Consider the following 142858-nt stretch of genomic DNA (forward strand, 5'->3'; position numbering starts at 1 on the left):
AAACATAAATGTTGCCATTTGATGCACTATACCAGATTGTAGCTTTAAGCTAATTTGCATCTGTCGTCCCTTAAGTCCCTTTTCTGAAACAAAGATTGTGAACGTGAAACTTTTCAGAAATGGAAGAGTGTGAACGTGAAACTTTTCTGAAACGGTAGAGTGTGAATGTGAAACTGTTCAGAAACAGTAGAGTGTGAATGTGAAACTTTTCTGAAATGAAGAGTGTGAACGTGAAACTTTTCTGAAACAAAGAGTGTGAACATGAAACTTTTCTGAAACAAAGAATGTGAATGTGAAACTTTTCTGAACAATTGGTGCTTCAGACCGTTCCCTGTGTTCAGATTCATGATATTCCCTCTGTGCTCGCCGTCCGGCCGTCACTCCCCCACTCCCCCACTCCTCCTCTCCTCCACTCCCCCACTCCTCCTCTCCTCCACTCCCCCTCTCCTCCTCTCCTCCACTCCCCCACTCCTCCTCTCTTCCCTCTCCTCCACTCCCCCACTCCTCCTCTCCTCCACTCCCCCTCTCCTCCTCTCCTCATCTCCTCCACTCCTCATCTCCTCCTCTCCTCCACTCCTTGGCTAAGACCTCCAGAGTGACAGACAGCTGTGACAGAACAGGACAGCAGGAGGTCAGACGCCCGCTCCTTCTCCTCCTCCTCCTCCTCCTCCTCCTCCTCCTCCTCCCTCCCCCTCTGGCATGTCCTGCTGCTCTCATTAGTAAACCCGGGGTGCCACCCCCCCACTCCTCTCCCTCCACAAGCTGATTGAAGCAGCAGGTCTTCTTGTTGCTATAGTAACAGCAGGTCCCCCCCCCCCCCTGCAGGAGAAACATGGTTTTGTATTTTTCGGCACCTCTTTACTAACCCCCACCTCCAATTCCTCCATTGTTGACGCTCCTCGCTCTGATTTATTTATATTTATTGTTTTTGCAGACGCTGCAGTTTTTTTAATTACTCCTGATGCTTGCCTGCGGCGACACGTGATGATGGGAGGTGGTGGTGGGAGGGGGGGGGGGGTATCAAGGAGTCCTGGAGGCCAGAGGACGTCCTGCTGAACAAACCAATCAATATCAAACATTCAATTACAAATGACAGTTGTCACTTTAAACACTACATGAATATTGTTTGACCGTTTGTAAGTGATTAACACTGAATTAACCTCCATGGAAAAAACAGATCTAGAACATCTAGAACAGAACATCTAGAGCTCCATTAATGTCTTTATTATTCTTATTATTATTGTTATTATTATTATATTAGAACCTGCTGGACTTTTTTTAATTATAAATGTAATGAGTCTGTTACCTCCTGCGCTCTATTTCTATTACTTTTCCTTAAATGTGTTATATTTCACTTCAAGTCAAAAAGCATCTTGTGGTTTAATATTTTTCCACTGAACTCGTTTCCTGAACTTTATTATAACATGTTGTGTTTTCAATGATTAGTGACCATAAATTCCAATTACATGTGAGCAGACGAAAGAGAGAAAGTAAAGAAATCTATCATGATGAAGACTAAACGAGGGAGAAGCAGAATTAAATAAAGCCAAACATTTGGTATTCACCCCACGGCTGTGGAGCCACGTGGCTCCACAGCTCCTCGGGAGTGGCAAGGTGAAGCTTTGACTAAATTCTGTGTAAATCAATATTCTGTTTTTGTTTTTGTTTTTTTTAACGTGTCATACTATTTTCAAAAAGGCTCTGATCTCCAGGCTGGAATAGAATCGCAAGTTCTAAAAACTGGTGAAACGGCTAAACCTGGTCATTAAAAGCAGACAAAAAAAAAAAAAAAAGGTGAGAATTGTTAAAATGGTGTGGAAACCATCAGGACATGATGCACATAAAGAGTTAAAATGGGGGGGGTGGGGGGGTGGGGTGGGGGGGGGGGGGAGCGTGAAAAATCTATGGGGAAAAAAAAGAGGGGAAATTGTTCAAATTGACTCCCAAGAGTAGAGAGAAATAATCCAGATTGTCGCTTTGACACTTCATGAACGCGTCACTTTTTATATGGAAAATAAAAAATTTTATGAGCACATCCTTGTTTTTTTTCTACATTTCAGATAATTAATCCAATTTTATTTGGTGTAAAACCCTGAGGAAGGTTTCAGACCTGTGACCTGAGCTTGACGTTAAATCAATAGTGTGTGAATGGGTTTAATGATCTGCGGCTGCTTTAGAGCATTAAAAACAACCCACTTGTGCAGCAGAGGAGCGAATCGGGAGGAAAAGGACTGACGTGGACGACAAATTATTTTTCGGTGTCCCCCCCCCCCCTTTTTTTTTCTGACGTCTGACAGACGTGATCAACAGGCGACAGGAACCTGCTAATTAGGGGCTTTTAAACAACCGATAAAGTCATAGTTTTACCCATTTTGAATGTAATAATGACCATTTAATCACTTGCTAATAAGACGTCGTTGCCATGTTGTAATAATGTAATAGGTTATTACACTAATGAGTCGCAGCAACAATTATTCCTTTTAAATAGGATTTATTTCTTGGAAACTAAGGCTTTTTTTTGTAGTTTTTGTGATGTTTTCTTGTCAGAAATAGACCCAGTGGATCTGAGCTCGGTCGTGTGTGAAAAATCGTCGACTATTTTATTACGTTACTTGTTTCATGACTTCATTACTTTATTTACAGTCTGCATCGTCACGCTGGATTTTTACATTCGTCTTCAAAGCTCGTATGCTTTAATGAGCTTCACCTTCCACGTGTATTTAAAACCATCTCTTCTGATTTCTTCACAAACTGTACCAAAGTGTGTGTATCCACAAGTTCTATACACACACACACACACACACACACACACACACATACACACTTTGTAGTGTAGTGACTGTTGGTTGTTTGAATTAAATTGGATTAGTTCAACTTAAAGAGGTTAATGGATATTTGACCTGTGAAAGTGAGAATCTGAGCGGCCACCTTGTGCAGCATTAACCACACACACACACACACACACACACACACACACACACACACACACACACACACACACACACACACACACACACACACACACACACACACACACACACACACACACACACACACACACACACACACACACACACACACACGGTATTTCACCTCCGTGTGCAATCTGGATTCTCTGGCAGACTCTTTCTGTATTGCGGCAAAACGATTGCCTGCTCTTTGTGCAGTATTGCCCTCCACCGGTCCGTTGGTACTGTAGTACTGTAGTACTGTAGTACAGGAGCTCCTCTCCAGCAGTGCATGCTGGGATGATGGGGAAGAGCCCCCACCCTTCAAAGGCACGGGCGGCCATGCACTCCTCTCACTCTGCCACATTGGTATCAGTTACACCATAATTTCATCACCAGCTGCTCCCTGTGAATCCTGCTTACATTAACTTTTTACAGGGATTGGCAACACGGAGGCAGAGACGCATGGCAACTTCAACCCCCCCAACATACACACACACACATACATGCACGCACATGCACACACACACACACACACACGCACACACACACACACACCACCCCCCCTCGCCGTTCTCCAACATTTCACCTCCCGTTCAAGAGTTGCCTCTATTGTTATTTGTTGACGGAGTGTTTTGGTGTTTGTTGGAGCAAACGGAGTGAATTGGGGAGAATCCCTGCAGTTACAGTGGGATTACACCGAGGATGAGGGGATTAAAGAAACAAGAGGAGGGAGACTTCAAAGTGGTGAAGTGAGCAGGGCTGCTTCTGAATGACGGCTGGTGTATTGTTTTGATAAGTGCTCCCCGGGGGGGGGGGGTGTCACTTTCTCCTCACATCTCATACACACACACACACACACACACACACACACACACACACACACACACACACACACACACACACACACACACACACACACACACACACACACGGCGCAGCTCTGCAAATTAAATAATTTGCTTTAAACATGAACCTGAATTAACACGTTAGACCCTGAATGATGATGTTGATGATGCTGATGATGATGCTCCACAGGGAGAAACAATTGCATCTAATCCCCATGATGCATCACTGCTGTGTGTGTGTGTGTGAGTGTGTGCGTGCGTGCGTGCGTGCGTGCACTGAAACAAACATTGGGTAAAGATCAGATCATCCTAAACTAAACCTCTAATTATTACCAAAGTAACCAGCAATTATATATATATATATAATTATTAAATTCACATTAGCCATATATAAACTATACCTGTCAGCCACCAGTAGACACAAAGCATACACATATCTGTAGGTATTGTATAAACCCACATTCGCCACACACTGTACTTCTGCATTATTATCATGATTTATCCTCGTCCAGCTGCTGCAGATTAACTGAGTGACACATAGAAAAGTGGATTATGTCTTTATTTGCTGACGCCGGCCTGGTGGAGGATCTGCAGGTTCATGCCAGCAGCTCCGTGTCAACGTGGGACTTCCTTCTATCCTCGGATACAAATACAATAAAGTCCTCATTTATCCCTCGTGATGAATTAATGACAACCAGAGGACGACATATAAAACACTGCTTGTGTAGGATTTATGTGAATAAAGACAAGACATGCGGCTTCTGCTTTCACTTTCTCATATTTTGATTTTTGATTTTTAATTTTATTTTAATTCAATCATAAACGTTTAAATGTTGCTACATATACATACCACCAGTGTCAATGTTTGCAATATTACTATGTCTGACTAAATAGTGATAACTTTTTTTTAAAGTAAATTACGACTTTGACAGTGCATAAGAGCAATGAAAATGTTCCCATTCAAGGAAATGCCACTAAACTCATTCATCACCTTCTTGTCTTCAACTGCCAAAGTTCAGTGGAAAGATGTGAAGCAAACACATTTTTACCAAAGTTAAATAAAGTTTAACCTCAAGATGACGCAGGATTTTGGTTCAACATTCATCACAGCTGTGTCACAGGTGGATTTTGTACCCTGAAGCAGACTTTGCAGCCAAAAAAAGATGTGATTTCTATTCTGACAGGCCAGGATCTCACAATCTAACATTTCTAAATCTAATATTTACCGTGTGAATGATCAGAACCTTCCGTTCTGCACTGTTCCATCAAAGTCGGATATTAGCGGGTGACGGAGGGTCCTGCAGTCAGACCGGCTGAAAACCCTGCTGGTCGTCCAGCTCTGGTTCTGTTATTGTCCTCCTGTGAGCTGATTGGTCCTCCTGTGAGCTGATTGGACTTCCTGTGAGCTGATTGGTCCTCCTGTGAGCTGATTGGTCCTTATGGGGGGGTTTGGCCTCCAGTCGACCTGATGCTGCCCTCAGCTGGTGCTGACTGCAGCTCTTGGTGGGTTCACAAACACACCCATCACACACACACACACACACACACACACACACACACACACACACGCACACACACACACACACACACACACACCCACACACACACAGGTTGAAGGATGTGAGCAGAGCCGAGGAGAAACACCCAGAGAAATCCACATTTCTCGATTACTGTTGTCTTTCTCAGGGTGTTTCTCCAAAAGATGCTGTGGCGTGTGTGTGTGTGTGTGTCTGTGTGTGTGTGTGTGTGTGTGTGTGTGTGTGTGTGTGTGTGTGTGTGTGTGTGTGTGTGTGTGTGTGTGTGTGTGTGTGTGTGTGTGTGTGTGTGTGTGTGTGTGTGTGTGTGTGTGTGTGTGTGTGTGTGTGTTGTGGTCTCATTACAGCAGGCTGTTGGTTAATCCTCAGCCTTTGATGTGAGCAGCTGAAGGCAGCAGAGTTTTACTGGAGTTCACACGATGTTCCTCCACCAGGAGCCTCAGCACCTCCACCAGGAGCCCCAGCACCTCCACCAGGAGCCCCAGCACCTCCACCAGGAGCTCCAGCCAATGCAGGGTTGTGTCTTGGTGCCTCCAGGAGGATCCAGGCAGGCGTGAGAGAGCAGAGGGTTTCACACACAGAGGAAGAGACTCGGTTCAAAACTACTGACCTTTTCACTGTTTTCAGGTTGTTGTTTTTTTTCCCAACCGAAGTTGAAATATTGATGTGTACATATTGAAGAAACTTTTAATACACACAGCTTGAACCTCAATGTTTCCCACATTATCACCCAAAACTAACCCCCATCTTCTCATGCTCGTCAGATGCTTTTAATCTGGTAAGGTGTAGTTATTTGCCTTGTCACCTCACTGCCCGAATGTCTCTGGTTTGACTGAGGGATTTTATTTTCAATGCTGTGGTGTTTCTTTTCAGTGTTTGTGTTAACATGAACTACTCAGCGTGGACCCCCTCGGAGATAAATATAGTGTTGCTCCAATTTCTCCCACAGTCCAACAACATGCATTATATGTTCATTATTATTTCAGTGGGCTCCTGGTGTGAGTTCAGCCCCGTCCAGGAGGCAGACCACAGGCCAGGACGGCACACACACTCCAGAATAAGACACACCGGGAGTGCTGGCAATTTATTATGAGCTTTAGCTTTAGTGGGTTGGCTAAAGCTGATTACTGAAGACTTTATGTGTCTAGAATCCTCTGTCGCCACTCTAAGAGGCCGGCTTACTGTATATTCTGGACTATAAGTGATACTTTTTTGTTGTTTTTTGGCTTCTCGTGACTTATACGTCAAATGTATACCGATTGGAATAAACCCAACATTGAATTGTTTGTTTAAAGAAAATCTCGAAGAAATTCGAGAAAAAGACGTGAAAAAGCCGACACACACCAATTTAACAGTGAAGCTCGGTGGCGGGAGCATCATGGTGTAAGGCTGCTTTCCTGCCAGACGTTGCGTACTGTAGGCAGTGAGGCTGTGGTTAATCCTCCGGACGCTTCTGCTTCCTCTCACTGACAATAATCTGTGTTTTAATGGAACTTTGTTTGTGACTCTGCGTTTGGATCCACCACGGTTCCTGATACTTCGCATACTGTCTCAGTATGAAGTATGAACTGGGCTTTAGGACAGTACTCGTACTGATACCCGGTATCGGCAATAGATAAAGTTTAGTACTTGTACTTGTCATTTAAAAAAAAAAGTGGTATTGGTGCCATTCCAACAAATGAGTTACCTATTCGTAAAGTAGATCTGCTAATTAAAAAATAAATATCATTGTGACAGTTCTAGAGCACGGCAGCAGGAAGGCTGTACCACATTATTCAACAGTGATTACTTTTTGGCAGATCAGGTCATTCTTTTCTCTTTCACTTCATTCTAGTTCATTCATATCTGGATCCACACACTGTGGCTCTGGCTCCTGTTTGACTTGGAGGCGTCACTGAAACGTTACCAGACCACAGTTTGCTGGCTTCTTGTTATACTGCGAGTCGGAGATAAGAAGCTGTACTTTACGGTGCAGCAGCAGCTCCTATAAGCTCCGCTGGGTCTCCGGCGTCGTCGCCGCTGACGGGCCCACCAATGAGGAACAAGCAGCTGCAACCACAAACAAAGATTGCAGCATGAACTATTACGGTGTCATTTTTTTTTTTTCCTGCTGGAAAACATTGTGATGTTTCTGCTGTGCCACTCGGGGACGATTCAGCCTCTATGTTTTCTGACTTTCTGTTTTGATGGCGCGTCGTTACAGAAGTGCCGGTATCGGTGCGTCCGCAGTCACATTTTATAATTTATAACCAAGAAGCATTAAGGTCCCGTTTGCACGACAACCAATACGAGTCTGTCCGCTAAAACTCACTGTTTGGACGTCCGTTGACTCGACACCGGTGTTCTGATCCACCGTGTCGGGAAGTTTTTTATCTCGGCTCTCAAGGAGGAAAGATTCTTTCACGGTCGCTGTTCCCTCCTGCCTGGAGGCGGAGCCTGTTACAGCTCAACTCCCCCTCCCTTCCCCTCCCATCCCTTGTAAACAAACATGGCCGACCCGTGGTGGTATTAGTCACGGTCAGTATTCTAGTTTTATCGTCCATATCAGTAGTTTAATAGTTCAGACTCTCCCTGATAACATCCAATGCGTCATCCGTCCACGACGATGTCAGGTTCTCTCCATTTTCGTCACCTTTATAGCGTTTTGTTCTCTGAACAGGTCACGTAAAACGTTCTCATGGAAACGGAACCAAAAATGATCAATGCAAACTTGTAAATATAATCAGATGTGTCAGCTCATTTCGTTTGCATAATTACACAACCGCACATGCTCCCTTTAGCATTTAGCTCCTGTTAGCATTTAGCTCCTGTTAGCACATAGCTGGACGCCCCACCAGCCTTGCTACAGCCTCGCACAGCTAACGGGACTAATTGGAAAGTTCTAGATGACGTCTAGCAGCAGAGGGATCTGTGGCAGAGTCACACTGAGCACAGTGGAGCTGCGAGGTGGTGGTTCCAGCCACTCCACCCACGGGGGGGGGTTTAATAGACCTCCAGATAGAACACAACCAACAAGCGAAGGCTGTGCTACATCCTCCACCCGGAGCCCGACTAATCCCAGACTGAGCTCGGCACCATCACACACACACACACACACACACACACACACACACACACACACACACACACACACACACACACACACACACACACACACACACACACACACACACACACACACACACACACACGCACAGTGGACTTTGTTAGTGCGATACAGAATCATACACTCGCTGGCCTCGCCGGCTCATGTATCGCCGCTGTGGGCTTCTGTTTGTCCCTGATCTTCAACATTTCGGGAGATGTGTGGATTCCAATAAAGGCTTGTTAAACAACAGATTTCATTCTCCGACTCAAGAGGGCCCTGCATGGCCCAGAGGCGTAAGCCGCTCCTTTGAACATCTAAATCCCCACGCAGCATCTGACTTCCCTTTGTTATTCACTGGTGGACTGAGTTTTCCACGGCTCTGGCTGTGGATCGGCTCCAGCAGGACGAGCTCTGGGAGCTTTTAGCTGCACAACATCATGTCGTTGAGATCATCAAGCCCCAGTTAATTGAACTTTTATATGATATCTTTGTTGGAGCGCAGGGAGAACATATTGTTTTAATGAAGAATTCATCACACAGAGATCGGGGAGGCAGATTTAATGAGCCCCTCCCTGGATGGCAGCGAAGAGGCACAGAGCAAACAGAGCAGCTCATGTAGCGTCTGCTGCCCTCTACTGCCTGATTCGAGGACGACTCGTCCACAAAAACGACAACCCTGCACAACTGGTCCACAGACGGCACCCTCAGAGGACGACTCGTCCACGGTTGACGTTTCTGAATTTTTGGGGAGACATAAATCCTGCACAATGTACTTTTACATATTATTTCTCATTTATATGTTACATATGTTTCATATGTCGAGTATATGTGCATATATATTTAGTATGATATCATCTGGCTTTTACACACACAACGCCCCCTACCAGAAACTTCAGCTCTGCCATGTGCTGCATGTTCCAGCTCTCTAATGACTATCAGTCATATTTTAATCATGTTTATCATGCAACGTCGCTACTGTAGGATCCCCGCAGCTCGTTAACATGTCGGAGGGTGTAGTTACGTGATGCACCTGAACGCATCACTCAAAGTGGTCAGCTACGAAGCAGCATTATCCCGTTCCGACATCAGGACACTTCAATGTCTTTACACCATTATAAAGATATATTAGATGTCAAAAGTTCTCCCTGTGTAATCCTGCAGTTTTTTTTTTAAACCAGTATTTAAAGTCGACACTATTTTTACTAGCGTAATGATGCATTTGAGTCACATGTAAGCTGCTGGTCCAATAGGAGAGTGCAAAGCATTCAAGATGGCGGCGACTGCGATAGAGCTTACGGCAGTTCAGAGGAGGAAAACGTGACAAAAACCTTTAATAAGCCATCAAATATGCTCGATGGCCCTGATATCAATAACGTCGCTAACTGTATGGGCCCCGCAGCTTCCGACACGTGAACGAGCACCTGAACGCATCACTCACCGCCGTAGTCTACGAAGCGGCGTTTTAACGTTACAGCTTATTATTTTCAGAAATACATTTCTGAAAACAGTATTTCTGAAGAAGGCATCTGAGCCGGTGCTCGGAGCCTCTGTTGAATTTGGCTCTGGACAGCTGCCAACGCTTATGTTTTTGTTTCAAACACACTATTTACTACGGCCTTGGCTCGCATGCACGGTAGCAGTAGTTCCTCCATCTACAAAGACACGGTGCCCAAGCGTTTCCACAGAAGAGACTTTTTCTTCCATTTACATAAAGATGTGTTCGAGCATCTCAATAAAATCTTGAGAATCTATCAGTCTTGTCAGTGACTCACATGCAGATAAAAAAAGAGGAATGTATGGTTAATAAAAACACAAACAAACAAACAAGGAAGTATGACCTTTTCAACTGTCTGTGTCAGTACTGGGTTTTCCCCAGTGAAGCTGTTAAAGCTCAGCTTCCATAACTTCCTCATGTGTTTGCTTGTTCCAAACAAACAAGACTGAGTTCATGGCAATCACAAAATACATGGAAAATAAACAGAAATATATGCTATATAAGTTTGTTTAGCTTCTTTGGAGTTAATGTCAAAGCTGAATAATTCTTTTTTCATTTTCTCACATATCAACTGATGAATGTTTAAAAAAATCTAAATCTAAATATCTTGGCAAGGCATCACTCTTTTGTTTTACCTTGATTTACCTGATGGAGATAATTCACACTGTGGAAGTTTGTGAAAGTGTCAGAAATCTGCCCTCAGTGAACTTGTCTGTCAAAACCACAGAAGCTTTCAATTTATTTGTCTTTGGAAGAAAAAAAAAATAGCAGTTTGGTCAGTGACAGGAAATATTCAGCTGACGCACACTTTGACGCAGGTTTATCTCGGACCTGTCAGGCAGCATACTGGAAAACGCGTGGATCTATTGTGTTCTTATTTGAAATGTATCTGATTTGAAAATTAAACTATGAGGGTTTTTTTTTTTTACATTTATAAACTGCATAATCAAAGCCAATTGGATAATTGGATAACTCTGGACACTATTAAAGCTGTGATAACAAACACCAACAGGTCATTTTAGTTCAAGAGCCTATAATGGTCCAATTTCACCTGGAGTGGGACTGACTAGTAAAATAATGCCAGAAGAACCTTTATATATAATAAGAGTGATCTTCTCTTCTGCTCATTTTCATTCAAAATCTGTTGAACTGAAAGTTGTGTTACTGAGACTGTTTATTTTAATTTTATTGTATTTTTTACTTTTGAACGATATAGAGAAATTACAAACAAAAAATATATACAGTTTAAATGTTCTCTTTGTTGTGGTGCAGAGTAAGCGTGATGAAAATGTCTTTTAAAAACAATCTGAACAATTAATACCAAATATCACAGCAATCTCAACCTAAAGCCAATTTTACTGATGCAAAATACAGTGAAATATCTATAAAAAAAAAAAAAAAAACCTCTATCTTACAGCTGTTTCATTATGCATGTCGTTACAGACTCACCCTGACGGCAGGACTTTGAGCCTCGTTTGATTCCAGATAACTTTCAACTTCGACTTCAATGCTCGAAACTTCAGGGTCTTCTTTTGAAATGTTCACCATGTGTTTAATGGACTCGAGGCTCTTGTGGACTGATTTTGACCCACGGGCCTTACGTTTTACCCCCTGGTTTCTGTTTTAAGTTTTGCTTTACTGTGTTGATTTGTAGGAAAAACAGAAACATCCTTCAAAACCTGTTCAGTTAAACTGTCAAGTCAGAAAGTCTCTCATTTCTTTGGTGGCTCAGATGGTTGCTTACCTTTTATTCTGTGACGAATTAACTGTCATCCTGCAAAGTAATGTTATTGACTTTGTGCAATTGTGGTTTTAATGTTGTGGCTGAGCCGTCCTACATAGTTATTGATATAAAAGATGTTAATTAGGGACCAAGCACGAAAGGCCAGGGCCCTATTGTATTCCGGACGCCTCCTGAAATGTGTATATTAGCTCAAATTTGACCCACTAAACATGCTCAAAAACTCACCATATTTGGCACGCTCATCAAGACTGGAGAAAATTATAAGGACATGTAAAAATTAACCCCCAGAGTGCCAGAATGTGCTCTCTTGCGCCACCTAGAAAAACTAAAACCGACCAACACTGCTTGCAGCTTTTATTCTAAATGTAATCCCTTTTTTTTTTCCTCATTGAGACACATTAATTACAATATGTTAAGATTTCAATAACGATAGATCATAGTGCAGTATTTAAATGAAAGTACAACGTCTCAGCTATTTATTTTTAATTGCTTCCTTGTCTGAAGTGCCGAAGGACCTGAAATTGATTGCGGGAGTATAAACAAAGGTGTTTTCCCCTGCAGGTAAACCCGGCCCTGTCACTGTGTAAAGAGAACTCGCGTCTGGTTGTCAAGCTTCAGATAGTTTTGGAACAAAAGAAATAAACAGGAAAGACGTCATGAAAGTTTCCAGCCTTCCACCTTTTGAACCAATTCACCTCAAAGAGTAACAGCAGGGAAAGTCCAGAGGAGGCTGTGAAAACACACATTTAAATAATGACCTCAAACATATACTGCAAATGGACTAAGCAGGAGTTTCTGCTGACCACTTGGACTTCTCTAAATCGCTGCGATAAAGGCTTAAACTCTCTCTTACACCCTAATCAACATTGAAATGAAGAACATAAAGAGGATCTCATATCGTAGTCAGCAGCTTCGGTAAACAGAAGAACATCAGCTGAAATGTAAAAGGAAAAATGGTTTAATTAAAAAAGACCATTGGCTTCGCTTGTGTGTGAGAACAAAGAACCAAATGAAGGTCTACAACAGAACAAAGGGCTAAACAATAACTGCTGTATCTCCCCCTGTAGCACTGGATCGACATCTGCTGGACACTCACATGGAATTTGGACAATAAAGGGAGAAATCCTGAGTCAAAGTACTGATCACACTTCTCAGGTTATCAAGCTCAGATTAAAGAGAGTTCCAGCCTGGAAGTGGACAAAACAACCAACTTCGGATGGATGATGGATGGATGGTCCTGCTCCTCCCCAGCCTCCTCTGATATTAACTACACACAGTTGGTGCTTTTTGGGGGCTTTTCAGTGTTTTTTCTAAGGGTTTTTATTTCCTTTAGCTTTCTTCTGTCATATGTTGACTATTTTCTATTCAAATGATTTTGAATTGTCATTAACAAAACAATATCTTACGTCCATGAACAAAGAGGGGCATTGTGGACAAATGGACCATTCTGATCCAGCTCTTGGCTCAACATAGTAACTAGCTGGAGGAGTCATCCTGAGGTGAACCAGGTGAAAACAAAGAGGGGAGCTCTCTGCTCCAGCAGAATAAGGACCATCTGGCACCCACACTCCAAACTGGAACACACTTTGGTGCTGTTTCTGTTCCGTTCAGGGGAGCATCTGATTGATTTCGGTGGAGCACAGATCAAAAGAAAGACGAGACAAAAGATAAAAGAAGATAAAAGAGAAGCTGGAGGAGAGACATCTCGGTGATTGTCACCATGTCGCCTCCAGTCAAGCAGCAAACAGAATTAAAATCTCGCAAGATATTCATGCAGGAGACGTCACCTTGTTGAAAGGACGGCCCGTGCTCATCCTTCTGTTCCCATTCAGCTGCGGAACGGTCGACGATGCCGTCAGGGGAAATGACTTTTAATAAATTCTCCTCATGTCTACCCTTTTCCTCCATGTCAGAGGACGACGGGCCTCGTCTGCAGGCGCCCTTGATTCTTGATCTCTTGTGGCAGACCTGCTCACCTGTGTGTCGGTTGTTCTGCGTTCACGAGTAACAAAGACGTGCCGGAAGCAGCCGCTGGCACCGAGGGGGAATTCTCTAGATTCACTCACCCTGACCAGTCACTTTGAGACTTCATGAGCGCAGAGAAGATGATGTGATGTCACCCGTCACCAGCAGTTAAATGAGACACTGTATTTTCATGCTTCTACTGGATATACAAGCAAAAAAGAAAGTGCATCAATATCATCTAACCTTCAGGGTGGCAGGCAGACGATCATGTGAGGTGATAGTTGAACACGATCAGTCTGAATCACTTCGGGTGTCTGTTTCTCTCTGATTTAGTCACAACTCTGCTCTGTACTGACCACAATCCCACTTATGTCACATTACGGTACCTAATTAACTCCAACTTTTGCTCAAGTACTGAGTTCATTCACCTGACTGGTTGTTGGGAACATTTCCACGCTGGTGGCATGAGGATGAAAACGTGTTTCTCCCCATGGCGCTCTGGACCAGTGTCTCATGTTACGGTCAGCTCCAGCTTCGTAAACTTGTTTTCCCCTGCTGATGTCATCTGGGATATTTTTATTTTTCCAGATTAAGAGACTGAGATTTTAAAGAGAAAAAAAAAGGCCACAATGCACCCTAAAGGCATGCGCTGGAAGCTGGTGGGTGTTCTGACTGTCTAATGAAGACACCCTAACCAATTGCATTATGGGATTTCAATGTGATTTTGGAGCTTGACCCACATTGAAGCTGCCCTGTGGATTTTTTTTTTCTTTTTTTGTCTCTTTGTAAACAAGCATATGTGTGTTTCCCTTCAGAAGAGACCCTGTGCATGTGTGGGAATGTAAACATTATCCTTTCAACTGTGCCGTCGCTGCTGCAGTTTATGCATCTGGGCTGTGTTGGAAAAGGTTTTCACTGATCCGGCGGCTTATCGTCGACGATCATAATGTTCCAGTGAACCACAGCAAGCGTGAAGGAATATTCCCAGTCCAATACACCCATTTTATTCAGATTACGTGGCAGAAAGAGCCACAAGCACAAGCAATGTTCTTTGTGCACATGTATGCAAGGTTTCCCTACAAAACGAACTGGGCCCACTAGTGGCCGTACACACTCATTACATCATTTTCAGCATTTCGGACATTTCTGCGTGAGCAGACGTCGTTTATAGAACGCAAAACTTGTCTAAGACAAAAATATGCCAACAATGCATTTTTTTATTTAAATCATTGTGTAAACAAAGCTTGAATTAATCTTATTGTTTGATATACTGTATTTTAAGTCAAGTTCTGTCATTTATATTCTGCATTCATTCACAAGCTCAACTAAAATCTTGTTTTTCACCATGTGAATCTTGATCTTTTCTCTTTTTTCTATAAAAGTGGCTCAAGAACTGAAATATAAAATGACTAAAAACAGCAAATGAAATCACCAAAACAAGGAAAAATCACTCAAAATTGTTTTTTAGAAAAGTAAAACACCTAAAGACAGCAAAAATGGCTGAAAGTACTTAAAATTGGTTTAAGAAATGAGGGGAGGGAAAGGTCAGATTGCTGTAATAGTTAATATGCTAAATTGGCTGAAATATCTAAAATAGCTTAAAAGGTGAAAAAGAAAAAGCACCTGCACTGCTAGCACTGGTATTATTTTTTACTATAGTATGTTTATTGTACTTTTATTCTACACCCCCCCCCCCCCCCATCATAGTTTAATTTCCTTCATCTTACTGTATACTTTGCTTAGAACTTATCATACTTTATTATAGTTTGTGATTTTTATCTTTTTTTTTTTATCTTAGTCCTTTTTTATTCTTTTTATTATTACTTTTTACTGTAAATACTTTTCGCCCTTAGAGTTCTTGATAGTCATTGTATATAAGATACCTCTATTCTTATCTAACTGTTTGCACATTTCTTGTCTTTCCTTCTCATGAGTGTCCTTAAGAGCAGAATGTAACAAGTAAATTTCTCCATTGTGAGATCAATAAAGGCTTATCTTATCTTATCTTATCTTAAGAAGCAACGAGCATAATGTCCAAAATAGCCCAAACTGCAAATTCGCTTTTAAAAGAGCCAAAGTGGCTAAAGTAACCAACAAAAGTCAGCTAAAAGAGCTTAAAATGACATAAAACTTCTATTTAAAAGTTCACTGACGCAAACGAAGATGTAGTTGTTGTTTTAGCATGCATACTGAAAATGTGAAGAATGAAACATCCCTTCAGTTAAAGATTTCTGGTGTACTGTCACTTTAAATCTCTCCTCCAGGTTCTGGAAGACCAGCGAGAAGTTTCCAGTGAACCGAAGAGCCTCGATCCGTGATGTGTTTTGCATTTATTTGACTCTAAATGGTTTTCATGGCCGTGGTGAAACTCCTCCTGAACCAAAAACAACAACACACCAATCAGCAGCTTATGAAATCCATCTTGGACTGAGTGGGAAATAAACCCAAAGAGATGTGATTGATGTGAGGTGAAGTCCTGCTGCAGAATTTAACAGAGTGTTGCTGAAAGAACAAAGAGGTTCCCAGAAGGAACCGGTTCTGTTTGGCAGCAGGAGTCGTTTCAAAACCTCCACAAAACATCAATTATGAACTTTTTAGGAGGACTGCCGACCCGTGAGACGCCTCGCTGCCAATTCCCCCTGAGATACAAGAATCCAGAAAGATGGATGGATGGATGGATGGATGGATGGACCCAGATCACCCTCCAACGTCTTGCTCTCACTTGACCACATGGGCAGAACACAGAACATGCAAACTGCACACAGCTGGGATTTGACCTCTGACCTTCTGGCTGTGAGGTCAAGGTACCAGCCACTGCCCCCTGGTGTGACTCCGGGTTCGTTCCTCTATTGTTTGACTTTGTTTTTTTTATTTGCTTATTACGTAACATGGTGGTTTAGCTTTCATTTCTTTTGGAGGTTGCAGAGAGAGAGAGAGAGCGAAAAAGAGAGAGAGAGAGAGAGAAATAAATGTGGCCGACACCTCTCCATCCACAAACACCAAGAAACAGTTCCAGACCCCCCCAACCCCCCCAGGAGCCACTCAGACCCTGAACAGTCCTCCTGTCCTCACTCGCAGTTCATGTCAGTTCCAGTCCGGCCTGTTGTTGTTGCTCAACAGGAGGCAGAGCTGATATTGCGCGGTCATCGTGCCCAAGGCAGACCCCCCCACCCCCACCCCCCAACACCCTACCGACCCTGTTGTTGTGGACATTAGTGAAATTCTTCAGAAACCAGAGCTGAGCGCAACGTTTGGCAAAGCGCGTCTCTTTTGGGAAAAGGGAGGTGCTGCAAACTTTCCAAGTAACTTTGAGGGGAGTGACCGTGGGGGTGTGTGGCGGTAGGGGGTGGGGGGGTGTGACTGGAGGGTTATAAGCCGAGCGGCGGCGGGGGTTTGGACAGTGCGTCCTCCTGAGCACAGACACTGCATCCAGCCAGTCTCTCCTGCAGCCATGGCCCCGCTCCTGCAAATGCTCGCTGCGCTCCTGGCGTCGGCCCTCCTTCCCGCGCTGACCGCGGCTCACCTCAACGACACGTGAGTGCGACGTTCTGCATGCAAGGGGGAAAAAAAACCAAAACGGTTGCATTTGTTTGTTTGTTTGTATGTTTGTTTGTGTGCAGAGGTTTGCGTCGTGCGTCACAGCGGCTGGTGCCAAAGACGCACCGCTGCACACATCAAGTGTGATTTTGGTTGCTGCTGTTGTTGGTTTTGCTTTAAAGAATGACATCCTGCAAAGTATTTGTGAGATGGCGCACGTTTGGGTCTGTACACACACACACACACACCGTGGGATTGTTGTGGGACCGCCGCAGTGTTTGGCCTGAGGACCGTGTTATGCAATCAGGACAGAAACCGTGTGTGTGCCATCTGGTACCATTTAGCACCATTTGATGAATAACCTGCTCACCAGTAAACAAATCTGCTGAACATTCCCACTGGAGCTGTGAGCGCCGCTCCGCTCCGCTCTGCCTTCGTCTCCTCGAGCTTTGAAGCCAAACACACGATCGTCTGGCGATAAAGTCGTGACCTTTGGTTCTGTTGCCCTTGCGCTGCAGCTTGTGTGGTCGTGACTCCGGTTGCTTTCATAGTTTGGGATTCAGAGTCATCAATATTCCTAGCAGCGCCACTAAAACTCAATTAAATGTGTCCTTTATTTCTCATTGGCAGCAGCAGTGGCCCAGAGTGCCAAGCAGCCTCTAACTGCCCCGGTGGGGGGCAGAATCCAGATCCTCAACAGACCCCAGTGTGCAATTTACATTAAAAACACATTTGTAGTAAAGCTGCGTTTCCAATTTTAATCTGCACATGTCATTTTGGAAAGAAATACTCTGATCTCTTACTTAAAGGGCAACTAATATATCCTCTATGTATCTTCTTTTTTTCTTTTATTGTTTCTCCCTTTATTTAATCTGCTGGAGAGGCTTTTTAAAGAGTCACAGTGAGAATACAGATTCCTCAAACACAAACTGATGCAGCCCCTGCAGGAAGGTTTTCCTCATCAATGCAGTCAAACAAACATTTCCTGACCCATGTGCAAGGCATGTTGGTCTGAAAATCAGTCCTATGATGATAAAAAAAAAAGTTTTTTAAATCCATCTCAGTACTATTGCTTTATTTTAGAGAAAACACGCAGTGATTTAGAAGAAATGTACACATTTCCCATCCAATAGTTCTTTATTTTTCCTGCTTATTTCTCATTTTCCGGCACCACGTACCTGTAATTTGACACTAGCCTCATCGTCTCGCTTCAAGCTGCTCGGTGAAGCAGATGATTTAATCCAGTGTGAAAACAACTCATTCAGATTGAGTCTGTTCTCATTTCTTCCATCTCACAGCATGAAGCCGGTGTTACGGTCAGTTTCTCACGTCCTGCAGGTTTATTCCCGTTCAGCCGCTTTTCCCGCCAAGCAGATCCGGATGATCTATTGAAAAATCGATCAGAATATTGATCCAGCCTGGATTATGTAACTGCTCGCTGTCGGCATCCAAATGTCTTTCAAAGGGTTTGGAAATTAACTTTACTATTTCATGGTTCATTTATTCTTCTGACAATCAAAATGAACTCAGATAACATGACATGTTTTTTTGTTTTTTTCCCCGGGGGCGCTTGCTGAAGGATCGACTACATCTGTATGAATACAGTCAAATATATATTCTTTTTTTTTATTAGATGGCTTGTAGCTTCATTTCTTTTTACTGGTTTATTGCTATTAAAATATGAATTCACTTTGAACACTGGATTTCAACACTCAATCTGGCCTTTTAAACCACATCAGACTGACATTAAACCTAATTTTAAAGTTTGATTTGAACTTTATTCACACAAGCAGGACTCTTTATCGGGTTTTTACCATTTTTGATCAGACTTCAGTTCTTGAATCCAGACTTAGTCTCACTCTTTAAACACAGACACATTATTTCAATGAGATTCAGACTCTTCAAACTGGATTGTTTAGAACACCCGACCTGTCGTACGTAAATAAACCAATTTTCAACAAGTTGAAGACTACCGTATTTTCTGCATTAGAAGTCACATTTGCCAAAAAAAAAAAAAAAAGCGGGGAAAGAAATTGTATATTCCTCCATGTCCAGATGTTCGGTTACTCTGAATCCATTCTATACAGTACATATCATCAATTTGATTTATTTTCTGGTGTGAAGATTTTAAATTTTTAGAGATGTTTTTCTCACGGTGTCAGTCGAATGCACTACTACTGGAGGTTTTTCTGGGATTCTGTAGCAACATTCTGCCATCATACAGTGACATATAGTGGTCAGAAATGGTATTTATAAGTATATTTTCACATTAAGTCACTTCTCAGCCAAACAACAACAAAAAATATATGAAGTGACTTATAGTCTAAAAATTACGGTAATTGGTTGTTCTTGTCCGTATCATCAGCAACAACAAAATATATATTCTGTATGTCACTTAGTTCTGTGGTTTTTTTTTTGTATGCTTTGATATATGTCTGTATATATATTTAAAGCCAAGCAATGAAATAAATGGGAGAAAATATGATAAATGGTTGATTTTGAACTAAACAAATCTGTGTTCAGAGTTTCAAAGTGCAGATTCAGAGAACCTCATGAAACGAGACGTTTAGTTAATGTTGACGATTCACTAATGACGTGAAACAGTTGATTGTTCCAAGCTGTGTTTGGTTTGACGCGTGTGCTTTTGCTCTGGCAGTATATATCTGCTGACGGTGAGCTCGCGGGTGACGGCGGGGAAGCAGGAGACGCTGTGTGTCCAGGTCCACGCCCCCACCGAGCCCCTGGTCGTCTCCGTCTCCCTGGACCTGTCCTCTGAGAAGCTCGTCCTGCTGGACCAGTCCGTGAAGCAGGACTTCTACCACTGCCTCAACTTCCAGGTCTGCTTAAATACGGCCTCTATAACAACCCCCTCTCCCCCCACCCCCACCCCCAACCCCACTCCACTTCCACCCACCTCAGCCTGGCATCCACACCTACCTAATTATCCAGCCGGCGCCACCACTGAGGCTGCCAATGCCAGCGGTGTATTACTCCCCCACACTGCTGGCTGTTATGCAACCCTCCGTATTGACCCCCCCCCCAACCTGACCAGCCCCGTGGCCGTAGGCTGGAGTTTCACCAGGTTCCTCCCAGCTTTGCTCCGCCAGCCAACAAAGGTGGCTTTCTCCAAGACGAGACCCTCTACCTGAGAACCCCTCCCCCCACCCTCTCTCAAACTGCCCCCCCACCCCCCCACCCCCCAACCCGCCCCGCCCCACCTCTGTTATGCAACAGCAGCACCATTAGCAAGTGAAAACATGTGTTCTGGGAGAATGACGCAGCTGGAAACAGAGCTGCAGTTGCTCAATATCACATTGATGAAGTTACTCTAAAGTCAGGCCGGTTCTTTTTTTAATCCATCATCATTAACAGATGTTTAAGAGGAAAAACAACCGAGACAGGACAGCGTCTTCAGAAGATAAACTTACACCAAAAGTCTAAAAGTGATGTTTTAACAGTGTTATAAAAATAGCTGTAACTCAGTACTACTGGCTTCAAGGTGAATTCTTGAGCGAGGAAACGTACAAATTCTATAAAGGGACTCCGGGTCAGAGGGAAGTTTCTGTAGACTTTACTGTATAGATCTGTAGACTTTACTGTATAGATCTCATTTCTAGATTTTCTAGGTTTTCAGCCACGTTTCCTACGTTGACCTGTTTGTTTTCAGGTTCCGCCAGTGAGCAGGAACACTGTGGCCACGATCCAGATACAGGTGAAGGGCGAGAGCCAGACCCTGAGCAAGACGACCCGGATCCTCCTGGTGCCGCCGGCCTTCATCCACCTGGTGCAGACGGATAAACCCATCTACAAGCCGGGGCAGACGGGTGAGCTGCACTCCCAAACTCTCTGCTCTGCACATTTCTAACTACTTCTGACTCCTGCAGAATGCTGAGGCGGCACTTCGCTGCCGGAGGAATTGTGTATTTAATGCTTTAAAATGGTAATTTCCTCAAGAGTCGGTGTGTGCCAACTCTGCAGAAAGATCTCGAGTGGAAATGAGGCGTATTCATATTTTATTAGGCCATTTTCAATCAGTCAGACTTTATTTATTTCGTTTGGTGGATTTTGCATGAAATTTGTGTTTGCAGAGATTTAATTCCATATAAAAAAATGATTTAAATCTCTTCATTAAATGTAATCTGATTATTTGATGCTTTTATACGCAGTGTGAAAACCTCATTGTTCTCATTTTAATTATGTGGTCATGTAAACGGGGCGTTATTCCTTTAAGTGAATTCAGCTGTTTTACATTTGAAAGCTGCATTTGTTTACCTTAAAATCTTCAATATATGAAGTCAAACAAAGAGGAAAATAAATGAGTGTGGGAAGTTTAAACTCAGAAGCTGAAATTCAAAGCGGAAACAAGCTTCACTAAGTAAATACATGAATAAAGATGAACTTATCGGCCGATGATTTAATGTCATCAGAACTTGATCAATCTGTCAGTTTGAAAGAAGTGTAAAAAAAAAAAGAGAGAAAAAAAAGAGGAAATCGTAATTGAGGTCACTTAAAGGGTTAAATCAGGGACGCCCCGATTCCACTTTTATGATACCCGATGCCAGTATCGGTACCCTGCATCCCCATATTGTCCATTAATTCCTCTGTTGAAAACCATTCCCAGGAACGCTGCTCCACATCAGGAGGTGTTTCCCATTTGATTGGTTTCTGATATAATTTCCCTCCCCCTTCCTTCAAGTGAGGTTCCGGATCGTCTCCATGGACACGGCCTTCGTCCCGGTGCCTCGAGTGGTGAGTGATGAACGGCTGAATCCTCGTCCTGCAGACGAGCTCCGGGTCTATTTTGGTTGGGGAGAGTGGGAGGTTTGTTTGGAGGCTGTTTGTTGATTCTGAGGACGGCGTGGGAGTGAAGCGCAGCGTGGCGTCGTGTGATAAACATGCTGTCAGAGTTCATTTGGCACAAACTGCGTTTGACCCAAACACCTGAATCAACAGCGGCTCGGGGGTTTTTCCGACCACCGCAATGGAGACGTCTCATTGTCAACCATGATCGGCCCCTTTCAGACGTTTTGCAGCTTGTTTAAGCCCGGAAACGCTCGTATTTTATGGAGATTACGGTTCTCTAAATGGAGGGACCGATTTAAATGCGGAAGCCTTTTAAAATTTCACTCAATGCCAGATTGATCCAGTGTTTGACTGACTGAAGACAAACACAGTGTTGGATCAGGTAATTACAGGAATATTCATTTAGCCTGTCCTCTGAAGTCAATAAAAACAAACCAGGTCTGGTTATTCACAATCTTTTTTATTCTATTTATTTATTTTTTTAATATGGCAGGTTTTTCAAACGCAGTGAACGGAAAATGGAGTCCAGGGGTGTAAGACTGCAGTTTGTCAAGGCCAAACATACAAGCTTTATTTCTATCTTTATATCTATCTATTACCTCCAGACTAGGAAAATATTTAAATGGTATATCAATATTATACTAGGGCTGCTTAATTATTGTAGTTTATATTGGTATCTGAAGTTATTTATTTATTGTTTTAAAAAGATTGAGTGCAGTACAACAGTTTGTTTTTTTACTACTGCATTACAAGATATTTTTATATATTTATCAGTTTTCTCTGACCTCATTCCCTACATTTACTAAAACCGTTGAATTTCTGATAAATCGCTACCACTGCAGTAACATTTATTGAAAATATATTAATTTAATCTTTTAAGTGTTCTACTTAATGAGGACTAACTTTAGCAGAGTGGCTAAAATGTTTCTCCACTATAATTAAAATAAAAATGATAACATTTTCACTCAGCCAATTACCTGTAGCATGTTAGACATTACAAAGTCCTGAACATTAAATAAGCTATAATCAGTTGTTTCTTTTCTTTTCAGTACCAGGATGTGGCGCTCAAGGTAAGAACAGTTCAACCTCTTAAAAAGCTCCAATCTTGTCATTTTCTGCTAAATTTGGTTGTTTGCAAGCATCAGAAGCTGTTAGGCGACAGAAGAAATAATGACTGTTGTAAATAGAGCAACTTTAATAAAGAAAGGAGTGTACTTCAGTAAATGTGTATCTCTGTTTATCACATAAAGGATCCCAGCTCAAACCGCATCGCCCAGTGGTTGGACCAGACCATCAGCGGCGGCATCCTGGACCTGTCCCACCCCGTCATCCCTGAGGCCGAGCAGGGAACGTACACCATCACTGCCACCACTGACAAGGGAGAGCACGTCTCCCACAACTTCCAGATCAAAGAATACGGTGCGACCCGCTCACAGGACGGATGAAGCCACGTCTTATTTAACCACACACTGAATTTCAGCTCAATTCTTCCTTTTTTTTCTTTCTTTGCTTTAGTTTTGCCGAAGTATGAGGTGAAGGTCCAGCTGCCCAGCGTGATCAGCATCCTGGACCAGGAGGCAAACCTCAAGATCTGTGGAAAGTGAGTGGTGAACATCTCTTGTTGTGCTGTGCTCTGGACTCCTTAGTGGTTTTTAGCAGCCGTCGGCCAGGTTTTCTTTATTGAGAGTTCTCGCAGTTTTCCATGTTTTCTTTCAGATTGACTGTTTCTCTCCGCATACATTATGCCAGTGTCGTCACCGCTTGAAGGAAATGAGTCTGTCTGTATTTACACGTTGACGTTGAAGCGTTCTTGCCTCCAGATACACCTACGGGAAGCCGGTTATCGGTTCAATCAAAGCAGAGTTCTGTCGAGGTGGTACCCGTTTCTTCTGGTACTCTCACTCCAGGGTAAAGGACATCTGCAGTACTTATGAACTCCAGGTGGGTATTCAAAGAGCAGAACTTGTACTTCACGTTTCTAGTTCCTTCTACTTGACTTGTGTTATTTTTCCTCCAGACGGATAAAAGTGGATGCGTCACACAGACTGTGAACTTGACGGTGTTCGCCCTGGACAACGACATGTATTCTGACACTTTCACTGTGACTGCTGAGATGGAGGAGTACGGCACAGGTGAGAGGGCCGGATGACAGGTGAGGCGTTTAGCCTGCGGGGCTGGTTTCTAACCAGGGCTGCTCATTACTGCCCCCCAGGGGTCGTTCTCAAGGGAACCGGGAAGAGCAGCTTCAGCAGCGACATCCGGACCGTCACCTTTGAAGACGTATCTGATTCATACAAGTCTGGCATCCCCTTTGAGGGAAAGGTAATCCCTCTCCTTTTACCTGACAGGTTTACGTAACTACCGCTCAAGATCACCTAGATCAACATTTCACATGTTGGTTTGCCAAGTTGGGGCGAATTCCCATTGCCCAGTTTGATCCCGGCCAGTGTTCTCTTTAGGGGAAAACTTTCACTTGGGCGAGTCTCCCCTGAACTCTGAGCTGGACCCAACAAGCCATCGGTGGTCTCGCTCCACTACCAGACTGTCTTTCTAGCAGGTGGGGGGAGAGGACAGGGGAGAGCACAATGCATTCTGGGAAGTAAACAAACAACACTTGCCCCGTGAAGCAGAAAGAGAAAGGAAAAGTTCTAGAAAAGAACGAGGCTTCCTAAAGGAGTTAGGAAAGGTGTTCGGAGACTGCCTAAAGGAGTTGAGGAAAGGTGTTAGGAGGCTTCCTAAAGGAGTTAGGAAAGGTGTTCGGAGACTTCCTAAAGGAGTTAGGAAAGGTGTTCGGAGACTGCCTAAAGGAGTTGAGGAAAGGTGTTAGGAGGCTTCCTAAAGGAGTTAGGAAAGGTGTTCGGAGACTGCCTAAAGGAGTTGAGGAAAGGTGTTAGGAGGCTTCCTAAAGGAGTTAGGAAAGGTGTTCGGAGACTGCCTAAAGGAGTTGAGGAAAGCTGTTAGGAGATTTCCTAAAGAAGTTAGGAAAGGTGTTCGGAGACTGCCTAAAGGAGTTGAGGAAAGGTGTTGGGAGGCTTCCTAAAGGAGTTAAGGAAAGTACTTTTTTAATAAGTACTCGTATCGGCACTCTCTATCAGCAAGTATGTAAAGGTGAGTACTGGTACTTGTACTGGTCCTTTAAATAGTGCTAATGGTACACTCTTGGAACTGGTTTCACCCCCCGTTGAAAGGCTGAGAAAAACTTGTTGACTGAATGCAGGTGAAAGTCGTCGGTCCGGATAACAAACCCGTCGCTGCTGAGCCGGTGTACCTGAGCGCACATAACGAGCAGAAGCTGACGCTGGTCACCGACTCCAGAGGCATGGCGCCGTTCTCTCTGGACACTTCCAAATGGAAGAACTCAGTGCATCTGACAGTGAGTTCACTAAATGATCTAAGAGTGCAGTGACGGCGTGCATTTGACTGGATCAAGGTGCGTTCCTGAGGATGAACCTTTGCTTTTCATCAACAGGCAGCATCAAGGAACTCCAGTGACAACGATCAGTACGTGCCCAACCTGCGCCGGCCAGAATACAGATCGGCACACCACAATGTCGAGGCCTTCTACTCCAAGAGCAGCAGCTTTCTGAAGCTGAAGCAAATCAGCCGCAGGTTCTCCTGCGACAAGGAGGCGGCAGTGCACGCACAGTACATCATCCAAGGAAACGAGCTGAAAACGGGACAGGAGGTCCTCGACTTCTTCTACCTGGTACGTACCGATGGACCTCCAGTCACTTTTTCCATCGTCCATGTCCTCCTGGTTTCCTCACTGTCTTACACGCACATGATACTCTTTGTTAGAAAATGCTGCAGTTTGCGAAAGTGTTAAACTCCTTTGGCATGTTCTTGGCAAAGGTTTTGTTTTTTTTCCCAAATGTATTCCGTTGTGCTTCTTTCAATAGGTGCTGTCTAAAGGCACGATTGTACAGCATGGCCAGATCCCGGTGGCTGTTAAAGCAGGAAGTGGTAAACAAAATGTTATGGGAACTAAAAACTGTGGAGCTGCACGTTTTCCTGAGTTGCTATATGACGCGTTTGTCTCTGTGTGTGTCGTGTCCCAGTCAACACCGGAGAGTTGAATATCCCACTGGCTCAGGTGGCCAACCTGGCTCCGTTCGCCCAGGTGGTGGTCTACACGGTGATGCCCGGTGGGGAGGGTGTGGCCGACAGCCAGAACTTCCCTGTCCAGTTGTGCCTCAACAACAAGGTGGAGCTGGCCTCTGCAGCAGAACACCCCGGCGGGATTTCGCACCGTTCCAGCTCTCACCACTCTTTCCCCGTCTCCGTGCTTTCCTGGGCAGGTTTCGCTGAAGTTCTCGTCCGTCCAGCAGCTCCCGGCGGAGAAGACCACCATGACCCTGCAGGCCCACCCAGGATCCCTGTGCTCCGTCAGAGCCGTGGACCAGAGTGTGCTGCTGCTGAAGAAGGAGCAGGAAGTCACTGTGGATTACGTATGACCCGTGTTCTGTTCTGTTCTGGTCAACGTGACCAACACCATGGCTCAGTGCACTCGCTTTGAGTTACAGATATCTGGAAAAACCAGACATGGTATTGAATACAATTACCCTTAAAGAAGTACAGCTATAATCAGAGCAGAATGCAGCTTTGGTGTTCAAGTATTTCGTTTTTGTTAAAAGCGTCATTGAGTCTAATGGCCCTGCCAACCGGAGCCTCTGTTTCCATGGCGACTTCAAGTGAAAACTCAAAACGTCCGTTGCGTTTTCAGTGTCCGTTTACACAACGGTGCTCAGAGCCACTGAAAGTGCAACTTTTTGAAAATGCAAACAACGCTTTGTGGAAACCCTCCTTGTTGACAGGGAAACCCTGCCGCGACACCGCAGCCTTAGCAGATAGTTCATCTGGATGGACGATAACAACAACTTTTTTATAGTCCATTCACCCGGAATTAAAAAAAACAACTTGGTTGTCTGTCCATGCGAATATTTGTGTGCTCCAATTGTTATTGTTTATAGTGTACCGGTATTGTTCTGTGCTCACACGTGTATGTGGTTTAATTACAAAAACAATGAGCTGCACCCAACATGAAAACTACATAGTTTTTCAAAATGCTGCCATGTAAATGTGAAACTTTCCTGAAACAAAAACACAAACTGTGTTTTCACTTGAAAATGGCAGGAGCAACAGCAAGAAATACTTTTAATTGATAGGAAGAGGTTACAGGCAGCAGGGGCAACGACATATAAATCACATGACCTATTCTGACCAGTGGACTCTTTGGGACTAATTTCATCAAAACATGCACCGTTTGTGTTTTGTGAAGACGGACGAGAAACAGGGTTGTAGTTTTTTTGTTTTTTTGTTTTTTAAAGAGCCCTGTAATGACTTGTTGCTCACTACATGGTGCAAATGTTCAGTTGCCTTAAGCTCGGTTAACTTTAAAGGCTGATCACCGAAGGATAAAGCAGGACGGCGGAAAACAAAAGGCTTGGCTTTCTAAAAACAGGCATAGAATTTGTGATCTCCCTCACCAATAATCAAAGTATTGGAGGGTAAACCCTTTATCACCCGGCTTAGCTGCTTTGTAGGGAAAATATGAAATATTTTTTCCTTAGAGTTCACTTAGATGGATTCAACCATTTCATCCTGCAAGTTGGGAAACAGAAGTTTGGCATTTTAAAAAAATGTCAAATGTATGACAAGAATATATGTTTCTTTGTATCCTATGTAATTTCTGAGTGGTCTTGCTAACAGGAAAGCTTCAAATGAGTGAAAAAAGACATTTAAAGGTACAAAATATTTGATTGTGTAAAAAAAAAAAAAAAATCTATGCTGATTTTGAGGTTTTGCATTATGTTTATATAAATTAAGAAATGCAAGATTATGAAGGATTCCTTCTGTCTTTTTTGATAATATAAGAATTGTGTTGAGGCTTTTCTTTTTAACCTACATAATGTTATTTGTTGATGTTATTTTGATCCTTGGAAGGTGTTCTGAAGGACGAGGCAACTCGATGACCATCAGGACGAGCCTCTGGTAAACTTTGCACCGTCAACCTTTGTGTGTTGTTGCTTCAGGTGTTCAGCCAGCTGCCCATCGACAAGCTGTCTGGATACCCCGGCGAAGTGTCTGACTTTGAGCCCTACCCCTGCCTGCCCTTTCCGGTTCCCTTGCCTGAACTGGAAGACCGGGCCAAGCGCTCCATCATGCCCTTTGGACCAGTCGATAACAAGCACGACGTTTATGGAGTCTTTGAGGTAGAAAGTCTGCAGTTCTTTATATTTTCACCATGTTTTTGTGTCAGATTGATGCTTCTGTCAATGATTATTGTGTGTTTTCTGTGTCTACTTACCGTATTTTCTGTACTATAAGTCGTATCCGAGTACCAATTGCTACTGTCAACAAATACATCATAAAGACAATTACATATAGAAGTTGCACTGAATGTATAGGACTCATTTATCTTTGCCAAGTTCAGACACAACTAACGTCTAGTGTCATACAATGACACCTAGTGGTCCCTGATGGTGTTTGCTGTTTTATCTTGATAAATAAGACCAGCTAAACCTGTATCAAGAAAAAGCTACTTATAGTTTGGAAAATGCGGTATTTGGTCGTTTTTGCCCTGTATCTTCAATAATAATGAAACTGTGTTCTGTAAATAACTTGATATGTACTTTTTCCATAGTTGTCTTTCTCTTTGTGTCCACTTGAAGGTCATTGGGGTCAAACTCATGACGAACTCTGATGTGAAAAGACCGCACAACTGCCATGAAATGTTTCTCTATGACGGTATGTTCTGGAGCCCCTGGTACTCTCTCACTCCGCTCTCCATTCATATCTATATACGTCAGAGGCATGCTGTGACATTGTAAACTTTGTTTAGTCGAATACTCGGACATTCAAGGCGGGGTTGAATTCAAAGCTGATGCCATGCCTGTTGGAGACCCAGTACAAAAGACCAAGAAGACTCTTAGAACATACTTCCCTGAGACATGGATCTGGGAGCTGGTTTCTGTTGGGTAAGTAAAATAATGTAACGACTCTTTGTGTTTGTTTGTCTTTATCCACGTATTCCTAGATGCGGTAGACTCTCCTCTTATGCCAATGGCCAACATGATGCCACAGGGCACAAGCGGCGTGCTGAAAGGTAAAGACGGGGAGAAAAAGGAGACCGTCAGAACGTTCTTCCCGGAGACCTGGATCTGGGACCTAGTTACTGTGGGGTAATAATTACTTGTCATATAATGGATTTAGACCGCGTGTCTGAGTAGTGCGGTAGTGTGTGTTTCCTAATGAGGTGAATTTGAGTCGTTGAAAGTCTTCTAGTATTAACCTCTTTACTAAATGTCCACAGAGAGATGAGCAAATAGTCCTGGTCTTCAAATCAGTATTGTTTATTCTGACGTATATCTCTGCTCGTGTGACTTCTAGTCTGGTAATCCATCAACAGTAGCCCAACTCTGGTGGGTTGATTTGGGTTTCCTAATAATAATAATTTTATTGTTTTTCTAATAATGTCACAACTCATGCTATTATTGACTTGAATCTGATGTTCATCTTTAGACTCATTGAGACTTTTTTCCACACTGGAACACATCAGGCTTTTTTTTTTGGTTGGATTTTTTGTTGGATTCTTGTTGGATCAATCAGGAAATAGTTTTCCTGATTAATTCAACTTTTTTTATTGCCATTATACGTGACCATTTTCTCAATGTAGGATAACAAAAAGCTTTTTAGCTTGCAGGAAGTGTAGAAATAACTTATAGCTTGAAATTGTTGAAACATTTTTGCACATGAGCTCATTTCATCATTTAATTGTACATTAATTTCTTAAGGATTATTTTATCATTGACCATTTTCTTGTTTATTTATCATAACCTTAAAAAAATGACAAACGCAGTTCTTTTTTACTTAAAAAAAAACTTGTGATACGAGGAAAATGTCAATTTACACCATTTGAAGACGGCAACCCTTCCAATTCCTTGTTAAAGAAGGTGATGATGTTCTGTGTGAATAGCGACGACGGCTCTGCGACTCTGGAGAAAATCGTCCCCGACACCATCACTAAATGGGCCGCCGGCGCCTTCTGCGTCTCCTCGGCGGGCTTCGGCGTGGCGCCCAACACCGGACTCACCGCCTTCCAGCCATTCTTCGTCAGCCTCACTTTGCCCTACTCCGTCATCCGGGGGGAAGTGTTCACGCTCAAAGCCACCGTCTTCAATTACCTCTCCAAGTGCATCATGGTAAACGTCCTGGAACGGCTCTGTGTTTCACCGTCATCATCCCAGGAAGGGCTGCTTTAGCCGCCATGCTAACCACAAATGCTAATGGATTTTATCTCGGGCTGCACTGATGCCACTTTTTTAAAGTACGAGTACTAACCATTAGCTGCTTGCCATAAAACCTCATTTATTCAACTCAGTCTGCAGTGAGCCAAGCACAGCCTGTAGCGCCTGGCTACAGGTTCGCTCGGCTCACGCAGACGTCACGTAATGCAGTATGGGACCCCATATCGGTATCCCAAGTTTCCCCTCATATTGTGCCATAATCAGAAGAACCTGTAGGACTGAGGAAAGTTTTCCCTGAAACGGAGTTTGTTTTTCACGCAGGTTGAAGTGACCCTGGCCGACTCTGACCAGTACGCCTCCAGAAAGTGTGACGGCTGCCTCTACGAGATCTGCCTGTGTGCGGAGGAGAGCCGGACCTTCTCCTGGATCGTGACTCCCACCGCCCTCGGTAGGACCCGCCTCTCTTCACACACCAGCACCTGCTTTAGAGATGACTGGAATACTATAGTGGCTATGGCTGTCCAGTCCTAATGAAGTCACAAGATGAACAATTTAACACGCAGGAATTGGTTTAGTCAATTAACGGTAATGATGAACCTGTTCTGCGATGGTTCAGTTCAGCACCGGTAACTTCTTAGTGGAGGTAAATTTTTACGAGCCTAATAAAAAAATATATAACTAAATGATTTAAATCATTTTTTGAGATATCCTTCAGTCATTTGTTTTAGATTGATTTACTTTTCAATGGATTAATAAATGTAAAAAAGAAGAAAACCCTCATTAAAGCAATGATTTATTTTTGTTGTAAAATGTGGTGATTTGTTGTTTCTGCTCCGCTCACTCATACTGAGTGGTGGAATAAACTAGTCCCCGCTCTGCTGTCAGCCCCTCATTACCACCAGGAAACATGATGTTCCACAGTGTTGGAACACCCAACAACACGGTGGAATTCTCACGTCTCGGCAGCAGAATACTGATGCTGTTCGTTTCCGTCTAATCTGAACGGGCTAATTAATCCTTATTAGGGGGGCTGACAGCCGCTGCGTCTGTAGCGCTGTGAACCAAGCCGCCGCCGCCCGGCCTGAAAGCAGAGCGTTCCCTTCAGCCCCCCATCAGCCCCCGTCAGCTCCTGTCAGGCGGGATGGAGGAGAGGCTGTGATGAATGTCAAGTCTGGCTTCTCTTAACTCCCGTTAGCAGAATGCTGACAATCACTTGTACTAACAAGTCAGGTAGCATCTCTGACGAAACCCTCCGAAACCGCCGCTCCCCAGGGGGGGTGATCTGTCCTCCACGTGAAGGGGGGTGGGGGGGGACAGAGAGGGGTGGTGGTAATAAGCTAACAAACAGGGATTAATGAGGGTGAAGAGGAGGGAAGCTGAGGTGTGTGTGTGTGTGTGTGTGTGTGTGTGTGTGTGTGTGTGTGTGTGTGTGTGTGTGTGTGTGTGTGTGTGTGTGTGTGTGTGTGTGTGTGTGTGTGTGTGTGTGTGTGTGTGTGTGTGTGTGTGTGTGTGTGTGTGTGTGTGTGTGTGTGTGTGTGTGTGTGTGTGTGTGTGTGTGTGTGTGTGTGTGCGTGTGTGTGCGTGTGTGTGCGCGTGTGTGCGCGTGCGTGCAGGTAAAGTGGATGTGAAGGTGAGTGCCGAGGCCCTGAAGACCGACTTGCTGTGTGGAAACGAGGTGGCCACGGTGCCCGATGTTGGCCAGGTGGACACGGTGGTCCGGAACCTGCTGGTGGAGGTCAGTAACCATGCCCCCCCCCCACACACACACACATACACACACACAGAGTCAGTATTGTTGTCAGTGTTTGATTTTCTCTCCACTAGGCTGAAGGAACTCCACAGATGGTCAGTCACAATGCCCTCCTCTGCCCTGCAGGTGAGTGTGCACCTGTACTGGAACACAGGGGGGGTCTCCACTCCCAGCCCCCCCCCATCCACCCCTACCCACCCTCCATGTTTTAGGACCTTCTGCAAAAACACCCGACTGTAATGACAGACTGCTTATTTGGCGTTTTAGGATCTGGTGTGATTAGATTGGGCTGTGTTGAGGTAACTTGTCCTCTAAAAGGGGGTCTCAGGACACATTCATGCTCTCAATGCATATTGACGTACTTCCTGTAACTCTGAGTAACTTTTAACTCTAAATTCACCCCCACATGACGGGAGACGTGTTGTTAAACTGCGTGGCGCTGACATCTCTTTGTGTCCCCGGTTGGTGGTCAGACGGTCCGGTGGAGAAGAAGGTTTCCCTGCTGATGCCCGAGCTGTTTGTGGAGGGATCGGCCAGAGCCAGCGTCTCCGTCGTAGGTCAGTTGGTCCTCACGGAGCCGCGTCGCTGACCTCCGTAGCTTTCCACGGGATGAAATGGCCTCGCCAGGCTGAACAGTGTCAGCTGCGTTTCAAACTTTATGTTTTAAGAGCTGCTGTTCTGTTCTGAATCGATTCTAATAATTAAAAATAAAAAAAATTGAAGTTGAACTTAAATTGACTCCAGGAAGATTCAATATAATACAGTAAGACGTAAATATGTGAGGATGTACATACAACTAAGCATTATGTCTAGAAATATGAAGACATTTCATTTGATCTTTTTTCTACAGTGAATGTAAAATCAGAAAAAAAAAAAAAAAGGTTAGTGTTTGATCCCGTCTTTGACTGTGTGTCCAACAGTTTTAGTTATTGATAGTGAAACTGAGGAGAAGTTCAGAAGAAGACAGCAGAATATATACACTGCTGGAGTCGACCATGTTTTTTTTTCTGTTTTGTTTTGGGGGGATTTTTTTTTTTTGGCGTAAAAGTGTGACTATGAACCTGTGCGTGACGTTCCTCAGGCGACCTGATGGGCCGCGCCATGCAGAACCTGGACAAGCTGCTGGCCATGCCGTACGGCTGCGGCGAGCAGAACATGCTGCTGTTCGCCCCAAACATCTTCATCCTCAATTACCTGAAGAGCACCGGACAGCTGACCAAGAACATCCTGGACAAGGCCGTGCGCTTCCTGGAGAGCGGTGAGACGAAAACTAACCCCACACCAAATCACCGTCTCTTTCCTCCCTCCTTTTATATAACACTTTTTTTTAAACAGCACTTTATATATATATATATATATATATATATATAAGGACCATGTATTCCAGGAGCAGAACTGACCCAGTGCTTTGTGTGCAGGGTATCAGAGGGAGCTCACCTACAAGCACGCCGACGGTTCGTACAGCGCTTTTGGGAAGAGCGACAAGTCTGGAAACACCTGGTGAGTGACGGGACTGCATGACGCCAGTGTGTTTACTGTAGTCCCTGGACCATGTTGCATGTTGACGGGGGGGGGGGGGGGGGGGGGGGGTTCTGTGTGCGATGCTGGAGGTGTCCTCCAGTGTCTGCTGTGGTTCTCCAACGTGCTCACCTGTCGGCGGCGGCGGCAGCGCTTCTGATGACTTGTAAATGTGGAGATAATGAGAACGCCATTCTGGGCCGAATAACTGCTGCTGGGCTGCGGTTGCATCATCGCTTTTAGAAGCATTTAAAAACATTTATCTGGAGCCTTGCTGTTCAACTAAATAATTTTCAGCTCAGATCTCACACTTTGTGTGACGAGCGAACAAAACCCAAACCCACACACGTGTGTGTGTGTGTGTGTGTGTGTGTGTGTGTGTGTGTGTGTGTGTGTGTGTGTGTGTGTGTGTGTGTGTGTGTGTGTGTGTGTGTGTGTGTGTGTGTGTGTGTGTGTGTCCTCTCTATTTGGCACCAGCGTGCATCCTAATAATTTACTTTATGAGCAACCTGCCAGAAAATCTTAATATTTGGATTTAATGGGCTTAAAGCGCAGTGCCTGGGGGGATTTAACAAACCTTGGGCTGTTTTGAAAGGCTGCTGGGCAGTTTGGCAGTTGGTGTGTGTGTGTGTGTGTGTGTGTGTGTGTGTGTGTGTGTGTGTGTGTGTGTGTGTGTGTGTGTGTGTGTGTGTGTGTGTGTGTGTGTGTGTGTGTGTGTGTGTGTGTGTGTGTGTGTGTGTGTGTGTGTGTGTGTGTGTGTGTGTGTGTGTGTGTGTGTGTGTGTGTGTGTGTGTGTGTGTGGGAGTGTGTTTGTGGTGGGGAGAAAGTGTTCAGTCACATTACCCAGGCCTGGATGAAACGTGTCCAAATCATTTAAAATAGCACCTCCACTCACTGAGAGCGCCGTCGTGTCCAAGTTTAAAACTTGGACACGACTCTGTGTGTGTGTGTGTGTGTGTGTGTGTGTGTGTGTCAGTCAGTTCTCCTCGGTGCTACAAAGCCCATAAGCTCCTTAAATCTTTCTTTCCAGCATGTAAAATGTAAATTCACCTCCTGCTGCAGAACCTGAACCTGCTGCAGAACCCATGTGACGCATGTGACGGTTTCTTTGTCCTGCAACATGTTCAGAAGATCCAGGTTCATGTGGATTCCTGTCATTAAATGACTGGTGCCTCCGAATTCGGCACAAACTGCGGGTTTCTTAACACGGCTGGGTTCTGTCCTCTCCAGGCTCACTGCCTTCGTGATGAAGTCCTTCAGCGGTGCCGCTCCGTTCATCTTCGTGGATCTGAAGCACGTCCACCAGGCCAGGATGTGGTTGGCCAGACTGCAGCGGCCGGACGGCTGCATTCAGTCCGTGGGGAAACTCTTCCACAACGAGATGAAGGTAACCCGACCCGGCCTCCAAAAGCCTTGAGGAGCCGTGTGATGCCGCCGAGCAGCTCAGTGATTGGCTGCTGTGCTTCCTTCAGGGGGGAGTGAGCGACGACGTGTCTCTGACGGCCTACATCACCGCTGCCTTCCTGGAGCTGGACAACGGCACGGCGGTGAGGCTCCTCGCCTCAGAGATGTCCGCCTTGATTCTGACTGATGATGTGAGCATTTTGATTGTATTCCCCCCCCCCAGGATCCCGTCTTGCAGAACTGCCTGAACTGTCTGAAGGTTGCGGCGGGCGCTCAGATGGACAACTTGTACACCAGCGCCCTGCTGTCCTACACCTTCACGCTGGCCGGGGACGAGGAGATGAGGAGCAAACTGGTCACGCTGCTGCACCACAAGTCCACCACTGACGGTACGAGTCGCAAACAGGGAGCGGCAAACGCTTCATTCTTAGGTGGTCGAATTAAAGAGAGACGGTAGAAACTGGTGGAGGTTCCAGGGTGAACGGGATTGGTTCAGACATCATGAGCTGTGAAGCAGAATTCATCAAGCGCTGGATTGTTGTTGAGCCGCCATGAGGCCGGTCAGTGTTGCCGTACTGGTGACGTGTTGCGTGAGTCATCCTGATGGAACCAGGTTCCAGCTGAAGCTCCTCCTCTGCCTCTGCAGCGTCCGGCGGCCGCTACTGGCAGCGGGCCGGAGCCTCCAGAAAGAAGCTGGACTCCCTGGAGGTGGAGATCACCTCCTACGTGCTGCTGGCCCTGCTGTCCGGGCCCGCCATGCCGGACCGCGGTCTGGATTACTCCACCAGCATCGTGCGCTGGCTCACTCAGCAGCAGAACCCGTACGGAGGGTTCTCCTCCACACAGGTTAGAACCCCGCCGCCTCACTTCCTCTTTCCACCGCTCCCAACCCGTTCAAAGACCAGGAGTGACCTCGGTGCTCCGCAGGACACGGTGGTGGCCCTCCAGGCCCTGGCCAAGTACGGTGCTGCCACCTACAGTCCGGAGGGAAGCACGACGCTGACGGTGACATCATTAGGGGGCCTGAACAAGGACTTCACCGTCCATCAGAAGAACCGGTTGCTGTACCAGGAGGAGAAGCTGAGCGAGATCCCTGGAGAATACACCCTCCTGGCCCAGGGCCAGAGCTGCGTCCTGGCACAGGTACACACACACACACACACACACACACACACACACACACACACACACACACACACACAGAAATAAACACACACATTGTAACGTAAAGGAAACATCAGAATGACTTGTTTTTAGTCAAATCAGTGGTGAGACAATAATTAATATTCAGGTGTGTGTGTGTGTGCGTGTGTGTGTGTGTGTGTGTGTGTGTAGATCTCTGGCCACTACAACATCCCCCCTCCTGCAGACTTCTCCGCCTTCAACATCTCCGTCAGCACCAGCCCCAATTGTGATGCCAGCCGACCGCAGCTTAAAATCCTGGTGGCAGTCAGGTATTGTACCGTCGACAGTCTGGTATCGTAGGTCAGGTATCGTACCATCGACAGTCTGGTATCGTAGGTCAGGCATCGTACCGTCGACAGTCTGGTGTCGTAGGTCAGGTATCGTAGGTCAGGTATCGTACCGTCGACAGACTGGTATTGTAGGTCAGGTATCGTACCGTTGACAGACTGGTATCATAGGTCAGGTATCGTACCGTCGACAGACTGGTATCGTAGGTCAGGTATCGTACCGTCGACAGACTGGTATCGTAGGTCAGGTATCGTACCGTCGTACCGTTGACAGACTGGTATTGTAGGTCAGGTATCATACCGTTGACAGACTGGTATTGTAGGTCAGGTATCGTACCGTTGACAGACTGGTATTGTAGGTCAGGTATCGCACCATTGACAGACTGGTATCGTAGGTCAGGTATCGTACCGTTGACAGTCTGGTATCGCAGGTCAGGTCAACCTGGTCACTTATTTGATATTCAATTCATTTAACCATGTTTGAAGACAAATGATCTGATAAAAAGGTATCTAACAACTATCTCTCCTAACTTTAACATTCATGGTTATTTAAGTCAAATTATAAAGGAAGTTTGAATTTAGTCAATATGTTTACATTGCCGGTTCATAAACTTCCTGTTTGTCGTCACAGTGTAGCAATGAGCCGCTTCTAACGTTCAAGTGGGAGAGACATCGTGAAACTTTCCTGGAGTTTGAGGGAACATACGTTGGTTCTTCATATGAACAGATCAGGTGTTTCTGCTCTGCAGGTATCAGGGTCGGAGGGAGGAAACCAACATGGTGATCATCAACATCAAACTGCTGTCTGGATACGTGCTGGACAAACAAGCTCTCCTCGAGGTCAGTAGCTGGTCTTCTTCTTCTTCTTCTACTTCTTCTCGTCCTTCTTCTTCCTCGAGGCTCTGTCATACTTCTCAAGGTGTGTGTTTGTGTGTGTGTGTGTGTGTGTGTGTGTGTGTGTGTGTGTGTGTGTGTGTGTGTGTGTGTGTGTGTGTGTGTGTGTGTGTGTGTTGCAGCTGCAGAACGATCGCACAGTGAAACGAGTGGAAATAGAAGATGGCTACGTCAACATCTACTTAGACGGGGTAAGAAAAGGGTGGCGCGGTACATAAACTTTTGTTTGCATAGAAAAAATAAATAAATTCTATAAATAAATTACATTTCCTCCATTACAGTTTGGATGTGATGCTAATGCTACTAAGCTAGCGTGTGAGCATTTTACTTTTTATCCACGAATTAACCAAGTGTGATCCCAGTCAAGAAATAAATGTATAACTTCTAGTTCTTAAGTATGAAAATCAAAATACGTAAATGTAAATGTCAGACTTTTACGTTTCACACACCGCCTCAGATTGACGTATACACTCAAACACTCGTCATTTTAGGGAATTTAAACATAAATAAAATCGACTATAACAATTTATATGTGAAATAAATGGTCATAAAGCTGGAAAAGATGATTCCAGTTAGTTAATTCACCATAAACATTAATACTGAAGCCTTAACGTCGCTGATTTTATCATTAGAACTGAGTGTTAGGACTTCAGTCCAGCAGAGGGCGCCACTCTGTATCAACATGGATAAACATAGCGAGAAAGTCGCACTAATGCATTTCAAACGTTTCTAATCTCAACACTGCCCCCCCTGAGGCCACCGGCGGTACTGCAACACTTTGCTCTGGATCTGGAAACATTGGATGGGATTTATTTCTGAAATCGAGCACAAATGAGCTTATATTCTTATTTGACTGTAATTTGTTCACATCGAATGTGGAAGCAGAATAAAAAACTGTGACGACGTGTTTCAGATGAAGAAGGACGAGACGTCCAGCTACCCGCTGACCCTGGAGGAGGACCAGCCGGTCCGGAACCTCAAACCCGCCGTGGTCAAAGTCTACGACTACTACCAGACCAGTGAGTGTGTGTGTGTGTGTGTGTGTGTGTGTGTGTGTGTGTGTGTGTGTGTGTGTGTGTGTGTGTGTGTGTGTGTGTGTGTGTGTGTGTGTGTGTGTGTGTGTGTGTGTGTGTGTGTGTGTGTGTGTGTGTGTGTGTGTGTGTGTGTGTGTGTGTGTTCACACTGACCTGCTCCTGTGTGTTCCAGGTGACGAGGCGGTCACAGAGTACACCACCACCTGTGCAGAGAGTAAGTTTCACAATAAAAGAGTAACGTCGTCAGTAAAGATGTTTTATTTATCAAACGAACCTCAGTTGGATAATTTAACTTGAACTTCTGGTTAAATTTCAAACCTCCTGATGTTTTTTTCACGTTATACGATACGTGGGACTAACGCCTGATGAGGTTATTAACATGTTCCTACTGATTAATTTACATTAAATCATGCTTTTTTTTCTTCAGCCTGGTGAATAAAAAGTCTCACTTCAACTGTAATTAACAAGCAAATTTATCATCATTATTGATTGAAATGTGTGGATTCTTTAATATGGATTGGAAATTAAATCAATTTGAAATATATTAACAGAAAAGCCTTCATTTTCAGACAAATTGTTCAGGACGGCTTATTGTTTAAAAGAAACAAAAAAGAAAATGACTAAGATTTTATTTTCCAAAGAAGCATGAAATCATGCAGGACGTGGTAACATGATATTTTTTAACTCTAAATGATGACACACAATGTTAAATTTACACTTCCTAAAACATTCAATTACATTCCAATAACTTCCTTTCAAATTAACCCTAAAAGTCAACAAATACACTTAAAAATGTACTAACGCTTCTTTTTCCAGATGATGTTGAAATATCACTGCAGAATTTTTTTCGGATATGAACTATTTTAACTTGCTGACCTTCAGATTTATTAAGAAATGTGCACTAGTTACATAACGTTTAGTTTAAAAAAACAAACAATTGAATATCCTTCTACACCAGTTAAACTTGTTAAAAGGTTAATTCAAGATAATTTTTTCACTTTTCGAATAAATTAGAAAACATTCAGAATGATAGGATTTAGGAAAAACAAAGCGTCACTTGTTGATAGCGTTTTATATAACAGGATGTATTTTGTCTTTCCTCTGCAGGCGACAACGTGAACAAGCTGTAAAAACTCGCCGAGGAGAAAAAGAAGCTTTTTAGGTGTTTATTTCTTTCCTGCTTTTCCTTTTTTTTTTTTTACTCTGGTTTTTAGACGTCATTTATTGAGGGTGAATTTCTGTCTGTAACTGCGTGTGTGTGTGTGTGTGTGTGTGTGTGGTGGGGGGGTACTGTCATCGGTCAGTCAGTATTGGACCAGCAGCACTGGAAGTAAACAATCTGAAACATTCTTTTCTTTTTTTTTTTAATAGATTTGACAAAAAAAATCCAGATTATTCTTACATGAAAGTGACGCGTCAGACATACAAGGTACCGATAACACAGTATGGTCCGAGTGTGTGTGTGTGTGTGTGTGTGTGTGTGTGTGTGTGTGTGTGTGTGTGTGTGTGTGTGTGTGTGTGTGTGTGTGTGTGTGTGTGTGTGTGTGTGTGTGTGTGTGTGTGTGTGTGTGTGTGTGTGTGTGTGTGTGTGTGTGTGTGTGTGTGTGTGTGTGTGTGTGTGTGTTGTACCAGTAAAAAAAACAATCACTACCGTACGATTCCAAATGTAACTGACTGACAATAAAATTCCTAAAATAAGTAGAAATTGTACGTCTTTTCACACGATGCTTTTTGCGACAGTCGGCCTGGGATCGTTCCACCACAGAATATATTAAAGTATTTTCACTAGTCTTCTACTTTTCAACAACAGTAAACATGTCACCATTTCTCCGGCACCAGAAACCATCACGACACCATGCTGCAGTTCCACACGCCGCCTCTTGGGGGGGGGGGACGTCACACTGTTAAAGCTGGAGGTTCATTCCACGGCCATGGAGGCTAAAGTGTTTTAGCTTAAAACGCTAAAAAAAATTACGAGCTGACTGACTTAAAGGTGGAACATGTCGGGGTTTCACCATGTGGGAGGCTGGTGTCAAATTACAAACACGACACGTCGCCTCTCCGAGGCCCAAAGTAGTGTAGCTAAACGCTAGCAAAATTGATAGTTTGCCAGCCAAGGCATGTAATACTCGCTTGTACCACTAGATGATGGAGTGAGTCACAGCAAAATCAGACTTTGAGGGCCTCATTTACATCAAGAGTTCCACATTTCCCATAATTCAATACAACATCAAAGCAAATACTCCAGGCGAGCTAAACATGTAGTTTTTGTTCACAGTGGAGTAAAACGGTCGACAACCTAAGAACCAATGACGTTTACGTGATGGAGCTTTATGTTCCCCATGCGTTCCCCGCGGACCCGTGGGCAAGGCACAGTTCTGGGTGGGGTTAGTCTGAAGTGTTGGTCTGTGTTGATTTGTATGGACGGCTCCCCGTTAGTGTGTATACGGCTAACCTAGAGATCACAACCGCCATTGTTTTGCCAAATCTCCGGCGTTCCACAGATCTCGGGGGGCTAACATGCTATAACGCCACACTTAAACACGTTAGCCAGGCTAACCTGTTGAAACAAGCATTTAAAAATGCTAGCCAGTCTTAACGAGGTAAAACGCCACGCTTTAAGCATGTCAGCCACTAACTGTTGTCCATCCATATGCTATGCTATGCTAACTTAACTAGTTTGTGTTCGCGGGTGCTTTGTGTGACGGAACACTGCGGCTGTTAGCAGCTTTGACGCCGGACGTCTTCCTGCTTACTTTAGCATTCGATGGGCTAACACGACTATTTGTCCACACACAGCCAGAGCTAATGAGGCTAATGTGGCAAACTCCAGAGCGGGCGGGGGGTGGGGGGGGCGTGGTCATCTCCTGAGAGTGGCGCCGGCGTGACGGACCACCAGCGTCCTCCGCCCCGTGTTGCCGTGGAGCAGCAGCAGCTCGACTCCCGGTACGATTCCAACCTTTGATCGCCGACGTCCGTCAAAACGCCGCGATGGAAGATCAAATAAAAACATTGACTTGATGTCATTTGGCAAATTTTTGCTCCAAGTAAAAAAAAGAAAACAAAAAAAAACCAACAAAAAAAAACTCAAGGAAACAAATAATAGAAAAAGGTTCAAACAGGAACTACAAGATCTCCGTTTGTTAAAATAGAAGGCTTTTAAATCATTTTGGTTTCTGGACACACAGTGAGTGAGTTCTGTGATGAGCTCCCTTTTTCTATCCAAACATTGAAACAAAAGCAGAGTGAGGAGAGCCGAACAGCCAACAGGGCGAGGAGCGTATCCCTCCGCCACGTCACCATCAGTTCATGAACTGAGTGTATCCCTCCGCCCCCGTCACGATCACGTCCATCCAGATCCTCATGGCCTCCGCCGACGGCGCCACCATGAAGTAAAGCCGGTCGTGGGTCTTCACGCAGAACGTCAGCGACGGGTTCGGACTCTGAGGGACGAGAGGAAGATCGGTCGTTACTCCACCCTCCTCTGTTACCAAAACACACAGCAGCTCCCTCTGGTGGCCTGGCATGCTCACCACATGGTTTGCAGGTATTTCTGCCGTGTTTCCACTTTGAATGTGTGAACGAATAAAACACCAAACTGTTTCTCGACATCCTGTTTTCATGAGAGCCTTGAAACCTGAACCAGGAACTTTACCGGAAGCGTTAAATATGAAATTAAAACGTTTCAACTTTCCAACAGAAACATGAACCACCAGCAGAACCTAGAACCTTCTGCAGCTTGAGAACAACTGGCCGTTCAGAACGACGCTTGTTTTTAAGTGTTTATTTCAAACTTGTGAGATTATTTCTGATTGTTGGACGAGGTTATGATGAGATTCATTCTATGAAAAATTATAGAGTATATAAAGAGTATTAAACCTTGAAATGGACGTCCAGCTGCAGCACATTGTTTAGATGATGGAGATAAAAACATGAAATAGGCTCTTGCCCTGAATTCTGACTGAGGATTTGTTTCTTTTCCTTTGTGTTTTTTTTTTTTTTTTTTGTTACACAACGTATCGCAACGAGACGTCAACAAACATGATCGCAAAACACAGAGAGCCACAATAAATCTGTGTGCAACAGAAAAGTGCAATTAGCTGTGATAAAACTGTACAAACTGATTATTTGAGAAAATCTATTATCATTATTCTACCAGAAACATGAAGGAGATGAACTTTAGTTCATCAGAAAGAAGAGGAACACACACACACACACACACACACACACACACACACACACACACACACACACACACACACACACACACACACACACACACACACTAACACTACCTTGGAGGCGCTGCGCAGGTGATCGTAGTAAACCTCCTCAATGGCCTGGAAGTAGATGACCCCCTTCAGCTTGGTCTCGTGTTTGTCTGCAGGGGGAGGGAGGGGGTCGGGGGGGTGGGGTGGGGGGGGGGAGTTGAGGGGTGGGTGTCACAAACAGTGAGAGGGAATCAAACTTTGATCGTGACCAATTTGCAGCTTAGCATTGATGTATGGAGAAAGACAAGCGCAGCACTTTTTGTGTGTGTGTGTGTGTGTGTGTGTGTGTGCGGACCGGGGGGGGGGGGGGGGGGGGGGGGGGGGGGGGGGGGGGGTAGTTTGAAGGGGGGGGGCAGGTTTGGAGCCGAGCTCTCATTGTGTTTCCAGACTGGGCTGCGTTCTTTCGCTCCGCCGGTACATGATTGCAGTTTGTTTCATCAGCCACTGCAGAGCTGCAGTGAGGAGCTCTATCCCCCACCCTCCCTCCTCCCCCCCTCCCCTCCCCCTCCCACCCCCCACCCCCCCAAGCCAGGCTGAGAGAAGTGAGGTGGAGACGCCGCCTTCATTTCCAGGAATAACACTTTTCCTCTTAATGCGCCGCTATTATCTGCTAACGACCTCTTTAGCATTCAAACATCCCGGCGTGGAGCGTCTCCGTCTGCTCACTACGCCCCGACTGGGGGCGTGGCCTGATGCTGCCGCTCGCCCAAGGTTGGCAGAGTGGAGCGAGCGCCAGCATCTCACCGACCCCCCTCCCACACCGGGCTCCTGGCCGGCAGTCCACTGCACACCACACCTTCAGGACTGGAATCCAGAGCAGAGCGTCGCGCCTCTAAACAAACCGGGTTCTGTAGACGTCGCAGCGGAGAACTCGGTTCCACACACTGTGGCTGCCGTTGTCATGGAAACCGACGGCAGAAATGCAGCAGAAGTTTCACGTTCCGACTTGAAATCCTCACGTCAAAGTCGAGTTCTAACTGTCTCTTTGAGATCATCAATGATCCTCGTATCGATGTCAGACACTCCCAAAGAGATGATCTTATATTCAGGATATCTAAATTTCGGCTACATCTTTGTCTGATTTCTCTGAATGGAGGCCGGTGTCCAATTACAAGAGACGAGTATATCCATTGAGGTGCAGAAGTCAAACTGCAAACAGAAGGTTGAAATTGTAAAACTCTAAAACCCTGAAGGTGGTAATCATAAGATATATGAATCCAGAGATAAACTAAATTAGAAACTCAGAATTTTTTTTTTTTTTTTTTTTTTAAGTCAGAGGTGAGGAGCAAAGCTAAAATAGACGAGTTGCATGTGATTAAAATAGCAGAACCATAAAGAAACAACAAAATCCATCCAGAACATAGAAATGTGAGGTTTCCTCTGCGGGAAACGTTCCTGAAAGTGAAGCGGTTTGCAAAAATGTGCCAAACTTTGTTTTAATGAGGGTTTGAAGGGAAGAGGAGGGATGAAGGCTGCTGCTCGTCTTCTTCTATCCAGTGACCTGAGGTCTGTCGACCTTTGACCTTTACGACAAAGAGAAAACTGCTTTGTTTTCACCGACATCACGTTTCAGGTTCATTTCCAGTTTTTTTGTTTTTAAAACAATTTTTTCAACCATCTTCGTCAGCGTTTTTCTTTTACAACCCTTTTTTCCATTTCCTTGCTTTCATCTTGTCTTCTTGATTTAACTTTCATCTATTTCAGCCTTTATTGACCATCTTTACTTCAGTCATTTTAACTTTTGACGCCCCCCCCCCCGTTTTCTTTACTTCAAGTCTTTCTAGTCAAACCGTCTTCAGCATTTGTTTTTTTAATTATTTGTCTTTTAACCGCCGTCCTTTCTAACTGTATTAATGTTACATATTCTCGCAGCTTTAGCTCCGTGACTGGGTGTGTGCATGTTGGTGCCGACCGTCCGCAGTGTGATCGGAGCGCCTTACCGACGTAGTAAGAGAAAGTCCGTTTGAGGCGGTCGAAGACGAACCAGCGCTTCTTCCAGGACTTGATCTTGCCGCCCATCTTGACCAGGTAGCCTTTACACATCTTGTCGGACAGGAGGACGCTGTAGCACGTCTCCACGCTGTGGCCCGATGACTCCACGTGGGAGCGCAGGTCGAACTCCTCCTTCCTGATGGGCAGGTACCGCGTCATGGGACGAGCCTGGACCGGGGACAAGCACCGCTTTAGTCCTCAACACCTCCCAGCACACTTCCTCTCCGCTAGGGCGGCGCCATTACGGAGGAAATCATCATCACCAGTATTATGGGCGATATTGAAATCACCATTATGTCTTTGAATTTGGAACAGGTTTAAAAAAAAAAAAAAAAAAAAGACGCCTGTTAAATATATAAAAACATCTTGTATTGCAGTAGTAAAAAATAAACTGTTTTACTGCAATCTTTTGAAAACAAATAAACAAAATACAATAAGAGATAAATACTTTGATAAATTGGTCCAAAATAAAATAGTGGTGGTGTCGAGCCGATGAACGGGAGGCGGCATGTTCAGCAAGGAACTCCAAACTTTATTCTCCACTGGAACACACTTCTCAGAGACGCTTTTCTTTTCGCTCATCTCTCCAACGGAGCGCACACACGGTGGAACAACAAAACTACTCCCTCTCTTCAAAATAAAGTTCCCCACCGCGCCACTTGTGGAATGAACTGTGTTTTAGTTGTGCAACATGTGACATTCTGGAGTGCACGTGAGAAACTTCCCTTCCGTTCATAAAACACCATCCAGCCGCCAGGCTTCTCTTTTTAAAGCTACAGAGTCAATATTTAGGTTAACTCTGTCACTAGGTGGCAGTAGTGTGTCACTGTTCATCACCATTCAAGAAGTTTTTTATAAAAAAAAACAAAAAAAACTTCACTTGTCAGCTTCTTGTCCTTCGTTGGTTGATTACTAAACTAGGAAGAAAGGTGCAGCGATTCACTGCACCACCATGTGGTGAAATGTGGTATTACACCACAGAGCAGGCTAACTGGTGAGCTGGTTAGTTTCGGGGGATTTTAGCCAAAGGATCATCTTTAGTCTGACTTTGACCGTTTAAATATGGATTTAAAGATGTTTGCAGGTGATTGTATGAAAAATAAGAAGTTAATATTGAAAATCCAACATACAAGCCTGCTTCCCTCGTATGATTTATGTAAAAACACGCAGGTGGATTCTGATGGCTCAAAGTGGACGTTTGTTGTCAGCTGACAGCGGGAGTCGTATTTCCCCGCAGCGTGCAGAGTGAAGTGGCCTGACCTGAGAGAAGTTCTTGGCCCTCAGCTTGACCTCCTTCTCCACGAGCTGCTGGCGGTGGAAGGTTTCGTCCTGCAGCCTCTTCTCGGCCTCCTCCCTCCTCCTCCTCTCCTCCTCCAGCATCTGACGGCGAGCCAGGCTCTCTCGCTCCTGCAGGACAGCGCTTTCATTAAAGAGCCCGTTTCATCTTTCCTCTCCTTCTTCTTCGTCTTCTTCTGTCGCGGCGAGGCGCCGCCTCGCCACTCACACATTCATACATTCATGCACGCTGCCCCCTGCTGGGAGCCGTGAAGTGCCGGGCCACCGTGCAGCTCGATCAGTCACACAAAGCAGCCGTTAACAGCCAGGATCAGAAAAGAGAACAGAAGCTGTCCCTTTCAGGTGGAATGACATGTTTGAATATTTCCTTTAATAAAAATAAAAAAAACTGGCAGTGGAGCCGTTTCACTGAGTTTCACTTGTTCTTCCTCGCCGTCATTAACTGGAGACTTCCTGTGCTCGTCTTCTGTCATGTGACCTTTAAACAGGAGATGATGCAGCGAGACACGATCTACCGGACTGAGAGGAATTAGGCTTCTGTGCAGGATGTTAAATAATCTATATTTAAAAGATTATAGTTTATAAATATTAAATACAAATAAAGCAATATATTTTATTTAATGGTTATCAAATTAAATGAATCTAAATGATTTAAGTTATTAAATAAAATAAATGAATAAATACATCATTCATTGCATCCTTACTAAACTAAACAATTAGCTACTTAACAGTTTCAAACAAATATAAAAGTTATAAACTAACACATTATTTATTAACCAAATCAATTAATGGATTTGATCAATATTTACAAATTGAATGGATAAAAAAAATCGTTATTAAATAGATTCAAAATAAATAAAATAAATAGTTATACATAATGTTATTAAACTAAATATAAACTGAATGCTTAAAGTAAAAAAATAAAAGATCAAATAAACAAGTAAATACAAAATAAATTATTATTAAGTAGTCAATTTATTATTTTATTTATTAAATTGAACCTATCAAATAAATAAATACTTGTATTAAATAAATAGGTTTAGTGGGTCTTACCCTGGACTCCATGAGTCTGGCTTTCTCCTGCTGCGCCTCCTTCAGCATCTTCTCCATCTCTTCAATCCTCAGGGCGTCCACTGCTCCAGCACTGCACACACACACACACACACACACACACACACACACACACACACACACACACACACACACACACACACACACACACACACACACACACACACACACACACACACACACACACACACACACACACACCTCCTCCTCAGCACTGAGCACACACACACCTTCACCTTCGTGTGTGTGTGTGTGTGTGTGTGTTACCTGGACAGGTTGTCGGGGGAGCAGGCGGAGTTGTTCCCAGTGGAGATGCTGGTGTCCATACTGTCGGAGCTCTCCAGGCTCAGGGTGTCGTACGGCTGCTCCCCTGCTGGCGGGGGCTGGTGGTGCAGGATGGAGTGGTGCAGCAGCGGCGCGGCGCCCAGCGAGCCGTGGCTCAGCGCCGGGCTGTAGGCCATGACGGGGGAGTAGGAGGGCGACGGGGAGGACGAGGTGAGGAGGTGCGGCTGCGAGCCGTGCAGCGCCTCCCACTGGCACTGGGCCTCGGCCGCGGCGCGCTGCTTCAGCTCCGCCAGGCGGCGGCGCTGCTCCTCGATCACCTGCTGACCTAACGTAACGAGCATCGGGTATTTAGAAATGGGGGAGGCAGCGAGTTGGGGGTTTAAATCCCAGTGCTGCGAGTGCAGGGCTCTGTTCTACCCAACGTCTGGATCCTCTGATGGGTGCCGTTACCTTTCTGCTGCAGAGCCAGCTGGCGCTTGGTCTCAATGTCCTGCAGGGTGGCAGCCAGGTTCCTGGGCAGACTTCCAGTACTGCCCACGGTCAGCAGGGGGCTCTGAGGAGGAGGGTGGGGGGGGGAGTTCAACATCAAGTCAGATCAGATCAGAGCGAGGACAGAGTCGTTTTCTGTTTTCGTGAGCGTTTCAAGGCTGAGGGTGAGAAATCCACCTTGGCGCTGCTGTTGCGTCCCAGCGTGGCGGTACCGTACTGCAGAGGAGGCGTGGCTCCGTGCTTCAGGCCGGGGTCACTGTCCAGTTTGGAGCGGAACACCTGAAGGGGGAGGGGGGCACAGGAGAACCAGGTAGGTCAGATCTGGAGTTGCTCTTCGGGCCACGTCTACAACAGGAAGTCAGTGGTTTCTGCACACTTGTTTCAGAAGAGCTTCACGGTTGCACGTCGACGCTCTGAAAACCGTGAGGTTAGAACGTTGGCCACTAGTGGGCGCTGGTTGCTCGTTTTTTTTGTAATGAGACCACACAAACATGCTGCACAGAGACCAAGACGTTAGAAACATGATATTAAACCACCTATCGACCGTGACGATAGGACACATGTGCAGTAGAAGTATTTATGTACTTTTCAGCGGCTCTGTGACAACGGTGGTACGAATGGAAACCCGTGAAATGTTTGGTCGTGTTCCGAGCATCAGAGACGCCTCGTCTCTTTGATCGGATCATTTCAGATAATCAGTCGGCGGAGAAGCGACGACTTAACGTTCAAAGTAACGACTCTGCAGCCGTCGTGGCGTCAGGCGGTGATTGGAGCGCCGGCTTGGCGTCTCGCTACCGCCGGAGGTTTGGGAACATAAACTGCGGAACAAAGACGTGCAGCCGAGCAACGACAGTAAAAAAAAAAAAAGCTTTTTAGTCGTTTTCATTAGGAGCCAATTAAGACGTGGTTGTCTGGATCTAATGGAGGATTCTCTTCTAAACTGCTCGACTTCCAACATTCAACATGTTTCATCATCTGGTGACGCCGAGGAAGAAACGCGATACTCTGATTTACAGTCTGAACCGCTTCCATCTTCTGGGTCTGGAATCTATCGCTCCTTTTCTTTCGTGTATAAAGATATGAATGTACAGAATTCACGAAAACACAATATATTGTACATGCTGATATTTGAATGGTTTGAGATGCTGTATTTGCTCGGCTCTCCAAATCACTGGATCCAGGTGTTCCGGTCTGCAGACTGTTTCTACCGACGCGAGTGAGAGAACTGGCGGGAGCTGGGTGATTTCCAGCCCGAACCCAGAGGAGGGAGGAGCCACCCGGGTCCACACGGCCCGTCAACTCCTAACACCTGGTGGCAAAGTGTTCTCGCTTCTGACGTCATCGGGAGGGTCGTTCAAGGCCACACACACACACACACACACACACACACACACACACACACACACACACACACACACACACACACACACACACACACACACACACACACACACACACACACACACACACACACACACACACACACACACACACACACACACACACACACACACACACACACACACACACACACACACACACACACGTAGCAGAAGCATGAAGGAGGAAGCAGAAAGTAGGAAAGAAGCTTCTACCTGCAGCAGCGGCGGCGGCCGGGGGGCCGACAGAGACTTGGCGGTCAGAGGGGGGGGGCCGAGGAGGGCGGGGGGGCAGAGGAGCTCCTGGTACCAGCGCTCTAAATCTATCCTGGGGGGGCCGGGGGGAGGCTGCAGGGCGGCCAGCAGAGGAAACCAGCAGGAGGTTAGAAAGCATTCAAAGACAGCAGCAACGCCACACAAACACCCTCACAAGCTTTAATTACCCCCCCACCCACCCACCCACCCCAACCCCCACTTTTTAATTTCTAACACTTTGAAAATGCTTCCTGACGATATCCAGCTCCACGAGCAGCATTGTGTAGCCTGCAGCCTGATATATCCTGTTTTACATTTCTGTGCTTTCATTGCAGAATGCTGCTGCTGCTGCAGTGACCCACTTCTACTCCGGAGAACATTTAAGTTCCTCTTCGCTCACATTGAACCACTACTTTTTTATCTCGGCGTTCTCTTCACCCCGCCGTGCTGTTTGAGGCACGGAGGGGTGACGACGCGGAGACGCCACGAGGCCAAAGGAACGTTTTAGTGCCAAATGTTTCACGTTTACACGCAGCGCGTCGCTGGAGGAAAACACTTGTTACTCCTGCACGAGCAGAGGAAGTGTTCCCCCAACGGCCCTGTCGTTTTTCCACTGTTGCCACGGAGACAGAGTGGGAGGCTTTTCAGAAAATTGCACCTGGGAAGCCGTTTTCAAAACTGCACTTCCAGTGGCTCTGAGGACGGACCTGTCGCCGTGTGAACAACGGCCTGCAACGTGTCTTATAAAAAACTGTGATGATAACGTTAAAGGACATTTCCTGTTTGCGCTGCAGCCACCGGAACAGTCGAAGCAATAAAAACACGTTTATCATCCACTCCTGGGGTTTGTCTGGTCTGGGTTCCTTTCACCGTTTAATAAGTTGTCCCTGTCTTTAAGTTTGCGCTACATCTATATCTTCAAGTATTTCAATACTAAATGTGTTAAAGATGCACGAGTGGAAATCACTTCTGACGTAGTTGTACGATACTTTATTTGACCGACATGATCAGTGATTTAAAGGTTCTTAATATTATAAGAGCGGGTAGTCAAGCTGCTGTCACACGACGGAGTGTTAATGGCTGAGGGAGAGGGATGGAGGGATGGAGGGATGGAGGGGCAGCACACACCTCCACCGAGAGAGAGAGGGAGGAGCCGTGAGGAGAGGGGGGGAGGCAGGAGAAGACGGGGTCCACCGCTCCACACTGCAGGGGCTGGCGAAGCGGGGAGGTGGGGGACAACTCCACCCTGGGCATCCCAAACATCTGAGTCAACGGGCCCACCGTCACACACTCCTTCAGCGGGAAGACAGACGCCGCGTCAGCAGGAAGACAGACGCCGCGTCAGCAGGAAGACACACACCTCAATATTCCCCCCATTCATACACACACACACACACACACACACACTGCCTTCTGGGTCCACGGAATACCGTATTTCCTGGACTACGAGTCATCAAAAAGTGTTAAGAAGAGGATAAAACCTCTTTAGAGTTCATATTTATTGTCTCTGCCCAGATGCAACAGTTGATAATCCAGCAGCTGCTGTTCCAGAACCTTCTGAGAATTTGTTCCTGAGCTTGTTCACACACAATTAGCCTTCGCGTACTTCATCCCGGTGACACTTTTTTCTCAAACCCTTCCTGAAGTTCTCTCATTTTCTGTTTTTACTTTAACTTCTGCCGTTTCATTTTTTTTCTTTTTGGAGACAGTTTTCTTGCTCCCGAGGTTTTTCTGTGATACTGTAGCAGCTTTCTGCTGTCATACAGTGACATCTAGTGGTCACAGATCTTAATATTCTTCGCATGGGCAAAAACAGTTTGACTTAATAGTCCAGAAAACACGGTAACATAAATAATCCTGCCATTTATTACGATTTTTATGTGGCCGAAACATGAACCATCGATACGCTTTGTTAAATTGACACTATTAACATGCTTTTATCATCAGTTTTACAGATTTTAAAGCAAAATTTGACGTTTTAAGGTGAATGCAATGCACATGCATGTGATACTCAAAAGAAACCCATCACCTTCGTATGGATTTCATGAACATGGTGAAGAAACTATGAACTATGTCAGTGATTAAAAAAACTTCCCGAAAATAAATGTTCTTTTTTGCATTGAAATCTCAGAACAAGTCAGTCTGGGTCTACAGTCATCATCACAACCTGACGTACGACCAGCAGGGGGCAACAGCAGGCAGGGGACATGAAGGAAACTCGAAGGAGACATGAAGGGGACATGAAGGAGACATGAAGAGGCCATGAAGGAGACATGTAGGAGACATGAAGGGGACGGATACGGGGCAGGTGCCAGAAAACGTAGCGTCTTGGAGCAAGTGAGCGTCAGCTTTGCTGCTCTGGTTGGCGCCCGCCAAAACATCTTGCTGTACTCCCGAGCACCAGACAGACGCAGTGAGGACACGGTGAGGACAGTATGAGACGCAGTGTGGACAAGGTGAGACGCGGTGAAGACAGAGCTCAGAGAAGAAAGGAGTGAGACGGCGTCTCCAGGACGGCGAGACGTCCTCACCTCTCTCATGGCAGAGGACGACCTGGGGAAGCTCCTCCCCCCCGTCAGGCTGAGGTACCTCCTCTCCAGGGAGCAGAGCCTCTCCTTCTCCTGGAAGCAAAGCATTCCGTTATGTGGAGCGGCCAGCTGATCTGGAGTCTGCTGAACAAAACCAACACTTTAACACTGGCTGATGATCACAGTATGACGCTGCAGCGTGTCGGTTTACCTGACGGTGGCGCTCACAGCAACGTTTTGAAAATTGACACTGTCGTTTAGAGCAGTGTTTTTCAACCTTTTTGAGCCAAGGCACACTTTGTTTGGAAAAATCTCGAGGCACACCACCACCCGAAAATGTTAAACTCTGTAGCCTATATTAACAATATAAAGTTATTCTCATCAAAGTTTTATCAACAGGAATCAAATAAATACAGAAAAAAAGTATTTCCCCAATTTCTTTTTTTTATTTTGACTCACTCAGTGTGAAACCTGGACCTGAAAAACAACCAACGGCACCCTCTATTGGCGCGGCACGCCAACTACATCGTTTTCCTGTTTTCTGCCGTTGCGGAGTAAAGCGACAGTTTTCAGAACGCTGCGTGTTAAAAGCAGCACATTCACTTTTTGAAGTATTGTCGTGTAAGCGGTAGTAGCTGTCGCAGTACCTTCTGGAGCATCTGCAGCGTGAGCGTCCGGTCGGCGGCGAGCCGCTCGCGCTCCTGAGACGCCTGCAGGCCCAGCTGCTTGGCCTGGCTCTCCAGAGCACACACCTTCTCCTGGGGACGACAGGGGGGACGGTCAGTGGACAGTCCAGGTAGGGCTCCGTGTGGCGACGCCTTGCTATGTCAGGGGGGGGGGGGGGGGGCGGAGCCGCTCACCTTCCTGTGGGCCACGCTGCTGTGGTACTGGGCTCTCTGCTGGAGCAGCTGCTGGCTGATGGTGTCCCTGTCCTCCTCCAGGCTGCTCTCCCGCTCCAGCTGCTGGAACTCCAGGTCCTCGAACTTCTTGGCGCCGGCCTCCAGGGCGTCTCCGTCCTGACGGGGGGGGGGGGGGTGTAGTTACACCAGCGGGTTAACCACCAACAACAACTTCCACAATGACTTCTACGAAGACAACAACTTGTACAATAGCTTCTACATTGAAAACAATACTTTTGAACATAGCAATGTAATTTAAACAAACTTATACAACAATAACTAACTTCTACGAGGAAAACAATAACTTCTACGATATCCAGACTAACTTCTATAACAATAAACAGCCTCAATCAGAATTACAACTTTTAAAAGAACTTTCAAAAGAACACCAACGACGACAGGTCATGTTGACATAAATAAATAAACTCCTCAAATATTAGCAGGGAAAAGTTCTATGAGCACAACAACTAATGTCTGCAGGAAAGCAGCACTTCTCCATCAAGAGCTCCAGTCCCTCTTCGCTCCCTGAATCACAAGTAATGAAGAGAATTCTTCTCCATGAGAGCAGCCGGAGTGTGAGAGCGAGGGGCGGCCGGGGTCAATCCATTAGTCGGCAGTTATACAAAAGAGGTGAGTCATGCGTGCGTGTGTGTGCGTGTCTCTCTCAGGGGATAGAGGTCCCAGCAGCACTGTGTGGTGGGACGAGGACGACGCTGCTCTGTCTGACAGGACCGTCATGTTTCTCACTGAACACTAAACTCTTTGTAAAATAAAAAACCGAACTGAGGCCGAAAATCATTGAGATAAGCGACTGCTGGGCGACTCGCCAACATCCATCTCACTCTCACGAGTTCAGCATTTGATGTAAAAAAAAAAAAAAAAAAAAAAAATCAACTGGAAATAGCAGATATTCATGCTTTATATTTGAAGTCCATATTTATTTGTGGGAAAACCTATGCAACAGTTTACATGATAATGTCTCAGGTGAAAGATCGTCTTTTCGTCATGTCTACACTGGAACATTCTGGAAACAACGTCCGTTTCCACAACAAAGGCAAAAAAAAAAAAAAAAAACACTAAAAGGATGTCGTTAGCATGCCAGGCCAGGAGCTGGCATCGTTTGTTTTATAACGAAATGCAAGTCGTCGTGCAGACGGACAACCAAAACACATGGAGGTGGTCTGGGGGCTCCTGCTGTGACCCACCCTCTTGAGTTGCTCCTGCAGTTGCTCCCTCAGCGACTCGGGGCAGTTATGAAGCTGGTTCTTCATCTCGGCGTAGCTCTGCTGGAGGTTCTGCAGGGCGCGGCGCTCCGCCTCCACGTGGGCCCTCTCCTGGACGCACACGCACACGCACACACACACACACGCTCAAAAACTACACTCGTCATGCGAACCGTGAATCTGACGATGACGTCATCAGCGGGGTTGTGAAAAAAGTGAAAAAAATGTGATGGCGCACAGGAACGAGGGAAAGTTTGCAGTGCGAAAGGAAGGAAAACCTGAGGCACCGACGCGACCCCCCCCCCCCCCCCCCCCCCCGGTCCCGCAATGTTTGAAGTCAGTTTAAATGCAAATCCAGCGCAGAGGAAGCGTGGCAAATTTTCAAAAGAAGCATTTTTAATTGCATTTTATGAAGTTGGAATTCAAAAATGAATTCTGTCGTGGCTGCAGGGTCAGACGCCAGCAGCTTCATTCACACCACATTTCAGGTCGTCTGAGCTCTCGTTTTAGAAAAGTTTCACGTTTGCACTGCAACGTTCAGAAAACGATGTCGCTCTGCAGGGAAATGGCCAGAACGTTGAAAACTCTGCAAGCTGGCATGTCAGAAGACGCTCTGACTCTGTCTCCATGGAAACGGGGAAAGCGAGAGCTTCTGGAAACTCCATGTGTACGATGGCAACACTGGCCCGACGTGGAAATGACTGAACTTTCAGCGTTTCTGCCGTTTCCGTATGAACAGACATCTTTTCAGAACGTCGCTGTGTAAACACAAAGCTTTTCTGAAACAAGAGGTTAAAAGTAAAAAGTTTTAACTGGAAATGTTGTGTGAACGGGGCCTAAAGTAACTACACTGCAAAAAGTTAAATCTTGGCAAGATATAATTTCTTAAATTAAGTGAAAAATGACTTAATGACTAATACGTCATTTTTGCTTCAAACAAAATTGTTCGCTAAAATTATTATTCTAGTTTCAAAATGATTATTACTTTATTTTCTTACTTTATTTCCTGAACGAGCATTTCATAAGCCCAATCTTCTTATTTTAAGATTTTAAAACAATAACACATGAAAAGAATACTTGTTTTGAGTCCAAAAATGCAATTTTTGAAGACGCTGGGTCATATGGGGCCAGAATTAATATTCTTATTTTTGAAAATCTTGTCAAGTAAAATTTTCTTGTTCTGTCGGCAGACCATTTTGCTTATTTTAAGTATTCATTTTCTTGTTTTAATATACTTTTTTTCGGAGGAATTTTTGCAGTGTATAATAAAAAGTCTCTCGGTATCCCTTTCTTCCCCTGTGCAGGACAGAGCTGAGGAAGAGAGAGTGATGAAGAGCAGGAAGAATTAGTGGTTAATGGGTTGTTGTTAGAGGATTACAAAACCATGACGGGTCCATGAGAGAAGATGATTCTCCGACATGTGAAGGACCCGGATGACAGGGAAAGACTCTTGACCCCCCCACCCCCTCCCCAAGCTGGACGCCGTCCTGTACCTTGTCCTTCTCCCTCTGGATGGCGCTCTCCAGGTCATCCAGCTTGTGCTGCAGCTGAGCCATGATGTCCGTCTCAGACTCCATCTGGTCCAGCTCGGCCTGCCGCTCGCCCTGCAGGAGGGCGCGCTCCATGTCCGCCTGCAGGGGGAGGCGGGTTTACGTCAGGTTAGTGATGTCACCACCGAGCTGTCCCCCCCTGTGACGTCCGGCTGGGCTCCATGACAGCAACTTCGACACTGATGACAGCAACTGATAACAGTGACTTGTAGGATGCCCCGTGGCCTGCCAGTACCTCCTGCTGGGACTCCTGGAGCTGCTGCTCCAGCTCCGTCAGACGAGTCTTCAGCTCGTCCACGCGAGCCAGAACGCGGAGCCGCTCGTCCTCCAGGTAGCCGAGCTCCAGACGGCCGGCGCTGGACGAGTCCTCGTGCTGCAAGGGGAGGCGGCCATATTGACCCACAGAGTTAAAACCGCGTGTTTTAAAAGATGTTCTTTCAGTTTCAACCTCTCATTACATGCATGACGCAAAGCAAACCACACGTATAAAAACATGCACCACGCAGTATCCCAGTTCAGTTCAGCCAGTGCAGGCTGCAGGTGAGCATGCTGCAGGTGAGCATGCTGCAGGTGAGCATTCAGGCTGCAGGTGAGCATGCTGCAGGTGAGCATTCAGGCTGCAGGTGAGCATTCAGGCTGCAGGTGAGCATGCTGCAGGTTTCCTCTGCAGTGAAGAATGTTTCTTCTGACCTGCCGCTCTCCATTGAGCAGTGCTGCTGCTGCCGCCGCCGTGCCGGAAGTGGAGGTCGTCCTCACCTCCTGATGGGTGCTCTCCGTGCTGCTGCACTCCTCCTTCAGGTTCTCCTCGTCGCTCTCCCTCTGCCTCTGCGCCAGGCGCAGGGCGGCCGAGGATGCCGCCCCCCCGAGCAGGTTGTCCGCCGAGGGTCTCCGCCCCGAGCCGTCCGTCAGACCCCCGGGGAAGCCGGCCCTCAGGGGGCCCAGGGGCTCCGGGCCCGGGCCCTCTCCTTTGTTGTACTCTGCACAGAGGTTCAGGATGGTCTCCAGACGCTGTCTCTCCTGCAGGAAACATCCGCACGCATTATTCACAAAGCAAACCTCCACATGTTCCTCAATCTGCTTTGACAATCGACATCCAAGTTGTAATAAGGCTCAGAGCTTCAGCCTCACACAGTCTATCATTGCAAGTCTGCATGAGATACAGCCAGGCCAGGCTCAGCAGAACCTCCTGGATGTGGAGATGGCGTTGCCACGGCAGCAGCTGATAGCGACCAGCAGAAAGCAGGCCCGACGCCGACATGCAGCCGATTGTCATCTACATCTGTTTCTGTGGAGCTGCACAGATCTCCTGCGACATCGCCACCAAATGATAACGCCGTGTTGTTTCTCATGTGAGCATCTGTTCATTATGAGGAAACGCAGTTGGAGTTGGTTCAAACAGAATGAAGAATTGAACACGGCATCAGGCCGTCATCTGGGTCTGATAAACGCAGGTCCAGAAGGTCGGTGGCTACAACAACAATAACAAAGGAAAACATGTATAAACAAGCCTTTAATTGAAACCCTGCCTGGAAGAACAAGTCTTTCCCACTGAGCTCGGGGACCTGGTCATCCAGCAGGTGGCAGCAGAGGTCAGCCCACCTATGTGCCAACGACTGTGACCTCTGACCTCTGAATAAATGCTCCCTCTGCAGGCGAGCTTTCAGCTCCTCACCAAGCCTGTGTGAGGTCCCACAGCAGCTCCACCGACTGCGTTACTGGCTTGGTTTAAAACTGGATGGATACATTCTAATGATGTCTGAATTCAAAGGTAAGCGTTTATAGATCAGCGGCTCCAGTTGTGTTTTACCCTGACACTTAACTTATAAACTTCAATTGGTCTCCATCACATGCAACACATTCAGTTCTATAACTGTCATTATTTCTCTATATCGTGACTATATGCTGTGAAATGCGGTAAAACAAAAAAGCCATGATCACACAAATGTGACGTGGATTATCACATTTCGTTGGCACGACAAAGGTTTTGGAGGAAGGCGGGACTCGTGGCCAATCTGTTCCTCGTCACGTCGGAGGACAAGGCGAAGCGGAGACACCAGCGCCTCGGTTCATCCACTCCCCTCGTCCCCCGACGCTGTGGGAGCATCTGCCTGATGAGGAGCTGCAACCCCACCATTAGCTTCAGCCTGTCATCTGGGAGCACTCAGCTCGCTAAGCGAGTGGGTGGCAGTAAAAGACCCTTTGGGGCAGCTGTGTTTTGCATTCACTACAACAGAGTGGAACTTTGCATTTTGACTGGCGGCTCCCGGAGTCCTCCTACTCAAACATCTGCTTTAGCATGTGTGCTCTGATTAGACGCTCACGCCTGTCTCGCTTTGGTTGAGAACGCTGATTGAAATGGTGTCATGTGATTGCCAGACAGTCCCGGGGCGAGCGAACCTGTCTGACGGATAAGTGGGAGGCTCCAGCCTACATGTCACGGCCTTCAGAAGCGTTTGGCCACAGCAGAAATCAACATCACATTCGATGCCTGACACAAGCAAACTGCGCCGACATCATGCTTCTGATCAAGGGTACATCCACACCACAAACAACCTTTTTTCTCCCCGAGGTTCTCAAAAAAAAAAAAAGAATCCATCCACACGTCACTATGAACACGGATCAACACGAGTATTCAGGACATGTAGTACACATGCCAGGCCTTTGGGGGAGCTGTGACTCTCCAAACACACCAAAAACACAGAAGAAGACAGATCACATACAACTTTAGAAGTAGATTCCTGCTCATAAACCTGTATGTAACTCATGATTGCCTCATCTTTTTTCCACAGATGATCATCTTTGCCGTCTGCACCCCGGGGGGTTGGATGGCACGAGCCGGGGTTTTAGAATTTCCCCACTCTGGGACCCATGTTCAAATTATATATATAATATCTGCTAAATAAATACTAAATGTAATGCAACTTCAGAAGCCACACACAGTCCAGTTTCATCTTGAGTGGATGGATGGGTAAAATATTGTTAGAATAACCTTTAACTTTATACTTTAAAGTGTTTTTTTGTGGTGGTAGTATCCAGTGTACAGGATGAATTTTGCAGGATCATGCAATTAGTACTAATAATTACAACAATCGCAACATAAAGTACATTTTAATGAAACATTCTGCACAAAATACAGTGAAATGTAAAAAAATAAATCCTATAAATCCTTTTGCTTGGTGGTTTCTGAGGCTGAGTGGAGCTTTTAGCAGCAGGTGGGCCTCATGCTGGACTGAAGTCAACTACACAGCAGCGCCCCCTGCTGGAGGCTGTCCCTCATTAAGGTACATTAACAGTTAAAACCTGCTGCAGGATTTAAAGAGGCTGGAGGAGCAGAGTCGCACGTCTGACACTGTATTCAGTGAGAAGAACACAAACACCCGCCTGACTTTGCTTTAACCCTACTGGAAGTTATACATTTACACACTGTAGTAATCTTTAATGGGCGTCTACAGGACATAATCTCTTCTTTGATGAGTCGTTAACAGCATCCTCTGACTCTCAACATAAAGAAAAACTAATTAACTCAAGTGATGAGATGATGAAATGGCCTTTTGTCTCGAGGCAATCTTTGGTAATTGAACAGAGTTCCTTAGAAAAAGCGATCAAATCTAACAATAGGCAGTGAGAGTCGCTGTATTTAGCCGGTACGCAGCCTGTGTGCAGCCAGAGGAGGCTTGAACAGAAAGCAGCAGGTCAAAGTCCGGCAGACTCACACTCAATCACACCGGAGAGGTTGTGGAGGAACGTCTGCGTTCCCACCGTTCTCTGAACACCAGCTTACATTCACACATTCCCCAGACCCCATGGTCCTCTGGCCTGGGGGGGGGGGGGGGGGTGGGGGGGGGGGGGGGCTGGGCTGCCAATACAGGTTTAAAATGTGCAATTAGCTTCTCGTCCACCAGTCAGAATTACAGTAATTCTGCTGCACAGATGCTAAAACGTCGGGAAAACACAGTTGTTACTTCAAGCTGCGAGAAAAGCAGCACTGTATCATCATCATATTCATCAGTGCTTTGAGAGGTTAGCTTTACCGCGTCTTAGCAGCTGCTTTGTACCCAATCTACAAAACCGCAAGTCAAAACCACCTTCCTTCTGTATCGTTGCTTTTCTTACCGTAGCAGCATTCTGTGGTCATACAGTGACACCAAGTGGTCCAAAATGGTAGGCACAGGTATATTGTGATAAGTCACATGATCAGTGACATGACACATCTTACAGGAATCCAATGAGTATTTTATCCCATACACAGAATATATGCTACAACAAACATGGTAGTAAATATGGTTTAGATGTTGTTTCGTACTTTTTAAAGCTTAAATAGGACAAATATTGTTATTTCTACTGCTTCGAATAAGCCCCTCATTTCAAAGAGCCAAGAAATGACCTTCAACAACATTGTCCCGTATCTCGATGGAGGGTTCAGAGACTTTAAAAGGTCTTTTTGTAGTAATATACTGGGAGCAGCAGTGTTTCATGCAGTAATGACACCACTGAGAGCAACACACGGGTTCATTCATGCTGCAGCATTACTGTACAACGCTGCAGATGTCTCACTCCCTCACTTTCCTCTCACTTTGCTCTTTCATGCCTTTATTTTCATCTTCCAGCAGTCAACAGCTCCTGCGACTCTCCCCTGGGAGCCGACGTCTCCTGTTTTCTCTCACGACCTTTACTTTTCCTCCCCCGAGCACCTCGGGGGAGGGGGGGGGGGGGCGGTGGTGGTGATGCCCCCCTCCAATCTCATGCAAACCTTTGATCAGAGCGTTTACTTTTAACAAGTGTACAGTTGTATTCCGCTTCACAGGCGTAAACACCAGTGTACATCTCGTAGTATTTCAACAAAGCCTCTTTGTCTACATCTGTATATCTACATCTATATATAGATCTGCGGGTTGTGTGAGGGTGGGAAACGGGGACTCGGGAGTCTGCAAAACAAATCCCATTCAGGGTAAGACTGTGAGGCTCGTCGTGTCCCAGAGGAGGAACAAACAGACGAGTCTTACAAAGACTCTCCTGTTTGTTCTCGTGCCGCGGCTCTCCGTTGCCCCCAGAGGAACACATGAGCACCAAAGCCATACCGGCTCTCCGTCGCCCCCAGAGGAGCACCAGCCCTCCTCTGGTCCCTCCATGGAGCTGGAGAGCGGTTGCTCCCGGCAGGGGGCAGGTAGCGTCTTCAAGAAAATAGCCAACTGTCTTTGATTGGCACCCAAACCCCCCCCCCCCCCCCCCCCCCCCCCCCCCCCACCCCGGGGGGCATCTCTCACAGTGAAGGCCAGCTTCCAGTTACCACGTCAGACCCTCTCAGCACACAGCCACAGCATCAAAGGCTTGAACGCAGTGACTAAAGGCGGATTCTCTTCACATTCTCCTGACACTCGTGGGGATAATCAGCAGGCTTACGGTTCGATTATTGTCACAGGATGGAGATAAAACCCGGCCTGCAAGATGTGCAGCCGGTTACATCAGCTCTGTGAAGTTAAATAATTTGCCACGCACAAGAAATTATGAGATTAAATATCAATATCCTCACGGAGAAGAAGGGGGAGAGGAGGGAAAAAAAACAAACTCCAAGTCAACAGCAGCTGCTGGGTGGTGAAGTCAAACAGTGTAGAGTAGGAGCATGCGAGACGCTCAGCCGGAGGAGGTTCAAGTGAACACAGCAGCCAAAGTAAACAGCAGAGCTGCCCGGCTGTCAAAGCGAAGGAGGCGCAGCGGCCCGGAGCCCCGCCCACACAGCGCCCCAATCCCTCATTATAATGAATCATCTCACAGAGCGACCCGGCCTTGATTACGCTGGTGGAGCTGCAAAGCAGCGGCTCACACTGCTGACATGACTGTGCAATCCAGACGCCATCAGCCATCTACGTTGGTCGAATGAACCAGGAGCCGCCGCCACAGCTGGAGGTGTGGCCACAGCCGCTGGAGGCGTTGACCCAGTAGTCCGCCCCTGCATCAGCCAGGACCCTGGTTCCACCTCATTATTACTCATTCCACTCACAGAACCACTCAAAGGCTCAGGGTCCGTCCACACCAGGAACCTGGTTCACCTAAACCAGCTGCTTTAATCCACATGAGGAGGTTTTCGAAGCGTGAAAACAGGTTTTTTTTTAACACGGGTCCCAGAGTGGGGAAATTCTAAAACCCCAGCTCGTGCAGTCCACACCCCAGTGGGTTGGACGGCAAAGACGATCATCTGTGGAAAAAAGATGAGGTAATCACCCCCCTCCCCCCCACCGCAGTCCGTGATGTCATCAAATAACCACAACAATCAGGAACTACCAGTTCTGGTGGAGCTGCAGAAGCTACTGACGCTAGGAGGAGCAGGACCATAGACCTATAGAACCAGAGTTATAGTGTACTACATGTCCTGAATCCTCGTGTTGAGCCGAGTTCATAGTGACGTGTGGATGGAATGTTTTTTTGTTTAGTTTTTTTGAGAACCTCGGGGAGAAAAAAGATTGTTCGTGGTGTGGATGTACCCCTGATCAGATAAATAATGTCGGCGCAGTTTGCTTGCATCAGGCATCAAAGATTGCTTTCCAGTCACTTGTTTAATTCATTAGCATTGAAACATCACATTCCCTTCTGTAGGTCTTTGGGATTACTTAGAAGTACTTTATTATCTATTCAGTATCACAGGAGGAGAAGTAATGTGTGTTCTGTGCTCAGCAGGCTTCTGTCTGATGCTCCAGTTCACCACAGAACAGGCTTCCACACAAGCCGGTAGCAAAATGACATTATCCCGTATGCATGAACACACAGGCTGTATCTCTCCAGCTCACAGAGCAGAGCGAGGGTCAGAACGCCCCACATCGCACTGCAGGTATCGTCCAACCCAAACCCAGGGCAGGACAGGACCATTCTAACTATAGTGGGGGGAGCAGGACAGAACCACTTTAAATATAGTCGCAGCTGGTGGAGCTTTGTTAATATTAGCAGCAGCATCAGTTACCTTCAGGAGAGCTGCCAGGACGGGGAGAAGCTTGAGCCAGAGCCAGCAGGTACAGCATGGCCAAACCCCCTGGCCCTGACTCAGCGCCGCCATCGCCACACTCCTGCTGGCCACCATACCGCTCCATAGCCAGGCCTTCAGGGAGCTGCTCCTCCTCTGTCTACAATGATCTCACAGTGGAGAGAGCAGCCATCTCCACCTCCTCCTCCTCCTCCTCCTCCTCCACCACTATCTTTGCACTGAGGCGCTCCACTCTGAAGTGAGGAGTTGAATCCAGGCCAGGAGCAACAAAGCCTTGAAGTACTTCACCACACACTCACTCAAACTTTAACTTCTTGTAATTATTCCCAAATTGACTGTTGAATAATGGAACACAAGAAGTGCTTTGAACATCAAGAGGAGGCAAATACAAACTGCCTCTAAACAGTTGGATTCCATTTACAGCGCGAGTTCCAACTTTACATTTCAATTAAGAAGGCAATCACACACAGGGTTACCGTATTTTCCAGACTATGAGGCCCCCGTTAACAGAGAAACTGTACAGACGGCTAAAAACCCTGTACGATAAAAAAAAATAACAATGGGAGCACACAGACATTCCAACAGACAGATAAAAGCACCAAGTCCCAGGAGAAGATGGACGAGGGGAGTCATGAGCAGTGTTTCCTCCACACTGCACGGAGACGGAGCCCAGCTTTTCAAAAAGTTTTTCCTGTATACATGTATACATGTTTACATTTTTCCATTGGGTAACCATATATATTTTTACTTGTCCTTGATGGCACTGAAGATTTAACTATTGAAGTACTGTGCGATAACAGCAGATTAGAAAGAGTTTATGAAAATTCCTTTTTGGGAGAAACAATTGACCACAATCTCAGCTGGAAACCACAAGTCAAGCGCATTAGTTCTGAATTGGCAAAGACCACTGGTATACTTTGTAAAGTGAGACACATACTGAACCAGGAAACAATGTAGACTTTATACTGCTCGCTTTTTCTTTCTTATTTGTCTTATTGTGCGGAGGTGTGGGGTAACACCTACAAAACCACCCTAAAGACGATATGCACTATGCAGGAAAAGGCAATGAGAATAGTTGGCTATTATGCACACACAAATGATTTATTTTTAAAACTACAAACATTAAAATGTATGGACATGGTGGATTTTAAGACCACACAAATTATGTACAAAGCTAAAAACAAAGTACTCCCAAATAATATAAAAAATTGTTCAAAGAAAGAGATAGTAGATATAATTTAAGACGGAGAGGAAATCTTTCACACTCCATGGCAGCACCACACTCAAAAGCATGTGCATATCTGTCAATGGGGTGAGGCTGTGGAATCGTCTACCTGGAATAATTAAATAAAGCAAACACATTGCAACTCAAAAGAAGGTTTAAAATGTTTACATTAGAAAAATACATAAATTAAGGTGGACATGGGACAAATGTCTCATTTCCTCTTCAAGAGGTTGATTTGAATCGCCATACAGTCTGATTTTTGCCATTTTGCAATATATTTAAAAATATATATTTTATTTACATTATGTTGTTTTTTTATTATTATTTTCAGACTAATGTACCTCAAATGATTAAGTTTTTCTCAATAAGGAGAAATGATGACATCTTGACAGTAAACAGTAGCCGTTTCAACGTTAGATGTGTGAAAGGGGAAGGCAAACATAAGTTAGCTTCTTCCTTCTCCTTTTTTTAACATGCTGAGACTTTTAATTTCCTTATTTCCTGCTCAAATATGTTTTGTTACTAATAATCATGTTCATGTTCAAAAAATCTATTTCATCCATTCATTCACTGCTCTTTCACATATACGAATGCACAGTGCACATAAACTAAAGGCTTATTTACACACTTGGTTTGCGCGAACACAGATATGTGAGCAGATGTGTGATGGCGCCCCCCGTTGGTTACTGGTGGTACTGCTATGTTGGTCCATATCCATCGGCTCCCAGGAGATGGACTAAAATACTGAAGAAATAAACGCAGAGGTATGAAACATCAAGTATAAAGGAACTTTACCAAAGGTACTGGTTGGTTTTTATGGGGAAAGAGTAAGTCATGTACAGTGGAAGTAAATATCTCTCATTGAGAGGTTCCACTTTCCTGGAGATTAACCTGGGTTAACCCAGGACACTTTAACAGATCAATACAGTGTGTGTGTGTGTGTGTGTGTGTGTGTGTGTGTGTGTGTGTGTGTGTGTGTGTGTGTGTGTGTGTGTGTGTGTGTGTGTGTGTGTGTGTGTGTGTTTAGCCTGAACGTCCTCAACAATCCAATCACACCTTATGAAATATACTCTATTTAACTATCGTTAATAGAATATGAAATCAAACTTGCACATATATGCAGTGGCGGGATGTCAAAGAGTAAAATACTCATCCCTGCCTGAATTATTAAAAAAAAAAAGAAATTTAACTGGGGTTATTTTGCATATTTTGCCTCCCACCACCAGGACTGAAAACCCTTTGTGCATTAAAAGCGTGAAAGCCTAAAAGAGCCTGAAGGAAAAGTGAAACATCTCTTCACTCTGTTGTTGGGCTCTGAAAGTGAAGCAGAAACGTGCAGCAGCACGTTCTCCATCCACTCACATCAGAAGCGTGTGTGGATTTGAAGAACACAAGCCGCTGCTGGAAACACTCTTCAAAACACCTTTTTTTTTTATCTTAAATGTGGAAACGTTGAGCACGTTTTACCTGTGTTTTTCAGCCACTGAACTCAGGGGTTGGCGCTAAATTGCACACAGAGGCGGTTTCCACTGTGGGCTTTGCAGTAGGATGGCGCCCTCAAGTGTAGAGGAGAGGGAACGGCACTGCAGCAGACCAGTCTCTCCACAGTTTCCATTTGAAGAGCCCAAAATAAAGGCCTGTAAGTTTGACAATCGATGCAAAAAAATTGACTGGGAGAATCGGGGCGATGTGAAGCAATGTGCTCTCTTCTAAAGCCGACTCTTCTGTTCAGTCGAGGGAATCCACATGTGGCGTGTTTTGCTGGTGTCGTATCAAAAGACTGGATTACTGCAGCTTCCCTTCAGACGGGCAAGGAGGAGATTTGTCTTTGGCAAAGATAAAAAGTCCCCGACTCGACGGTCTTACTGCTCGCCGCCCCTTTTATTCCTGCTTCCTTGTTGGATCTTGGATCGGAAGCCGCTGTTTGGAACTGTAATCCGATGGAGTTTAACAGTTGAGGACATTTCTATGTCAGAAGAAAAAAAACTAACTGAGAAGGGGCTTACAGGTGTCCTGGTTCAGGGTCCGCCCGTCAGGTGGGGAGGAACTCACTGGCCGAGCTCACATCGCAGCAAAGACGTGTTCCTCCCCTGATCGTGGCACAACTGTGTGCATTCTCTTAAAAAAAAAAAAAAACAACAACCTGGTAGGCACATTACAACACTGCCATGTTTGCTCCACAATGCAGTATATTTCAATATCTCCCGAATATGGCCAAGTATGGAAGTAGGGCTCATTTGGAAATCAACTAAACATGTTTTGGCAAATGTTAAAATAAACGGTTTAAAAGCATTTGATGGATTTCAGTGCTGTATTTTGGTTAAACTACCTTGGTTTGAAATGTACAAATTAAATGAAAAGTTTACTTAAATCTTCTTGTTGGATACTTGGTTGTTTTACAGTAAATTGAAGTAATTTGTTTTCCACATGAATTAAACAAATGATTACGAACCGTTGAGTTTTTGTTTATCTAAAAGAATCCACCTGCTGTTTCAATTTCTTTTTAAAAAGGAAATTGAAGGTCTCCTTCTTGATGTAAAGTCCAGTTCAAACAAAGTCCAGGGCAGCACAACAACCAAAGGGACTTGACAATATAAGATGTATACAAAAATAACTATTAAATAAGATTTACTGTACTTCAGGGGCCACATACAGTGCAGTTTCATCCTGCCTGGACCAGACTGGTAAAATATTCTAACCTTTAAATTTACACGTCGCTCAGCTTGAAATGTTCCAGGAAAACGTGTCCGTTGTCCTCATCAGGCAGGTTGTCCTCATTGAGGTGTGTTAACAGGTGAAATATGTGTTAAAACAGTGCCGTGGCGCTCTTAAAGGCGCCTTCATGCCACCGGTGTCCGCAAGTACGACTGTATGCGTCGACTGCTCATGTTCCAGAGCCACCGGGTTCCAGTGTGAGGAGATCCTCCGTCTCCCCGTCTCAACAATCACAATTTAAAAGCAAATAAAGACCCAGAGGCTCAGGACTCCTGACGTGAAATATAAACAACTGGAGGAAAGGTGGAAGACGCCGGGCAGCAGAAGTGGAGAGTTTATGGATTGTTACGTTGTGTTAGGGACCGCTTCAATGAAAGTCTGCAGTCTGTGAACGCGGCGTCTCGCTGTGCCGTGAGGTTTGGACCGGTTGTGGTTCGAGTCGCTCACCACTGTGAACTAAAAGCCGGAGCGGAGTGGCTTCACTCAGAGCGAGGAGGAATCCTCACTGGAGGACGATAATCTACCAGACTCTTCTTGGCTTGGTTCCTTCTTATCCTCGCGCTCTCCTGCAGAGAGCCAGACAGACAGTACTCCCTTCGCCGCAATGACCTTCATGTTCCTCGTGGTGGGACCTGACCTTCTAGTTTCTCTGCCATGGAACGACCTTCAGACTGAAACTGAAATGTCTGAACTGGTCTCCTTAAATCACTTCCCCATCATTATTACTCTCCAAAGAGCGACGGTCAATAAATCACTGCTCGTGTTCAGGTTTTCTACTGTTAATGAATACGTCTTTTTTTTACTGTTTAATAATTATCTTAAAATATTTTTGCACTTATTATTTGCCTTAAAATCTGCATTTTATCATCTAAATTGTGTTTATGTATCTCTGCACTATCGCACTTTAACTATTACATGACGATAATTCAGTTTTATTCGTGGTAAATGTATTGATGTGAAGTGTGCTGCCGAACTCTTGGCCTGGTCTCACTTCCTCAATAGGCTTTTTATGTTTCCTGGTTAAATAAAGGTTGATGAATGAATCAGTGATTCTAATGAGATGTCTCCGACCAATCACTCAAAAGAATCTAAAAAACCCTCTCTCTTGGTAATATTAGTCTTTCTTCTTAGTAGATTTTGTTTGAAGTTGAAACTGGTAAGATTCTCTTTAGATGAAATGAAAAACTGAATCTACTCCTCAAAAAAACAACAACAAAGAAGCTAAGAAAACTGTTCAAATTCAGCACAATCTATTGTGGTCTAAATATATTAGTGGTATTAACTATTAGCCATTGGAAGCTTTAATCACAACATCAGATTTTAAAAGCTGCTGAAGTGCCTCTGCAGGACTCTGGAGCGTAGCATTTAGCATTTAGCATTTATCTTCCCTGCATATGTGTGTTCACATGTCGGAGCTCCTGAGGTGAAAGGCTGAGTTGCTCCTCAGGCCGACGGGATCGCAGCGTCTCGGGGAAAATGATGGAGAACAAGCCTCGGCGTAGCTTGCTAGCAGCAGCAGCACGGTCACTGCAGGTCAATATTCAAAGTAGTAGCTAGTAAAAGCTTTTCATTCTCCAGATGCAGCGTGAGCAGAACGGCGCCGGCTAATATTCCTGCTACAGACGTTTCACCTGCGAGCAGACCGGTCGTGTGCATTCCCCAATACGACGGACTGAAGCTGCCAACATTCAAATCGCCACTGTATTGTTGGGTTGAATTCGCCCGAAAACCACGGTGGCCACCAACAAAACCACCTACGGGATCCAGAGACGAGCGGATTACGCCACATAATCGAGCGACCCTCCCGCCGTCGTCAACCTGCCGAGTCAGCGTATTCCTTTCAGCGCTGCCTCCCGGCTGTGTACTCCTGTTGGTTCCACAATAACACTCGTTTCCTTCCCCCTCCACATCGCTGTGTTTCTTGGTAATCAGTTGTGTGAATGAGTAGCAGGCTGTGTGTGAAACGCTCACGGCAAGAGAAATAGCAAAAACCTCGTCATGACAGTTGAGTCAACTGTGACTAATTACAGGCCCGCAGCTCCTGGAGCTGCAGCTTCTGCAACCAGAGACCCAGCAGCTCCAAGCATCCTGCAGAGGAGTCCGTCCCGGGAGTCTGTGAGAGGACGAGAGGACGCCTCGTCTCCAGCTCCGGACCCGGCCAGAGGTCAATCCTGCAGTTTGTGGCTGGAAGCCGGACCCGGCCAGAGGTTGTTGTAGCTGAAAGCCTCTCAACGTGAACACAGAGGCTCCGCTGGCTGACTGACTGGAGTCTACTAGAAGTCCTTGATTATCTACAGGGGAAGGGTCCAGAACGCTCACACACCCTCCAGGAAGGCTTTTAAACGTTGTGCAGAGGGAACCGTGTTTTCACCTCTTAACGTCTTAGTAATGCTGAACGATCATGTCAAATTCTCTATAACGCAGCTGAAAATTCAAATACGAAGCCAAATATTTCTCTTGTGAGAGGATCATTATGCTAAATTGCTTTTAATAGCATGTTTCCAACAAGCAGGGCTGAAAGCAGCTGCTTGGAATATCAGTTTCCCAAATTAAATGTGAGTTTTACACTTTATTGGGTTAGGGTTAGTAACTACCGTAATTTGCAGACTATAAGCCCCCACTTTTTTTTCTTTTTTACCCCACATGCTTTGAACCCTGCAGCTTAAACAATGACATGGCAAATGTATGGATTTTTACATGTTAACAAGCTCCATGCAGTCAATACATGGGTGATGCGTTCAGGTGCATCAGCAACTTCGACCTTTTTACTTTCTTCTTTTTAAAGTTGGTGGGTGTGGCTTATATTCAGGTGTGCAAAAAAGAAAATTAAAAGTTTTTTTTATTTTTGCACTCCTTGAAGTAAAAACTGTGTTGAATTTATATATTATAGTGGGTTTTTTTTTTTTTACATGAGCAGCACTTTCGGCTGATTTGTGTCAGAAACTGAGCCGAGAACAAAAACAGAAAAAAAGGTCCACAATTCGGAAAAACAAGGTATAAATTCTGTTCAAAGCTGGATTCATCCTCAGTTTCATAGTGGTAATCTTGTTAGTTAAATATGGTACTGCAGTTAGCGTAGCTTAGCTTGACTTCCTGTCTCAATGACGCTTCCCTGGAGGAAGTGACTGAAAACAGTCAAAAGGAGAATGAATATTAATTTTACATTCACTCACTTTATTCAAAATATATTTGTGTGGTTTGCTGGAGAAGCAGCCTTCATTTGGGTGGGCGGGGCATGGTTATTGTTACCTTCATTATAACTTGTGGAATTTGCTTTTCTTGCCTACACGCCATAATAAGGGCATCCCTGTTTTGGTACAAGTAGTTTCTTCCAGCTCCAATCAGTGTCAGTGGAGGACGAGGGGCTGAAGACACACCGTTATTGTGGGACCTCTATAGGAGACACCAGGACATGAGGAGGAAGAGGAGGAGGAGGAGGAGGAGGAGGAGGAGGAGGAGGAGGAGTCACGTCAGTCCGAGCTGCTCACTTTGGAAAAACTCTGTAATTAGGAGCAGGGCGGACAGACGCCTCCTCAGGCAGGCACTAACACACAGAAAGGCTTTTTGTTTCGGATTGTTGTCTGCACCAGCTCTTTCAGACAAGTTCAACATGTCCCCTGCCCCCCTGTTTCCCGTCCTGTTTGGGAAACAACAAACACTGTGGTTGCCACGGCGTCAGACCTCAGGGCAGCGGCGTGTGGACGTCCCACAGCAGAGGTCAGATCCACCGGGTCACGCTGCTCCTCCTCTTGACCTCAGAGAACACAGACACTCCAGCTCACTCGTTCTCTGACGGATCAAACCGACATATAATCCTCCTGAAGCTTCTACCAACTGACCACGAGTTCAAAATAATTCATGAACCGACTCCTTTTAAAAAAAATCACAAAACAACTGAGCGAACTTCCAGGCTTAGTCATCAATCGTTCAAAAATCGTTCTGTACGATTCTTTGGATTCCTCGCGGATGACATGGCTCGGTTGGTAGAGCGCTTGTCTCCCAATAGGAAGGTTGCGAGTTCGATTCCCATCTCCACCTACCTTGGGCAAGACACTGAACCCCGAACTGCTCCCAGTGGAGTGACGGCACCTTGCATGGCTCGTTTCTCTTGGTTCAAGTTCAAGGTGACGACTTCACAGCAGCTGTCCAATCATCGGTTTCAAATCCGTTACCTCCAACAACATTGGCCAATGCTTGAACACACAAACTCTGCAATGTATCAGTTGTCGGTGGATCGCTGCCTTGCTCGGAGGCATGCAGTGCGGATTATGGGCAGTGTAAATGTCATTACCGGAGAGTTTCCAGCATTGACACAACGATAAGGGTCAACCGTCTCACCAATACTTTATATTCTTTCCAAACACTGGTTTCTGGCTGCTCACAGTGACGAATGATGGATTCTCAATAAATAAATTGAATTATTTCTGCCATACTGCTGTATGCGCTCATGTGGTCCTGACTTACCAGCCTTTCCATCTCCTGCTCTCGAAGTCTCTCTTCTCGTTGTCGTCGGTGGTATTCCAGCAGCTCGTCCTCGTTGTCGCTGATCTCCGTGATGCTGTTCTTCCTCTCCCTCATCCCGGGGTGAGGCCGTCCTGAAGACATCTTCCTGTGGGCCCTGGGACTCGCCACCGGAGACGAGCCGGGCAGGGAGCCCAGGCTGTAAGCAGGCGACAAGGAATTCCCAAAGCTGGCCTTCCGTCCGCCCGACCCCCCACCATTACCCTCCATCATCGCCGAGGTCGGTGACGGACTGCGAGCTCGCATCCCTCTGCTGCACGTGGGTTCCTCCGATGAGGATCCCGCCCGGCGCCGAAGTCTGGGGCTCTCAGGAACCAGCTTACCCAGACCCGAGGGGCTGTCTGGAGTCCTCAACGTGGGGATAGGCCCTGGTAACGCTCCTGGTAGAACGGGAATGCCTCTCCGGGACATGGAAGGACTTAGTGGGGGCAGCTCCCTCATGCTGCCGGCCACCGAGCCGCAGCCATTCAGCTCCAGGTTCCTCCGCGCCATGCGGGGGCTTTCGGGTGGCTGCAGTGGTCGCGGGTGGTGCTGCAGCGGTGAGCCTTGGATTATGTGGACGATGGGGTCGAGAGGGGGCTGGAAGGCTCGGGTGGGTTGGGAAAGTTGCCTGGAGGGGCTGGAGGTAAGGGAGCGATCACTGGCCTGCTCTCTGAAGGGGCTGGCAGGCCTTTCCTGGAGCACCGTGGCAGTCTTGGTCCTGGGACTGGAAGGCGACGGGGACGGACAGGTGGGGAACTTGGGGGTGAGTCGGGGACTACTTGGCACATTATTTCTACTACTGAGAGACTCGCTAGACGAGAGAAGGGGAGTCTGTCGAGGGCTTTCAAACCCATCTTGGCCGAGTCCTCTACGACTGGGCTTGGGACTCAGAGGAGCCTCCGTTAAGACCTTCCTCTGCAGCCTGGGACTTTCCTGGACCTTCGGTCCCGCCCCACTGAAGTTTGGCAGGACGGTCCGTGGCTGGGGCAACGGCGGAGGCTGGGCGGTGAAGTTGTAGCTGGAGGAGCGTACAGGCACTGGTGGCAGAGAAGAGGTCTGGTCCTGGGGTCCGCTGGGAGACGGGCTCGTAAAACTTCCACTGCTGGCCGCTGAGGGGGAGGAAAGCGGGGAGAAAGGGGGGGACGTATTCTCGTAGCTTGACCCAACAGACATGGCCCCCGGGCTGATAGGAGGGGACAGTAGGTACCGCCCCCCTCCATTGACCATCGGTGACAGTGGTGAGTGGCCTCCGAGAGGCTTTTTTGCATCGGACGATGAAGGCTGGGGGTCATCCATGACTAGAGAGTCCATAATGTCCTGGAGGTCCTTCTCAATAGAGCTGACAATAGCACTGTGCTCAGACTGGACTCTGTCCGCGGGGGCAGGGGGGCACTGGGCTGGGCCGGCCGGATGATTCCCATTGACCAAACTCTCAGAGTCTATATGGGGAGAAAACAGGAAACAAGTGTCAGGAGGTTCAAATGTAACCTGGAAGACGACACCTGGAGTCCAGGGCCTCGTTTAACACAACATTTAGAGCAATAAGGCATTGCTTTTTATTTCATTTTCAAAAAGGTTTCAAGTTTACACAACAACATCATCCATTTAGACATAAACAGCAGAAACACAACAAAATGTAGTTATCATGTCAGTCAAAAACCACTGCCTTTCCAACGTTATGTTCAACATGCTGTGGTGAATCCAGGCTGGAGGGGCAGGAAGCCGAGAACTGGGCACAGGTGGGTTCAGGTGAAAGAAGGTGGGACGTCGATGAGCACATGAGCTGGGCGGGGACAGACAGACCAGTGCTGTGGACCAGGAGAAAGTGTGCCTGCATAAGCCAATTACTTCAGGCCGAAAGCGACAGGGGGACCCAGGTCGGGTAATCTAATCTTATCCGCCTCTCTAATGTCAGCGTGGCAAATTATTGGAAGACAATCGTACGGCCACATAGGAGACTCAGCAGCAGGGCTCGCAGGCAGGGATCGGGTTTTATTAACGTCCGGTGAAACTGGTTTAAAGCGACTTGTTGTCATTTGGAATGAGAAACACATGAGGAGGATCGCAGCGTGGAGGAGTCAGAGTGTGCAATCAGAGAGGTAATAAACAGAGCTGTCACATTCGGCGGTGACGTAACATGACGTGGAAATGACAGGAAGCAGAGAGCAAAATCTAATTAAATGGAAGAGTCAGTTTTGCATGGATGATGTCAGAGATGTGTCAGTTGGGGGGGGGGGGGGGGGGGGGTAAAAGAGGTTCTAAAATAAGAGGGGGCATTGCAAATCACAAATAATGCATGAGCCGTTGGGGCAGCGGTGGAAGCTGCTCCGCCTGCTCTCCTCCAGCCTTCATCACAGCTCCATCACAACCACCGCGCTTCTCCTGCAAATGACACAGCATTATTCACACAGCCAGATCCGTGTCACCTCCTCACTAACACACAACGTTTGATTGTCATGACCATGAATGGGGGGGTGGGGGCGCGGGGGGGGAAATAAAAATGCAACCGTGTGCTGAGGGAAAGCCCAATGCAATGATGTCATAGGCTCCGGACCATCGCCTCCACAGCGCCGTGCCAAAGTCCACCGATAAATCCCTCTATTTACAGTCAGCGAGGAAAACTGAGCTTCTGACACTAAACGACTTGTGACAATTCAACACATACATGCAGGTCCGTGATTCGGCATCAAAACGGGATGGAAATAGAAATAAACACAGTTAAGAATCACTGATATCACGCTCATGAGCAAACGTTGTGGTGTGGAAATAAAACACCATATTTCCCGAAAAATTACAAGTTTCTTGACAGAATATGAGCCGAATATACACGGAAAGTGACATGGATGTACTCGAGTGTGTCGTATTGACGAGCGATGTGTGTACACCGGTTGATCCGGGCAAGACGCGTTAAAACGGCCAGACCGTCTATGGACTTCTGCGTGTGACCGGCTCCTGCCGCCTCTCTCGCCCACAGCACGGGCTTTAGAAACGGGAAGGTTTTACTCACATGACGGGGTGAAAACCTCGAGCCCCGGCCGCTGTCAGCGCGGCTCAGCCCGCTACGTGACACACATCCCCCGGGCACCGCGCCGCGCCCGGCCCCACGTACGCACCGAGCCGGGACCGGAGGAGGGGAAAGGGGGCGAGGCGTGCAGCTGGGAGCCGCTGCTGAGCTCCGCACAGAGGCGGTCGAGTTACCGGAAATAAACACACACCGTTTCCGCTTTGTGAATTCACAATAAAACTTCAACCTTAAAACAAGATTACATACGGAGCATCATAGAGAAGAAACTTACCAATCAATATGTGCGCACTTACATGTAGGCTGTTAGCACATACGTACAAGCGTTAACGTTAACATTTCTCAACCAGTCATCATTAGAAACCCTCAAACTGTTACCACTGTCTTTAATGTGAAGTTTCTCCGCCGCTCTTTCTGTGCGTTAAAGCGAGCTTCACGAACGTCTTCTCGTTCGCGGTGATGTGGACTATTGGGAGATTTACAGCTGCTTTAAAGAGTCACAGCAGTGGCTTTTATGGCTTGTTGTTGTTCTACGTCTCTGTAATTAGGAGTCAGTTTTACATGAGACAAAACAAACAAATCATTTTCTGGCCAACCAAATGAGAGTCTCTCCATCTTCTACACCACTTCAGCCAGTGAGTGGTCAAAAAGACTGGAGTTATCAGCAGACCCTCACAGGTTTCTTACTGGTGCATCAGACCACAATGGTTTTTTTGTCAAATAAATTAGTATGTGCCTTCTCTGTGTATTTATTAATTAACCACACAACAAATTATAATATAACCAATTAATCCCGTTAATGCTGTAAATCCACATCTTGCTGTCTAACTGAGCCCACATTTGGTTTATGTGGCTCTTTGTAGTACCACCGTCTTTTTTTTTATGGCTCTTGGTCTCTGACTGGTTGGCTTCCCCTGTTTTACAACATTTCTGGTTGTTCCTTCTTTCTACTTTCCAATGAAAACAGCCTGAGAAATGTAAAAGACTCATCAAGAAACATGACAAACGCCAAAGATTGCACGGTCAGCAGGAAATCTGTAACCCCGGTTTGGACACCGGCACTTCCTCGACGTGTTTCACGCTCATTAAAGGGTTCAGATGTTTCTGTTTATGGAACCAAGAACGAACTCACTAAGAAACACGTGTGAAGGTTAAAAGGGTGGAGAACGCTTCAGGCTGTGCTGGAACAATGTGGTGGGCCCTCTTTCACCATGCAACATCACCAAACACTAAATGGAGCCAGATTCCGAGGGCCAGAGCGAAGGAGGAGAGCACCAGTCAAATAAAAGCAGAAAATGACAAGTGTCAGTGATGCACCGTAATCTCCCTGGAAATATGTTTCATAAATGAATGGGTAATGTGACGAATCATCTGTTTACTGACTGACTGGAAACGTGGGTTTTATGATTTCGAAAGACCTGAAGAGTAAAGCACCAGGAAATAAGTGGTTTTACTTAGAAATGGTTCAAACCATATCTATGGTCCAGCACAGGATCCTGCACGCCAGACCTTGGGGCTGGTATTTGGAGCTGCCCTGTGCAGCCTGCAGAGCAGCCAGGGACGGACACGGCGCTCAAATCACCGGAGATAAAAAAGGCCTTTTACCGTGAAGCAACACACAGAAGGCCAGCGGGTGCAGGAAGTGGGGGCAGTCTGGGAGGGTTGCAGACAGTAGAGTGGTACTGGAGCGTTATAAATAGTGTCTGGAAACCGATCCTGTAACTCCAGCCGTCAGACGCTTGGAGTGAGCAGCTCGGGGCCACGAGCCCCGTCTGCCGGTCTGGCTGGCAGACAGGAAGCGTCCTGTCAGCCAGGAGGCGGGCGGCGGTGACACAATGCACCAACGACGGGCGGGCGGGCGGCAGATTGTCAATGATCTGACGAAACAACCTGAAGAAAAGGTCATGTGACCGGTACAAACTGCACTCTGACACTCCGTAGGTGTATTCAGTACAAGTACCTCACAACAGGTGCAGAATGAGTGAAACACGACGGTGGTAACTTTAAAGAGAAGAATCTCTGAACCACAATGGATGCTGTCCAACAAGACGTCTTCCACAGGACAAATTTACAAACCAGTTCCCGAAAATCCACCTTGTTGTGAACTGGGAGACCTGAGCCGATCCCAGACCTCGGTCCCTTGGTCCCTCGGTCACCCAGACAATGAAAAGACTCGGACCGAGGCAGGCAGCCAGAGACGAATGTGGAATTGGTGCCTTCAAATGAGGGTTGTATTTTGGTTGTCTATAGATATAGAATTGATCAATAGATCCACATCGGTAGGTAGACCACCACGATGCACCCATGCAGGAAGTCATGCAGCATTGGGAACCAGTATGACACCGAGTTCCTTCAGCAGCTTATGGAAACTCTGCGTTCTTGAGGTGTTTCCGGTTTCTGGCTTCTGCCAGAGTCGCACACGCCTTTCAGCCGGGTGATCTCTGCACGTCTACACTCATCCATCACCACGTCACATTCATTCACACTTCTGTTTGATCGGAGAGAATTTGCAATAAATACAATATTTTTCTTTCGGACATCCAGTCTTCTTTCCATGTTTTCCACGTCTGTGATTGTCGTTAAATCTTCAGAGTGCGTTTGTTGGAACCGTGTCGTCCGGTTTTAGAATAATTGGCGCCTGTACATTGTTTGTGTCGCTCTACATTTGTCCTGTCCTGTAATAATTCTTCCCTCTATAACCATACTCAGCTGGGATCCAAGGCAGAACCCCACAAGCCTGCATTGTATGAAGCGAGACAGAAGACGGTTACTTGAACCTGAGCGGCTGATTTTGGTCTCGTGTTTGAGAGTGTAGATAGAGACTTTGGTTTGGAGACTGCAGGATTAATGACACAACTGTTTTAATTGGACATAGAAGGAAGGGGGATTCCTAAACGCTCTGGTCCGGTTGGGTTTGGTCTCAATTACAGATAAGATATGATAAATATGCTTAGTTAATGATGGGAGTGGTGTAAGCAGCCTTCATCTCAATGCCTCTCAGGAATGTATAATTGGTACCTTCATAAACAACGGAAGGCTTTCATTACAGCCGGGAAGTCAACAGGAGCCCGCTGTACTTAAACCCCCCCCACACACACACACACACGCACACATATACACACACACAGTAACGCCAAGCATCAACAGTGAAAGGAGGAGCAGGGTGGTTTAACGAGATGCTTTTATCGAGAATCAGACCAAGAGAAGGTTCACTTCCAGTTGTGCGACAGAGGGACACACACACACACACACACACACACACACACACACACACACACACACACACACACAGAGGAATGAGATGCTCATAAAGCTCCAGCAGCAGGTCCCAGCTGGGCGCCATTCAGGTTTCACTCAGGTTCCATTCATGTTCCAGGGTTCAGCGTTGCTGCATTTTAAAGGCTCACGCTGACAAGGGGCCTCCTAACAGCTACAAACGAGACTGACCAGCAATTTGTGCCTTTATTTGAGGAAAAAAATGATGAAGAGTTTGAGTTTCCGATGTAACATTTCAGGTTTAGACATGAAAAGTTGCTCAAGCGGAGTCAGAGAATGCTTTAAGATGAATTCATGTCCATCAGGTAAGTCTTGGCGAACAATTGGAATTAATCGAGAACAAGGTTTGTATTTCAGCCTTACTCTGATACAGTGTTGTGTGTGACCAAATTAATGTGTTGCTTTGGTCCCAGCAGGCCTGTGCCTCCACCCTCCACGTCCAACCTCCACCCTCCACTCCAGCTTGTCAAAGCAGAAAAGTGCCAGGAGTTTCTTTCTGTACAAACATCCACCTGTAAAACACACTACCCTGAACAATCTGACCCATTCATCCACCCGGGCGGAGTTGAAACTGGAACTTTTGCAGGAAAAGGCTCTTTTTAGCCCGTTTTATTGGCGGGACAAAAGGCCAGTGTGTTTCCATTTACAGCGAGGTCGGTGGAAGAATGTTTGCTTTCGCGCTTGCACGTGTGCGGTGTGGGGTCGTACCTGCACACAGTCTGTAGTCCACTCCTCCATGGGGCATCATGCTCTTCATCCTGAACGCTTCCTCTGGGTGGTTGAAGCGAAAGAAGGCCGACTGGCCGAAGCAGAGCGTACACCCTGGAAGGAAAGACAAGAAAACACTGACTTAACATATTAGAGTGTTCACATTTCTAATGGGATGGATGGATGGATGGACATTCGAAATGTCTCCGCTCAGAGAATTCAAGTCTGGTTTAAGAAAAAAGTTTCCTGTTGTTTCTTATTTCAAGAGCGTTTACATCCAAAGCGGGGGATACTAAGCATGTCAGAAACACTCTGGACTGTCTGAGCAGGTAAATGAGGTGAACGTCGGTTCAAATCTAGCCGTTCTGACAGTATCAGGGGGGAAAACGCAGCTTGACCACGAAGCTTGAAAGCTCCCAGCCAGTTGTCCACAAGTAAAAACATGAAGTGACGACACCCGGAGCCGATCAAAGAGGAAAAGTCTGTTGTAGAAGATGCCCGAGGATTAAAACATTTAGTAAATATCACGGTTTTTACACGCTGGTCAACAAAAGCTACTTCAGAAGTGGGAATTGACACAATTTTCTTTTTAAATGATCATCAAACATCTTCAGAAACGCCAAATCCCCCGAAGCTTCCAGAGCCAAAACAGTGACGTGCCTCGGCCCGACGTCCTGCCTCGACAGGAAACGTCCAATTAAAGAGATAAGAGGCTCCTCGGGAGCCCCTCCAGCTGTTATGTAGGTGATTCAAGTCTTTTGTTTAAAGAAAAATGAACACGTTTCAAAGACTGTTCAGTTCTTCTGACGAGAGGCCAAACGTTCCAGCGGCTTTGTTCCATGTTCTCGCAGCGTTCTACTGACAGCTCGACGTGCGGGAAGAAAGGAAAGAATGTGAGGTTGTCCTCCATGCAGACGACGTGCAGCAAAGCCAGAAAACACCTGATGGAAAACAGCTGCCGGCTCAGGTCACCCGCCACAACAAGAGATCGCTGCTGATTAAACAGAACGACGCCACGACGACTTCTGACACCTTTCCTTTGTTTTCACTCATATTTATATTAAGTATACTGAGATCAATTATTGACTATTTGGGGAAACAATGAGGGCCCGCACCATATATATATAAAAATGTTGCATGCATGCTCTGCAAACTTTGAATAAGAGAGAAATTATTAAATAACTCGAAAAAAAAATGGCAATTAACACATAAATCTGAATCAATTGGCAACGATAACAATCATAACTTGAGGCTGCATGGTGAAAGCACTAAAATTGTGCTTTCACAAACTAAACTGAAGCCGGGCAAGAGAAAGAGCACTGTTATCTGGGAGAGCAGCTCTCGAAGCACAAACACATTAGCGTTGTATTTCTCATCAGAAATCATTTTGCATCATATGTCGACATATCATCGTGCAGTCGCAGCGACGTGCAGTCAGGGAAATACTCATTCTCATCATTTGTTTTAATTCTAATAGAAGTATAATTTATTTTATAGATTTCCGGTAGCTTACAACACCTTGCGTTTTCCACAGCGAGCGTTCATACGGAGATTGGACCGTTTCCACGCAGCGCTTGCAGGAATAGAGGTCAGAGCGGAACAAGTCCAAACTCGATCAGGGACCTGCCTGATTGCTTGGTTCTGCACGTTCACACATAAATATTTCACAGTCCATGGAAAGCTCTGGAAGGGGCCTTGGCGTTGGCCGCGCTGCCAACCACCACAAACCTAATATTAGGAGGATAATCCTGCGTGCTGATTCACTCTTGCGTATCTTTCCTCTGCACGAAGTTCTGCACAGGCTGCTTTTTAAAATTTCCATCAGTGGTTGCAACACCAAGCCTGCCGGCATAGTTTTGGTTGGTAGTTTTCCCCAGTTCAAATCATTCCTGAGGATCTTTGGGGCCGGCTGGAAAGACGCGCACGCCATCGCTCCGCCGAGGAAGGAAAACAAAAAACACGCTGGCGTCGGGATGTTGACGCTGTGGCGTTCAGGAGCCACGTCGGCCGAGCCGCTCCAGTTCCTCTGGATGGTGCCGCCACCGCCACCGCCGTGCTGCGACATGATCCCGCCGCTGGCAGAGAAAGAACGTAGCTGGAAGCGGCGTGACGCTGCGGCGACACACTCATGGTTCAGTCGGAGAGCTGCAGGGCTTCAGTACTACTCTGAAGTCTGCTGAGGAATAACGGAGACTAACCGTCGTCAGCACACCTCCATTACTGCTGCTAGTTGCTCAGCTCAAAGAATCAAGAACAAAATAGAGCGAGACGTTGTCTGGTGTCATATCTGCACCAGATTATGGAAAAATAACCGCACAGAAATAACAGTTTTATTGTGCTTTAAAAAGTGTCACAGTGACAGCTTTAACTATATTGTTAACCACACGTTACGTTCGTTTTATAAGCTCAAAAGCATTAGGCTCATGTGAGAGGCTGGTTCAGGCGCAGTCACTCCACTGGGAGCAGTTTTGGGGTTCAGTGTCTTGCCCAAGGACACTTACACAAATAGACAAGAAGAAATGGGAATCAAACCTGCAACCTTCCCAGTGAGAGACCAGCCGAGCCACGCCGCCCCTAAATTCAAAAAATGAGCTTCCTGCTCATTAACAACCAGCGCCCCCCCCCCCCCCCCCAGCCCCTGAAGCTCCTGCAGCTTCCATTTCACTTCACTTTCCATCGTTGAGAGGAATTTCAGCTCAAATGCGTCGTCACATGAAAGACGAGTCAGAAGCCTCGGTCTCTACCTCTGGTTGTCTTCCAGCCCCTCCTGCAGTGGAAGATATTCAATAAAGACTGACCACAGGAATTTCTGGAAGATTCTGGAAGACCTCAGTCAGCAACAGAAACACCATTGGCTCAGTGTTTTATTTTCTATTTTCTATCATACGAGAGGCGCCACTCAATGATCGTATGACTCGGTTTGCTGCAGTGATTAATGATGTAAAAAGTTGGTTCTATCACCAGAAATGGTGAAGCACCAATCCTCAGGGTCGGAGTTTCAGAACTCAACACAAAGTTTAAAAATTTGAAGTGACAGAATTTTGCCTTTTTTTTTTTTTTTTTTTGGGTGGAGGGGGTTGAGGGGTGGCGCTTCAGTTGTTAGGCTTCCTGTGAAATATTTTGTTTCGGTCTTTCAAATGTTAAAATCGGTAACTTTAGATGTAAACCTGGACAATTGGAGCTGCAGAGCTGAGCCCAGTAGAAGGGAACTTGATCACCAATAAAGTTAACACCAGTTAGCTTAGAGGCTGTCAGAGAAAACGTGACATATAATCACTGGAGCGAAGCAGCAAACACAAAGACAACATGTTGGATAATGAATTTTAACTGGGTTTTTCTCACGTTTCTGACACTGGCTCCTTCAAAGGACTGAAGATCTGCTGCGTTCAACGGGACGTTAGTGGGACACGAGACATGGACGATGCATGAGCGTGCACGAAGTGTAACCAATGAGACATGGACGGGTGATCAATAGGTATTGACAGGTAGTTAATGGGGAGGGCTTCCTATTCTAGAACTCCACCATAATTGGCTTTTAGTGACGTCTTCTGCAGCGTTGCACTTTAGCATCTATCTGACACAAGCATCGTCAACTGTAAACACGCGGTTAATAATTGTTTATCGGACAAAAACAAAACACAAATTTTAGCTGATAGTTGGGTTTTTAATTATTATTGCTATAAATTCTGTCTTCCCTGATCCCGACATGAGTTGCTCTTTAGCCACATACTACTTCACTGGTTGAAATGACAGGAACGATTGCAACACTGCCACCAAGTGGCCAAAAGGGGAAGGATATTTTCTTTCTTTGATCGAAGCTTCTAGTTTTCTATGATTGTGTTCAAAATGCGCTGCTGCTGTTGCGGTGGCTGAAATAAAATGGTCACATAAAAACCTAAAGAGCTGCTTTGTGACCGTAAAATTTGAAGTTTATTCTCATTATCAATCATCATATTAACTCCTAAATATATTCTGAATTAACATTTATAACACTGTGCCCATCTAATGAAATGTCAAACTCCACCTCTCCTAGTGCGAACAGGCAATACATCAAGAGAACTTGACCTTTACATGAGTTTTTTTTTTCTGCTTTGTAAACGCATCACAGATCCAAAGTGGTATTTTCCCCAATCGATCAGCCAACTGAAGCCCCGTCCGTCACTGAGCTCCATTACCGAGTCCCTCCGCGCTAATTAGCGCTCATCTATTCAAGCATTGCAGCAGCTAGCAGTTCTTCATGATGATAGATCCTCCTGCTGCGAGAAGACATGGCTCAGGCAGCGTCAGGACTATAGATCTATAGATTCGCATCCAGAGGGAGCCACGGAGCGTTTTTATCCCAGTCGGAGGGACGAGTGGGGCTCTGGGCCGCTCGTGTATCACACTCAGCGCCGACCAGCTGGGGCCATAAATCATCAGATATTCATCACGGAGCAGCCACATGGTGTTGACACTGAAGCTGCCGTGCTTCGTTTTGCAATTACGGGAATGGAAGGTAATTTAATGGAAGCACTTGGTGTCGAGTCAATAAACGGGGATCGACAGACGGCCTTTATTCTCAACTTTATAACCTCGGAGGAGCAAACAAGGCAAGGAGCTCGTCTGCAGCTCATCTCAAGTCTGGCCTGAAGGGAAAACGTGTTGGTTTCTGTTTCTGGGTTTTCCCACCTAATCTGCAGCGCAGAGAGGGACAGTAATGAGTCCAGAGAGGCCGAACCACAACCACGCAAAGAATCAACAACTCCTAAAACCACCAACTTCTTTATTTAGCCGGGAGGGCTTCAAGGGGAAGACACTTTGGGATGAGTCTGTTCCTCGGCTCAACATGTTCATCACCTTATCTTCTGGTCTAGAAAGTATCTGGGGGTACCACACAGTAGAACCCAGCCTGAAGAGAACTTTGCTGGCATGTAAATAATTCGACACCCTCTCTCGTCTCCGTCCGGTGGCCGAGACGGCCTCCGCCTCCTCTGGAGGTCCAGCGACTCTGCGTCTAACCAGCTGAGCTGACGGGGAGATGAAGCCACGGCGGTGGAAGTGGAGATCAGCTTTCCCTTCAACAGGGAGGGTGGTCTCTGACATTCGGCAAGCCGCGCTCCACTGAGCAACAGGAAAAGGACATTCCTGGCCAAACCATGGCCAAACATCCAGTCAGTGACAGAACGCCATGAAACACTGTAGACCTGATCAAGAGGTTTCCTCGGGGACTAAAATAAAGAGATTGGTCGAATGAATCAGGAACCAGATGGACTTCAGATCAGGATTCCATCTTTACACACTTCACACGTAGATGAACAAGATTTAAGGCCAAAATAGCAGGTTTTAGGACTTCACACTAAACCTTTTAACCGTTTTAAGCTCATTCAACCATTTTGGTTGTTTCGACCATTTCAAGCGGTTTCAGCCGTTTTCATTTATTTTTTTCACAGATTTTGCAATTTCGACCAAAACCTCCGAGTCTCTTTCGGGTCTCACCAATATCTACATAAAATACATCTAGAGAAAGAACCTTCAGAACGCAGAGGCGTCAGGACGTCAAGAAACAACGACAGTGTTTGTCTAAAGGATTGTTCTGAGGATTTCTGATGATAGTCCAGGATTGACAGTTTTCTATTGTCTCGTTTTTATGTTGGTATAATAAACTGAAGTACATTAAAAGCTCTCCTAAAATAATTCTTTAAGTTCTTAAAACGGAAAGAAATAGTTTTTGACATTATTCAAAAAAGATTAGGGAAACGTCCTACATACAGTACCATCTGTATCTCTTCCAAAACACCAACTTCTTCCACTGATCGTCTACATAATGAATAAAGAACAATATTCCACCTTCCCTGTTGATGTTTGGTTAATGTTCTAGAAGTGACGTGTTCTTTTAACACCGATTTTCATAAAGAAAGTAGAAGAAATACAGAGAAGAAAGTTTTTTTTTTTTTTAAAGAAATAGTCCATCAATTCTGGCTTCCTTGAAATGTTCCTCAAGGTTTCTGGATGATTTTCTTTTTTATGGAATTCAGACAACCTTTTCAATTTCAATGTCATAAGCCTTGGAAAATAATATAAAACCTTTCAGTCTGGCTCCTCTGGGGATATTTGAGAGTCATAAATATGTCGCGTTATTAGACCAAACTCAGGATAAAGTATGGCTCACGTGTTCTGGGTAGAAATACGGCTGTGACAGCGAAGAGAGAGCAAAATGTGTTCATCCACACCAGGACAGCTTTGCTGTCTGTTGACAAGCTCGTAAAAACTGCAGCTCTGACACAACAGCACACATCTTGACTCCATTATTTTAGGCGTCTATCAAGTCATTTCATCGAGTCCCAGCGAGACGAAACAATCCTTTATATCACTTCAGCTGCTGCTTTTCCACCGGGTCGTGTTTACAGCCGTTTCACATTGAAATGAAAGAGTGTCTAAAATTAGTTTGACATCTAAGCTCCATCACTTTTTACTGTTTGGAAAGACAAAAATGGGGTTTCCATTCTGCTGGTTCCAACACAGAGAAATAAAAAGAACCTCGGCCAGTAACTTCATGATTCGTGTCAAATAAAAGCCGAAGACGGTTCAGACTGTCTTCCAAGACAGACGACAGCTTCACCAAGTCAAGTAAAACTGCTGAAATTTCTATGACAGCTGCGAATATTCATATGGCGAACAAATATATTGACGAAATGTTTGGCCTGCTGGAAGTATTCATAGTCTGGAAACATCCATGTTACGTGCAGGAAGGAAACCAAAGTTATGGCATGTCATATCGGAAAGCAGCTCAAATTGACCTCAAGTCTTCATCAAAAGCTCTTTCTTCGGGATTCTTATTTCTACTCCACTTGTTCAAACTGAGATAGTAGAGAGGCGCCAGCCTGCACTGGAGCTGCCAAGTTGAATGTCACACTATGACTCTTGCTTCAGGCTGACGGGGGATTTGAAACCAACAGTCCCAGTCAAAGCCTTTGTTTTGTCTTTAATCCCTTCATGTTGATCAAGTAGCACTTTGACTTTAATTAGCTCCCTACTGACCAAACCACCCAACTTCCTTTGTCCTGCATTCATCCACTTGATAGTAATCCGCGATGTGTTGACCCAACCGTAAGTACTACTCATACCGTCTATTCAGAAACACAGAGATACACAACTGGAGTACCTGTTATTCTGAATCAAGCAGGACAAAATCTGGCTCGGTAGTTTATCAGGAGGGTTTGGATCCCTGCCATTACTGCCTGGCTTCATGTGCAGGGTAATCTATCAGGACGCCTCCTCATGAGAACTCTGTGACCCGGCAAAGCAACGTCAGGATCCTTCCAAGAATCTCTGTGACGTCGATCCAAAAACGGACTCAGCGAAACGAACCGGGGAGGTATGAGACACGGCCACTTTCATAATTACTAGTGTGTGTGTGTTGTGTGTGTGTGTGTGTGTGTGTGTGTGTGTGTGTGTGTGTGTGTGTGTGTGTGTGTGTGTGTGTGTGTGTGTGTGTGTGTGTGTGTGTGTGTGTGTAATCAGCTAGATTGATTCCTGCCAGCGGGAACAGGAAAGCTCCGGGAGCGACTCGGTCCAATCAGGCTGAGTGTGGGATTCTGCAGCATCAGCAGTTCTCCTGTCCTCCACAAACAACCAAGTCTCCTCGCCACAGGACTTCGGGAGTGAAGGTGGTCGCTGCCTTTCCACATTTAACCCCATCAACATGTCAAGTAAAGTATCGTTTTTTTTTGTGTGTGTTTTCGTTTCAGAAGAGTTTCGCATTTATGCTGCAACATTCTGAAAACCATGTGGGTTCACATGGCCATGGCAAAAACACTGAAAACAATGTAGTAAATAGCATCCATGGCCAGGAGGTGGCGCTGTCACGTCCTTGTGGGATGAAACTACACACATGCAGGCAGAGAACTACACACTGTGAACGTCAATACCGGAGTATACCGACATTCGGACCGACAGACCACCTTCACTTGTTTTCCATGGCAATGGAAAATATTTTCAAAAAGTTCCACCTTGGCAGCAGTTTCCATAAAGTTCCTTTTCAGTGGCTCTGAGCATTGTCGTCATGTCAACGGGTCATTTACAAACAGAAACAGCAGAAACACTTAGAATGATTGCAGGCAAATAAATTGCTGATGGTTTTCATTCACAAAGTGACTGTATGATTATCTGGCAACTCGTCTGGTAACTCGTCTAGCAACTCGCCTGGTAACTCGTCTGGTAACTCGTCTGGCAACTCGTCTGGCAACTCGTCTGGTAACTCGTCTGGCAACTCGTCTGGCAACTCGTCTGGCAACTCGTCTGGTAACTCGTCTGGCAACTCGTCTGATAACTCGCCTGGTAACTCATGCAGACCTTCTGGGTTTCCAACTTGCACCTCTGGAACCATTTGTGGCTCTTTGCAGTAGAGGTGTGTCGTTTACAAAATTATACGTGTTTTTATTTGATCGTTATTTGCATTTTCTCCATAGAAATCTCCTGGGTTAAAAAGATTAAATAGGTTCAACGGTTAAAATGGATGAAAGAACAAAAGCCACAAAAGGAAAACTAACCAAATTGGTAGGAAAAGGCTAAAGATGAAAAACAGCCACAATGTTTGAAGTAATGTTTGGGTCAAAATGACTAAAATTGTGGCTAAAAAAACCCAGCTTGAACCACTATAAAAGACAGAAAAGAAAATAAGTCAAATAACTTGACAAGGCTAAATTATCTTAAACTAATAAAACTGCTAGAACTTATAAAACGGCTAAAAAGGCGGTTATAAAATGTCTACTGTTGTAGATCACCGGTAGAAAACGTCTTTGAATGTTTAGGAATAATATACCCACAACTTTATGAGCTGTTTTATCCACATTTTAAAGGTTAAACATGTTTTGTGGCTCCAGATGTGTTTTATTGGGTGGAAAGTGGTAAAAGGAAACCAGGTTGCAGTGTTTTAAACTACCAACGCTTAATTGAAGGAATTTACAAAATACAAGGAAAGTCATCGGAGCCGAAGCTTCATTTGGTTTCAGTTAAAAGAGCCATGTTTATAAACGGGTAGTTTTTAATATGCGTTGATAACATTATTTATTCTTATGTTTTATCTTTCATGAGCTTATTTTTTTTATTGTGTGCTCTAGAATTAGATTTTTGTCCTTCCATCCATTAAAAACTGTTGTTTTGGTGCAGAACATGTATTTACAGCTTTTCACTGCACATTGTACTACGAATGACTGTTGTGTGTGTGACGACTGACGAATCAAGGATTTGACTTGTTTTAAATACACAAATGAAACTACGAGAACACCCTGCAGTACTTTTCTGCAGCCGCTCAGCTCTGTCCGTCTGAAACAAGTTGGTTTATCTTGGCATGTCTGTAATTTGACATCAGCATCATAGTCAAGAAAAAACTAAATAATTAATTAACGTTTAGAAAACGGAAAATCGACTGAAATTTAAGAAAAGAAGGCCAACGTCAGAAGGTTGTTGAATTCATTTCTCTTGTTTTAAAAGGACTTTGAATTCATAAATGACTTTAATAAAATCGACAATCATAACCTGAAGGAGATGAAATGTCTGCAAAGAACCTTTTAAGAGGAGTATTGAGGGAATATGAGGGCTGCCAGAAGTAATCAGAGGAAGCCGGAGCCAGGTTTCCTCTGGGAGCGTTCGGACCAATCACAGTGAAGGCCACGCGGTGCCTCCGGGGTTCTGCAGCGTTGCACAGAGCAGTGGTTTAGCAGCCCCGTTCTCTCAACCCATCAAGAGACGCGTCTCAGCACCAAATATTCCATCTTCGCCCTAATAGCCACGCTGTGTCTTTCCTTTAATTTGGTGAGACAGCGTTCAACCTTTCCAGCTCCGTCAGAAGACCAGAAGGTTGGCCGGGGGAGGCGAGGTGGTCGGAGCAGGACCGCTTCACATTCTACCACAATGAGTTCAGTCGGGGAGCAAGCATGTGACTGAAGGACTGCAACGCATCGAGAGGAAGAAGCGAGACTGCACCAGCCAGTCAGTCGCTAGAACCTCCAGATGGCCTTTCTGCTCTTCAGGGAAACGTGTCCCGACGCCATTCCAACCATTCCAATGACGTTTCAAAGAGCAGGAATGTTTCACGATATTCTGAATGACCCTTTGTATTTGTCCTGTGCAGGTCACGAGTCCATGAGTTGACGTGTCCGTGGGCAAAGCTCCCAAAGGAGCCCAGCGCCTTGTGGCATCGTAGCCATGACTGAGCGAGTGTGTTTCAGAACAGGCGAATGGAAGACAGGGTGTGGCTGAATGACTGGAACCAATCAAGCTGCTTTACTGGGTGATGAAGATGAGCTTCAAAGCATGAGAGTGAAGAAGAAAGTTGATTTCAAAGACTTTGAACCTTTATGGTACTAGTTCTGAGTATCAGGAACTCAAAGAGCGTCTGAAGAAAGACGCCTGAAGAATCTCCACTTTTTCTGACAAATTCAGAATTTGTTGTAAACACCGTGAAAGCTTCTATCCACGGTGTTTTGTACAGTTACTTTCACACTGTTTCTTTATGACCACCATCTTCGTGTCTGATGAATTCCCTGGACTCCAGTGACGCCACAGACCTCAACCAACAGAACTCCTGAATGATTCGGTGAGACTTAACCAATCAGAGGTGTCAGTCAATCAGCTAACCGCAATCAATCCAATGTTTAACTTCAGACGAATGGCTGATCAGTAGTAAAACTGTTTCGCTGCTAGTCAGACTCTATGTTTGGCTTTTTGATGTCATTATTAAGCCACAGTTTCACTGGTATTTTTTGATATATACAAGTTTCTTCTTAACATAAGTCAAACAACTACCGAAGAAATGTGATCTATAATCTGGAAAATCAGGTAAAATCTTCTAGTACTGGAGTTGGTTCATAGGCATCGGTTTAGTCGCTGACGGTACAAGTACTGGAATCAAAAGCATGACAAATAAAACAAGAAATCTTAAAGCTCATTGAAATACAAACCACTGAAACTCTGGAGCATTACTGTGGAATGCAGCTATAATAAACTTCTTTGAACTCTGCATTGCAATTTAGGAGAAAAAGAAAGAGTTTGTTTTTTTCTACATTTCAAAGACGCCTAAGCTGGTTTCATGAGTTACGACTTCTCCAAACATCGTAAATGCGGTGGCGGCGTGCTGATCGTACGATGAAGCCCGACACGTTCAGGAAGACAGTGATAAAATTAAAAAGCCAGTCAGCCTGAATGAAGCCCCGCCCTCACAGGCAGGGCCAAGCCACTGCAGCTTCACCATCAGGAGAGACTCTTCTCTGATTGGACTCTTGTGCCAAACAAAAGCGGCGGCATTGTGGGATAGCGGCCGAAGCATCTGGAGGAGTAGCGGACAAAAGAGATGACTGGCTGTTGCCATGGAAACCTGATAGTTTACAGCCTCGGAAAAAACAGGCCGGGGGGAGTCAGACACACCAGTTAATCAATGACTGGCTCTCGCTATCACATACCAGAGGAGGAGCAGGAGGAGGAGGAGGAGCAGGAGTCAAACACACCAGCTAATCAAGGACTGGCTCTCGCTATCAAACACATATCGGAGGAGGAGGAGGAGGAGGAGGAGTAGGTCTGACCTCCTCTCGCTCCCGTCATGTGGGAGCGAGACGGGAAGCAGGAAAGCAGGATCACATGTCGGAGGCCGTCTGACGCCAGCCTGCACCACATGGAGATACGAGGAGGCGGCGGTTCCTCCTGCCACACCTCGATTCTCACGCTTAGATTAAAGAGGAGAAGCCCCAGGCTGAGAGATGCACCCTCAAGATGTCCATTTAAAAGCAACAACAACAACAACAAAAAACGGCCGTGCTGCACAGCGTTTCTGTAAATCTACACGAAACCAGCCAGAGCATTTTCAAAAAGTTGAAGGAAACCGTAGTGGAAATTTTGTGTTTGTATCTCAAAACGTATAAAAGGAGAATGAGAAGAAGTTATCATGAAGACATCCCAGATTCCACGCAGTGACTGTAGTTTTGCAGCAGCGGTTTTCTTAAGAGAGGGATGGAGTTGGGGTTGGGGGGTCAGGGCTGGAGCTGAAGGTCTCGTGTGAAATCAACATGGCGGCCCTTTAAGAAGACGTTCTTCATCCCACAGACGCGGCAGCTGCTGCTCCTCTCGTGATGGACGCTCATTACCACACATGTTGTACACCTCCTCCTCTTCCTCCTTTATGTCAGAACCCCCCCCCCCCCCCACCCCCGCTGTTAAACATGCCCCCGGTGGCAGATGGCTTCAGATCGATCAGGACCAGTATCAATGAGAGCGTCAACAGGAGGAAAGATGCTCACTTATCTTCTGAAATAATATGAAGAGGAGGTGAAAGACAGTTTGTACGACAGCAGCAACTTAATCACCAGAGACATTTGGACGATCAGAGTTAGTTGCTGAATCGAAGGCGACAGTTGCTCCTTACAGCTAATTTGATTTAAAGTTTGCTGAGGAAATAAACAGCCTCCTGGAAATCTGCTGAAAGTATTATTGTGGTGTTGCTTTTGTCACAATATCACATTCTGTTGTCACGGTCGTGCCAAATACCACAAAATAGAAATGCCAGAACAGAATGTCATGTCAGAAACACTAAAGATTTCCAGGACTTCTTCACAGAAGTTGTAAAAAAAAAAAACTTTTCAGAATCCTATTTGGACTTGTAGCCAGTCTTAAAACGAGGTCTGACATGTGACTCCTCTGGAAGTTCACACCAGGACGGCGGAATTCAGGAAATCAAAAAGCTCTAGTTCTCATCGCCGCTACAGCTTCACAGTGAACTGACAGCCAATAGGAGTCCTGCATGTGGACAACCTGGTCCAGTACAGGCTCTGTGGTGTAGTCGCAGTACTGTGTGGTGTAGTCGCAGTACTGTGTGGTGTAGTCATAGTACTGTGTGGTGTAGTCGCAGTACTGTGTGGTGTAGTCATAGTACTGTGTGGTGTAGTCATAGTACTCCTCCGGCATCTCATTGTGACACTGTGCCTTGACCCGAGCCCACCCAGAGGATGTGCTGTCAAAGACTGTGTTAAAACACACACACACACACACACACACACACACACACACACACACACACACACACACACACACACACACACAAGCTGGCTCAGCATAGCTGAGCTCCAGCTGCTGCCAGGGTCCCTTCCGGTCTGGATGACCCCCCCACGTCCCCTCACACATGCTGACCGGAGCTCGGGGCCGGTGGGACCCCACCTCACTCCCCCTGCAGCAGGGGAGGAAGAGGAGGGGTCTCCTGGGGCTCCTGGGGCTCCTGGGGCTCCTCACACTTGCTCTCTTATGCAATGGGGTCAAAGTGATATGTCACAGATGATTTCTAACACAACCTGCGGCTCCACACTGACATGATCACATGAAAAGAGGCTCTTTTCTATTCCGGTTGGGTCACATTGGCATCCAGGAATAGCAGTGTAACAGTAGACAGACACAGTGGGGTCTGCAGATCTGGCACACTTGTATATGTTTGTAGTCTATAAACAGAACTCACATGGTGGCAGGGGGACGCTGGGACTCGGAGCAGGTGCTCCCGGTGCATGTGTGGAACTGGGCACCAGACTCCATTCAACAAGTCAGCCAATTTACACTCTGCTCACCGTGAGACCAGCTACATAAAGGTTAAAGCAAATTTTAAACTGGGCAGATGTGTCACAAAGATGTGCGGAATAATTCGGCTTTGAAAGTGACTCAAAAGCATTGTTTTGCTTTCCAAATTACGTCACGTTAAAGTTTTCTAGCTTACCCTGGCAACGGAAAAACCGCAAAGCTGTTCCTGGCAGAGCCTGATAAAGGGTGATGTTTTTCATTGTCAGAGTAATAAATACTGGTTATATTAGAGCCGTATGAAGGAAATCTTTCAACAAAAGCACGATTAGCTGTAAAATATTCTGTAGGATACGCCGGGTCACAATAAGAGTATACAACATCACAATTTGTAGTTTTTTAAACGGAGTTTGGTGGCAGAGCGAAGTTAGACTTAAAAGCCCAAAACTAGTAAAATTGCTCGTTTCCCTTTACATAACTGACTAGAACGCAGATTATGGAGGTGTTCTCTATAAAGTAGCTGAAGGTCTGGTAGTTAGTGGTTGAAAGTGAATGACACCGGGCTGTGGAACAACCACCACGCCGCGCTCAGCGGCTTCAGAAGCGGCTTGAAAAGCTCCAGAGAGCCGGGGGGGAGGAACTTACTTTAACCCCGGAGAGAGACGCCCCTGTGCGGCTCCGCTCCGACCATCGCCTCCGTCCTCCAAACCACGTGCTTTAGTCCGATTATTGAGAACCAAGAAGAGGCTGTTTTCCTGGACGAGGCGCGCTTTTGTTGGATAATCCAGAGAGGCTGGGGTCTGATCCGGGTCTGATCCAGGGTCTGATCCGGGGTCTGATCCGGGTCTGGTCCAGGGTCTGATCCGGGTCTGGTCCAGGGTCCAGTGTCTGATCCAGGGTCCCGGTGGGAGCGTCTGTCTGAACGCGGGTTCCAGTCAAAGCTCCTCCGCTGCCGGAGCTCCAGCGGCTCATTCACACCAGCGGCAGTTTCTCTTCTCTCACTGGGATCCAGCCTATTGTCTCCTCCTGCAGTGCAGGAGCTGCACCTCCTCCTGTCTATGCTGCTGCTGCTGCTGCTGCACAACCTCCTCCTCCTCCCGCACCTCCTGTTGCTGCTGCTGCACCTCCTCCTCCTCTTGCTGCTGCACCTCCTCGTGCACCTCTCCCTTCACCTCCTGTTGCGACTGCTCCTCCTGCACCTCCTCCCGCACCTCCTGCTGTGCTGCACCTCCTCGTGCACCTCTCCCTTCACCTCCTGTTGCTACTGCTCCTCCTGCACCTCCTCCTCCCGCACCTCCTGCTGCTGCTGCACCTCCTCGTGCACCTCTCCCTACACCTCCTGTTGCTACTGCTCCTCCTGCACTAATAGTCTGATCTCTGCCCTGGAGAGGAGGAGGAGGAGGAGGAGAGATGAGGAGGGAAGCAGGAGGAGATGAGGGGGAGGAGGTGGAGAAAGATGAGGAGGGAACCAGGAGATGAGGAGGAGGAGGAGGAGGTGGAGGAAGAGGAGGAGGTGGAAGAGGAAACGAGGAGCAGGAGGAGATGAGGAGGAAGTGGGATCCAGGAGGTGGGAGAGGAGGAGAAAATGAGGAGGTTGGATCCTGGAGGTGGGAGAGGAGGAGAAAATGAGGAGGAGGTGGGAGAGGAGGAGAAATGAGGAGGAGGTGGGATCCAGGAGGTGGGAGAGGAGGAGAAAATGAGGAGGTGGGATCCAGGAGGTGGGAGAGGAGGAGGAATGAGGAGGAGGTGGGATCCAGGAGGTGGGAGAGGAGGAGAAATGAGGAGGAGGTGGGATCCAGGAGGTGGGAGAGGAGGAGAAAGTGAGGAGGTGGGATCCAGGAGGTGGGAGAGGAGGAGAAATAAGGAGGAGGTGGGATCCAGGAGGTGGGAGAGGAGGAGAAATGAGGAGGAGGTGGGATCCAGGAGGTGGGAGAGAAGGGGAAATGAGGAGGAGGTGGGATCCAGGAGGTGAGAGAGGAGGAGAAATGAGGAGGAGGTGGGAGGAGCCTGACACCAGATAGAGCAGATCCACTAACTTTAGGACCAAAAACGACTTTTTTTTTTTTTTTCCTCTGAAGCAGAAAACATGTTTTTCCTCCAGACTGCAGACTCATAAAAGTGAGTTTGAAGTTGTGTAAAGCCTCTCTACTCCTGCAGCTCTGCATTATAGAGCTGAAACACAGAATATGTTGTGATATTTACAGAAACTACATTCAGGTGAAGAGTTAGAACTACAAACTTGCCTGCACATTCCTGGAGTTTTGTTGTCATTCTTATTTTCACATTTCACACATAGAAACAGAGTTTTCAGTTTGTTTTAAAGCTTATTTATTCCTTATTTAGTCCCTCCATACGTTCTTTACTGTGGATGACAGAATAACAAGTTATGCCGTAGCATTTCAAGTGAGAACACATTGTAATTGTGGGGTTTTTTTTTGTTTTTTTTAGAAAAGTTCCACGTTTTCACACAATGATTCTAAATTGATTTCACACAAAAACGCCAGGAATTCTAAAAACGATGTTGTTTTCCTGTCGGCCCACTAGTGGGTGCTGTTAATTGTTGTTAGTAATGAAACGAGAGTCATAAACACAAACACTGGAGAATTTCATAAGAACAGTGAAGTTGGTTAATTATTACACATGACTGTTGACTATAAAACCACGTCCCAGGAGAACCTGGAGCCAAGACACTCAAAAAGTTCCACCTTAGCGGCCGTTCCAGTCATCGTTGTCATGGAAACAAGACACAATGTTCACGTGAAAACGTTAGCGTGCACGGACATCTGGGATAAATTGAGTTTTTGTGTTAAAACCATTCAAGTAAATTCCACCTGTTTTTATGCGACTTTTATTTTTATAGGTTGAAGGAGCTTGATTGAATTTAGCTGTAAGTCGCAAAACACACAAAATACTTTTTCCTCCATCATGGAGAGTTCAACATGAAATAATAACTTCATGCAACTAATGAGCATTAAAAAAAATAATCCGCTTCAGACCTTATTACTAGTAAAGTTGAATTTTTGGGCTAATTGTGTAAAATGACGGTTTGATCAGTTGCACTATTGATTATGCTGCTATATTATGATTTGATAGGATGTAATGGAGTTTATCCTGAGAGAGAAGGCAAACATGGAGGAGACACGATCAAACGGTATCGTCACCTCCGCCACTGTACGAAGGAGCAAAGTCTGAACTTGTAGGCAGTAAAATAAAGCGACACTAAAGGGAGCACAGTGGGCTCTAGAGCGGCGGTGAACATTAACCTGGGTTATTGTTGCTTTAATGACGGTCTGCCTGACCAGAAGGCCTGGAACCAGCTGTGTTCACAGTAAAGTCACAAAACTATGCAGGGAGAGGGAAAAAAAATACTCGGATACTTCGCAGAAGTACTCAGAAAACCAAAAAAGTGTTGCGATTAAAAACATTTATAGAATTTTATCAAATGTTTTAATGGGGGATATATTTATTTCTTTGTTGTAAATCGAGATTAATCGATGTATAACAACACAGATACTGTATTTCGCTGGACTATACTATAGAAGTTCCATTACAGGCCAAAAAACAACAACAACAAAAAGACTTGTGTATTAAAAACTAAGACAAGACGTCGCTCAGCAGGAAGCTCCTGCACTACTTTCAATGCAATATTTATCTGACAGCAGGGAAAAGGTCACCATAAAGGAAAAGAACATGTCCAAAAGTAGAATTTAATGTAAAAATAGAAAAAGAGTTCAGAGTTAGAAACTGAAGCACAGCAGAGGAAGTAATTGACAGAAGGTTCTGGAACAAAAGCTGATGATCTGGATGATCAACTGATAAATAATCAATGTGACTGAAATATATGTTCTTTTCTGGTCCCTCACATTCAGCCGGGACTCATAGTCTTCCTCACATGAGGAAGAGAAGGCGACACAGACTGAAGCCTCCTCCTCCTCTGGTGAGGCTGGACCAGGTCTGGATTTACAGCCTGTCTACCTTCAGCACCTCCTCTGGAGCTGAACCTCCTTCTCTGAACCTCCTCCTCTGGAGCTGAACCTCCTCCTCTGAACCTCTGGACCTGAACCTCCACCTCCTCCTCTGAACCCCCTCCTCTGAACCTCCACCTCTGGAGCTGAACCTCCAGAGCTGAACCTCTGGAGCTGAACCTGCTCCTCTGAACCTCCTCCTCTGAACCTCCTCCTCTCAACCTCCTCCTCTCAACCTCCACTTTCTCCTCTGAACCTCCTCTGAACCTCCACCTTCTCCTCTGAACCTCCTCCTCTGAATCGCCTCCTCTGGAGCTGAACCTCCTCCTCTGAACCTCCTCCTCTGGAGCCGATTTACTTCCTGGTTTGAACCAGACCCTGCTGACCAGCAGAATTCACGATCAGCTTCCTCACATTCCCTCTCCAGTCTGAAGGGAGATTCCAGCATCTAGTAATAGATTACTCAGTGTAACTGGTGGGAGTGGTGATGTCTGATCCACTTCCTGTGGTAAAATGAGATTTCTATCAGTATGAAGCCGCCTTCTGAACGTCTGAAACGTGTTTCCTCCATGACTGGACCTGCTCCACCCTCACAGTCCTCCTCCACCCTGAAACCTCTCCGGGGGGCTAAAGCGGCCCTGGCTGGGGCAGAGGGGCAGTATTAATAGCCCCCTGTTCCCACTCAGGTTACCCTGCCGGCAGAGTCCAGGTCTGCATACCAACACACACACACACACACACACACACACATCACACACACACACACACACACACAAGCTCAGAATAACTGGAATTCATCAGACTCAGAATTTCGAAAGAAGTGAGCAAAGATCATTCAACAACAATAAAAAAAATTTTTTCTAAAACTTAAAGATTGCCGTTGTACTGTCACGTCCTGCTGTCGCAGCTTCGGCCTCATTTACACAACGTCCCAAGTGAAATCGGTTTTGGTGTTTTTGTGTCTGAAAAGTTTCGCGTTTCCATGGCAACGTTCTGAACACGACATCTATTGGTCCACTAGAGTTGTTGTTTAAATGAAACCGTACGTGCGTCAGAGGAGCAACATTATTACTGGATTAATAAATGATGAGTGTTGGAAGGAGCAGTTTAACATGCGAACGCTTCCTGCTTCTCTCGAGGAAGTGGGCGGAGCTTCAGGGGCAGTGAAGCGGTACGTACCTCTTATTAGTGACTTAACTGATGTTACTGGACTTCGACCTTTCGATTTACTTCCCAGTGAGACTGACGGAAGAGCAGAGCGACAGCAGCTTGTCTGGAATCACGAAGACCCAGAGTAGTGACTGAAGTTACTGTTACAAGTTACTGTTACTCAGAGAGCTGAGTCAGCACTCACTGCAGGACTCAGTTTAGATTATTCAGCACAATGTTTGAATCTGTCCTCTGATCAGAGTGTACAAATGCTCGGCAAGTGGAGACGCTAATGCTAACTGCTATACATCAACATGGAGTCCACATATTTATGTTTTTATTCTAATTCTCTATGATACGAATATTCTCTTTGTTTCAGCTCAGATTGTGGGATTATTGTGGCTGAAGCAGAAACAAAGAATGATTAGTTTAGTTAGTTATTCCTGTGGTGATGGAAGTTGCCCCCTTCCTGTTCTAAAAGCCACTGCTGATGGACAGATGGACCCTGTCACAGTGTCCCAGCTCACGTGGACAGGCCCGGTCCAGTCTCTGACCCACCAGCACTGCTTGTCCACACGGTGACGAGGACAGGTTCTTACCCTGAGACAGGCGGGTGGGCTGTTTGACCGCGACTCCGTCCACAGAGCACAGGTTCCCACAGGGGTGCAGCGTGATGACCCCCGACCGGTTCTCCATGAAGCAGTGCTGCGCCGCCACGCCGGGACCCTGGAGGACGACGTCCACGGGACCGTGTCCCAGAGTGGTGCGACCTGAGGGGGACAGAGTGAGACTTCAGGCAGCGGCCAGGTAGGTCTTCGTCTCTATGCACCATGCAACCATCAAAGTGAAAGCAGCAAGCTTTCATAGCGGTTCCCTCCAGATGTCATGGGACTCGGTGCTTTGATTTTGACAGTCACCGCCATGACAATCCATCTCTTTCATATCTCCATACCACCATCTGTGTTCATGTTTATATTAAATAGTTCTGTGTGGCGTCATTACAAGAAACAAGAGCAATCAGAGATTTCTGATGTTCGCCAAAGTTTGACCTGGACTCAGAAAAACAAAACAAAAAACAACTCTTCCAGGGCCTGACATCTCTCTGGTAAAAAGTTTGACTAAAATCTATGCAGCAGTTTTGACGTACCGTAATCCTGCTGAAATGCGTACAGGTGGTTTTAGTACGACGTTGGCAGACGTAGTAAACAACAGCACCCACCAGTGGCCACACATCAAAAGGCCAGTGTCTGGAGTTGCTGTGTATCATTTTTCATAAAGTTATGAAGGCAGGTAAAAAAAAACAACAGGTTTTCGCTCGAAACGCAGTGTAAACAGACCTGAACACAAACGGAACCAAAACAATCACTCCACTTAATAACAGGATGCAACATGAGTACATAGTCGTGACGTGACGGTCGCTGCGTCAGGGACGAGCAAGAACCTTCGGTCTGAGCCGGACGAGAAGAATAAAGCAGGATTTAAGATTTAAATTGATTTTATTCAGTAATGGGCTGATCAAGACTTAAAGTCCTGGAGCTTGTTTAGATATATATTGGTAGAATAAAACCCAGCTAATGGAATGGAGATGGAGGGGAGGCGGCTGGACGAGATGCCAGTGTGACACACACACACACACACACACGCACACACACACACGGTTTACCCTCAGGCAGGGGCAGCAGGGTGATGGCGGTGCTCAGTCGGCCACTTCCCAGGCTCACCAGGTGGGGGCGCTCTGCTTGGAACTTCAGCCCCTTACCGGTCTGGATCAGGTCCAGAGGCGAGCCCTGTGGGTCAGCCGGAGGCTTCACTTTGTCTGCTGTCGATTCAGTTCAATCACTTTTTTGCTTTAGAGAGATTTTAAACCTTTGGTTTCATTTCAGGTCAGAGGTCTGCTGCAGCTCAGACTGCAATACACACGCACACACACACACACACACGTACACACACACGCACACACACACACACACACACTGACCTGCTGTGTGTTCCTGTGGAGGTGGTCCATGTTTGCCGGGTTGTGCGACACATGAAGGTCCTGGAAGAGGGAAACACAAGACGTCACGGGGGACTCCATTTCTCCACAGCCATGGCAGGTTGACCTCTGACCTCTGATGTCACTTTTCAAAACACTGACTCACTCAAACCTCCCAGAGGAGCTCGTCTTTAATGAAGAGTTCATAGAATCAATGGAGTTGTTATGATAGAACCCAGCTGTGTGCTGGAGGCCCCTTCTGCTGTCTGCACACACACACAGGCACACGCACGCACACACACACACACACACACACACACACACACACACACACACACACACACACACACACACACACACACACACACACACACACACACACACACACACACACACTAAACAATAACGATAAAGAAGTTGGAAGGAAACCAATAGAAGCAGCATAAAGAACAAGAGAATATTTATAAAAAAGATAAATAAACACACGTATGAACAGCAGTTTGATCTGCTTTCAGCAGTTTTTCCATTTACAACATGTTTTTGTCTTTTTTTTTTGGGGGGGGGGGGGCATTACTTTGCATTTTTTGTCATTCTATTTCTTAAGGTTTTTTTTATTTCTAACTTTTGTAACTAAGTATTTCCTCCAACTCGACTCAAAACAAACGATGGAGAAACAATGAAGCGAGAAGCATGATGCTCAGGTAAAAACACACCTGGTCAGGGTGAGAAAAGAGCTGATCAGACGGTGGAGATGCGATGATGATAGTGTGACGTTGGCTTCCTGCAGGGTAGCGCAGTGTGCTGACTCAGCACTTTCACAACCTCACACACTCATTCCAAGCCTCCAGCAGCAAACCCAAACAGCCAGAACAGAAAAAAAAGAAACTTCTAAAGCTGAAATGATTAAAAACTCTCAGGTACAGAGAAAAGTCCGTTTTTGGACTTTCAGCATTCCTGAAGCTCTTTAAACCTGTCGTACCTCCCTGTGGGTGTCCAGTAACGGCAGAGCGTCCATCGTCCTGGAGACTGAAGACACTGATTCTATAAACCTTCGGATCTCAGTCCTTCGTGTGGAGCTCGGGGTGGATTCTAACCCCCAACCTGTTGCTGCCTGCTGCATTCCTGTCCGTGTGTGTGTGTGTGTGTGTGTGTGTGTGTGTGTAAGGAGGAGGAAAACAAGCGAGTGATGATTGAAACCATTTGACGAAAACAAAGCGGCTCGTCTGCAGAAATACGCAAAAACCACCAAGTCCTTAATCTTCCTCTTCCTCCTTCTGTTCAGCACCAGGAGACAGAAAACTCCTCCTCCTCACCTGAGAGCCTCAAGGTGAGCGACCTCCTCATCAGAGCTACTTTAATTCCAGGACTGCAGGACACCAGCAGGACACCTCCACCCTCCCTCCATCAGCCTCCTTCCCTCTCCTGCTTTCACAAGCCCATCAAAAAAACCAAAACAGATTCTCTACTGTGTGAGGACAAATGTGTCACTCAGAGGAAGACAATGGTCCTCCTGTCGCGGCATGAGAGAGCGAATCAAGAGACAGTGAGAAGCAAACGTCTCTGTCTCTGGACCTGAAAGCGGCTGTTGTCCCCCAGCAGGCTGAGACGGGGGGGACAAACGCCGACATTTCATGTCGAAACCCGTCCAGCCGATTGTAAACAGACTGCAGAGTGACAGTCACAAACCGACTGGCCGCTCTGGAAGACCTCATTTATTCATGTTGTGTCCACGTGACGTGTCGTCTGACGGCTCCTTCCCATAGACACGCACAACTTCAGTTATATTTTTGGTTTCTGTTTGAAAGACCACACTGCTCACAGCCACTGAAAAACCACAGCTTTTTTAAGGACGGTGGAACTTTTCGAGAGAAAAAAAACAAAAACGCTGCGACTCCGTCCCAGCTAAACGGTCAAAAACACAACTCATCTCCGTGTCGCCAGAGGAAGACGCTGCACATGGAGACCACGGCTTGCAGGAAATAGTTCTGCACGCGCTCAGTAGATGGACAATAACAACCATGGCGGCCTCCAGAGCGTCCAGGTGGTGCAGAACACGTTAGGTACCGTGTTCCCTGGACTATGGGTCACACTTAGGGTAGTAAGTAGACACGGCAAACGATTTCAAGTTCCACTGTGTTTTGTGTGTCTGTTTCCACGGCAACGGTGGCAGGAGCCACTGAAGATGCGACTTCTTTGGCACAGTCAACAGTTCTTGTGCACACGCTGGAGGAGATGGACAATAACAACAATGGCCGCCTTCACATAATGTTTATTGCTCTCTGCATGCGCATGTCTCATTACAAAAGCAAACAATTGCGCCAACTCCTGGCCCAACATGGTAACTACATTCTCCTCTAAACTTCGCGTCAACGTGAATCTCTTTTGGAACGAAAGTGCAAAACCTACGCGTTTTCACTGGAAACGTTGCCTTACTGTTCTCACAGCTTCAGCACTTGTGTATTAATAGAGTTTGTTTAGGGTATTAGGGATGGTATTTTTTATTTTTTTAATGAAGGGTTTTTAAGGCGTGCAGACGGACTGCCGCTCCGACAGGAACAATTCTTTAACCTGCAGACTGCATGAGCAGACTTGTCTGTGTCTGTGGATCAGTGCCGTCAAAGGTAATGTGATTATCCAACAGATGGTAATGCTGACTCCTCCTGTCCAGACAGAGCAGATCTAAAGTGTCTGCTCGAAACCTCTCCAGGACTTCCATTAGTTAGTTTTATTTTTAATGTCATCGCCAGCATTTTCATGTTCGAACTGTAAAATCACTGCGCAGGTATCTCCTTTACTTTTTTCCAAAAATGTCAATTCGGTAGTTATTTTAAAACCGTTTCCTCTTTTGACAACTAATCTATGAAATCTGGTGGTTTTTGGGGCCATTTTCTCGCCCTGCCTTAATCCCAACCAATCTCAGATTAGTCATTTGAGGCAACCTTCCAAATAGAGGTACTTTTCTGACAGTCATTCCACCAACCCAGATGGTCTCTTGAAGCACACCTGAAGCACAGGTTTTCTGTGTAAAACTGCCCTGAAATGACAGTGTTGTATTTGTCACTAAATATAGTTGAATTTAATTTAATTTAATTTAATTGAGAGCCATGTTTTACTGAATCATCTTTTTGACTGATAAATAGCGATTTTTATAAGGAAGCCTAGCATACGCAGGCTTTTCAGACCATTATTGTTTAACAAGCGAATGAGTTGGAGTGAAAGAGGAGGAACAAGGAGGAGGAGGAGGGGGAAGATCTTCTATCTGGTCCAGCCGGCTGCTGCACTCCTCCGGTCCTCTCTCTCTCTCTCTCTCTCTCTCTCTCTCTCTCTCTCTCTCTCTCTCTCTCTCTCTCTCTCTTGTCAATAGTCTCATCATAATTCCTCCTTATCATCCTCGTTTCTTCCATATTCTGTCTTTCCTTTCAGACGTTGGGTTTCCACAGAGTCCAGACTCGTCTCCAGTAAAACATGTCGTTTTTGCATTTTTGTTTCAGAAAAGTTCCACGTTTACACGACAAGGGCAGAAACACTGAGAACAATGGTTTTAGCATGCAAGGCTATGAATTGGCACTGCTGGTTGAGAACAACAGAGAATAACAGGCTTTACATTAACAATAGTGGAAGCAACTCAACTCAACTCTGTTTCTGGAGCTCTTGAAAAGATGCTCAGCTGAACCAACATAAAAACTTGAAAACATAAAGTACAAACAATAAAACTACAATTAAAAAATGAAATAGAAAAAACGGTCAAGAATAAAAACAGAAGCGGCATCTCAAGCGGTGTTAAATGCCAAGGGATAAAAATGGGTTTAAAAATGAGTTTTAAAGTTTAATGTTGTCATCCATCTACATGCATGAGCAGGAAAAACTATAAACTTCCGTTGTCTGGACTGAGTGTTTCCAGAAAGTGCGGTTTTACCCCCGTTTCCACGGAGACGGAGTCGCAGAGATGTAGTAACGCATAGGCCAGCAGCTTTGGCTAATGCTAACGGTGCGAGCAGCTCAACGAGAAGAGAAGCAACACTGTTAGCTTTGGCTAATGCTAATGGCGCGAGCAACTCAACGAGAAGCATCTGCATCTTCAATCCTCTGACCAAAGTAACAAGAACATGGAAAATGTGGTACAATAACAGTCATCCATTAAAGGGGAAGTGATAAAAGTTGCAGTGTTACCCTGATGTTTTCCTTTCTGGAGAAAAAAAAAGTTCAAAGTCAAAATGTAAAATGCACGTTTTGGAGGCTTGCCTTCACGACAACATATCAGGATATTGACGACGGTTTTTCAGATCGTTTGTGTTGCTCCAACATTTACCACCACTGTCTGTGAAATCATCTGCATAAAGACTCGTTTGTTACGACGAAGTAAGAGATTTAAATTAGCTTGAAGGGTTCATCTGTGTGCATGCACGAACATAAAACTTAGAAATGACAACATTTTCAGAGTTTCTGGTGTCTCCCGGTGTACGTCAATCATTTTCCAAACCGCCTGTTTGCAGCTGATAGTTCTCATGTAAACAGGCTGAGTGATTCCTTCCAATATACTGCCCCTCTGCTGGCTGCTGATAAGTTCTTCTGCTGTGTAGATTTACTCCTGTCACTTTGTTTGTGCCTCTGCTGGACGCCTCCTCGAGCTAAATGACACGCTCAGTTTTTTTATTTAAAGACAGAAATGCAGTAAACTCGCAGCGTGGGAAGGAGGCTCCGCCTCCGCAGGCGTCCGTTTAGCACAAGATATATCTGCTGCTCGTAGCAGGTAAACTCTTTTTGAGTGCTGTGATGTTAAATCTCCCCTGTAAGGAGCTTCTCCAGCTGTGTTTACACGCCTCGGCTCAGAGCTGTAAACCAAACCCACTGATTGTAACGACACCAGAACAACAAGGACAAGATAGTTAAAACACACGACAAAGACCAACATTGGCTCCAGCTGTCACATTTTATTGGTTTAAAAGAACTCGTGAACACAAAGTAAAGCGACAGCCTGACAGATCATGAAGCCTATACTTGTTTGTTCATGCAGGCATTTAAAGCCTCTTTCAGCTTGAAAGATGTTTCCTGCAGAATTTCTATCGCATGAATATTAAAAGCAGCAGGCGAGCAGATCTGGACCTCACGTCCGAAGGTTGTCGCGTGAAAGTTGGTTCGTCTCGTCAAGTTTCACCCACTATTTCATCATTGCCACTTTTCCACCGGGCTATTCAGAAAACATGAGATCCTCTTGAGGAGATCTGCAGCGCTTGAGTTGGAACTTTAGGATCTTTTTTCATTCATTCATTTTAGGTCTTGTGGAGCAGAATTTAGGCCTCATTTACGCAACGACAAGTCAAAGTACAAAACTTTTGTTGCGTTTTGGGGTCTTTCTACATGAAAACGGAGCTGGACGTTAAAACGTTTGTTTTCGATCTTTTTCTGTGACAACAAAAGGCCTTTTTCTCTCAGATATTATTCACATCTGTGGTTAAGATCTGCGTTCCTGACCCAGTGGTTTTGTCCGAGACTTTACTCGGTTTTGATACTTAAACCGACTCTATAGGTGTTGCTATGACATGCGATTGGATTTCAGAGCTGTGGACTGGAAACATTAACATTCAACATATCAACAGTTTATATAAACACATGATTCCTTTTTTTTTTTTTTTTAAAGGATGATGGTTTGTTAAGTCTGCGTCAGCGTCTCGGGGGGAAACAGGACTGTACACAACGCGACGACCCTGGAACGAGATAACCTGCCAGGAATGCAGCCCAAAACAAGCCACGATGTCTGCAGCCAAACCAGATAAGGAAGTCTAAACGTAGCTCGGCAACGTTTGCTGCAGGGGGTGAACGGCGGGAACTCTCACACTCTCCACCATCGCCTCGTGAGTCAGGGAATATTTCTGAGGTGTATCCAAGTGTCAGATGTTGGGAGGCGCAGGAGGAAGTCCTGGTGGAGACATTTCAACATTCCTTCATGATGGTTTGTTACATAACGCTTTAAAATAGCGTCTGAATCCCGCCGTGGCGTCCAAACCCAAACGCAGCATTTACAAGCTTCACGGGGCCCACGCTGAATAACTGTGGTTTCCTGAGGAGTGGTTTAAAAAAAGACAAGTCAACCAAAGCAACAGCGGAAGCTCGTCTCCGTCAGATTCAACATCTCATCATGTCTCAACTTCATCAGATAAATCTGCGTTGGACTGACGTGACATCCGTAGTAGAGCTATTTTTAGATTTCTCACTAGATGTTGTGGTCTGTTTTAGAACCGTTAGCTAGGATTGGTTCCAGTGCCCTCAACAGGACGAGTCCCTGTAAACTCAACAGGGTTTAAAGTGAAAACGCAAAGACGAGCTCAGGAAGAACCGAAACCTCCCAGAGAGCCGACCAAAAGTGGAGGCGGGGCCTCGTCCTCCTGCTGAGTTTTAGGGTTTTTTTTAGCAGGAGGGGTCAGAAAAGTTCGCACATTGAGAACTGACTCGCCGAGCGTTCTTCTTCTTCTTCTTCTCAGGGCAGTTTGCTTCCATAAAGTTGCATTACCGCCATCTGCTGGTTATATATCTGCATCGTTTCCCTCCACTCTTCTCCTCCCTGCGTCGCTGCAGGTGAAAAGTCAAAACGTTGAAAAGCACGGCTGTCGTGAGGGGGCGTGGCCTACGATTTCCACAGCTTCTTCACAAGAGTATGAACTCTCCTGGCGAAAAAAAAAATGCTTCTTCTTCCTCTGGCTGACATCATAGCTGAACTTTTCTTCTGGTTCTTCTGGGTTCTTCTGGCTCTTCCTGTCATTGTGAAGCAGAATCACCAGCGGTGGATTGTTCCCCACTAGTGGTGAACGTGAGGTGAGTTCAGACCGTCGTGACTCTAAACCCAGTAGATCAGCTCATATCGCCTCACACTGATCCACTTTGAGGTTTTTCATTTCTCACATCAGGATGAGGCTGTGCAGAATTAAATATCTGTCTGCTGGCAGACGTAGAAAAAAAAAAGAAGCAGAAAGAGTTTGGCAGGAAGTGTGTGACAGACAGAGGAGGAAGAAGACGGGCTTCGTTCAGCCACTGAGTATCACTATATGTAGACTTCCTGTTCAGCCGCGGGCCACTTCCTGTCGGCGGGCCCAGACGGAGGTCAGGCTTTTCCTGCGCTCCGGGATGAGACTGACCTCAAATATGAGTCCTGTGATCATCACATCTGCTCACATCTGCTCACAGTCTTCACTCACTTTCATCCAAACCGTGGACGTAAACTCGGATTGTTGTCAACTAATTTTGAATTTAACAACCTTGGTCGTCAATCACGACGTTTCAGATATTTTCTGCCGAGCGTAGAAATAAGTCCTCTTGTGAGTTCCTGGACCCTTTAGAGGACGGTGGAGCGTCAGACAACAGCTGAGGCTCTCCAAGCCTTTCACTACACCATCATTGTCTCCAGTCACAATCCTGAGTCCAACACTCAGCTGAGTACTACCTTTGAGCAAGGCAACGGGCCAAAGTGACTCAGTGTCTTTTACTGGAGTGTCGGAGTGGAAACAACTGCTAAACATCTTCCACCACTGAAAGGCTTGTTTGTTGCAGTAAATTATGAACATTTGGATTTATTGCCGGAGTATCTTATGTCACATTTTCCATTTCACCTCGTGAGAAATTGAGAAAAGGCTCCAAGTACTTCACGAGCAGACGATGCGACTCAGTCACATACATTGAAACCATAAATAACGGGAGAGAGTGTGTGGCGTGGCAGAAAACCTTTGAGATACGTTGGGTTTTCATACGACGGCGGCACTCAGAGACACTGAAAAATGCAACGTTTTCTACAAAGGTGGAACTTTTTGACAATACTCCACGTAAACGGCCGGGGAAAAGCAACGTTTCCAAGTTCTACTGCACAAATACAATGTTGGTCGAGTGAAGAACAGGTCGAGCGGAGACGAGAGGGACTGGTGACCCAGGGACGATGGACGGACGACATCCGGTCCCTCAGTCGCTTGTTTTTAGTGGAAGTTTTCAGGAAAACGCTGAAGGGGCTTGGTGGCATTTCTGTGCTGAGCTTGCGTGTTCTCTCTCTGTGTGTGTGTGTGTGTGTGTGTGTGTGTGTGTGTGTGTGTGTGTGTGTGTGTGTGTGTGTGTGTGTGTGTGTGTGTGTGTGTGTGTGTGTGTGTGTGTGTGTGTGTGTGTGTGTGTGTGTGTGTGTGTGTGTGTGTGTGTGTGTGTGTGTGTGTGTGTGTGTGTGCGTGTGCGTGTGTGTGTGTGAACGTGACAGATCATGTGGAGCATCTGATAAAGTGTCTTCACCCAGAAACAGCTGGGTTTGGCTCCAGGGTGGATGAAGTGGTATCGACACCCCCCCCCACCCTGGGCTGCAGAGTGGGAATGTGGTATTCCAGTGACTCCAACGCTCAGTGGCTCCGTTGACTTTGGGCTCAGTGCTTCCCAGAGACGTGGAGCTGGACAGGAATTCCTGCAGCCTTACGGGACAAAGAGACTCTTTCAACTGCAGTAATCCTGTGCAGGAGGAGCGGGAGCGCCGCTGCTGCCGCCGCCGCCGCCGCTGGACAGAACCATGTGTAGGCGCTGACGCCTTCAACCACTGGATTTGTGTGTGAAACTAGAGTTTCCACCTCATGGAGAATTTGCAGGTTTTCCTGTCTTTACCTCCCGACTCCACTCTTATTGAGAGATGTTTGAAAGCATCTTTTTTTTGTGAGTAGATTTAATGGTAATGTATAATGTAGAGGCAATCTTTAAAAATCAGAAATGTGTCCAATTTGCAGACTTTTGTAGGCACAGATGTTAAAACAGGGTGAGTTTAGGTCAGGTTCATTACTTCTAACAGATTTAAAAACATTTAAATGTCAAATTCTGTTGCTTTTTTTTCACTTTAGATATCAGTTTGTAACTGACATTTTCAATATTCACTATTCCTCAATGTTTCTACATGGATTTCCTACAAAGATTTAAGATTTGTTGAATGGGTTTAGCAGAATCCATAATGAAGGTCATTGTCGCCGACTTCCTGTTTCCACGACGGCGTTCCAAGTAGAAGTGGATCGTTTGAGATCGTATGAGGAAAGTATTCACGTTTACATGACGACGTTTTGAAAACGATGTCATGTAAACGAGGCCTCAGACTGATGAATACACAATAAAAATATAAAATAACAAATGTGTAAGGCGGATAGACGAGTCAATGAAACGCTGGACAAACTTTAGAGCTCAAATCATCACCAATGATTGTCTTGATAGAAATGAAGCTTTTCCACATCGGGAGGAGCTGCAGAGTCGTCACGTTTCTCCTTGTGGGAACTTTGTTCTTCTAATGAGACTTTTCTCAGGAAAGATAATAAAGGTGGTAAAGAGTATTTGTGAACTTGAAGCTTGAAGCAGATCATGAACCAGTCAAACCAACAAAAACAGTCTAAAGTTCTCCCTCACGGGTTTAAAGATTGTAAAACCTCCCAAAGGGTCGGGGATCGTTTAAAAGACAACATTCCGGAGTGAAGACGACAAGCTATTTGTGCATTTCGGCCTTTTGTTTACAAGGAAACGACGCTCTGAGTCGTGAAAACAGAACATTTGGACGATATCAGCGGTGGAGCTGTCCACGCTTCTTCTCAACTTGTCCATAGATTGAAACGTCCAGAAGACAGACCCTCGTGTCCCCGGTGGTGTGAGGACAGTCTGCATAGCAGCCGTCACTGTTGGTTCATTGATCCGTGACTAATGATGCTCCCTGGTATGAACGAAGTCCAGGTCAGGAAACACAATCGAGAAAAAAAACTGCCCAAAACTTCCAGGATCTAAAACGAGACATCCAGCCTGACAAGCGTGTCCCGACGCTGAACCGCCGTCTTGATGGGGACGTTCAGTTTGACGGGACTCCATCAGTGGAACAGTGGAAGCGCAAGATGAGATTCACATGAGCTTGATGAGTCTGGAGGATCTGCCGCCGTGTTTGACGTCCTGCAGGAAGCAGTTGATGAGCGGAGGCGGCGTTTCGGAGGACGAATCAGTCTTCTCCCGTCGGAAACCGTCCTTCAAAAGAAGTGGCGTCAGGGAACGTTCCTTCATCTTAGGACAGTCCATGCTGCATTTCATGATGTTTGTTGATTTCACAATTTTAGCAGCTTTGACAGTTTTGGTTATTTACTCGTTTCTACATGTCCTTTTACACTTTTCACATCTTTTACCCGTTTCAGCTGTTTCACGTGTTTTACTTTGCTTATCTTTGACATTTTAGCTGAGTCATTAGCTTTTTGAGTTCTGAGCAGTTATCGCTATGCCATTTTCACTCATTAAAATGCTCTGATATTTGGTTGGGGGTTGGTCATTTTTCCTTTTCGCCTCAGTTTTTGCTATTTTTGCCATTTTTACACCTTTTTAGGTACAAACTATGTCCTACTGAGAGATGTGTGCAAATCAAATGTTCAGTGGCAATTGAAATGTTGACGTACAGTTCAGTGAAAGCTTCGGGCAGCAGTACAGACCAACACGTGTCTGAGCGTGTTCCAGAGCGACGGCTGGATTAACATCAACGCACACATCGTCAACGCTTTGCTTCAATAAAGAAAAGCTGCCGTGACAGAAACTACCACGTAAAGTTCCCGAGGGGGGACCAACTTTGACACGACAGCACAAGAACACAGCGGGCAGTTTAGTTCTCATCAGTCTTGAACAACAGATTCAACCATCAGAACAGGTTCAGCTCGCTCAGATCAGCACCTCCATCACTCCTCCACCATCCCCACCCTCGCAGTCACTCACCCTCTGCGCTCGCTCCTCTCGGCAGCTCCAGAACTCGGCGGCAAGAAAGATTTACATCCACATCTTCCAACTGTCGGTCCTGAATCCAGAGCTCAGTCTGAACTGTGAGCTGAGGGAGGAGGAGGAGGGGGAGGAAGTGGGGGGGCTGCAGGCAGAGTGGGATCTCCCCTTGAGTCATGGAAACGGATCCAGAGTGCCGACATGTTCGGCTCAGTGAGTCTTTGTGTTGTTCAGCCTCTGGAAACTGTGACTTTCACATCCCCGATCGCTGGAAAAACAACCGTTTGGAGCAACACGTACTTTCTCCGTGTCAAAAGAGGATCTGGGACTAAAAACTGCAACAAAATCCCAAAAACTGCTGAAATAGCAAATGTCAAGTGAAAGAATTAAAAATGGCAACAAGCTATTAAAACAGCTAAAAATAAACCAAAAATCCATATAAAAAATCAACAGCTAAAAAGATGCTACAAACAAAACCCCTACAAATACAGTAAAAAAAAAGATTAGAAAAATACAAACAAACAAATGCAACAAGAGCTAAAGATGTTTAAAGAAAAAACAACTAACATTGAGACTTTCAACACCTCAGGAGGCTAAAACCAGCTGGATGAAAGTTAAAACAACTTCATAAGCTGCAAAAACAGTTAAAAACAACTTAAAATGGTTCAAACATTAAATAGCTTTTAAATAGCTAAAAAAAAAATTTAATGACGAAAAGAGGTAAAAATGTTTAAAAGCTGCCGTTAGAGCGACGAGAGGGTGAGAGCAGGTCGTCTGACATCACATTGGCTGATATCATCACCACAGCATCTTCCAGATTATAGAGCATCTTCCAGATTATAGAGCATCTTCCAGATTATAGAGCATCTTCCTCCCACTAACTAACTCAAACAACCAGCTTGCAGGAAAAGATGATTTACAGAAATTAACTAATTTCCACCCCGTTCCTTTGCCTCCTGACATCCCGTTGATTTTAACCAGTTGTGACATTATTATTTATTGTTTATTGTTTATTGTTTATTATAGTTATTTGTTTGTTTGAATCCTCTCATAGTAGAAAATGGAGTAAATTTAGAGATCCTGATTATGTTGAAGGCCAGCAGGGGTGGTTTGTGTGTGTGTGTGTGTGTGGGGGGGGGGGGGGGGGGGGGGGGGTTATGGCCTGATTATTGCCTCGGCAGAATGAGCTCCTATAACAAAGGAGTTATTATGAGGAGTTCAGAACCGCCGAGGTCTGGAATTCAAAACTGAAAGACGAGTCCCACAATAAAGCAGCTACTGTTTTAGCAAGGAGCTTGTGTGGTAATAACAAGAACTAATGTGTAATAAGAAGGACTAACGTGGTAATAAGAGGGACTGATATGTGATAAGGCGCTAAGACACCTGTTTATATGTGGACTATTTGCTTCAGAAGATGTCAAACATCTCTGCAGACATTCGGACTGTATCTAACAGATCAGTGACTTAGTTCTATATAGCGAGTGAATAAACCTTAAAATAGCTTTTTGTGTACACAGGCTAAAGGTTGTAGATGCCTTGCATTTTTAAGGGATTTAAGATTGCTCTGCTTTTCTAGAAAAATTTAAGTTCTTTTGATAGATATGGTTGAAAAGTGCAATTATTGCCAACGTCCTGCAGAATTTTCAATTAAAATGTAAATTTTCTGTGTTCTCTGAGTTTGTTTTTGTGAGCAAACTGAAGGCAGGTTTCAGGATTCACCCTGCAGAATCGACAGTGTTTTCACTGGGCGTGTTCAAGCTGAGACATTTGGTAAAAAGCTGAAAACATCTGCAAACCGCTGCTGCTGGAGTCTGACAAGGCGTTCATTCTCCTGAGTGAAGAAAGCTGCCGTTGTCACACGAACTCCAGTCGAAGGTGAGGGAGCCGCAGAACAGCCGCCTCACACTGAACTGACTGTTACTCTCCAACCTCGTACTCACTTCTCTGTTCTCTCAGGGAAACCTAGATTTAAAGAGTTTTAATGAAAATTCACTCTTAATTCAGGGGAGATTCAACTTTGAAGTCAGGATTCTGCTGATTCATGGCAGAGAGATGTTTTTATTTGAAATGTAGATTTCATGAGAAATTCAGAACTGGACTGGAAGTTCTGCACATGTTTTAGAGGTAATTTACATCCTGAATCATTGTTTTAATTTAATGACAATTACTAATTCCATGGCTGTAATTTTAATCAATATGCATGTATAAGTTTTTGTGACCTTAAAATAAGCTTGAAACAGTCATTTGGGGGGATTTAGGTGGAATTGTGCTTTAAATGGGCTCCGCAGGGGGCCCCACATGTCTGCTATAAATGTCCTCTGTCACTATGGGACGATCAGAAAGGGTTTTAGTGCACAGACGAGCACAGATTACTCTCAAACGGCGACAGGACAGCAGCCCCATCTAGTGGACGTCACGACTCAACTCTGACAGCAGGAAAACATCCGGAAACCCAAGAAAACTACAGGAAAACTCCTGGAAACTTAAGAAAACTCACGGAAACTCATGGAAACTCAAGAATACTACAAGAAAACTTATGGAAACTCAAGAAAACTACAAGAAAACTCCAGGAATCTCAAGAAAACTACAGAGAAACTCATGGAAACTCATAGAAACTCAAGAAAACTACAAGAAGACTTTATGAAATGCCGAGAAACTACAGAAAACTACAGGAAATCTCAATGAGTCTCCAAGGAAACTGAAGAAAACTTCAGGAAAACATTGAGATAAAGAGTGCTTGACTAGATATCGTAACACACCAGTGGAAAAGTTGTAGCATAAATTCAGCTCAAACATAAAATGCTCTACTGGGAAAGGCAATAAAACATTTGTTTTTCGTTGGTTTCGTCATTAGAAATGTAGAATTTGGTTTGAAAAAGCAACAATCCAGTTTATGTCAGATTTATTTGAGCAGGAAATAAAATATTCTGAAGGAAGGCGCTGGAGTTTGGAAGTAAAAAGTGGTGAATTCTTTTTTAAAAAAAAGAAAAGAAAACTATAGCGAGGAGGTGTGAGGTGAGGAAGGGGGATGGAGACGGTCGGCTGCTGTTTGAACACTCATACTGAGGAAATTCCTCATAAGCGCTCAGAATTCGGCCTCCTCTGTCTCGTCCAGTCAGACATGTGGAAAAGACTCGGGAATGAAAAGAACTCTGCGCGAAACACGACAATCTGCCAAACCAGCCAAAACACTGAGCGCAAACTAAACGTGGAAAACGTCACAGAGACATTAAATTGGCACAGAAACCCAAATCATTACAGTGAAGGATCACAAATCTTTTAAAAATGACCATAAACACACACCGATTCACAATAAAGAGTTTGAATTTAAGGATAAAGACACTGAAAGACACAAATTCAGTGTGAAATCGCCACAAACTGTGCAAATTGACATCAAACACACAAAATGACCAGAAATATTTGTTGAGTTGCCACAAAGAATAAAAAAATATTCAGCTCCTTCGGCCCCTTTCTGCCCCCCTGAGCCCCCCTGAGCCCCCCCGTAGTGTAACGATCACCCCGTTGCCGCCGCCCACAGGACGACAACCTTCTGCCTTTCAACTGCAGGAGGCTCACACAGGTCTGCCCACCTAGTCACAGAGAACATCAAACCATCAACATAAGTCATCTGAACTGAATATTTGAATATACCGACATGCTACATTGAGCTGATTTTTTTTCATGTCTTGCAAGCAGAAATCATGGGAAAGAAAAAGGCTTGAAATTGTGATGAATGGTGGGAAAGAAAGGATTTACATTACAAAATGTAACGTGCAGGATGATAGTTTTAGAACTAAATATAACTCACACTGGAGGTTCCGGACAAGATATTATGCTGGTATTTCTGTTTGGGATCTGATCTGGACAAGCAAATTCCACCCACACACACACACACACACACACACACACACACACACACACACAGGTTTCTCCTACCTTGAATCGCACCTTCTTCAGGATCATCCTTGACTCAGTGAACACAAAGTGAAGTGAAGAAGCGTGTAGCTCGGAGCCTCCAGGAAGACCTCCTCTTCCTCCCCCTCCTCCTGCCCCTCCTCCTCCTCTTCCTCCCCTTCCTCCTCCCCCTCCTCTTCCTCCCCCTCCTCCTCAGCAGCTCCGTAGTGACTCGTCTGTGTTTCTAAACATGCCAAAGACAACACCCCCCCCCAGGTTTTATCAAGCTGCTCATTCATCCGTGAGGCAGACACACCCTCTGTTGTTTGGTTTATGACTGGAGGGCTGCTATTAAAAGCCCCCCCCCCCCCCCCCCCCCCCACCACCACCACCACCTCCTCCCCCCATCGACACCTCACCCTCCATATATGGATGCTGCTCTCTTGAACTCACCCCCCTGACCCCGAAAAGCCCCTGTCTAGCCCCCCCCCCCTCTCTTCTCCCGCCGCTCACCCATCTGTTGGGCCCTCTGTTCTTCAGTCACTCCGGAGGAGGACAAAAGAGCTTAACGGGGCCGTTTGGATCGTCCTCATTGAGGAATGTGATTGGAGGCCGGCGCTGAGCCATGGACCTGCCAAACCCTGAGGACAGGAGCCCCCCTGATGGCCCCCCCCCCCCCCCCCCTTCACTGTGTAAGGCACTCAAAGGAACCCAGGTTGGGTTCAGAGAAACCTTGATGCTCAGAACGACCACAAAGCTGAAAGACTCCGATTACAGTCAAGCAGGATTCATCAAGTGTGGGATTGGTACACCTGCTCCTGATGTGAGCTCAGCTGCGTTTTTTCAATCCCTCAAATGAAACGTGTTTTCGTTTCAGTAAAGTTTTTAACGGCTGTGCTCTGAAAACGATGGCTGTTCACACTGAAAACGATGTCGCTGACATGTTGGGCCACGTGGAGGTTCTTCTTCCTGGATTAATGGCAGTTTGCATCCATAAAGTTGCACTACCGCCATCTGCTGGTTCTGTCCATTTACATCGTTTCACACTGCTCTCTCTCTCTCTCTCTCTCTCTCTCTTTGTGTGTGTCCTTTTCCATCCCTGATTACTGTTTCCCTTCTTCTTCTTCATTTGGGTTCAAAGGCAGCTGGCATTCATGAAGTCGCACTACCGCCACCTGCTGGTTGCAGCGAGTCCATACCATTCCCATGGCTGTGAAAAAAAAATTTTGTACTGAAGCCACACACTCCTGTCTGCAAAGAACAAAAAGTGTAAACTTTAAAAGCGGGAGAACACGGACATTCATATGTACAGACGATCGAGTTGGACTGTTATTACGGTGACTGTCAAAATAAAACCATGAAGTCTCAGTAGAATAAGAACTGGGAGTCGAGACAAACATTATCTGGAGTTTTTTCCTTCCCACAGTCACTTATGCTTGTGGATTTATTTGGTTTTTCTCTGCCCTGAGATGACTTTGCTGTATTTGGCGCCGTACGAATAAAGTTTAATTGAATTAAATTGTCCATTTACGAGGTGCAGCAGCAGTTTTTCGGTGCCCCGAGTGCTTCCAGAGCCTGAGCATTTTCGAAAAGTTCCACCTTGAGGGAGCGCCGTTCCAGTGGCTCCAGGCGCCACCGTGTGGTTGAAGGGAGGCCCGGAATAAAACCGTGGTGGTGTGAACAGGCCCTCGGGTCTCGAAGACTCTGAACCAAAAAAGGCTGAAACCTGCGGATCAGTGACGAGTCGTGCGTGTGAAAACCCGACGAGGCTCGCCGGTCCGTGTTCAGTCTGTCTGGGGAAACCGTCACGCCGTCTCCAGTTTCATCAATTCACTAGTTTATGTTCTCACTGAGCGTGTAAAACGCTAAACTTACTCAGCAAAAAAAAACTAAAAGACTGAATTGTTAAAGTATCAGAAATTATTCAATAAAAAGAGGAATTATGACAAAATGTGTTTTTCAGAAGTAAAAAAATAGTTCTTAAAGAGATTAGGGAAAAGCTCAAATGTGACATTTGAGTTCTAGGAAAGAGCATTGTGGGAGAAAAATTGCCAAACATCCAAAAAAAAAAAAAAAAAACCTGGTGATACTGTAAATATGAAAAGGAAATAAATGTCATTAATGTAAAGACCAGTCTTAATTGAATGTGGAAAAAAATTGAGAAGAAATAAAAGTCTCTGTAAACCCAGAGGAAATGTGAGGATGTCGGTGGGGGAGGAAGTCTGGAAAACTGTGGAAATATCAAGATAAATGACCAGGCATGTCAATACACCTCCATGATAATCAGTTGACAATTAAACCGGTGGAAAATGACATCAAATGTTGCCCAAATATTGTGGGAAAAGTCAAACTCTGAAGTAAAGTAGTGAAGAACGGGAAATGACATGAAGACGTCGAAACTTCAAAATAAAACGGGATTATTTTCACAAGTTTCATTTTGTTGTGGTTTTCTTCTTAACATTCCAACCTGCCTGCCTCTTTGTGTTCAACTCACTTGGAATTATTTATTCTTCACATTTTAAACGTTCAATGCCAAAGAAAACCAGAACAAAACCAAAACAAGTCCAGACTTTCAAAAAGATGTGGAGAATGATGTTAAAATGTCATGGGATTGAAATCGTATTGATTAAAGTCGATTGTTAAGAATTAAAAGTAATAATGATGAAGATTTTTTGGGGATAATCTTTTGGTAAAAGGTGGAAAATACATTCAAAGTAGCATTAATGATGTAAAAAATGTAAAAAAAACAAAACATTTTAATCTTTGAAATAACATTGAAAACCTACTACTGGTGCAAAAAAAATTCAAAATGTGATTAAATCCAATAGTTTAAAAAGCAAAACAAAAACAAAACAAAACTGGAAGGACTGTTAAAATATCGACAATAAACATTATTTAAAGAGAGACAACAATCACGTGGAGACATTTTAACTGAAAACTTCATTTCTTCCTGAAGCCAAAGATTCTTTCTTCCAACATGAAGCCAGAAACCAAGACGACGCCTCCGTCATCAATACGTACTGAACTTTCACCGGTGAAAACAAAAAGCCACAGTCAGATTTACATTTTCAATAATACATTTTATTCCATTAAAGACTCTTCCTTCTCTTCCTAAGTGTACACTGGAATGTTCAGATTCCCTCCAGCAGTTCAGTTAAAAACGCTCCATCTCCTCGTTTCCCCCCCTTAAACCCTCTAAACTGAAATCTGGGGAGAACAGATGAAAGAAAACAAAAAAAACCAACAAAAAAAACAACCATGAGACACGAATGTTATCTTGGTAAAGTACAGTGAGGAAGTGAGTAAAGGATGACTGGGTTGATGAAGAGGGGGGGGGGGGGGGTCCAGGTTTCTACTCCTCCATGTTTACTTCAAAGTTTTTTCTCTCTGGTTATTCAGATTGAACCGAGCCCGTCTCTTCTGAAGTTTAAAGTGAGGAGTGGTTGTAATGGTGTTAAAATAACTCAACTAGAGGAAATAAAGTTGAACAGAAGCGACAGTCAAACGTCTTTACTGGAGGGGGTGGGGGGGACAAACGATACAGCAAACGGTACAAAATAGATCAATCTGATGAGACGTACAGGCAGAATTATTCCCCCCAGAGACGAAAGACGGGGGACAACTGGTGGATTTCTAACGGCGCCGATCATGACGGTCTGACCGGCGCAGAATGATGAAGTGAAGAAAAAGAAAACGTGACGGAGGAGACAGGGCTGCGGAGGGCCGCTGACCCCCCCCCCCCCCCCCGCAGTCATCCTCCACTGACGTCCTCTGTACAGTCCAGCCTCCTCCCTGTGTGTGTGTGTGTGTGTGTGTTAACTCTATATATAGAAGCTCCTGTCATACAAACATAAATACACCAGCGCTGCTCTGTCCAGGGAGCGTCTCTCACACCAGAGCAGCCAAGAAATCACAACTCTCTCTCTGGAGCCTAGATTTGGACTCTTTTTTTTCCTTTTCTTCTTCTTTCTTGTCTTGGGAGAATTCTTTTTCGGTGATTTTTTTTTAATTTTTTTTTTTTACTTTTTATTCAGATTTTGTCGTTTCCTTCCGATTACAGGATTTCGTATTTGTCGACGACGAAGGAGGTTTCTGAAGAGAATCTAACGGCGCTGTCGCCATCTACGTAGGCCACTTTGGTAACCTGGGGAAACAGGAAACAAAACGTTAGAACGTCCACAACTTCACCCACTTTGACGCTTTCAGCTGCTTTATGGAAGAATCCACATCTGGAGCTCAATCCAACACGTCAGCTCTGCTTCCAACGTCGCCTCCTAGTGGACAGAGTACGGTCCTCCCGCTCCCGACAGCCAGAGGCCCCGCCCCCCCTGCCTGCCGGTGCCAGGCTCCGCCCCCCCACCCCCACCAGCAGCAGCAGCTCACCTGGATGTCGCAGTAGTTGCGTTTGGACACAAAGGACACGTTGACGGGGAAGAAGTCGTTGGGCTGGCCGGCGATGCTGAACTCCAGGCTGCCCGTCTTGTTGTTGGCGTCGATGACGGGTAGGCACCACTCCAGAACGTTCCGCCGGCTGTCGTGTTTGTACTCTCCGTCCAGGTCGCCGATCACCGGGGCGCCGACGCCGGACCTGGGCGCCACACGCGGCACGGACACGACATTAGGGGGAGGGTCAGTGCCCGGACCGTCCAGCCGGAGCGGCGTGGCGGCGATGGATACTCACGGTACGGGGATGCTGATGACCACGTCGTTGAGCTCCAGGCTCTCCTCCTGCAGCTCGTACTCGATGTTGACGTCGCAGCCGGTGCCGCTCTCTGAAGGCCAGCAGTTTACTGAGGGACAGAGTTCATACGGTCACTGGGCGCTCGTTCGGGCGGCCAGAGGAGCATCTGACCGTCTCCAGAGCGGCGTCTGTCGGGACGTACTGGTTAGAGGGATGAGCGACTCGTCTGTGCTCTGTAGTCTCCACTTCAGCACGCCCACGTCGTTGTTGAGAGGAAAGGACTTCTCCGGGTTCTTCAGGCCGATCACGGACTCGGCGGTGAACAGCTTCTTGTCCACGTTGGGATGCGTCTGCGGGGAGGGGGACAGACTTCTATCGTGAACTACAGATTAAAGCGATTTCACCACAAGTACGTTCAGTTTAATGGTGAACCCACGAACCTGGACAACAAGGGCAACACGTTCTGAGATGACAATAAATACCATCTATTTAATGTAGTTTTCTTTAAATCAACAATGCGAGTTAGATTTGATTCATCAGGACTCCTTCATGTTCGGAACAACAGCAGGAAACTAGAATTGATTTTCAAACTAAAGGTCATAATGGTCCTGATGATATATTGAGTGTGGTATAAAGTCTACAGTTGCCGAGAACACACAGTTCATGTGCGCACTCACCTGCAGCTGCAAGCCTTTGTTGTCGTTGTTGTTGATCATCAGGCGGATGCGTCCGTTCTTGTCGTCTGTGACCCGGAGCGTCACCATGCCCAGAACCTCCATGTTCTGCAGGCCGCCGTCTCGGCCGCAGGTCAGCGAGATCTTCTCCTCCACACGGAGATGTACGCTGAGGAGGAAGAGCACACTCCTCTTCAGAGATCAGCCAGAGCATGAGTGCTGCTTTTCCACTCGTATCTATTGGGGTATTACTGCTGAGAAAGGTTTGTGCACTTATAAAAGTGAATTTGTAGTTGTGTAACTGGAGAATTTCTTTGTGTGCCTGAACTGGTTCCTCTCCACAAATACAACCCCACTCTTACAAGTCACAACTTCTTAATTCCTGTTTTACAAGTCACAACAGTAAACGGGGAAACCGGTTCATCCAAAACACGGTGGCTCTGGAGACCTCCTACCTGGGGACCGGGTGTCCCTCGACACAGAACACTGACATCTGTAGCTTTTCCATTGAAGTGTAAAGTTTAAAATGTCACGCCGTTTGTCTTATTCTAACATCAGGAAGTCAGCAGCAGGTCTGGAAGGCGTGAGGTGGGAACACGTGCTTTCCAAGCACGTCACAGTTTCAGCTCTGCTCTCGGCGGTCATAATGTTGTGGCTGATCGGTGTGTGTGTGTGTGTGTGTGTGTGTGTGTGTGTGTGTGTGTGTGTGTGTGTGTGTGTGTGTGTGTGTGTGTGTGTGTGTGTGTGTGTGTGTGTTGCTCAGTGTGTACCTTTCCACGTTGACGGGCGGCGGCAGAGCTTTAGAAACGTCAGATCCTCTCTTTCCCGAGGAAGGCATGATGGTTTCTCCTTCAGACTTGAGTTTGTCCACGAAGTTGTCGACTTCCTTCCCCTTGGCGCCGAGCTTCAGAGCCTTGCTGGGCCCACTTGGTCTGAGGAGGACATAGAGGAGATGAAGGGCCCCGCTGCATGAAACCATCCCACCCCCCCACCCCCGTACAGCGAGGGAGGAGGCTGATCTGGAGCCGTACCTGACTGCTGCTGGTGTGATCTTGGGCTTCTCGGGCTCCACGATGGTGTCTGTGATGATGGAGCCCGAGGACACGCTGGTCATGCCGCCGCTGCCGAAGCCCCCGAAGGCGGGGACTTTCTTCCCGGAGCGCTCGGCGTCCCTCCGGGCCTGCTGCAGCTCCTTGGCCTTCCTCCTCATTTCTGCTTTGGCTTCTCGTTCCTGGGTCTGCACATTAACACACACAGAGAGAGAGAGAGAGAGCCTCAGAGCGCTGAATCAGCCCCGCGGCTCCAAATATCCACTCATCTTGTCTCCATTGTCACACTGAATCACTGAGCACAGTGTCAGTCCACCTGTTGACAATGTCTGACGTTTGTCTTTCTGAGCGCAGAAATCCAGCCACCAGGAAGTGTTGTGGAGTTCAAAACAATGCAAAGATCAGTGGAAGCACCAGGAAGGGGCAAAAGCAGGGTGGACAGAGAGGAAGTTCTTTTTGGGGGGGGGACACACGCCCATTCTCACGCTCGTCACTTTGCAGAGTGACCCGGACGATTCTCACCTCTCTGACGGCGCGGAACACCTTCTCCTCGTGGGAGTCCATCTCTGTGAAGGTGCGGATCTGGGCCAGGTTGACGTTCTCTCTGTAGCCCAGCGCCACGATCTCGTCGAAGGCGAAGATCAGGTCGAAGCAGTGCTCCGAGATCTCACTCTCCTCCAGCACGCGGCAGTACTCTGGGATCTGGGAGAGGGAGGGGAGGACGATCAGGAGACCAAACCACAGTCGCCATCAACCGCCCTTGTTGTGCGAGTACTCGTCGCTTACGCAAAGAATTGGCTTAGAAAAAGAACCAAATTCCTGCAGCACTGAACATCACAGATTTAGTCCATGAAAACATTTTCTCATTCCTTATATATTTTGTTATTGTAACAGCTTCAGTAGCTTATTTTCAAAACTACAAGTAAAAAATAATCTGACAAAAATGTGTTATGAATCAATAAGTCACATTAGTGCACGTACACATACAAGTCACTTCTTAATACTAATTGTATGAGCAACAATAAAAATACTTATTACTTCTAGTCCAGAAAACACAAAACGTCTTGCTTTCTCGTTAAAATAAATTGATCTTGATATGTCAAATTGATTTATCATAACTTTTAAGCAAAGTTGGTTTGTTGGTTGGTTCGTTTAACTGGATGAATTAAAGCACACGGTGAACATAAAGAGAATAGAACAACAATTCATTGTCACACTGAATCAGTTTGTTTCTGGAATAGAACTTCTCCTGTAGACATGAACTGTGTGGATACGAGCAGAAATAAAGAATATAAGAGTAAAGAGATGTAAAGTTGTAAACATTCAGTTTGAGCCACAGTTTTAATTTTAGCGTTTTTATTCTCGAGGGAAAAAAGTTATCTATTGCCGTTTATCTGCTTTACACAGACAGTGAAGTAACTTGAAGCTTGAGACACTGAAAATAAAATGTGCTTCAATCTCCCATTACGAGTAGAAACACCCCATTTTGCAGCATTTTTGAAATGGGATTTCTGGTATGCGTTATTGGAGATGTGGCAGAATGATGAGGTGTCACAGATGTTATTCCTTGATGAGAAGTTTGATAAAAATGTGCAGTGAATACAGTGGAGGAGACTGCTGAATCAGCAGTTGTAATGCAGTGCATGTTAAAAACCTGTTGTTGGGGACATTTCAGGTCATTGCTTTGGTGAACGAGAAGCCGATAATTACAGAACGTTAAACCACATATATACTGTCATCTCACCTCAACATGTACTTAAACAATGTGCGCCGTACTCTCCAATGTACTCCAGTACTGCCCCGGCTTCAACCTCATCAGAGTTCAATACGTTTCATCTCCTCATGTTTATGTGGTGATCAATTATATTACAAATATCCGAATATAACACATTGAGCACATTAAAAAAAACAAACAACTATAACAATGTGTTCTTTAAGGAAAAACATACCAAGTAGTATTTTTTAAAGAATTTTTTGTATTCGCCCACAGAGATTTTATTTTCCAAATTGTGTTTGAATCAGCGCTGCGCCAAATGAGTTCAACACGTGATAGAGGAGTTTTCCAATAGTAATATGTTGGAATGCGCGATAGCGATAGCACAGTATCAGTTATCGGGTCCGATACCGTACGGAGTGCTCCGACACGTACAAGACCCCCCGATACAACCTGGTGAGTATTACGTGATGTCACATAGCAGGTAGACGAGAGCATGGGCGATGTCATTAATACTAGTGAACGACGAATATAAGTCGGATGTTAAATTATGCAATATAAATCAGGGGGAGTAGAAAGTTAGTTTGTACAACAGCAGCATCTTAATCACCAGAGACATTTGGAGCAGCAGAGTTAGCCTGATGTCACTCAATAGTTCAATTGCTCAGTGGATCCTACTCTGCTACATGCTAAAGAGTTTCAGGACTCAAACACCTGTGATGCGACATGCTAAACATGACGAAAGTGTGACTGACACACTGAATAACAGCAAGCTGCAGTGTCTGGTCTGCAGTACACACAGAGCAGTGCATAGATAGATGCTGCACTGTGCTGTCCACTTCAAGGCTGCTGGAGATGGTTCATCAACACACATAGCCTAGGCTTTAAGACATTCAAGTACTTCTATCAGTACTCCGTGATGGCAAGTGGCTAAAGGCTAGTACTCATACTTGTCCTTTTAAAAAATGTCAACAGTAAATTCCTACAAATACAACTTGAAGTATATGATGCTGATGTCTTTGAGATCTGTACTCAAATAACTGGGCTTTATCTCTTTGGAACCAATTTTAACTGCATCCCGTTTGTAATCTTTCATCATTTTGGTGCCGATTGCCACCAGGTTTGATGCCGAGATAGTGAAGTGAAATCTGACCCACTGTCAGCATATCCTGGGTGGCCACCTGTTGACCTGCAGAGCACACCGCGCAGAGAAAACACTATTTAACCACAGTTGAAGTTCAAATGATAAAGTCGGTCGTCATTCCCATGAGGTTTTTGTCATCACATTCTGACACCATTTCTCTTATTATAATTCTGAGGAGTGACATTGAAAGCAAGTTCCATTGTGTTGTTACACATAACACTCATACTAACCAGCACTGAAACACAGAAGAATCTAGTCTAGACTAAATAAACGGCTGAGATTGAAAGGACGGGTTTTAATCTTTGGGTTGAATTTGAGCCGCATGTCATCCTGTTGAAATTACTAGTGATGCGACAATACCACTTTTTTTTTTTTTAAAGAACACGTATAGGTACAAGTACTAACCTTCAGCTACAAGTACTTATTAAATATCCATGAGGGCCAAAGTCACACTACAGTCAAAAGATATGGTTGTATGATACAGTTGCCCTTTTGCAGTGTGTTCTGGTAGTTGTTTTTTTTTTATTATTTTCTAGCTATTGTAAACAACCTGGGATCCTTGATCGGGAGAAATATAATGGCCATGTTCTGCCAGGACATACTGAGACTTCGAACAGACTCAAATGCATCCCGGCAGTAACACACTGATGGAGGCTGGGTTGCGGTGTTTGCTCACCACGCGGGAGAAGAGTCGGAGCGTCTCCAAGTCCTCCAGGATGTTGCTGTTCTTGGTGGTGATGAGCACCATGTAGAGCTTCTCCAGCGGCTGGTAAACGTAGCGGACGCTGTCTGTTTCCACGAAAGTGTGCTGCTTCCCCGTGTTCATCAGCTTGGGGAAGGCGGCCAGGAGGCCTTCGATGCGCGTCCGGGTCATTTCCACAAACTGCCGCGATACGATGGCCTTGCCGGCCTTGGTGCACACCGCCGCTGCCAACAGCACCTGGAAGTGGATGGAGGAGGAGGAGATCAGGGCTACGCTCAGGCCTCAGGAGCTCCAGGAAAACAGCACGACATGTTGTGATCACGACAGACACAACGGAAATTGTGAAAGTGAAAACCCGTTTTCGTTTCGACAATATGGACCAGGAGTCATGACAGTGGATGTAAACATGGTTAATATTTACCATCTACTCACATATGTGCAGAAGAACTATTTTCTATGGTGGTGGTGTGCATGCATTGCACGGTAGCAGTGTGACAAATGATGTACACTTCTTGGTGAACTCAAACAACGAAAACCAACACTGCTATACAAGTTGTACTATCATTTTTTACATTTCTACAAGTCTATAGTTACAAAGGAGATTTATTTAAACCAAGACTCAAACTAAATGTCACATCTCCATGTTGACACCTCAAATCTGACATTTCAAGTCTAATACAGAAGAACAGAAATATGGAGCTTCAACTCAAACAAAGAGCAAATTCAATATTTAACAACAACGAAGCTCTTAAAGATTGTGACAGATCCTCACGTTCATCTCAATCTCCTCGGTGAAGGTTTTATCTGCTCAGACTAATAGGACTCCCCTGACATGTACCTTTAACCGTATTCCTTGAAAGGAAAGCAGCAGCTGGCATAACATACAAGCCGATCTGGGCTCCTGTGGGAGGTCATTCATGAGGTCTTACATATTCGTCACCACTTGATCGTTTTATGTAGAAACAGCTTCTCACATTTAAATGCAGCAGAATGTTGACAGGGCTGTCGTGGATAAACGTTGACTGAGGAAGAATTAAACGTACATAGCATCAAGATTTGACCTATTCGGAATATGAGCTACACTGGCGTATTGAAATGCATTTTGTCATGTGTGATGGGTTATCAAAGCAGCTGCGGTTAATCCACGTTGACAAAAGCAGGAGGAAGAAATTAAAGCAAAGACGGAAACGTTGTGGACCTGATGGTCGTGAGGAATAGTTCGGCACAATCACGCAACGAACGTCCCCCGTGTGTGTGCATGATTCGGAGGTTTATGAACGCGGCGTGTCCATTTATTTACAAGTTAATGAAGATTATTAGTTAACTGAGTGACAGTAGCTAGTTAGCTACCACAGGGCTATTGACAGCAGCTAGCTCGGACAGCTACTAGCCCGTCACGGTGTTTTCACGCGTTAAATGTCCACTACAGGAATCAAACAACCCCGATTAAAATCAGATATGACCGCCGAGTGAAGGGGCGGCACTGTCCGTCCTGTGCGAAGCCTCGTCCGGTTGTATCGTCCGGTCGCAGCCGGAGAGGAGACGCGAGCCGCGTTAGCTGATGTTATGCTAATGGTTAGGCCCGACGGACGCCAACCGGGCTTCCCGCCACGTCGCTCACCATTTTAGTCTCTCTTCACGGTCCGGCGGGCTTCAGTCCCTCGTGTTCGTCGCCTCGGTGGTCTCTCGTCGCGGCGGAATGGTGAAGCGGGGACCCGGAGCTGCTCGGAGCGGCTGGCTGTTGGGTTAGCTGGAGCGTCAATATGGCAGCAGAGCCACGTCTCCACCGGAAGAGCCGCGCGAGACCTGCCCACCGTGGAACCAGTGACGTGGTGCCCGGAGTGAAATGAGAGTGATGGCCGAAAGCCGCGCAGCAGCGCGAGCCGGCCAGCAACGGCGGTACTTTAAACCTTTTATAAGTTTTACAGATATGAACAAGTTGTGTTTTCCAATAAAAAATAAACCGCTTCGTTGATGCAGTTTCATAGTTCTGCCATCAGGTGTCGCTGTTTTCAACTGTAAGACATGGACCTGTTTTCGCCAACGGCGCTTCAACAGTATTCATCAGCCTTCGTCACATTGCGGAGACAAATGTAAACATATATTTCATTGTGATTTTAACTGATGGACGAGCACAGCGTGAAGTTGAATGGAAATGTTACATGGTTTTCTTTTTTTGTCTTTTACAAATAAAAATGTGAAAAGTGTGGCATGCGAAGATAATTCTCTTCCCCGAGTCAATACTTTGGAGAGCCACCTTTAGCTGCAAGTCTTTTGATGTATTTCCTGTACCAGCTGTAAACATCTACACACTGGATTTCTTTGCCAATTCCTCTTTGTAAAATATCCCCATCTCAGTCAGATTGGAGAGTGCCTGTGAACAGCAGCTCTCAACCACTTAAAGAGATCTAAACCATCTATCGTAGCTCTGGCTGGATGTTTCTGTTCGTAGTCCGGAACCTCTGTTCCAGTCTCAAGTCTTTTATCAGAATCCAACACGTTTTTTCTCCCAGATGGCCCTGTGTTCGTGTCTGAGCAGCCTCCAGGTCCCTCCTGAGGAACAGCATCCCCACAGCATGATGCTGCCGCCACCATGTTTCACAGTGGGAATGGTGTGTTCAGGTGGATGTGCAGTGCTCGTTTTCGGTCCTAAATGTTCAATGTCCTCAACATGGCTTGTGGAAAACTCCAAACAGGACTTCCTCTGGCTTCGTTTTAAAAATAGCTTTTTTTATTGTCAGTCTTTCATAAAGGTTTGATATGCGGAGCACATGACTGATATCCATCCTATGTAAAGATATATAATTAATCACTGGATAATCAGTCGTTGATTACAGATTGAAGTATGTTGGGGGGGGGGGTTTTTATCACAAATTTCCACAAATATACTTTTTTCCCCAGAAACCTTTTCCTTGTTATCACAGTGTCATCATAATCTGTGGACTCATTCCTAATTATGATCTGTTCACCTAAACATAAACATAGAAACAAATCTAAATGGATGAATCAAAACTTGTCTCGTGGTTTTGATAGAATCATCTTATTGATTTAGAAAGAATCTTGTAGGGTCATGTTGACGTAAATAAAATAAAAAAAGATAGTCTACCATTGGAACCATCCAACACATCCTGTATGATGTTGTGGTCAATAAAATATTAGACAAAACATTCAGTTCAGCCCAAACATAAATGCTTTGTACTGGCAGAAAATGTTCATATCTTTTAATTCTGAGGTAATTACTTGGTTAATTCAGTGCAGGTATCTCTTCTCTCTTACAGCTGATTACAGAAGTTTTTGTATAAAATCTGAAGCATTTAATTGTATGACAACTGGGTTTCCCATTAGATTAACAAAAAGAAATACAATAAACTAGGAGTAAAATTAATTTCCTGTCTGAACTAATTAGTTTCAGTTCAAAGACTATATAAAAAAATGCACATTAGACCCTCTTGAGACAGGTTAGTTTTACCCGACTGATGATGTGTTGTAATAGTAAACCATACATGTACATTTTGAAAATGTTTGCAAATGATAAAATTAATGTTTGGGATAAGAAGATAGATAGATAGATAGATAGATAGATAGATAGATAGATAGATAGATAGATAGATAGATATTTTCACTCCTTCCTTATACACTTTCCGTGACTCAATATGTCCTCATATTAAAAAGCAGCAGCTCACGTTACAATCTGATGATGCACAGGTGACTTTAAAAGCCACATCATCATTAATGACAATGAGGAAGCATTACTCATACCAGAGAGCTGCACGGAAGATGCTCTAGATTATTTCGTTTCAATCAGAATAGACTGTTGGAAGAAGCCTAAAAAAGAATATAAAGAAACATTTTTTTGCGATTTTGTTTTGTGTGTGTGTGTGTGTGTGTTTGTTGTGCACGTGAGTTGAACTTTGAGGAAGTCTCGCGCGGTTCCGTCCCCTCGCGGGAGGAAGCGGAACCAGGAGGCGGAAGCAGGAAACGACCTCCAGCCGCCCAATGCTACCGTCACCTCGCGGCTGTTCATTCAGACATGGCAGCGGCCGCAGCGTGAGAGCGGCGCACTGATTTAACAAGCACCGGAATCCACCGCTTCCACCGGGGCTCCGTGTCCGTGCCACGGCGGCCGAGCGACCCGTCCGCCGACATGTCTGAGGAGCCCGGTGCCTCGGTAGGTCTTCTTTATATACAATATGCCCGGCGCGTGCGAATTCACAGCTCTCTCAGTGCCGCGTGTGCACGCTCATTGGCTGATATTTGCGTCAGTCAGCTAATGCCGCGTTCCTATTGGCTTGGAGAAAGGAGAGGGCGTGGCCAGCGAGTTTTGACAGCTAGCTCAAGGCTAATGAGAAGGCTAAACTTTTCAGCTTGAGCTCAGACTGGTTTAAAAAGCTTCTTTCTCAATCATGCTGGAACAGAAATCGTTGATATTTACAGCTATAAGTTTTCTCTGCAGTTTAGATTCAACCAGAAGCAGTGAACACTGTCCTTTCTGCTTGCTGCACTTCACAGCCAGATGATCACCGATTAAAATTCCGATATCAGCCAGAGATTTGACCTCTAAAGTTGCATTAAAGTGACAGTTTAGACTCGTAAAATACATTCAGTCACTCTCCTCAGACTCCTGCTTTCGGTTTGACCCATTGTTTCCCTCCAAACGCCGATAATCGTTTGAAACTCAGCAATGTGTCATTAATGTGTTAGAGTCACGGTTTTATCAGACAATGAGCAGTTTAACCTTCATCATCAGCGCCGGGTGACTATTTACCTTTTCATAATCTGCTGAAGAATGTGTTCCTGATGGGGAAACCTTGGAACTTACTGAAAATCATTTTAACTGACATTTTCCAATATAATTCTGCACAGGACAAACAATGACGCCTGCTTATCAACAAAGAAACTAAACATATTGAGACATATCTCAATTACCTGTATTATTATATAATGGTTTTTTTTTCCTTTTTAACAAAGTTGTATAAATAATCAATTTTACCCCCCCCCAAAGTATTTACACTAATTCAACATTAGAAAAAAAACTTCTTGTAACTACTTGAAATTGTCAATACAGCTTTATATTTCACAGTTTACTCCAGAATGGGTTTATTTATGAATTAGTCACAAGAATCTTGTTTAAAGAAATCTTATTTAAAGAAATTCAATGAATGTTTCTATTAGAACACGGTGAAGTTTTAAACCAACGGTGTAAAATATAAGGCCCGTAGGCCAACCAGTGTCCAATCTGTTCCTTCAAAACACCAAGCAAATGCTAATCATTTTAAAGAAAACATAAATTTTTGTACCTTAACTTGGAACTTTTGGGACATGTCACTGTATTTTCCTCCATAAATGATCATTAAATGTTGTTTGATGTTGAGATTGTAGTCATTCTGGGTAGTGATGGTAAAAATACATGTACAGTTTGCACCATAATACAGAAAAACAAAGTTTGAATTGAAACTCATCTGACTGTTTGTGCCGCTGAACTAAAATGTGTTTGACATCCCTGATCCAAACACCATTTTTTCTCATATTTTTTCAAAAGTGTGTTAATCTTATTGAGAGAGGGAGAGAGAGAGAGAGAGAGAGAGAGAGAGAGAGAGAGAGAGAGAGCGAGCGAGAGAGACCGATCGACCACACCTCATGATCTGGACCCTCCTTAGCGCCCATCCCTGCTCTTCATAACGGACTCCATGAATCGGCACCTTATCTTGTTGAAGCAGAGATATGAAGGGGTGGAGGCCCCAGAGGAGGGAGGAGAGAGCAGAGGGGGGGAGGGAAAAAAAGAAAGACCTCTGTTTAGTGTCTACTGGGACTATATGACCTCAGCAGGGCTCCTTACCAGACCACACTGCCTACTAGAGCACCACACTGACAAGAGCTCAGCACCATGGAGGAAGGACCTTACAAGTACATCAGGGTGAGGCTGGAGAGAGGGATGGTGGGAGAGAGAGAGGGGTGGTGGGGGAGAGGAGAGTAGAGAGAGAGATGGTGGGAGAGAGGAGAGTAGAGAGAGAGGGATGGTGGGAGAGAGAGAGGGATGGTGAGAGAGAGGGATGGTGGGAGAGAGGAGAGTAGAGAGAGAGGGATGGTGGGGGAGAGGAGAGAGGGATGGTGAGAGAGGAGAGAGGGATGGTGAGGGAGAGAGGAGAATAGAGAGAGAGGGATGGTGGGAGAGAGAAGAAGAGGGGGATAGTGGGAGAGAGGAGAAGAGAGGGATGGTGGGAGAGAGGAGAGGAGAGAGAGGGATGGTGGGAGAGAGGAGAGGAGAGAGAGGGATGGTGGGAGAGAGAAGAAGAGGGGGATAGTGGGAGAGAGGAGAGGAGAGGGATGGTGGGAGAGAGAAGAAGAGGGGGATAGTGGGAGAGAGGAGAGGAGAGGGATGGTGGGAGAGAGGAGAGGAGAGGGATGGTGGGAGAGAGGAGAGAGATGGATGGTGGGAGAGAGGAGAGAGAGGGATGGTGGGGGAGAGGAGAGTAGAGAGAGAGGGATGGTGGGAGAGAGGAGAGGAGAGAGAGGGATGGTGGGAGAGAGGAGAGGAGAGAGGGATGGTGGGAGAGAGGAGAGGAGAGAGAGGGATGGTAGGAGAGAGGACTAAACTTTCCCGGCTGATGGTGCTTCTTCCGCCCTGCAGGATGGAGACGGCAAGGTGAGCCGTGTGATCCGCATCGGGACCCGTAAGAGCCAGGTAAGGGCCAGGTCCCCCTGTCCTCCTGTCCTCCTGTCCTCCTGTCCTCCTGTCCCCCTGTCCTCCTGTCCTCCTGTCCTCCTGCACGACGTTTACCTGTTCAGTCTTTCTACAAAGAAAGAGAGAGTATCTCACTCACTGACTGCAGCTGATGTGCTGATCACAATGAACCTCTTCTTCCTCGTGTGTGTGTGTGTGTGTGTGTGTGTGTGTGTGTGTGTGTGTGTGTGTGTGTGTGTGTGTGTGTGTGTGTGTGTGTGTGTGTGTGTGTGTGTGTGTGTGTGTGTGTGTGTGTGTGTGTGTGTGTGTGTGTGTGTGTGTGTGTGTGTGTGTGTGTGTGTGTGTGTGTGTGTGTGTGTGTGTGTGTGTGTGTGTGTGTGTGTGTGTGTGTGTGTGTGTGTGTGTGTGTGTGTGTGTGTGTGTGTGTGTGTATAGCTGGCTCGTATCCAGACAGACAGCGTGGCCGAGCAGCTGAAGCAGCTGTACCCAGACGTCCACCTGGAGATCGGTGAGTTCACGTGATTGACTTCCTCTTACAGGCAGCTGAAGACGTTTCCTGGTTTTAAAACTCCTCCTCTCCGGCCCTTTGTTGTGTTTTTCCACCTGTCCTGTTTCACCAAAGCTGTTTGAATTGGTTACGTCTTACTGATGAAAAGCTGACCGTGAGACAGACTGGATCTGAGGTGTGTGTGACTCTGGATCTGAACCTGCAGTTAGAGAATAGAGTTGACTCGCCTGATAAACCCTGAAACGTGAAGTTATTTTAGGATCAATGCGACTCAACCTCATCATGATGAGCTCATTCTGCTTCAACCTGTGTGTCCTGTTTAATCAAATCTGTGGCTCCGTCCTCTTAATTGTTTGTAGGTATTTTTTCTCACCACGTCCTCTTGTGTTTGTGTTTCAGTTGCCATGTCAACAACCGGAGACAAAATCCTGGACACGGCTTTATCCAAGGTGAGTCTTCTTGTCCGTCTGCAGCGTCGGAGGCTCAGGCGTGGAAACGTTTCAATGTGGAGTCCATCAGATCTGTTCTGAAGTTAATTCTTCTAACCAGCAGTTTTTTTTTTTATCCATAAAAACACAATGGAATGTTTGCCTGGAGTGTTTACACCACAACATCTCCACATGGAAGCTGCATTGTGGGCCTTTGTTTACGTGACAAGAGTTCCCACGCACACTGGAACGCAACTTTAAAAAAAGAAAAAAAAATGGCTCCTCGGGTGGAACATTTTGAAAACATTTGAGGGGAAACGCTGCTCCTGTGCCTGCGCGCCACGGCCGCAGTCAATCCTCCTTCTGCACGTGCAACCATAAGGACAATGTCATTTTCAGCGTTCTGCCGTTTCCGTGGAAACTGAGGTTTTCATAACGTTTTGTTGAAGACTGAAATGTTCAGTTGAAACGGGGCCTGAAACAGGAGTAAAAGAAGAAAACCTAAAACTTTCACGGTGGTCCTGAGGTCTCCACATTATACTTGTAACACTCTCATTGGAGGGTAGATGTAGCGGGGGGGGGGGGGGTGGGGTGTACAGCCGGGATTGGCGTGTACTCTATGGTCACTAAAAGCTTCAATATCAAGGGAAACTGACCTAAAAGCACAAGGAGAAAGGGAAAAACAGCCGTTACTGCGGTTCTGAAGAAGACGCCTGAAAGCAGCCATACATTCCCGGCCGCATAATGTTTGAATTAATCATGACTGATCGTTATCGTGCAGCTGGACGAGAAACAGTCATTCAGTTCCACAACGTCTTCTCTCTGTGTGCAGATCGGTGAGAAGAGTTTATTCACCAAGGAGCTGGAGAACGCTCTGGAGAACAACGAGTGAGTTGTTGGCCTTAATTCACACTACAGAAAGTTTTTTTTTTTTTTGCTTTTTCAGTCCAGAAGCTTGACGGTTGGTCTGATGTTCAGTCTCGATGAGAACATGAAAGAGTTTGGCCTCACATGCAGCCGACGGCTCTGCTGGGTGTGTGAAAAGCTGCTTTATTTTGCATGAATCCAGCTTGTGTGTGTGTGTGTGTGTGTGTGTACCGTGTGCAGGGTCGATCTGGTAGTTCACTCGCTCAAAGACCTTCCCACCACGCTGCCGCCGGGATTCACCATAGGAGCCGTGCTCAAGTGAGTGCATGTGTTATTTTAACTCTTTTTTTATCATCAAAAAGTAAATCTGAAGCAAAAACACAACACAAAACAATCAGGAAACACAAACTACGTGAACTACTAACCCTAACGTCAAGACAACAAGAATGCCGTATTTTCTCAACTAGAAGGCACAGGTTTTTTGTTATTGCAGTGTGGCTACTTGTATATATATTTTTAATGACATAAAAATCTATGGTACATACCATCTGTGACCACTAGATGTCACTGTAAGAAAATAACTGCTGCTACAGTACCATAAAAAGCCTGTATTACTTGCTGGGCAAAGCTAAATGTCTCCAAAAGTACAAATCTAAAGAGCCAAGTCACTTAGTTAATTAAATCAGGAATGCAAAAATAAACATCCAAGGCCACGTATTCACAAATCTGTAAAATACTGTAATCTGGACACTAAAGGTCAGTTTGTTTCCGTTGTTGGGCAGCTCATGCAACTTGTATATTAAAAATAGTCCAAATATCCAGGACGCACTATCTGTGAGCACTTGATGTCACTCCGTGACAACAGAAATCTTAATCCAGAGTCTTGTTTGTTCCACCTGCAGTAATTGATGTTTCTTTTCTGCTTCCTGTTGCTTCAGGAGAGAAAACCCCCATGATGCAGTGGTGCTGCATCCCAAACATGCAGGGAAGACCCTGGACACTCTGCCTAAGAACAGGTACACACACACACACACACGCACACGCACACGCTTACCTGTTCCTGCACTCCTGGAGCAATAACTGTGTGTGTGCGTGTGCAGTGTGATCGGTACCAGCTCTCTGCGTCGCGCCGCTCAGCTGAAGAAGAGGTTTCCACACTTGGACTTCAAAGACATTGTATCCTCTTAAAAACATATAATTGAACATATTCAGGGTATTAACAGACTGGAAATGTAATTCAGATACAATACTATAATAACAATAATCAGACGGCTCGCTGTGTAGGGAGGAAACTGACAGACAAACGTCCGAAACAAAGAAAACGTCCCTGTTTTTAGGCTGTAAAAGGTAAAAGTTTATCATCTCATTTTCTCATCAAGAAATGTCTTGTGAGAAAATGAAAAAAATCTGCGGAGCGACGGAAGCTCGCGGGGGCAAAAAGTGCGCCGTAGCAAGAGAAGAGAAAAGTGGAATTTTTAAAATTTATTAAATTGTCTCCAACAAAACTAATTAATGCACAGAAGAGGCCATATCAGCCAGCGTAGAGCTGCAGCTGCAGTGCTGGTCGTGTTTCCCTGAGCGCTCTGCACAGCGAGGAAACCTCAACACTCGTCTCAAGAAGCTGGACGACAAGGACGACTTCTCCGCCATCGTGCTGGCTGCGGCCGGCCTCAGGAGGATGGGCTGGGACAGCCGCATCAGTCAGGTACTGGACCCGCTCCGGTCCCAGTCCGGTCCCAGTCCGGTCCCGCTCCGGACCTCCTCGTCCAGCCCATCAGAGCCTCCTCTGACCTCTGACCTCTGCTTCTATCCTGCAGATCCTGGAACCCGAGGACTGCATGTATGCAGTGGGACAGGTAGGTGGTGTGTGTGTGTGTGTGTGTGTGTGTGTGTGTGTGTGTGTGTGTGTGTGTGTGTGTGTGTGTGTGTGTGTGTGTGTGTGTGTGTGTGTGTGTGTGTGTGTGTGTGTGTGTGTGTGTGTGTGTGTGTGTGTGTGTGTGTGTGTGTGTGTGTGTGTGTGTGTGTGTGTGTTCTTTAAAAAAAAGTGTGTGTGTCCTCAGGGAGCTTTAGCGGTGGAGGTTCGAGCTGCAGACGCAGACATCCTGGAGATGGTCTCAGTCCTCCACCATGAGGACACGGTGCTGCGCTGCATCGCTGAGAGAGCCTTCCTCAGACGCCTGGTACACACACACACACATACACACGCACACACACACACACACAGTGTAATGACTGAGCTGTGCTCCGCAGGAGGGCGGCTGCAGCGTGCCGGTCGCCGTACACACCCAGGTGAAAGACTGCCAGGTAAGAATGGTAGGTAAAAGAAGTCTAGGCTCCGCCTCCTTCACCCTCCTCATGCCAGGCTAACTCCAGCTAGCATCCAGTTTATACAGCGTTTCAGTAAAGGCTCATCTGAACTGTACTCAGTGAGCTTGTACCAAGTGTTTATTGGCACATTGAGCATTCAGCTAACTCACGTTGAACACATTAGAATGTAAAGGTGTCGCCATCGTGGAAACTACCTGCCATGACACAATCTCAATATTATTTGATGTGTACTTTGACTTCCTGGTTTGATTTGTAAACATAAATAATGGTTAAAACTTGAGCTCTCCACCGGGGAGGTGATCAAACGTTCCAGCTTTACTAGTTACTGCAGGATGTTGATGTATGAAAGAAGTGAGTAGAACACCTGCCTGCGGTGTTGCAGCTCTACCTGACGGGGGCGGTGTTCAGTCTGGACGGCTCAGACAGTCTGAAGGACACCATGCAGGCCAGCATGGCCGGCGGCGGCGAGGTAAGCAGCTCCACTCCGTAGCGGTTTGTTAATCCGTCCTCAGCCAGTAGGGGGCGCCGCTCATCCTCTGACTGGCTGTGTGGCAGACTCTGCAGAAGGTGGATGAGCTGGTCCAGCGGGCCGGAGTGACGGCCGCCAAGATCCCGGGCCACGCCCAGGACCGGGCCGAGCGGCTGGGCGGAGACCTGGCCGACCTCCTGCTGAGCAAAGGAGCCAAGGACATCCTGACGGTGGCCCGGCAGCACAACGATGCCAGATAAGCCCCGCCCACTGACGCCACATAATCCCCACTCAACGACGCCAGATAAGCCCCGCCCACCACTGGCAGCTCAATGGCGCCACATAAGCCCCGCCCATCGCCATGACAAATTCTGACACGGACCTGAACTGTGAGCAGGAGCTGCTATCTGACACACTGGACCTCATGGACACGCCTCGACTCCTCATCATCATCTCCTCTAGTCTCCTCCTCCTCATCACCTCCGCTAGTCTCCTCCTCTAGTCTCCTCATCACCTCCTCTGGGCTCCTCATCATCACCTCCTCTAGGCTCCTCCTCATCATCACCTCTAGTCTCCTCCTCCTCATCACCTCCTCTAGTCACCTCCTCTAGGCTCCTCCTCCTCATCACCTCCTGTAGTCTCATCATCACCTCCTCTAGTCTCCCGTCTCCTCTAGTCTCCTCCACCAGAGGCACTAAAACGCTGCGTGGCCATCACACACTGTCGTCATGGTAACAACATGACCTGCATATCAGTAAATCCAGCAAACACTACAAGAAGCCCACACACTGGATCGTGTCCAGCAGAGACCATCAGTCCCCTCATAGTTCCAATGTCAGACAAACAGATATTTATCTCACAGTACATCTTTTTACCCAGTTTGAAGAATCTGGGGAACAACAGGAAACCTTTGGCCATTAAACCCTGATCAAATCAAGTAATTGTGGGCTCAAACTTCATAATTTCATTAAAATACAATAATTTTTAAGACTAAATTTGTAGAAAGTGTAATACAGATGAATTAAAGTTATAACGGCAGTAGCCGACTATACACCAACTATATATAGAGACTTATCAGATATTTCTGAGTTAAAACTTCAAACTACTCAACAACCAACTTGTTTGTGTGTGAGTTGGTACATAAGCTTCAACCAACTATTTCTATTGTTTCTCTTTCAAATCTGACATTTGGAGCGTTTGACTTCCAATTCAAACTTTGAAATGCTCTGAAGAACCCAGTCGTCAGTCATGTTGCCATGGTTACCAGCCACAGTCCTGCTGGACTCACGGTTTGGTTGTTTTTTCACCGTCCGACTACTTGAATCATCAGGAGAATCCATTAGAGGTAGAAAATGTGGGTTTTTCCTGCCTCACACTCCCGATCAGCTCGTGTGCTGATAAAGAAACCAACCGTGATGCCTTTTTATTCACAGAAACGTTCCACTAATTAAATCCCAAAGAAGAAGTCGCTGCTACGACCGACTTGATTGATTAAAGCTCATGATGTAGAGAAGCTGGAGGCTTTGCACTGAATCTGCTGTTTCATGTTTCGAACTGTCTGAACTGAACTGAATGTTTCGGATCTTTTGAAGGGAGTAAAAACCTCCGCTGTGGATTAAAGTTTGAGTTTAATGAAGGCAAAACTCCACTGCTTGTATGTTAGTTACACAAAATATTACAAATCTAGAAATATAAAGGTAAAAAATGGTGAAATGTGCGATTTCACTGTTTTTTTTTCTCTGCTTCAAACAGGCAGTAATGTATAAAAATGACATGTTGGTGTCAATTTGAGTCTCAAACATTAAAAAAAAAAGCTCTTTTAAAAACCTCAAATGTCCAAATATGTCAGTTTACAACGAGTGAGAACTGAGATGTACATGAGATTCCTGTGGAACAAAGCGACAGATTTACTTGTATATTTGAATAAATCACCAATAAGCTAAAGGTTTTGTCCATTTTTAATGTAAAAAGCCAATAATTTGCTCATAATGTATTGAAATAGTTAAATGCTGCATAGTGTGTATGTCCTCGGTTAAATCATCCATGTGTCATTGATAAACTGCATAAATCTTTCACTTCTAAGAAAGTCAGTTTAATCTATACTTTAATAATGTAACACCGTAGTAATTCCTCGGCAAACTGTTAAGTTATTGGCTTTGTTACATATAAAATGGTGAAATGTTGAGATGTTGTTCCAGAAGCTTCTGCCGGCGTCTCGTCGCTCCAGTTTTAATGTGTTTAAACCTCTTGAGACCAGGCGACGTAACATTAGCCAGAGTAGTTTACCAGCTTTCATTTCTCTCTCGGTTCATGTCCGTTATTTTTTTCTGTAGATGGGTTTACTGTTTCTCTTTCTGTTCTCAATAAAATTACAGGTGAGAAAACATTTCTGTGCTTTACTTCTTCTGGACTCTTCTGCTCAAACACAATTCAGATATATTTTATAGAAACAATTAAATATGTTTATTACACAGACATTTTTAAAGCCAATATGACAAATGATTGTAGAACCTCCAGTCAAAGTAATACTATCCAGTATTTATCTTTGGATAAGGTTTCATAGATAAATAGATTTGTGTGTCATCTGCATAACAATGGAAGTTAATGGAGTGTTTTTTTTTTAAATAGATTCCTTACAGGAGGCAGGTCTAAAGTAAAAAGTATCAGTGACCTACAGAACCCTGAGGAACTCCATGTTTAACCTCCGTGTGGACTGAAGAGTTATCGTGAACATGAACGAAGTGGAACCTGTCTGATAAAAATGATCAGAACTAATTTAGTGCTGTACCTTTAAGCCTGATGACGTGTTCTAACCTCTGTAGTAAGATGTTCTGATCCATAGTATCAATGATCTGATCATTCGTATCAATGTTCTGATTATTAATACCAATGATCCGATCATTCGTATCAAACTGATGGACGGACAGACAGGCACAGGGACGGGCCAAGGAAACCAAGCAGGATGTAGAAGTTTATTAGTGAAGGACGGCGGCGGCGCCACCTTCATTCCAGAACAAAGACAAATTAAACGATAAACATCGACGCCGTCGACAAAATATAAAATATTGCAGCTGCTGGAAAAGGACAGCTTCTCTCCACTGAACCCACAAAGCAGCACAAACATCGTCTGATCTGGAAAATAAGGAGCATGTTGGGGCAATAAATAGTAAACCAGGGGCAACTGTGCAGCGTGACTTAGCCCCAGTTGGTTTTCCACCTCCAACTGAACTCGTCTGACTTCAGCAACACATTTCAACCTTTTCTTCATCTTCATATTCAACAAAAAAAACTTGAGGGAAATACATAAAAAAGGTTCTATTAAAGTGAAAGAAATGCAAATGAAATGATAAGAACTTCACAGCTAACATGTTAACGTTGCAATGGAAGTAAGACTGGTAACTGGTTTTAATCTGAAGGAAAATCCTGCAAGAAAAACGGATTTGTTCAAAATATGCTAAAAGATACATCCGTCATTTTATTTGAGGAGTTTAAAATTTGAATTAAAAAAAAAATCTAAGGCAGACGGCACGCTAACCTGTGAAGAAGATTGAAATAATCCAAATTAAAAGGTTTTTGTAGCTTTTTTTTACATGTAGCTGAGCTACACTGCTTCGCTTTTGGTTGGATTATGAACAGAACTCGGTACGAGACTTTAACTGAATTCGTAAACAAGAAGGCGAAATGTCCAGGAACAACGTTTACATTCATTTGGAGGTGGAAAAGAAGAATGAATCTTTACTTTGTTGAACTGATAAATGATAGAAATTAATTTTAAACCATTGGATTCCATCTCATGAAAATAAAAGCAATCAGTCATTGCATGGAAGTTTTCAAACCTGCATATTTATCTGTGTGTGTGTGTGTGTGTGTGTGTGTGTGTGTGTAAACACCTGAGATACAGAGCAATAAATTCTCACATGCTAATAAAATGACAATCTGTTAATTATTTTTTCTCACAACAAAACAAAAATAACAACAAAAATAAAACACTTATAAATAAATAGAAAGTACAATGGAAGACCTTTTTTCTCAATAAAAAAAAAAAACGACTTAATTCCAACAAACGCACATGAAAACGGCTGTTGGACGAGACGCTACGATGTGATTGTCGTTGTGCAGGTTGTGCTATCGTAGCCGCGGCGCTCTCGCTTTGGCGATGGCTAAAGGAGACGTGGGTATGCTACATGTGGCATCCGGAGGGACAGGGGATGGACGGATGGATGGATGGACAGGGGACAGAGGGATGGGCGGATGGAGAGACAGAGGGACGGACGCTCCCTGATGAAGACGTGAACTTCTTGCACTTAGCAGATGAAGCTAGCGGCGCCATGTTTTCCCGCTGGGAGCGACAGAGCGTAGCCTTGCTTCTGCAGCTGGCGGGGCCATTTTGTGAAAAAAGCTCTGACGCCCATCGTCTCAATGAAAGTTAAAGAAATACAAGCTACTTCAAGTATCGCAGTACTCATTATAGTTACATTCAAGGAGCTAACTTGGCTGGCAGGTTTTATGCTAATGCTAAGCTAGCATGTATTCAGTATACAATCCAGTCTGATATAAAATCTTCATCTTATTTTAATTCTACTTTCACTCATACTAGCTGTAGATGAAATATCGTTTTTTTTCTAGGTAACATTGGTGGTTTGTTTTGCTAGTTTAGCATAGTTTCTCATAATTTCTCATCAAAGTAAAACATTAGCAATAAAGCCTGAGTGTTGAGTTCAAAGTAACACAAGTCTACGATCTAAAACCACGCTGGGCTCGCGTGATGCTAATGCTAATTTAACAAAATGTCCCAAGACTGCAGCTGTGTCCTCGTTTACCCGCTAACGCTTTCAAGTGAAAACACTAAACTGTGGTTGTGTTCAGTGGCGGGTGACGCCAGCGCTCCGAGTCGCTGAAAACACTAACAACATCCCAACTTGGTGGTTTTTGACAATCACCATAATAACGATCCACCTTGGTGATCTGTTCACCAGAAGAGTTTATGTTTAGATCTCATTGTTCTCTGCTGCCTGTGTTTGTGGTTTCTTTACAAAAATGACAACAGCACCCCCAGTGGCCAAACATGAAAACAACATACTTTTCAGTGTTTCTGTGGAAACAGACATCGTTTTCAGAATGTAGCCGTGTGAGCGCAAAATGTTTCCGAGATGAAAATGCAAACATGATGTGTTTTCACTTGAAATGTTGTCGTGTAATCGGTGAATGTGGCGATGTCCCGCACAGCGATGCTAACGCAGCCACAGCGATGCTAACACGTAGCGACAGCGATGCCAACACGTAGCCACGGTGATGCCAACACGTAGCCACAGTGATGATAACAGGGAGCCACAGTGATGCTAACACATAGCCACAGCAATGCTAACATGTAGCCACAGCGATGTTAACACATAGCCACAGCAATGCTAACATGTAGCCACAGCGATGTTAACACATAGCCACAGCAATGCTAACATGTAGCCACAGCGATGCTAACATGTAGCTACAGCAATGCTAACATGTAGCCACAGCAATGCCCATAAACAGGTAGCCCAGAGGAACGTCTCACGATGGCAGGCTGAATGCGGGTGTTCATAGCATGTGGGGGTCCAGCATCCGGGGGGGGGGGGGGGGGGGGGGTGGGGGACTCACTCCTGCAAGAGAGTCTCCCTCCAGTCGAAGGTGTGGTTGGGTCCATGTGTGAGGGGCAGGATGGGGGGCTCCACCAGCTGCCACACCCCCGAGTCACCCTGTTCCTCACAGGCACACAGGCCCAGGTACGGGATCTGCAGACCCAGAACAGCAACAACTCAAACGTTCAAGAGACAAACATTTGTCGAGACAACATAAAAATGCCATATAAATAAAGTTGTTATTATTATTATTATTATTATTATTATTATTAAGATTCACATGGGCAACACTAGTATTACACGAACACAATGAAGACCATTTTGTGGAATAGCTCAGGAATCACGGCGTAAAGTGAAGTTGTCTGTCCTGAAAGGCTCTTTTAAATATGTCTTCTTATTAGAACATTCAGGTCTGTTTCATGTGAAGGTGTGGACAGAGTTGTGGGCGGGGCCAACCTTTCGCACCACCTGGATGAAGTCCTTGGCGCTCTGCGGGCTGCGGCCCTGCAGCTGCCGTGTGCACGCCTCCAGAGACGAGGCGTGAGCTACGATCAGGACGGTGTTTCCTGCAGAGAGGAACAGAACATCTCAGAACCTCCTCGAAACCGTTCAGAACCCCTGAGGAAAATCTCTAGAAATGATCAGAACACCTCAAGAACATCACAGATGGAAACATGTGGAAAGGTGTTCCTCACCAGTGTTTCTACAGTCCGACAGGATGTCTTTGGTGACCTGGAAGCTCCGGCTCATGTAGTTCTCGTAGGATTCGGACACGGTGAGCTTACTGAGCGGGACCAGAGGTCTGCGGCAGGAACAGAACAGAGGTAAGGCGCGACCTCGGCTCTTTTCATTTTTAGAAAGCAGCCCCGCTAGAAGATAACTTCCTGCTGCTTCAGGTTCTCCAGCACACGAGGCCTGTTGCTCTGAATGGATCCCACCTGTAGGTGGCGTCCACACTGAAGTGGGCTGCAGCCAGCTCGGCGGGGGGGATCCAGGCGGGCAGGGAGCTCCCAGACACCCACTTGGTCCACTCGAAGAGGCCCGGCTCCACGCGGAGCTTCAGCTTCCCGTCCTGCTGCAGACCTGCTCACACCAACACCGCCGGTCAGACCTGAGGACGAGGGCGACTCCAGGATGAAGACCCGGGCTCACCTTTCAGGATGTGGTGCGCCGTCTGGACGCAGCGCAGGGACGGAGAACAGTACACCAGGTCCAGCACGGTGCTGCTGTCCAGCAGAGCTTCCCCTGGAAACACCACATCGTCAGCTTCAGCTCAGCTCCCATCAAACCTTCTGATGGAGACGGAGGGACGAGCAGGAGACGGAGGGACGAGCAGGAGACAGAGGTACGAGCAGGAGACGGAGGGACGTGCAGGAGACGGAGGGAGGAGCAGGAGACGGAGGGACGAGCAGGAGACGGAGGGACGAGCAGGAGATGGAGCGATGTGCAGGAGACGGAGGGACATGCAGGAGATGGAGGGAGGAGCAGGAAACGGAGGGACGAGCAGGAGACGGAGAGAGGAGCAGGAGACGGAGGGAGGAGACAGAGGGATGAGCAGGAGACGGAGGGAGGAGACAGAAGGAGGAGACAGAGGGACGAGCAGGAGACGGACGGACGTACCGACCAGGCGGGCCTGAGACGAGCCCATCACAGTGATGGGAGCGTCCATGTCGTAATCCCTCTGGCCCCCCCACAGGGGCAGGCTGGGGGGCATGTTCAGGTTGGAGCGCACATATCCTCCTGCAGAAGGTCAAAAATACAATATACAATTAATTACAAAATTAATTCATTAAATTAATTTTGATATAAGGTTTACTGTACTTTCTGGACTAAAGCTTACCGTCTTCTCTGGACCAAGGCTTACCGTATTCTCTGAGCTAAAGTTGACTGTATTCTGTAGGCTAAAGCTTATCGTATTCTCTGGACTAAAGCTTACCGTATTCTCTGAGCTAAAGTTTAATGTATTCTGTAGACTAAAGTTTACCACATTCTCTGGACCAAGGCTTACCGTATTCTCTGAGCTAAAGTTTACTGTATTCTGTAGGCTAAAGCTTACCGTATTCTCTGGACTAAAGCTTACTGTATTCTCTGAGCTAAAGTTTACTGTATTCTGTAGACTAAAGTTTACCGTATTCTCTGGATCAAAGTTATATTAGGTTATTATAGTTAGATTATTTGTACTGTTTTACATGTCAGTGTGATGAATTTGGATATCTAAAACTTGTAGTTTCTCTCGAGGTCTGTTGCTGTTTTTCAGTGTAGAGGTGATAATTTTACTACCTTATGTCGTAGAATTCTACATAAATAAGACTTATTGGCCTCAATGAGCTGCGACTGCTCTTGCGTACTGAAATATGTTGTTATGAATATGAAATAATGTGCTAAAGAGCACATTCCCCTCATGAACTGCCATCTTTATAGAGACGGAGCTTGTTAATCTACCTTGTGCTCGTTCTCACCTTTGCTGTCGGAGCAGAGCGAGAGCCAGTGTTTTCCAAACACCACGTCCATCCTCTCCCCATGTCTGCACACCAACAGCGTCCGTTTGGGCTGTCGTGAGTGACCGCCGCTGCTCCGCAGGACCTGCGGGGAACCAAAGGCCCCATAGGAAACACGACTATCAACTTTTCTACAGTTTAAAACATGTTCACAGCTCTTCGTGTCTTCAAAAAAAAATCGTAGAACTTTATATTCGTCACTTTTTTTTTTTCACTTCCTAATGGACTCTGACATGGAGGCAGCAGGCTCCCCTGTGGTTCCTCTCAGCTGTCAGACACTTGCGACACAGACGTGGCGGCTGGAAGCACCTGCATGGGGTGG

The 142858-nt window shown here is 45.7% G+C and overlaps 5 protein-coding genes across 13 annotated transcripts in view; 2 read left to right on the forward strand and 3 right to left on the reverse strand.

The window, feature by feature from the left end:
* The first annotated feature begins 17023 nt into the window (after positions 1-17023).
* Positions 17024-39813, forward strand: LOC308135204 (alpha-2-macroglobulin). 2 transcript variants are annotated; one of them, XM_080503081.1, is made up of 36 exons: positions 17024-17157; positions 19817-19997; positions 20828-20984; positions 21857-21909; positions 23013-23033; positions 23214-23382; positions 23479-23563; positions 23784-23904; positions 23981-24095; positions 24176-24285; positions 25181-25336; positions 25433-25669; positions 25863-25926; positions 26022-26167; positions 26262-26411; positions 27996-28175; positions 28635-28710; positions 28805-28940; positions 29939-30164; positions 30531-30657; positions 31823-31944; positions 32034-32085; positions 32433-32516; positions 33041-33217; positions 33378-33459; positions 34708-34864; positions 34950-35024; positions 35105-35270; positions 35528-35727; positions 35809-36024; positions 36217-36335; positions 37103-37193; positions 37370-37438; positions 38161-38266; positions 38454-38495; positions 39389-39813. In XM_080503081.1, the coding sequence occupies exons 1-36, from the start codon at positions 17075-17077 to the stop codon at positions 39409-39411; spliced, it is 4374 nt and encodes a 1457-aa protein (XP_080359207.1). In that variant the 5' UTR covers positions 17024-17074; the 3' UTR covers positions 39412-39813. The 2 variants fall into 2 exon arrangements, with proteins under 2 accessions (XP_080359207.1, XP_080359206.1); XM_080503080.1 differs by lacking the exon at positions 28805-28940 and adding an exon at positions 29000-29144.
* Positions 39814-39820: 7 nt separating this feature from the next.
* phldb1b (pleckstrin homology-like domain, family B, member 1b) lies at positions 39821-109387 on the reverse strand. 6 transcript variants are annotated; one of them, XM_080503101.1, is made up of 22 exons: positions 109286-109387; positions 98561-98620; positions 98246-98369; positions 97182-97352; positions 77942-78055; positions 70897-72374; positions 56276-56536; positions 55755-55892; positions 55463-55600; positions 53952-54080; positions 52708-52863; positions 52495-52605; positions 51851-51940; positions 49281-49412; positions 47863-47964; positions 47647-47749; positions 47179-47521; positions 46894-46984; positions 45805-45951; positions 44493-44712; positions 42577-42662; positions 39821-41724 (listed from the first exon to the last, which is right to left on the reverse strand). In XM_080503101.1, the coding sequence occupies exons 2-22, from the start codon at positions 98588-98590 to the stop codon at positions 41584-41586; spliced, it is 4305 nt and encodes a 1434-aa protein (XP_080359227.1). In that variant the 5' UTR covers positions 98591-98620; positions 109286-109387; the 3' UTR covers positions 39821-41583. The 6 variants fall into 6 exon arrangements, with proteins under 6 accessions (XP_080359227.1, XP_080359226.1, XP_080359228.1 ...); XM_080503100.1 differs by having other exon boundaries at positions 56210-56536; XM_080503102.1 differs by lacking the exon at positions 49281-49412 and having other exon boundaries at positions 56210-56536.
* A 7790-nt stretch (positions 109388-117177) lies between these two features.
* On the reverse strand, positions 117178-124918 carry arcn1b (archain 1b). Its single transcript, XM_080509652.1, has 10 exons — positions 124766-124918; positions 123118-123381; positions 120106-120285; positions 119566-119771; positions 119305-119466; positions 118538-118703; positions 118063-118210; positions 117861-117969; positions 117563-117767; positions 117178-117323 (listed from the first exon to the last, which is right to left on the reverse strand). Exons 1-10 carry the CDS (start codon positions 124766-124768, stop codon positions 117234-117236), a joined length of 1533 nt encoding a protein of 510 aa, XP_080365778.1. The 5' UTR covers positions 124769-124918; the 3' UTR covers positions 117178-117233.
* Positions 124919-127148: 2230 nt separating this feature from the next.
* LOC308142838 (porphobilinogen deaminase-like) lies at positions 127149-136804 on the forward strand. Of its 3 annotated transcripts, none has more exons than XM_080513427.1 (14): positions 127149-127312; positions 129773-129826; positions 130262-130334; positions 130734-130783; positions 131595-131650; positions 131870-131947; positions 132568-132645; positions 132730-132805; positions 133221-133334; positions 133447-133485; positions 133690-133809; positions 133880-133942; positions 134340-134426; positions 134513-136804. In XM_080513427.1, exons 1-14 carry the CDS (start codon positions 127289-127291, stop codon positions 134684-134686), a joined length of 1086 nt encoding a protein of 361 aa, XP_080369553.1. In that variant the 5' UTR covers positions 127149-127288; the 3' UTR covers positions 134687-136804. The 3 variants fall into 3 exon arrangements, with proteins under 3 accessions (XP_080369553.1, XP_080369552.1, XP_080369554.1); XM_080513426.1 differs by lacking the exon at positions 127149-127312 and adding an exon at positions 128991-129058; XM_080513428.1 differs by lacking the exon at positions 127149-127312 and adding an exon at positions 128991-129058 and having other exon boundaries at positions 133880-133933.
* Positions 136805-137384: 580 nt separating this feature from the next.
* Positions 137385-142858, reverse strand: part of LOC308142806 (ubiquitin-associated and SH3 domain-containing protein B-like) — a 26542-nt gene continuing 21068 nt past the window's right edge. Inside the window, exons 7-14 of the mRNA XM_080513387.1 lie at positions 142846-142858; positions 142498-142621; positions 141659-141778; positions 141191-141283; positions 140977-141121; positions 140734-140840; positions 140495-140604; positions 137385-140191 (exon numbers count right to left, since the gene is read on the reverse strand). The exon at positions 142846-142858 is cut by the window's right edge and continues 132 nt beyond it. Of these exons, the coding sequence (XP_080369513.1) occupies positions 140054-140191; positions 140495-140604; positions 140734-140840; positions 140977-141121; positions 141191-141283; positions 141659-141778; positions 142498-142621; positions 142846-142858 (850 nt within the window). The 3' untranslated portion in view covers positions 137385-140053. The remainder of the gene's footprint in view (positions 140192-140494; positions 140605-140733; positions 140841-140976; positions 141122-141190; positions 141284-141658; positions 141779-142497; positions 142622-142845) is intronic.

The sequence above is a fragment of the Blennius ocellaris genome (assembly GCF_963422515.1).
Source record: "Blennius ocellaris genome assembly, chromosome: 2".
Taxonomy (NCBI): domain Eukaryota; kingdom Metazoa; phylum Chordata; class Actinopteri; order Blenniiformes; family Blenniidae; genus Blennius; species Blennius ocellaris.

Bases quoted from the DNA above. Each gene is read 5' to 3' on its own strand.
- LOC308135204 (XM_080503080.1), top strand. From the start codon at position 17,075: ATGGCCCCGCTCCTGCAAATGCTCGCTGCGCTCCTGGCGTCGGCCCTC. The intron at 20,985-21,856 runs GTGAGCTGCACT...CCTTCCTTCAAG, and splicing joins CTACAAGCCGGGGCAGACGG to TGAGGTTCCGGATCGTCTCC. The intron at 32,517-33,040 runs GTCAGTTGGTCC...GACGTTCCTCAG, and splicing joins AGCCAGCGTCTCCGTCGTAG to GCGACCTGATGGGCCGCGCC.
- phldb1b (XM_080503100.1), bottom strand. From the start codon at position 98,590: ATGGACCACCTCCACAGGAACACACAGCAG. The intron at 78,056-97,181 runs GTAAGAACCTGT...CTTTCCTTCCAG, and splicing joins GCCCACCCGCCTGTCTCAGG to GGTGTACGCTCTGCTTCGGC. The intron at 52,864-53,951 runs GTGGGTCACAGC...CCCCCCCGTCAG, and splicing joins TGCAGGAGCAACTCAAGAGG to GACGGAGACGCCCTGGAGGC.
- arcn1b (XM_080509652.1), bottom strand. The intron at 120,286-123,117 runs GTGAGCAAACAC...TCCCTCTCCCAG, and splicing joins TCCGACTCTTCTCCCGCGTG to ATCCCAGAGTACTGCCGCGT. The intron at 117,970-118,062 runs GTACGTCCCGAC...TCTGTCCCTCAG, and splicing joins GTCGCTCATCCCTCTAACCA to TAAACTGCTGGCCTTCAGAG.
- LOC308142838 (XM_080513426.1), top strand. From the start codon at position 129,029: ATGGAGGAAGGACCTTACAAGTACATCAGG. The intron at 131,651-131,869 runs GTGAGTTGTTGG...TACCGTGTGCAG, and splicing joins AACGCTCTGGAGAACAACGA to GGTCGATCTGGTAGTTCACT. The intron at 133,335-133,446 runs GTACTGGACCCG...TCTATCCTGCAG, and splicing joins GGGACAGCCGCATCAGTCAG to ATCCTGGAACCCGAGGACTG.